Source organism: Filicampus tigris, unplaced genomic scaffold, assembly GCF_054856515.1.
Source record: "Filicampus tigris isolate MCC_2025a unplaced genomic scaffold, RoL_Ftig_1.0 HiC_scaffold_33, whole genome shotgun sequence".
Taxonomy (NCBI): domain Eukaryota; kingdom Metazoa; phylum Chordata; class Actinopteri; order Syngnathiformes; family Syngnathidae; genus Filicampus; species Filicampus tigris.
In genome coordinates, this window is record NW_028233414.1 from 21,409 (window position 1) to 165,587 (window position 144,179).

The window sequence follows — 144,179 nt, forward strand, 5'->3', positions numbered from 1 at the left end:
CTTTCACTTTCACTTTCCCTTTACAGCGTTCGGACGCGTCAAATTGTCGACCAATCGCTTTTCTCTTCACGGGCTGTCTGTCAAATTGGACGTGGACACTGCAGGGCCACAGTTCGCACTCTTTTCGCCACCTCATTTGGCAAAATATCGCCAGGAAAAGAAGTCTGTTTCCAGCCTTTCGTAGTCGGCAGAAGAATCAGGGCTTGGTTGAATTCAAACGTTGTCGTTTTCATGGCTCTCTCGTGGCCGCAGCCAAAAGAGCAAACTGTTTATTTTGCAAAGTTGGCCTCGGAAATAACACCCGTGGGGAGTTTTATTACGTTTGCTTTAACACAGCTAAAACTCCTTTTTTTATGCCACTCGTAATGCAATGGGGTGCGTTTATTGGCACTGAAAGAGGCGTGGACGTCAACTCGTCTCCGGTCACGTGATTTCCCCGAAAGGACCAAGCGCTTGCTTCTTACGTCTCCCACCAGGAAGGGAAGTGTCGCTGTTTCAGCACAAGCAAGCAAGCAAGCAAAAAAAAACCCCACACCTGTGCTTCTTCTCATCTCGTTTTACGCACACTCGACTTCATTTGAGCCACAGAACAAGACGACGCGACGCGACGCGCAGGTGACGTCACGCCAGGCTGCCGTGTCACGAGCTGAGGTGGTGGGCGACTTCTTTCAGTTTGCTGTGGTTGGACTGAACGGAGCGGAAGATGTGGAAGATGGTGAACTTGTTTGGAGTGTTTGTGGTGGCGGTGCAAATGCACAGCGTGACGCCTGGTAAGTGCACAACTTGACTCTCGCGATCAGCTTGTTTTTCACAGCTTGACTTGACCGAAGGAAGCAACACTTGCAACTGCTCAGGACACAGTTTTGCCGTTTGAAATCATTGTTTCCTGGAGGAAGTTTTGAAATGTTTCAATTTGACACACAATTATGTCCAATTAGAATAGTTGGGATTTCTTGGGCATCCAATAGACAACATGTTTTTGTTTTTTGGATTTATTTAGTGCTTCATTTCCGAACTGCGTCATCTCCGATATTCCACACTTGCCAGAATCGGAGAATGTGGTCATCAGAGTTCATCTCGTATCATCGCTTTTGACATACAAAATATATGTAGAATCTATTTAATAAGGAAGTCGAAATTGTAAATGTTTAAAAAGCACATTTATGAAGGCAAAGGCAAAATATACTCAATCATAATCATTGCTTTCAAAATAAAGGTGTCGAGAGTTGTTTCAGCTCGAGACAGAATCATTTCAGATATGAAGAGCGCAAGATTTTTGGACATCAAACAAACAAAATGTTTTTGTTTTCTCTTTCAGTGATTCACTCGCTCAAGTATTTTCACACAGCCTCCTCTCAGATTCCAAACTTTCCAGAGTTCTTGAGTGTTGGTTATGTTGACGACGTTCCGATTACGCACTACGACAGCAAGAGCAGGAAATACGAAGCCAAACAGGACTGGATGAACAAAATCACAGCCGAGGATCCGCACTACTGGGAGAGAAACACAAAGATCAATATTGGTAATGAGCAGGGTGGCAAAGTCAGAATTGAAAAGTGGAAAGAGAGCTTCAACCAAACTGGAGGTTTGTTTCCCTTCAACTTTCGACGAGAAAAAGACATTTCATGTGCTCAGACACTTTTTTGCAAGCGTGACCTGAGGTCATAAGGGAGACGTTTCCAGCATTTTTTGTCTTCATCAAATTTTTCAAATCTGAAAAAAAGATTACGCTGCGAAAAAACAAACACCCGCAACCTTATCTCAGCACACGCCGTCACTTCAACGTGTGTGTGTGTGTGTGTGTTTGTGTGCGTGTGTGTGTGGGTGTGCGCGCGTGTGTGTGTGTGTGTGTGTGTGTGTGTGTGTGTGTGTGTGTGCGTGCGTGCGTGCGTGCGTGCGTGCGTGCGTGCGTGCGTGCGTGTGTGTGTGCGTGTGTGTGTGATTGTGTCAGGTGTTCACACGGTCCAGACGATGTCTGGCTGCGAATGGGACGATGAGACTGACGAGGTGGACGGTTGGACTCACATCAGTTACGACGGAGAAGACTTCCTGTCGTTTGACTTGCAGACGCTGAGATGGATCGCAGTCCACCCGCAAGCTTTCCCCAGCAAACTCAAGTGGGACCAACTGGACTTCGATCTTCAATACAAGAAGCATTACCATACCGGGATTTGTCCTTCTTACTTGAAGAAGCACGTGAGCAATGGGAGGGACGTCCTGATGAGAACAGGTAGCAGCACGCCCCCTGGAGCAACACGGCGGCCATTGCAAGCTGCACTCGCTGCCTTCCCCTCACACATTCTCCATCTTTCTCCTCTCACACATTCCATCTTCAATCATCTCACGCTCGTTCCCTTTTCACTTTTTTCTTTTGCGCTCTCGCACCTGCGCTCCATCATTCTCCTCTCACACTTATCTCCATCGTTGGTCCTCTCACGCGTTGTGATTCCCCATCCTCTGACTATCTACCTATCTCCGGTCTTTCCATCTTTTGTCCTCTCACTTTTGTCCCTATCTTTTTCCCTCTCACAAATGATGTGTGCATTTCTTCCTCTCCCGTTTCTCTCCATCTTTTTTGCGCTCACACATTGTCTCCCTCTTTCTAATCCCACACTTTCTTTCGTTCTTTCCTTCTTTGGTCCTCTCACATGCTACGTACATCCATATTTTGTCCTGCCATCATTCTGCTCCCACACGTTCGCTCCATCTTTGGTCCCTTCACACTTTGTCTCCATCTTTTCGTTCTTTGCTTCTTTGGTCCTCTCACACATTATGTGCATCCGTATTTTGTCCTGTCATCATCCTGCTCCCGCACATTCGCTCCATCTTTGGTCCCCTCACACGTCCTCTCCATCATTCGTTCTCTCGCCTTTGGTCCTCTGGCACATTGTGGCCGCCTCTCCCCGCGCAGAGCTCCCGGCGGTGTCCCTGCTGCAGAAGACGCCGTCCTCTGCCATCACCTGCCACGCCAGCGGGTTCTACCCCTCCAGAGCCGCCCTTTTCTGGAGGAAGGACGGCGAGGAGCTCCACGAGGACGTGGAGATGGGAGAGACCCTCCCCAACCACGACGGAACCTTCCAGACGACGGCCCACCTGAAAGCGCAGCTGGCGGCCGAGGACGAGGGCCGCTACGAATGCGTCTTCCAGCTGTCGGGCGTCAAGGACGACATGGTCACCAAGCTGGACGGAAGGAGCATCCTGAGCAACGCGCGCATCATCGCAGGTGAGAATCCTCGCCTGATGTCGTCCTTCTCACCTCTTCCTCTTGGCTCTCGTCCAGAGGAAGAAGTCGGGAAGACGACGCTGGCCGTCGCTGTCCCCTTGGCGCTCCTCGCTCTGCTGGCTCTGCCGCTGCTCGCGCTCCTCTTTGTCAAGCGGCACACAAGCCGAGCGGGTGCAGGTGAGCCACGCCAATGTGTGCCTGCCGCCGCCGCCGCCGTGCACGATTTGGGACCAAAACAAACGGACACTTTCTTCCTCTTTTTCCCTAGCATCCAAGTACACCGCAGCTTGTAAGTCAAACGCTTCCTGTCAAGCTCTGATGTCCAGCTTTGCTGCAAAGCGGTCTTCGTCTCTCGCTGTCTTTGCAGCTGCCCACGCCACTTCGGAGCTCACTCCCGGGCCCGCTTCCGAGTGAGACGCGAGTGAGTTAGCTGACGCAACGCGAGAGAGGTGTCTCCGTCCAAGCGCTTTCCCATCACGATTGGCTTTGAAAACAGAAGCAGCATTTATTCTTCCTGGTGGAAACTGTTAAATGTTTTTGCTTGCTTTTGTGTAGTGGGGGGGGGATTTGTTTGAGTTATAAAAACTTTCGGCGGCGGTGAGGCGGCCCACTCGTGTATTGGGACACTGCGTCCTTCAGTAGCCCGACGCGCGAGCGGGCGGCCGGACCACGAGTGGACTTACCCACTCCGGAACTCCTGGCAGAGATCATCGCTGTGGGTGGTGAGGGATCCGAATGAGTGCCTGGGTCGGAAGCAGCAGCAGACGTCTCTGACCGCGGGAGCGCGGTAGTTGGAGCAGGAGAATCATTTGCCAGTGGGGCAAATAGTTTTTTCAGTACCAGTTGGGGTCGGGGGGGTGTTTCTCTGCGCCTCCTGCCGCGGGACACCACCTCGACCCAGGTGGCACCGTGCAATAGTGTTGTGCAGGATGGCCCCCGGGCAGGCAGCTGGATCCCAACTCAATGTCAATCAGGGGAGCCTCGGTCGTCGCCGTTGCCGTCGCCGTTGCCGTCGCCGTCAGGGCCCCGCTAGAGATGACGCGATTCATGACGACGGCGGACAGTTGGGGGAATCGGGTCGTAAAAGATGAGACGATTGACTCTCTTTTCCGGAGTTCTTCTGACAGGCGCAGAACATCCTCTCTCGGGTCAGCAATTGTCTTGTTTGCTTTTTCCAGCAAGCTGTCCAAGTTGTCGCCGTTGTCGCTGTGATGGGGTAGCATTTTGCACTAGCCCCAGGCTAGGCTATTGCCGATGTGCGTATGCTAGCGGTATGCTAGCTATTCGGTACACGGGCAGGAGCGAGTCCGTAAGTTGACGTCCAAAAAGTAAAAATGTAAAAAAAGAATAGTAAAAACGGAGTGTAAATAAAAACGTGAGGTGAAGTCAAAAAGTAGGTAAAAGTTAAAAAGTGCAGTCGTTCCTCGGGTTCCTTCGATCGACCGGCTGTCAGGAAGTCGGACATCCGTCGTCTTTATAACTTCATATTTATAATAGTATTGTATTGTATTGTATTTCTCATTTTTATAACAATATACCTACCTTTGCACCCCAAAGTACATAGAGAGGGAGAGAAAGCGAGAAAGATGTTTCATAAGTAGGCTGTGAAATGTTTTTTATACAATCACTATTTTTCTTCGTATTAAGGACCAGGCTCTTAAGGGTTAAAGCTTCAAGACATATCATTTGAATATCGATCAATCAAAATTCTTGTCCCGCCTGCTTCATTTGCATGCAGTCCACAGGTTAAACATGTTAAGTGTTTGAGTTGCATTAGAGATATTAATGGTCACATGTTACAGTTCACATGTTAACTAGTAAGTGCCAAAGGTCCACTGGTTAAACCAGTTAAGTTTTTTCTGACCTTACTAGTTAAGTTGTTGGGTTAAAAATTGATCACTAGCTCACTAGTAAGGCTCAAAATGTTTACTAGTTAAGTTGTAAATGCAAAGATATCCACTAGTAACACTCGTTGGTTTAATTTTTCCCTCACTTGTTAACAAGTGAAACGTGTTTCCTTCTCGTAAACTAGTTCAGTCCAGAGTGAGTCACTAGTTAGCTAGTGACACAGATTTTTATTCAACTAGTTAACGAGTGTAAGGCTTTTTGTCTCTCTGGTCAGACCCAGAAATGAACTTGTGCAAGATTTGGCTGAACATGTTTGGCATTTTTCCTACATGTAGGGCTTTTCTTTTTACTAGTTAAGGTTTATGCAGCACTAGTCAGTGACTGTGCAAAACTTGTTCAACATAAATCTAACATGTAGGGATTTTTGTTGCACTAGCTAATGTTTTTTGCATACTAGCTGGCATTTACATTGTACTAGTTAAACAAAATTGCTTACTATTTTACATGTGTGCACAACTAGTGAACTTGTACAGTGCCGTAACTGGCAAACATGTCATCTAGGAAAATTGTATTATTTCACTAGTTAACTTGTTGTGTGCACGTGTCAGCTAGTGTGCAATTTTGTTAAACATGCTCAGTCAAAGTCTGGACCAGTTCATCATTGAGCCTGGCAAGTGAGACAAAATATCTTCCACTTGTTATCTAGTGATAAGAAAGTCAGTGTCACTAGTTAACTAGTGACTCACTCTGGAGTCAACTAGTTTACGAGAAGGAAAAACATGTTTCACGAGTTAACAAGTGAGGGATAAATTAGACCAACTAGTGTTACTAGTATATATCTTTGCATTTACAAGTTAACTAGTTAACATTTTGAGCCTTTCTAGTTAACTTGTAAGGTCAAAATAGAATGTACATAGTTAAGTAGTCTGGATTTCTGCATTCACTAGTGAACATGTAACCCAGGGGCGATTTTAGGTTCAGAGCTTTGGGGGTGCTGAGCACCCAGAGTGTCTGGCTGGTTCAAATTTTTTTTTTTTTTTTCATTTCACTTAAAGTGATTTAGGATCATTCATTGAATATTTTCAAATTTTCACGTTAATGCTTAAACCAAATTCACGTAAAAATAAGAAAAATGAAAAAAGGGACAGTGTTTTTCACAGGACAGCGACGATATGTCACCTCATATGAAACCACAATTTGGCTCTTTTCATCAAAAAACGGGTGTAAGAAATCTGAAATGTAAAAGAGGAGTGCGACTCACCAAATGTATTTTTTCCACGGATATTTCTGGCTGCTTTTGACTGACTCAAGCAGTCTTCTGTCATTTTGCGCAGCCAGAGAGAAGTCCTGACATGACAGGTGGAGTGATTGCCGCTTGTTCTGAGATTGACGCTTTATCTGATCTAGGATCTGTCATGTGTAGTACCGAGGGTCTCCATTACGAGCGCCATCATGTGCTATCACTGTTTAAGAACCAGCAATGTATGTTCGAGCATGTATACATCATACAAGTAAAAGACATTGAGCTGCCAACCCGTCTGTGTCCGTCGTTATTGACAATCGATCGCCATCCATAGCGTCACTAAAAGTATCTTATATCACAGGATCGGTAGATTGCACTTTTCTGTATTTGCAAGAGTTGATAGCCAATATGCGGGACATTTAAGGTCCCGTATGGGACAAACAAAATTAGCCCAAAATACGTGACATCCCGGCTAATATGGCACAGTTGGCAACCCTAAACCACACGCATAGCTTACACACACTGTCATGTGGTGCGTCTCGTCAGGGTGATGTGTGATGTAAATCTATGTTGGTTAAAGCCCTAGTACCATCAAGAGGGAAACGCCTAATGTGCAATTTCGTATTTTGAATACTAGATGTCGACATTACTCAATTGACTACGATAAACTTGCCAGTTCAGACAACCCTATATAAGGTCTAAAAGGTTTAAAAGCACAGATTCTAGTAAGAATGAACATACCAAAGTCAATGCTCATATAATTGGTCCACAATAACCTAAGCACAGATGTGCTACAAGTTTATAGAAGCAGTATATGTTGCTAGCTCAGAAAGTGCTTTGTGTATTAAATAGCCCATGTGCATTGGCTCTCAAAGAATGTTACATGCGATGTAAAAGGGAACAAGAACCAGCCTGTTGTCTACATAGGAGAGAATGTGGCAATAAGAATTGCATTTATATGTTATCCATTATTTTGCTTGCTTGGATATACAATGTTAAGTGCTCAGATTATTTTATCATGTATGTCTTAGAATAATTGTCTTGAACGGTCACAATGTTGATCCATTTGTCACAAACATGTTATTCACTTGGGAGACAATGTACTTGTTGATCCTTAGATAATGAGGGGTTTGCTAAAGTTAGTCTATAATTAAGTGAGCCAAAAAGAGCCCTGGGTAGGGGAAGTCATCAAGGCTCTACGCCCTTTTTCTTCACTCCTGCCGCAGTTACAAGAAGATGCTTTGACAAGGAGATCATTTTGCATTTTTCTTGGGACACTTTTCTAACTCCCAAGCAAGAAGGATTATTTCTCCTCCTTTTTGGACATATCCAAATCACTGCTTCAATAAGGTAACTGAATAGAATTCACTTTATATCGCACGCTTAAGAAATTGGCCAGTCGAGCATTTGAGTTTCTTACTTCCCAATAGTTCCTTATTTTTATCAGGTTTGGGGCGATTAAGACTTGATCACTCTTGAGAGCTCACTTAAATCAAAACTACTATTTAATCATTTTTATTCCTTTGCCTGTTATCACTATTATTTCTTGTTTTTATTATTTTATCCAATGTTATACTTGCCTTTAACATTAATTTTAAATTTTACATTATATCCTATACTATTAAGGAAATCCTTATTATTATTTTTATGACTGAAACCCATCATGTAATAAAACTTACAATCATCCAATTTTCTTGCTTATTGACTGTATCCTGCCTTTAAGGAATTTATGGTTGATAATAAATTATTGTTTGATTACTTACATTATTAAATTAAATGTTATGAATTTATTTTAACACTACTAATGTCATTCTACTGATTAATACAAATACATCAAGTAACTTTTGCTGAACAAACGGCTAAGACCTTAATGATAAAAGGTCTCGTTACCATCCTATGTAATTAATTAAATAGCTTACTCCGGCTAGATTTAAAACAAATCCATACGGTTTTAACAAAGACTGTTAAACTTCCTAAGTCAGTAACAAGTGTGACGATTCAAAATGAGTAGGAAGCCGCTGTAAAAGTATAGTAGTCATATTAATAATTCTTAACTCTGTTACTCATTAAGAATGATTAAATGACTGAGAATTGGATAAGATAAGGTAAGAAGGCCTTTATTGATCCCAGAGTGGGGACATTTTCAGTGTTACAGCAGCAAAGATATAGGTCAGACAGGGACGGCGGCATAATCTAGCCATTAATGTATAACATTAACGGCAAACATTCAGGATCAAACCTATGTAAATGTACGCAGTAACATGTGTATATACACATGTATATACACACCAACTTACATCTACATAAAAAGTATGAGGAACACTCATTTTAGCCTGTACATAGTACAGAGGAAAAATACTCTAAGTGACAGTGCTGCAGTGCTGTAGTGAAATGTAAGGAACAGCATTGGATAAAAATAAAACTAGACTAACAGTAGTGGGGAATGTTGAGTATTGCACGGTATGAGCTCAGGTGCAGGACTGCACAATTGCACTAATGTCCGCCAGTTTGTAGAGACTACACAATGTTCTTGTTAAAGAGTCTGACAGCAGCAGGCAAGAAGGAGCGGCGGAATCTCTCCTTTGCACAGCGAGGGTGTAACAGTCTGTCACTGAAGGAGCTGTGGAGTGCTGTTAGGGTGCCCTGGAGGGGGTGGTACGGGTTGTCCAGCATTGATGACAGCTTGGCCAACATCCTCCTGTCCCCCACCGAGTCCAGGGAGCAGCCCAGGACAGAGCCGGCCCTCCTGACCAGTTTGTCCAGCCGCTTCCTGTCCTGGGCCGAGACGCCGCCTGCCCATGTGACCACTCCCTGGAAGATGACCGATGCAACCACCGAGTCATAAAAGTTCCTGAGGAGTGTCCCCTGAACCCCAAAAGACCTCAGTCTCCTGAGTAGGAAGAGTCTGCTCTGACTCTTCCTATAGAGGGCGTCTGTGTTGTCGCTCCAGTCCAGTTTATTGTTCACACCCCCACACACACACACAAACACCCCCCCCCCCCCCACCCCCCACACACACACACACATAGACAAAACAAGTTCATAGTGTTCCAGCTGCTTTCGCTCCCCTTTCCCTTAGAGCTGGAACACCTTTGTAATCAGGGACTCCGAAGAAAATAAAAAGAGAGGAGGCGCGGGAGCCGGGCAGAGGGTTTTAGGAACTGTAATCGTACACTTCCCTGTGCTCTCCTTGCAAGTAAAAAGACATTTTTGTTGTCGAGTGTCTTCTCTCCTCATTGTGTGCATTGTTTACTAATGTCTCACTTGGTGTGAACCTGACAGACCTGTGTTGTCGCTCCAGTCCAGTTTATTGTTCAGATGAACACCCAGGCACTTGTAAATTGAGATTCTCTCAGCATCTGTTCCCTGGATATTCACTGGTGCAGGTGAAGAGTGATGCCACCTACCGAAATCCACCACCATTTCTTTGGATTTCCCCGCATTGATCAGTAGGCGGTTCTCTGCTGGCACCAGTCCACAAAACCCTGAGTAGGTTCTCTGTACTCCCGATCATCTCCGCCTGTGATGAGGCCGACAATCGCAGAGTCATCAGAGAACTTCTGCAGGTGACAGGTAGGGGTGCTGTAGTTAAAGTCCGAGGTGTAGAGGGTGAACAGGAAGGGAGCCAAGACAGTTCCCTGCGGGGCCTCCGTGCTACAGAGGAGCACGTAAGACACACAGTCCTGTGTCCTCACATACTGTGGCCGGTTTGTGAGGTAGTCCTGGATCCATGTGGTGAGGTGTTGGGCCACTATACTTTTACAGCGGCTTCCTACTCATTTTGAATTGTCGCACTTATTATTAACCTAGGAGGTTTAACAGTCTTTGTTAAAACCATATGGATTTGTTTTAAATCTAGCCGGAGGAAGCTATTTAATTTATTTCATAGGATGATAACGAGACCTTTTATCATTAAGGTCTTAGCCGTTTGTTCAGCAAAGGTTACGTGATGTGAATGTATTAATCAGTAGAATGGCATTAATAGTGTTAAAATAAATTCATAAAATTTTATTTAGTAATGTAAGTAATCAAACAATAATTGTTTATCAACCATCAATTCCCTAAGGGCAGGATACAGTCAATAAGCAAGAAAATTGGATGATTGTAAATTTTATTACATGATATGAATTTAATTTAGTCATAAAATTAATAATAATGGTTTTCTTAATAGTATAGGATAAAATGTAAAATTAATGTTAAAGGCAAGTATAACATTGTATAAAATAATAAAACAAGAAATAATAGTGATAATAGGCAAAGGGAATAGAAATGATTAAATAGTAGTCTTAATTTAAGTGAGCTCTCAAGAGTGATCAAGTCTTAATCGCCCCAAACCTGATTAAAATAAGGAACTATTGGGAAGTAAGAAACTCAAATGCTCGACTGGCCAATTTCTTATGCGCGCGATATAAAGTGAATTCTATTCAGTTACCTTATTGAAGCAGTGATTTGGATATGTCCAAAAAGAAGGAGAAATAATCCTTCTTGCTTGGGAGTTAGAAAAGTGTCCCAAGAAAAATGCAAAATGATCTCCTGGTCGAAGCATCTTCTTGTAACCGCGGCAGGAGGGAAGAAAAAGGGCATGGAGCCTTGATGACTTCCCTTTTTATAGTCTGGTTTTTGGGAGGCTCTTACATTAACTGTGCATGTGTTAAAGCTTTTCTACTGAGAAAAACATGTTTTTGGCGCTGTCTCTTTACTTAACCACGCATGCGTCAAGGTTGTTTTTCTCAGTGGTTTGATGAGGTAATCAACCAGTGTTTTTCCACCATCTTCCCGAAAGTCTGTGTTGGTTTGATCATTCTTTGTAAACAGGGCTCTTTTTGGCTCACTTAATTATAGACTAACTTTAGCAAACCCCTCATTATCTAAGGAAGAACAAGTACATCGTCTCCCAAGTATCAGGAGTCACACTCCCCACTTCCACAGTGACACCAGGAGACAGCGGCCTCCTCGACGGGGAAACAATGCTGACGACGGGAGTTCGTTGGGCAGCAGTGGGAGCGGAGGCCCCTGGCCCAGGAGCCCGGTTCGGCACAGCAGTCCCCACAGCCTCCGGAAGTGAAAGCCGTTCAGAAGGTCCCAAGGGTGATGGCTCCGTCTTAGGGCTCACAAAAATGCATGAGCCACATCTCAAATGGGCAGTCATCCGGTAGGAGCCGTCAGGTAAGCGCCAGGTCATGCAAAGCAATGGGTGAACTGGGCCCAAAAACCAGCCAGCAACATCATGGACCCTTAGGGGTACTTGAGGTATACATACTGTTGCTTGCGTTAATGTCCTAGTACTTGCCAGTTCGGTGAAACCCTGCCATAGCCATTCCTGCCTAAACAAGGGGTACTCAGAATTGTTCACATAAACACCTTCAGGATATAGCCATGACTCGTTCACCCAGCTACGCGGTGACGGGACGCAGCAGTGCCCCATGAAGGTTCGACCTGCGACCCAAGCGGATCGGACGAAGATTGACCCACAGAGGACGCACTGCAGCTGGAACATATCCTGTAACATACACAAAGTCAATGCAATATATTTATATAATCAGTTTTAGACTCGACTCTCCACTGGAGCCATTCGTATCAATTCTCGATCAACAGCGGCGGTGACGGCGGGATTATGTCCGGAATCCAAATTGTCGGGCGAAGGGGTACCCTTAAAATGCGGGCTCGAGGATGTCGTCATCCACCCCATGTCAGTAGTGTTAGCATTCCGTGGTGGGAGGGTAAAAAAGGCTGAATATGTGAAGAACCAGGCCATCAAAACCAATTGGTCAACCATGCCAGTCCAGAGAAATATGGAGATGACACCCCAAACAACCCCCCATAGGACCAGCTTGGCTGTTCGTATTTTCCAAATTATTTTTCCAGTACTACCGGGGCACTTTTGGAGGCGGAAGACCAAACTCATAATATACAAGTCCAGGGCAATAGCCAGAACGCCTTCCAATACGACCGCTCCGTAAATAATGTCAAAGACGAACATCGAGGTTAAGTCCAAAACCATCCAACATAGAAGTAAAAACGATTCCTCAATCCCTGTGGGTAATTTATAGACTATCATAATACAGCCATGCATGTAAACCATGAAGAGTCCTAGACCAAGGGTATAAGTAGAAAACACAAACCTGAGGACCAGGACCTTTGTCACGGATGCAAGCAAAAGGATAGGTCGTGTAAACTGCGACAAATACCACTGACCAGTACAGCAATGACATAACCATATGATAAAAATCATCCAAAATTCTAATTCACTACTCACGTTCCTTAAGAAGCCTGGTCTTCCAAAAGTGCCGTTAGAGTTACCTTCGCAAGCCATGGTTCGAAAAGGTTACCTTCCCACCAAGGAGTGTATGGTGTGTGAGCCGGAGTCTGCCTGAGACATCTGCTGCCAGGGCACTGTATCTTATAGGCGCTCTGGCCCCGCCCCACTCCCCGGCTCCTCCTCCAGGTCTGGCACCTCCTTTTCTTTCGACACCGCCCTTTCTTTGGACTGTTTCCTGACACCTGCAGCTTTCGGGGGTGAGACCATTATCTTGTATTTCCACGGCATTGGTCGTCCATGCACACCTCTCTTGATTGCTGCAAAGGCAATCATGGCAGTGATTATGAGTCCAAGTCCTAAGAGCAGCCATACTCCTGCCTCCTTGACAAGGTCGAGCAGCCAGGATCCAATATCAGCAAGTCCTTCAGCCGCCACTTCTGCCACTTCTGCCAGGGCGGAAACAGCCGTTTTCGCCGTCTGGACAATCACTTTTCCAACTCTCCCGTACCACACACATTCATGGAGGTTAATTCCATGGTCACATGTCATCCAATGTTCATAAGGGGAGTAGCAAGTTCCGTTATTATAGATTCTGTTTGGACCGACCCAATCAAAACCTATAATTTCACGGCCTTCACATAAGCTTTTTCTGAAAGCGTGTCCCTCAATTATTTGTACTAGAGGGTCGGGTCTATGCGGAATATATTGGCTATCTCTAGGGGTTGTCTGCATCCCATAATCCCTATCCCACTTTATACAATCTAATCTATCAGGGGGAGAAGTTTGAATCCATTTACCGTTTACATTCCTATTCCATACAGCCCCTTCAATACTGGCGTAATCCTTATTCAGCTAGGTACACCTCCACATGGCCGTCTCGCGAGTTGACATGAATGCATATTTTTACAAATCATGGCCCACAGTCTAGGGTTGGCGTAAATATCAGGTGGTCCCGACGGCCACGTGTCTTGTCCTTAAGAGTATACAGTTGCCATGTATTGATATTTAACCCAGTAACTTTTAGTCATATTCAAACAAGGTATTATAAATTCTTTCATCTCTTCCTTGTTGAACGCCCACCATGTGCGAATTTCATCCCTTGTATGAAACTCCTTCCTGGCCTGAAGTGTTCCTTTAACAGTTCTGTTAGCAACCAAACTTGAACAATTATATATCCACCGAGTAAGGATTGTACCTTGGATTTCTTCCAAAGGGCACCTTGCCCACACGCCAGTCTTGTAAATGGAGTCTAGAATATATCATTAACATTACACAATGGTCAATCAATCCAAAATCTCTTTGTGGTACATTCTTTAGATCATCAGGATTTGGGAGCCGTTGTGTCCACATTCTTATTCTTGCTGGTTTTAATTGATGTAAGTTCTTTGAAACTTCTTCTGGGACGTAGACTTTCAGTTCCTTCTCCCATATCCAGGGAAAGGATTCATTTAGCCAATGTTCATTGTCCAGTCTGATTCTCAAAAATGGTCGGCCGCACTCCAGTGGACCCTGGAGTGCAGGTCTTGGCGGGTCACGGGTCCTCTATGAACCAATACATGGTAATGTTCTTGGCAAGTTTTTTCAACATTCCAATAGCAAGGATGGACGTTTATGGTTCTTGTACAGTCTTTAGTTCTGTTTCTGACAGGTAAGGAGCGTATTTCCCGTTTATTTATTACTGACTTTGGTGTCCTGGGGTTAGCGGGACGAATAATGGGAGGCATAGTCATTACCTCGATGGCCTTAGCGGGGGGTGAAGTCCTCAAATCAGCTGTAAATGTGGCAGATCGATAATACTTCGCCGTGTCTATAACCTCCGTGCAATTGAAGGTCAAACAGCTCCAACATGGTTCCCAGCCAGGGCGCATCTCCTCACAGGTGTGATTCAAGGGCGCTGCCACGGAGATAAACTCTTTGTCCATGTCATCACGTTGCTTCTCCACCCAATATCCGCTGCTATTGTCCGGTAAAGGTATACAACTGGAATTAGCGTACCACATAGGTTTCCTGCTGCCAATCTTCAGCCAATTTTTCCTGACGATTCGGGCCTCTGTCCGCTGCAAACAAAATACTTGTACAAAAACAGTATTATTCATTGCCGCAGGGATAACTTGTTGGACCACGTGCGTGGTGCATTTTCGTTTGGTTCTTGATGGGTACGTGATATAGTCTTTTAACAGTTTAATTCCTTCTGTGAATTTCGCCTTCAATGCTTCCAAATTGTTCTTTACGTAATCCCGGTACCGTTACATTGCCTGACAGCGTATTGCACCATTTTCTGCTTTCAGACCATTCAACGTTGGTTGTAGGTCAAGTTTTCTCATCGTCCTCATCAGTTTTTGTCCAATTCCATTCTTCAGCTGTTATGTCGGTGTCAACCGATGTTTGGTTGAATATTTTAGTATTGCCATGCTGAACTTTCCTCAATTCCGTAGGGTCATTACCAAGTCTTTTAGCAAGGTCTCCATGGCATATCAGTCCTAACACGACAATCGTCAAGATAGCGCCAATTATGAAAGTCGCTGATATCATCCATTTATTCCAATTCCGCGATTCCATCCTATGCTTGTGTAAGCAATCTCTCCATAAGGGAAGACTAGTGTATGTCCCACCTCATTCCCAGGTTGTCCACGAATTTCACTTGCAGGTGTTTCTATATCAGGTTCTTCATAACGAGGTTCCCGGCAAGTTTCCATATTGCACCACATTACTGTATAAACGAATTTGTGGGCCTACCTTCTGAGGTTGAAAAGCAGGCGCTGGGGTCGACTGTGGTGTAGTATAGATGTGATTTTTTGATGTCGAAGGGTTACGTTGCTTAGGCGTCTCATCCAAATCCAATCTCTTGTAAGTGGGCGGTGGGAAATCATAGATTCCATGTCTGCTTTCCTCTTCGCCATTGTCCGACACCATCCGTTTCTGGTCACAACTGTTCATCAAGCATTCAGGTTATTGTAGTTATAGTTTCACATTGCTCCACCCCATTGTCGTGGGCCGGACCTTTTACTGCTTTTCGAAACTTATTTCTGATTTGCTTTTTCTTTAGAGGGGGTTTGCTTTCGTTCCTGATTCATCAGCCTTAATCGTTTTCTAATTTCCTGTATTGAATTGTTCATCTTTGTTGTCTGATCTATTGTTGCTCTGAAGATGAAGAAGGTTGCGGATCAGTCGGTCTATTCCAAAGGCGGGAGAGTTGTGTCTTGATCGCCTTTTGTCCTTGTCCCGCACTGTCCTTGTCACTGCTACTTAACTCCAACTGAATTATTCTAGGGCCGTCCGAATCATGCTCCTCCTCCACAGGGGAGGAACCTTCTCGCTCAAGCGCATCTCATATCATATTTCTTCGGCGCGTGGCACGGTTGTTGACCAAGTCTAATGCCCTTATTTTCCTGGCATATCCTTCTGGTTTTTTCCCTTGTATTTTTAACATCCTGTTTAGGCAATTCTGGCCACTCTTCATTCCATTTAGGGCACCCTCTCAAGGACCGATGTCTCTCCCTGTTTGGTAGTATATGACCTCGCCGATTACAGCCTAGAAAGGGGCAGCCACTCTTTTTACGAGTGTTGGTGAATGGGCCTTTGGGTAACCTCATCTTCCCGTTATCCCAGTCCTGGTCACTTGAGGGTCCCGCTCTTCCCTCCCTCGTGGGGGTAGAGTCTTCACTTTCCATACGACGTAGTTCCATTGCAGCCACACTAGCAAGTGTGCGAAGCCTTCTGTCATCTCTTATGGGGGTTTGAAAACATGCTCTGACTTCGTCTTCGGGGCATATTATCATTTTTACTCCTAGATAGTACAAGCCCTCATAGGGCACTACAGCCATCATGATTTGGAGCTTGATCCAAAATTCGTCTCTGCCTCCCGTATCTATAGAACCATATGTAGGACGCACATTTATTATAGCCACTTTAGCTAAGTACTTTATTTCTTTGGTATTCATATCTAAGGCTGTTCGATAACTATAGACGCTATCCTCTACTAACTCGCGTTCTTGAGGAGCCTCGGGTAGAGGCAACACTGGGACATCTTCCCGTGACATTATGTAGCTTATTACATGTGCCCAAGGTTTCCCTGGTCCTGGCTCAAAGAAAGCGGAATAATACCCATGCTCCATGATGGGGTCTCTTCCTAACACTCGTTGTTTTAAAGATAACATGGTCGCTGCTGGAATGGAATCTTTGATTAGGCGGTCAGGATAGGATTTCTCCCTCCAGGCTGGCCAGTTGTTGTGAAGCAGTTTCTGGAGTCCCGTCCCATCATCATTGTTGTCCGTCCGAAAAGAGTAGGATAAGATGGTTTTCAGCAGGCTTATCGGGGTGGCCGCCTTTGTTACTTGCCATCCTTCAGCCTCTCCTGTTCTTACCACCATGCCACTTGAGAGTCTTCCCCAGCAACTTCCGCAATACAATAGACCTTGTGCATCCCACAGGCAGTTACAGTCTTCCTGTCCCCTGCTTTCCTGCGGGTCTAGGTTTGTTTGGGCAAAAATGTTCAATTTGGGCAAATTTTTCATTCGGCAATCTCCGCATATAAATGCATCTAGTACGTTGGCTGAGCCCAACACCCTTGGAACAGTCGGATTATGCAACCATTCAAGGCTGGGTCCAATCCATCCGGTGGCGACTGTCTCGTCCCTTCCGCAGACGACGCAGCCTACATCGGCGTGGTTCCAACAAAACCCTTCCAATCTCATGGAAAGGAATCCTCTTCTAGCATTTTCCAAAAGTTTAAGTGCTCTTCCGGCCATTATTCCACTCAAAGTTCTCCGAGTGATAACCGCTCCTTTTACCATGGCCATTCTGATAAAAGGTGGGACGGCTCCGTCGTTCTCATCTCTCCTTTATTTCCTTAATTTAGTTTTACTCCTTGGCTGAGCTGAATTGACTGGTATTGGTTTCAACTGCTCTACCCCTTGGAGTCCCTTAAATCTTAGCCGCACTGTATTTCTATGCAGGATCTCTTCATCAATGTCAGAGGAGTCGTATTTGGCCTTAACAGCTTGATTGCCGGATAAGTCGCGAGACACACTGCCTGTCCCACCATAAGGGGACGCTCCTCCTTCTGTGGGCTGGTTATCTCTTTTGCTCGGCCTCTCTCAGGGGAGACAAAGGGGCGTTGGTTCAATTCCTCTGAGGGGACGGCCTATCTGGCCTACTCCTCCCAATAAGGTCCTTGACCAACTCTACTAACTACATACTCCACTCCTTTCCATTAGCGTTCTTCCCCAGCCAATGTTTAGTTAGGCCAATGGTTCGTCCAGCCGCGCCGTTTGCTTGAGGGGTATAAGGTGGTGAATAAACCCTCGTTATCCCCCAGTTCTGACACCACCTATCCACTGCAGCTTTTTTAAAATGTGTTACATTGTCTGTTCTTAATTCTTTAGGTATCCCGAGCCACATGCAGCCCTCTTCTAGTGTTTTAATCATGCTATTGGCATTGGCTCTTCTTACTGCTTTCAGCCCAAAATGTCCTGACACCGAATCCACAAGCACAATAAGGTATTCCTCACCTTTTGCGCCATTCACTCCCATGGGGCCTGCTCCGTCCATGCAAATCGACCCCCATGGTACAGTGCTTTTGATGGGTAATCCGTCCGCTCGTTGTCCTCGGCGTCCTGCGTTATACTTGTTGCACTGCCCGCAGTCCCGTAAAACAGGACGGATTCTCTTTTCTGGGATCCAAAGTTCCAGTCTTTCCAACTCCTTCTTTATGGGTAAGGCACCTCCGTGGCCTAGCGCTTCATGTACAGCCGTGGTTACCTCGCTCACAAGCTCATCTGGGACCACTTTTCTTTCTCCGGGGGTATTGTCCCAAACGTCTGATCCTACAACTATTCTTCTTCTTTGTTGGACGTATTTATCAACTTCATCATTACCTTCCCAGTGGCCCCCTCCTTGGTATGGGCCTTCTGGTGGACAACATCAATGTGTATGTTTAGCCTTAACTCGGCTATCTTTTTCCACAATTCACTGTGGGCTACTGGTTTTCCTTTTGCTCCCTCATAGCCATTCTCTTCCCAAATGGCTAAATCTTCTTTGAGGGTTTGTGCACAACAATGACTGTTGTCTGTTATAATCCTTACACGTCCCACATATACTCTTATAACTTCCAACAGTCCCTCCAATACTGCTGTAGCTTCTCCGGCTTGGGCGCTGCCAGGAGTTCTACCTTTGCGCCGACATCTCTCCTTTCCATTCTGTTTCAGGATGAAGCCCCAATGAGCAGATAGGTCTTCACCCTTCTTAGATCCGTCAGTATAAAGTACCCATTCATAGGGTTTTTCCAGTTTTTCTCTTGGTGTTACTTGTTTCTTGGAAGAGGGTTTCGCTGGTCCTATTTCCAAGTCGGGGTCGAGTAGGATATCTTTCCACCTCCCCCATCTCACATTTGTTGCTTTAGTGCTTTTGATGGTGGTCTTACATAGATAGCGATGGACTTGGCTCTGGGTGATTACCTTCATCCCTTGTCCCTGGGCTAGGTTTTTAAGCGTTCCCCAATATCTTGCGAGGACCGCAAGTTCCACTTCTTCTTGGGGAAGCTTTTTCTCCACACTGCTCAGGGTAAAGGTCCATACGGTCATCAGGCCAGCTCCCTCGTTACTCACGCTTACCATAGCATTGTCTTCTTCACAGCCTATTTTAGCAACTAATCTTGTGTCTAGACTTTCGGTTCGAGTCTGACAGCATTTTCTACTGCTTTCTTCAGTCCTTCCAAGTTCTCTTGGTCTTTTGCTGACCAGATCCATTTCTTGGATTTTTTATCATTTTGATCTTTGCGTAGATGGGCATAGAGGGGTCTTGCATATTTCTGGTAGTGGGGAACATGATCTCGAACATAGTTACATAGCCCGAGTATCCTCTGCAGGTCATTTTCGGAAGTTGGGGGTACAATCTATTTTCCATTTTCTGCCAATATCCTTCTGAAAGTCCCTAGTTCTCTGACACTTGGAAACCCAAGTAATCCACATGGAACCTAGCAAGTTGGCATTTTTTGAGATTCAATTTCAGTCTTGCTGTGGAGACTCGCTCTATTACGGCTTGTAAGGTATTCAAGTGTTCCTCTTCTGTGTCATTTGCTATGAACACATCATCATTGTAGACTGTGACTGGTAATCCTTCCAAAATTTGCAAGACTGCTGATTGAAATACATTTGGGGAGTTCTTATATCCTTGTGGTAACCTCTGCCAAACGTATGCCTTTCCTTTATGTATGAACGGCGTCTTTCCTTGCGATGTTTTGGCGATCCTTAACGAGAAAAATCCGTTGGCCAGGTCAATGCATTACTTGTATTTTTTCACTTTTAACGTTTTTAAGGATGCTTGGGGGTTGATGAGGCTCGCTCGATTAGCCACCGCTCGGCGGTTGAGAGCTTCGAAGTTAATAACTGGCCTCCAACCTCCTCCACTTGCTTCAGGCTTTTTGACAGCTTGAATTGGGCTATTTGTTATGGGATTTGGTTCTTCTCTGATTATGTTCAACGCCAATAATTCTTTTACAATCATGTCCATTTCAGCGACAGCATCTGGGTTGAGTGGATACTGTCTTACTGGTGGATGCACTCCTCCGCTGATGGTGTGCAAGTGTTTCGGTCCCAGGTCTCCACAATCATTCTTAAAATGAGCCACTTAGGCTCCCCTCAGTATCTCTGTTAGTCTCTTCCTTCCTTCAGGTGATAAATCGCTATCCTGGACCTGTTGGACTTGAATAGATGGCACAACTACAGGTTTATACCACTCTCTTTGTTTTGCTATTCTGGTCGTGCCAATTGATGCTTGTTTCGTCCGTAATGCATCCCATCTCTCCTCAGCTGACTGGCGTTGGTCCATAGGCTTTCCCAAGTCTTCTGCATCCTTTAACATTAGAAATTCATAGGATCCAATAATCCACACCATTCCTTGCCATATTCCAATGGGCATCTCTTTTTTTGATCCATCTGCTACCGATACCATTAGGTGTCCAATTCTTTTTAAGGTTCTACAGGTCATTGGCAGCTCAGCCCCTGTATCCACCAAGTAGGATACTCCCTCTATATTCTTGTAGAGGTTATCGCCTACTCGGAAGATCCCTTGCAGGGTGACCCATACCTTTTTCTCCATTATTGGCCAGGCTCTCCTGAGGTCGCAGCCCTGTGAGACTCATGGAGAGCCTTCTTTTGTTCTGGTGTCATTTTGTCATATTCTTCTTTTGATACGTATGCGCCAGGGCCCTTTTTTCTTGCCATCGGCCGCGACTTAGTTTGGGGAAATTGTTTCTGGTTTTCAGTTCTCTTCTGCTGTTGTGGTCTCGTGTAGGGCGTTCTCTGAGAAGACTGCAACGTTCTTTGGTTTGACTGTTGGTCGTCTCTCCTTGTCGCTTTGATGGATAAGCTTTTTCTTTCCACTCACTAGCTTGAGTAACCTTCCATGTTGACACCCTTCTCTTGTCAACATAATGTTTGTGCAGTCGATCCCATTCTTTGATAGCAGCTTCAATCTTTGTTATGTTACTTCCAGGAGCCAGCTTCACAAGTACATCTTCATTCCCTGCAGGCGTCACAACCCTCCTTAGCGCTCTAACATATCTATTTGGAGTTACGACTTGTTTTAGTTTGTGCCACACATTTAATAGTGTGACTCCTTCCTTCAGTTGTACTCTTGCTCGGTCTATGTGGGCATCCTCATCCTCATCTTCGTCATCCACCCATCTTTCATAGACCTCCTGCGCTGTTTCATTTGGTTCAATTCGGCTAGTACTGCAGCCCCAGCTTTTTAGCGGCTTCGCTCCCTGGAGCCCTTTTCTTTCACATATGTATGTTAATTGCTCACACACACACACACACATAGACAAAACAAGTTCATAGTGTTCCAGCTGCTTTCGCTCCCCTTTCCCTTAGAGCTGGAACACCTTTGTTATCAGGGACACCGAAGAAAAATAAAAAGAGAGGGGGCGCAGGAGCCAGGCAGAGGGTTTTAGGAACTGTAATCGTACATTTCCCTGCGCTCTCCTTGCAAGTAAAAAGACAATATTGTTGTTGAGTGTCTTCTCTCCTCATTGTGTGCATTGTTTATGAATGTCTCACTTGGTGTGAACCTGACATTAAATTGGTCCTTCGAGCCGGATCCCTATATGCCGGAAGGTTTCCAGCTGTCGAGTCAACATCCAGGTAAAGTCCGTGGCCACGGCTTTAAGACCCTTTGTGGGACTGGTCTTTGGCTCCACTTCTGGGAACTGAAGGCTGACGGGAAGCCGGAGGAGTGAAGACATCTCTGTGTGAGTAGGAAACTCACGACACTCGTGGATGAGTGAATTGGGCGCTGGTAAAAAAATCTTGACAATACTAGTCCCTGGTCAAGTAGTAAGACAGAGTAAGTCTATAAAACTGTAAGACAGAGTTAGTCTATAAAACTGTGAGACAGAGTAAGTCTTTAAAACTGTGTAAGCCTTGAGAATACCAGTCAATGTCAAGGTAAAAGACAGAGTAAGTCTATAAAACTGTAAGGGCGACGGTGTCCTGTACGTACTTAAACTCCGTGAAAAACGCTGCTAAAAGTGTGACTGTGTGAGTGAATGTAAACAGGATTGTAAGTGACAACTTTGTGTGGACGCAATAGGCAAGAATCCTCCGCCACTTGTGGTAGAAGCTTGAGGATTGTCACACGTTGGGTTGATTGTCACCCTGTTTTAAGGTAAAAGTCAGTATAGGACACCCTAGGTGTCATAAAACTGACTCTAGGGAAAAAAAAGAAAAAAAACGGGGAAAGTTAACAGTAAAATCGGTGATAAAAGTGATCCTAAACAAAACCTCGCATGCAAAGATTGGACATTTGTGGAGCGTCACTGTCCTTCCAAAATACAACACTTAAACCTTTGGATAACAAAATATGACTTTGCTGGCCAGCTTAAAAAAACGAAAATAACAATAATAATAATAATAATAATAATAATAATAATAATAATAATAAAGGATGGCGAAGGCCTGTATACACTTGAATTCTGGGTGTTTGTATGTTTGGGCAAATCGGTTGTGAAACCCTGTGTGAAGTGTGTAAGTGAACAAAGTGATTGCAAATTAAAATACCACTAGGTATTTTATTCCATATAATTAGTATAGTACAATTAGTAGTATGTGTAGTAGGATAATGAACAGCAGACTGGTGTGGATGCAGAAGCAAGAATTCTCCACCTGAAAAAGTTGTAGTGAGAATGACCACAACAGGAAATTTGAATTGCTGTCCTACTGATAAAAATCCAGTTTTTAGAACACCCTAGGTGTTAGCAAGCTGGACCAAATTCCTATACAATTGGGGAAAATAGGTAGTAAATTTAAATCATAAAATGCAATGTAAGGATTGGAAGTTTGTTGAAAAACAGGATCCTGATAAGATCCAATATTTAGACGCATGGATAGCTGAACACGTTTTTAATGGTTCAGTTAATTACACATAAAGTAGCCGTGTTACAAGAATCAATCATATAGCAGAAGCGTTTAATGGGCAAAAAGTAAGAAACGAAGATAATGTGACTTGAGCGGCGGCGTAGACATCAGGGAGGGGCACCTGGGCCCTCTGCTCCTCTCTTGTCTGACCCTGCGACAAGGCGGAACAATTCTTGTTCATTATTATAACATTTGGCTGAAGAAGAGCACAAAGTAAGCAAAAATAAACTACGGATGTAGAAACAACAAGTCAAATATTTGGGACGCAATCTTAGTGTTGGAAGTATAATTGTAGTGGGGAATAGAAAAACAAAAACAAAATGCAATTCTCCAGGCTCCAAAACATCAAACGAAGGGGTGGATGATGTCATTTTTTAGGTCTAACAAATTGTTGCTGAATCTGGGTTCCAAATTATGCAGGAATCATTGGTGAAAAAATGTAATAGTGAAGACCTCAAATCACATCACCTTTAAGGTAGACCAATGAAGCACGAAGGTTTTTTGGGAAATAAAGCAAATTTTAGTGTTAAGCACAGCATTATCTTAAATTATGGCGACCCCTTATTCAGTTGATCGATTGTAAAGGTCATTTTTCGACCTCAGTTTTGGTGCGGCAAGATAGAGACAAAATGAAACTAATTCTTTCGAATTGGACGGTGCATTGCCGCACTGTGGAAGAGCAGTTATTGCAGCATCCATTGCTGTACAAACAAATGCAGCAATGGATGGGTGCCTCAGTTTCCAGTTGTTGTTTTTTAAGTGCAACCATAGTTTTTGTTCTATCCCCTGATTTTGAGAGTGCCACGTGCAGCCTCTCTGCATTGTTTTAACAAAGGACCATGATCTTTTTATCACTAGCGAAACATTTACCTTGTATGTATTGAGACGTCTAACTAAAGAGACGCACGATGTTAAACCCAGCCACATTGTTACTACTAGGATGGAGGAAGACATGATTGCCACACTGTAAACACGAACATTCATATTACTCAGAAGTATTGTGTTGAACTAACTCACTTTTTGATCATTTGTTCTAAACACTCATTTTAATTAAGTTGTTAGTTATTCCTGATGATTAAATTAATTTACCCAGTTGTCTTGAGTTTACATGTCTTAAACAAATTAAATATTTAGAACTTCTGGATTTTTTTTTTATGGTGAAATGCTATCTATCCCTTTGGAACCTCACATTTTTATTATTTTCCTGTTACAAAAACATTTATTGCATGCAATAGCTGATATATCCTTGTTGGCATACCGGTTTTTAAATATAAAATCCATCCATCCATTCATTATCATGAAGTAAATGAGGTACACTGTGTGAAGCACTTTGATTACCAAAGGGAGATGCGCGCTATACAAGTGTTGGCCCTTGTAACCATTTAGCGCTATAAACTCAAAATAATTAAGTTGGTGGTAGTACTGTGCACTCAGAATTGATAGCTTGTTACACATAAAGAGTTCAAGTTACGTTTCCTTATAATTTCTAAGGCAACGAGTTTCATGTCATTTCATCTTCCAAACCGCTTATCCTATACAGGGTCGCGGGGAGTTACTGGAGCCTATCCCAGCCATCAATGGGCGAAGGCAGACTACACCCCAAACTGGTCGCCAGCCAGTCGCAGGGCACACACAGACACTGTCACTGAGCGGGAATTGATCCCACGCTGCCCACACACAACTCGGGCGTGTGTACCACTACACTATCAGTGGACCTGCAACGAGTTTCCATATTTTTTATTTTATTTTATTTTTTTTTATAAACTGAACTTGATTTAAAAAAAAAAAGAATAAATAAATAAGATAAAATAAAACACTGGTGCGACATTACCAGGTGACATCTGTCTATGGCCAAACAGATTACTTATTTTACCGAAATATCCATACGAATGGGCTGCTGAGTTGAATGGAAAACTATTGTTTGGTCATCATAGATGCTTTTTCAAAATGGCTAGAACTATTCCCTATACCAAACATTCAGACGCGTTGACGGTGGCAAAAGTACTTTGTAGGGATGTCATCCCCAGATATGGCATTTCTAAAAAACGTACCATGATGATGGTACCCGTTTTGTTGACCAAATTGTGGAGAAAACAGGAGTGATGGTTCACATTGATCTGAGAATCTTGGTGCTTACCACCCTCAAAGTGATATAATTAATGGGACAGCAGAAAATAGACAGAGATAATGCATTAATATAACGGGAAGTACTTTTCATAATAAGATGACGCTTAGACAATGTGTACACGTGAAAGACATGGCAAGTACTTTTCATGATGGAATAACGCTTAGACAACATGTACGCAAACGGGGTAGCAAGAGAAGGTTACATTTTTCTCAAACAGTAATGAGACAAAACACACACACACACACGGAAGGAACATCTGTTGGCATTTATGGCGTACTTTCAGTAGACCAAATACCAGATGATAACACGCCACTCGACGACGCAATACTGACAGGCATGCAAAATAGTGAGTGAACCTTTTGGGAAAATAACGGGGTAAAGGGAAATGTTGAATCATATGTCGTAAAGAAGGTGACCCCATCCTTCCATAAGGCCTGTTTACGTGGGTAGCAATTAGGAGTCGTGGGCCTTGTCACGTCTCTTTGTCACGTCTCTTCAGGGGGGAAGGATAGTATAGATTGTGGAACATCGCTTTGCTGCATATCGATGCTGAGCATGTGACTCGTATAAACCGTAATTCAGTCAGTCAGTTTCCAGCTTAACACACAAAAATTTGTGAACCTGCAGTATGAAATACGGACTAAACGTAAAAACAATGAAGCGAAAATGAGAAAGGATGGGTATGAGGACGTAGACTTTTGGAGAGTGTTGGCGCAAAAGCATGAGAAAGGGCCAAGTAAGTAGGACAAGGTGTTGTTTCATAGAAAAGAGGACGATGAGACGGGGCCGGTGGCAGTGAGGAGGCAGGTTGGGGGTGACATGGAACTGGCTGAAAAAAAAATCAACGAAATGTAGAATTCACGTAAAGGGTTTGCCATTGGCGACGGGATTCACGCTATTTGTCGATGGGTCATATAAAAAGGATGTTTTTGGGAAAACACGACTGGCTACTCTGTTGTTACGAAAGATGAAATTCTAAAAGCAGAATCACTGCCGTCGCATTATTCTGCTCAAGCTGCTGAATTAGTTGCACTAACAGAGGCATGTAAATTATGCCAGAATAAAGATGTTACAATTTACACTGATAGCCAATACGCATTTGCAACAGTACACATCTTTTCACAATACTGGCGCAATAGAGGCATGATTACATCGACGGGAAGAGCAGTGACACATGCTCAATTACTCCAACATTTGTTAGATGCCGTACAGTTACCACGCAACATTGCAATATGTAAATGTGCCGCACATAAATCGGGGACAGACAGTGTGTCATTGGGCAATGCTTTCGCAGACAAAACAGCTAGAGAAGCGGCTTTAAAGCCCTTCGCGGGGTTATCAGACCATATTCCTGACACACAAATATTGAATACCCAAACCTTGATAGATATGCAACAGCAGAGTCCACAGACAGAACAAAAACTCTGGACTGATAAGGGGGCAACCTTGCGGGAAAATATTTGTCAGCACAGAGGGAAAACCCATACTACCAAAAAATGTGTTCAGGCGGGCAGCAATATTAAGCCATGGGGTGTCTCATGTTTCGACTGGGGGAACGGTGGCTCTTGTAAACAGACATTACACGACTTATGGGTTTAACCTCTTCTTGTAAACAGACATTACACGACTTATGGGTTTAACCTCTTCTCCCCAAAAATTTTTGTCGGGCTTGTTTGACCTGAGCCAGGCACAATTCACAAGGTAACTTGCGTCCAATGTGGGGTCAGTTTCCTCCGGCAACCTATCCTTTTCAGAGAATTCATATGGACTTTATTCAATTTATTGAAAGACATTATACCGCGATATGGTATTCCGCAGACAATTTATAGTGACAATGGGACACATTTTGTTAAGAGTTATTGACAAAATAGGTCTGTTATTTCATATTGACTTAAAGCGTCATTGCTCCTATCATCCACAGAGTGCTGGTCTGGTGTAAAGGATGAATGGGACTGTAAAGAATAGGTTGAAAAAATGCATGGAGGAAACGGGTAGACCTTGGACGCAATGCGTTGATCTTGTTAAACTGTATATCAACATTACTAGTATAATTGGGCCTAATCCATTTGAAGTACTTTTCGGTAGGCCCTATAAACTACCGTTATTCACTAAACACTGGGAACTGGATGATGAGGCGAATTTGGCTGATTACATGAGAAAGACTTTAGAGAAACGTGATGAACTTAAATTACCTGAGAACGATTGTTTCCCAACAGACACAACAACTGGTGAAGCCAGGAGATTGGGTCCTGGTCCGGAGCATTAAGAGAAAACACTGGCACTCTCCCACGTGGGAGGGCCCATATCAAGTGTTGCTGACAACTCCGACTGCTGTGAAGCTTGCAGAGAGGAGCAGGTGGATACACTTATCACATTGTAAGAAGGTCATTTCTGCTGATTTCTCCTCCGGGGAAGGTGAGCCAAAGTCTGGCAAGAAGGTGGGTGCAGATTTATAGTATCTGAAAATACTTGACGGTCAGTGAAGAATTTGACAGACACCAACCCCTTTTTAGTGGAGTTACAGCAGAAATGGCGATGCCAAAATAGCATGACAGAACTGAAGCTTCCAATAGCAACCCTGAGGGGGTTCAAGAAAAGATGCGGTAGTATAATTCAAACAACGGGGAAGGGGTACGAACAGTACTGGTGTTACTATTTTTCCATCTACTGTAGAGGATATCCAGAGGGCAGCTCTGACGCACATTCCGCGAGACAAGTTCTTTAGGAGTCGGCGTAGTGCTTCCTGGAGGGATGGAGATCCGACCTATATTGATGCTATTGGCGTACCTCGAGGTGTACCAGATGAGTATAAACTGGTTGATCAGATTGCAGCTGGTTGGGAGTCCATTTTTATTTGGATCACGCTGAATAAGAATGTTGACAGGATCAACTGCCTCCACTACAATGTGCAGAAACTGGGTAACTATACTGAAGCAGGATTTCTTGCTATCAAAGAACAATTGGCAGCCACCTCTCTCATGACGTTCCAGAACCGCATAGCGGTTGACATGCTCCTGGCGGAAAAGGGTGGGGTGTGCGCCATGTTTGGCGACCGGTGTTGTACAGTCATATCTAACAACAGGGCCCCGGAGGGGTCCCTCACCAGGGCCATCGATGGCCTCCGCGTTCTCAACCACAAGATGAAGGAGCACTCTGGAGTGGACACGTCTCTTTGGACGGAGTGGTGGGAAAGAACATTTGGTAGATTACAAGGACTAGGTTTCCTCTGTCCTGGATTCTGTTGCTGTGTTTGCAGCTATCCTCACGTTGTGTGGGTGTTGTTGTATTCCTTGTCTTGGAGCACTGCTCAACCGGTTGATCACTACAGCTATTGCACCTACGACGTCCAAATTGAACGATGTTTATCCGTTATTGCTTTATCGTACAGTTGAGAGTAATGATGACACTGATGACACTTGTTTTGATGCTCCTGTTGACATTTCGCTTTCCCTTCCAGATCTCTTTCCGGGTCTTGGAGATCATGAGTAAATTACATTGACAACCTCGGGTCTAATTACATTTGTTTTCATGAGAGTGATTCAGTAGATTAAAGCCTTTGTGGAGGGTCTATTCGATGATATGAGGATTGTGCAAATGTAAGAGAAACAGGGGGGAATGTGATTAATGTTGTACACGATGATTCGGGTGTTGGATTTTTCAATCAGATTTTTCAGGTTTGGTTTTATATTATAGTTAGTTTTATATTATATAAAAACAGGGGGGAAATGTAAGAATAATAATGCATTTTATTATTCATGTTGATTTTTCATTATTAAGCCTGTTAGTTTTGTAGGTTTAGCTTTATACTATACACGAATAATGATGTATTTTATTGTTCATGTGTTTAGCTTTATATTATATAAAAACAGGGGGGAATGTAAGAATAATAATGCATTTTATTATTCAGGTGTTTGATTTTTATCATTAGGCCAACTTGCTTGGTGTGCTTTGCTTTCACATATGTATGTTAATTGCTCACACACACACACACACACACACACACACACACACACACATAGACAAAACAAGTTCATAGTGTTCCAGCTGCTTTTGCTCCCCTTTCCCGTAGAGCTGGAACACCTTTGTTATCAGGGACACCGAAGAAAAATAAAAACAGAGGGGGCGCAGGAGCCGGGCAGAGGGTTTTAGGAACTGTAATCGTACACTTCCCTGCGCTCTCCTTGCAAGTAAAAAGACAATATTGTTGTTGAGTGTCTGTTGAGTGTCTTCTCTCCTCATTGTGTGCATTGTTTTATGAATGTCTCACTTGGTGTGAACCTGACAGTCATCCAGTTTCTCTAGCCAGGTTATGGGGTACGGATATTCCTTCTGTCCTGCTTCTGGAATAAAGGTTTTCCTTCCGTCCCAGGTTTCAGCGTACCCCAGTTGTGGATCCCTGGCCAGTCTTTCTGAAGCTTGATAGATGTTAAACACTGGTTGTGTTTTCTTCTTTTTCCCTTTGTTTGTTGGTCTTTTGACCTCTTTCGGGAGCTGCTCCTCAGGGTCAGTGAGGGCCGCGTTTGATGTCATAGATCCCAGCTCCTCTTCCTCCGCTTCAGCTCCAGGTAGGACAGGGGACGGTGTGTTGCTCCATCCTTCTTCCTCTGAGTCGCTTCCATCATCACTTTCCTCTTCGGGACTTAGTGGTGAAGGTGTAGGTTCTGCCAAGTTTCTGGTGTCTCTCAACCGTCGTCTTTGGCCTTCCTCTGATGCGGAAGGCAGTGCTCGGTTAGAGTCGTTCGTTCTGTTTGGCGTAGATGTGGTTTCTCCTTTCTCCTCTCTGCTCTTTTGATATTACCACCACAAATTTAGCTCCTGCTATTGAGGTTACTGGAGTTGAAATTTGCAGTTTAAAAGCACCTACTGCTACCAACTCAGCCACTTTCCATAACATTTTTCCAGATCTTATCCCATTTACGTCCATTACGATCCTCAATGCTCCTTTCTCCATAGCTCTATTCACACCGGTTTCTAGTAATTGTGTCATTTTTTTCCCCAAATATTGGGTTTGATCTGCTTCCTCTGTCCACTTAAGTACAGGGATATGTATTATCATATGATACGTCGAGCTTCTGCCACTAGTTGCCACAACCTGAGTTCCTTCTCCCGGACTTAAGTCTCGTCTTCCACTTCCACCCCATACTCATTCCCCTCTGTAAGTCTCAAACTCGGGCGAAACCTTTTGTTATGGGGTCTTAACCTTTCATCTGTAAGTACTATTGGGGCATCCCCAGTTATATCCCAAGGACTCCCCATGTGGTGACACATCACTATCCCGTTCCTGATGTTACATTTCTTTGTCGTTTCTGTCAGTAAGGGCGGCAGTGGTTCTGTCCTAATGAGGGGACACATCTGCTGTAAAGTATCTTGTCTCATTTGTGTGAGTGTTTCTGGACTTTCCAATGTTATTTCCGTATCAGGAAACTCTTCTCCTTCTCCTTCCATTCTTTATGTCTTGAAGCTATCTTTCTTATTTAGTCACGCAATCCCTGATGCTCCCGATACCTTGATGCTGCCGTTGTATCACTACCACCAACCGTTTTGCCCTGCTCTGTGTTATGGAAACCAACATTTTTACAACTGAATCCCATTTGTAATCTGGGCTAACAAGTTCGACAACATCACGCATTTGCAATACATTTATCCACCAGTGAAACCATTGGGCTGCTCCCCTACGGTTATACTCTAGTTTGGGGTGATCCATTATTACTGTTATTATTTCTGTTTCTTCTGGCCTTTCTACATCGAATTGACCACTCCTGTCAATGGCCCTTCCTACTTTTGCCTGGAGCTCATCTGGTTTAAGTGATGGATACCATGACTCCAGTCTTTTTCTTCCGTCGGGCTGCCACTTTTCGAGGGCTTTAGACTTACACTACGGGTGTCAAAGTCAAATGGACAGAGGGCCAAATAAAAAAAATTGCGACAAGCCGAGGGCCGGACTGATAGAATGTTCATTGAAATTTTATAAAATGTCCAAATTGGATTGGGTCCTTCGTGCCTGATGATGATGTCACGCTTTATGTTTGTGTAATGTATTTCTTTGCCTCTATGTTTGTCCCCGCCCCCCCCCCCCCCACCCCCCCACCCCCACACAGGCCCGTATTCCACGTGACACGTCTATTTATTGTGGTCTGCAACAACACAGACAAAGAATAACCTAGCAACATCATCCAATGCATATCCATTTGTTAACAATATGCCTAAACCGTATTAAGCAATTAAACTGCCAAACAACGCATACAATACACATTCACACGTTTCATCACTAGAATAGTAAGCATACTAGCCGAAATAACTAACTAGTATTCATCCACGTGACATCACTCACGAGAAAATATCCAGGCTATTATGTACAGCAGTTACCTGACACGAACCCAAATTATTAAACTCATCTTTACGCTTTACATTTACACGCAACAACAAACGTGGTGAAACACGGGAAATTTGCAACTACTGAGTTTTCTGGCACGAACAAACTACTAGCTAGCTTTGTCGAAGGAGGAAAATAAAAGAAACCAAGTCTCGCCATCAACACTAGCGCTCGAGGAGCGTTCCATGCCTGCTCACAGTGTGGGACATCTCAGCACTACATCGAAACTCAATGAATTTATCAAATGCCAACAATTACTAATAACAAAACAACGTGAGATTTCTAAGATGAAGTATTTCTGAATAAAGTTTTACTCCAAATAACTTTTCACCACAATCCGATTCTGAAAGCCACGAAAAGTGACGTGAAGCCTTCAGTCTGCACGTAGACGACCGACGGACGTTCCTCGCAAAAGTAGCGGTAATGTTCGTTATAACAGCAGCCAGGGGTGGCAAACATAGATGCAAAGAAATACATTACAGAAGTAGTGTAACGAATTGGGTTGTCTGTGTTGCGGTCGAATTTACGTCTTGCCAAGTTGTGTTATTTCCAAGGTTAATGAACGCATCGTGCGGCGAGAGGGCATGCGAGCTGAGGACGAAAGAGAGACGAAGCTCATTTTTGACCGAACGACTGCCGTACTGTATTGGCGTCGGCTGCGACCCACAGTAGCCCACTGTACTAATAAAAACATGATAATTAAACTATGTCTGTGTTCTTGGAAGACGCTACAATATATTCTAAAGCCTGACGTCATCGGCCGGCGCGTAGGACCCGAGCACCTCTGCTCCCCACACCGGCTTGCTGCAGGCTGCGTGCCGGATCTAATAATAAAGCAATATCATCGCAGGGGCTGTACAAAACCTTCTCGCGGGCCGGATGTGGCCCACGGGCCTTGACTTTGACACATGTGACTTACACCATCACATCACCCTGACGAGGCAAGCAGTATGTCGAGTTTGTTGCAGCTTAACGTTGCATTTGGAAGACTTCACGACGGATGCAATGAGCTGCTTCTTCAGCCAAACTTGGCGTATTTATTGCGAACAACACAGAGAGCACAAAATGCACCCGCTCCAACAGACTCGCTCGCTCTCTTAATAGGGAGCAAAAAGAAGTGTGTGACGACGCATGCCCGAGGCCGATAGTCAGTGTTCCAGCGCCTCACAGTGGCACAAGCACAACATTACAACTGAGGACATCAGTATTCCCTTAACACCCCCACTTGTGCTCACGTTGTTGACATTTGAACAAACCAAAATACAGTAACAATGTGGACCTATGTCTTACACATTGTAAACTCCAAAAATAACACTTTCAAACTTCTTCAGTTTCGACTTTGTTGGCGGTTTTGTCACGATATCAGCAACCATGTTATCAGTTGGACAACACATCAGAGTTACTCTCCCCTCATTCACAGTAGACCTAATAAAATGGTGTTTTATGTCCACGTGTTTCCATCTCTGTCTGTTGACAGGATTCTTGGCAAGAGCGATTGTCCCCTGATTGTCATCAGACACAATTGTTGGTATGTACTGGTAATTGTCAATTGCACTTGGAAATTGGTCTAAGTATAGGCATTCTTGTATGGTTGAAGCTAGTGCCATGTATTCTGTATGCTGCCACCGTGGGTTGTTTCTTTGTTTTCCATGAAACTGGAGAACTATGAAACAGACAGTAACCTGTAGTACCGCGCCTGTCGCTGGTATCAGCTGCCCAGTCTGCGTCACTATAGGCATGATGTCAACCTAGTTTCTCACTGTTGTTCCTTTTGAAGCTTCGTCGTTTGTCAGAGGTGCCTTTGAGGTATCTTAGCACATGTTTCGCGGTAACCCGCTGTTCCAATGTAGGTTCAGCAAAACACTGAGATAACCTACTCACCACATAGCTTAAGTCTGGCCCGGTACACGTAGTCCGGTAAATAAGGCTTCCCACAGCCTCCCTGTACATTCTGACATCATTCGTTTTTGTAGCATTCTCATCATCATTGTATCTTTTGCTCACATGGTGTCTCTGTGATTTTACAATCAAGCATATCAAAACGCTGTAGTGTCTTGTTGCTGTATCTTTCCTGTGACATTTTTACACATCCATCATATTGATTGAAATCAATACCCAGAAAATGTTTGAGTTGTCCTAAATCTTTCATTTGGAACCTTTCTGCCAGCATCTCTTTCACCTCTTTCAAAACATCTTCATTGCTGGCTGCAATGATCAAGTCATCGACCCATATGATTATTATCATTACCTTGCCGTGTTTTGATTTTCCCTTGTCTTCTTTGTATGTGTAACACACAGAACCGCATTTTTGCATTCTGGACACATTTGGCTTCTTGTCTGTTAACAGCTGGTAAGGAGTCTGTCCTGTACGTCTGTTAAAACATCGGTTGCGTACCATTGCTGCAATTTGCACAACGTAGTGCCATAGGTATTTTGGTAGCCCACTTTCGACTCTCATGCATCTGCCCATTTCGAAAAGTGTACGCCAACCTCTTTCAGCAGTTCCATTCTGGTGTGGGGAATAGGGTGGCTGACGTTTCACGTCTTAACCTGTTTTTCCTCAAGAGTGCTTGGAACTCCTTGCACATATATTCAGTCCCGTTGTCGGATCTAATGCACGCCACTTTCCCACATGGGGATATATCTGCAAGAAACGTTTCTGGAGCTTGTACAGTGCCGCTCTTCTGTTTCAGGAAATAGACAAATACAGCACCTGAGTAATCAGTCAGTCAGTGAATGACTGTACATATTTGTACCCTTCTAGTGAATTTGGAGATATTGGACCTGCAAGGTCTGTGTGTACCAGTTGTAATGGAGGCTCTGCTCTAGTATCAGGGTCTCTATTCCTAGTTTGGGCAAATTTCCCCCCAATACACACTTCACAGTCTTGTTCTGGCCTAGTTGTTTGGCCTTTGATCTGCATACCTTCTACCGCATTCTGCAGCTTGAGAACATCATCATAATTACAGTGGCCTAATATCTGATGCCACGTCTGAATGTCATGGCATGCATTACACTTGTCCGTAGACTCACCCTCAGTATGCAAATAGAACAACTCGCTATATACATGAATGTGGAATTTCGTACCGTCTGTGGCTATCAGTCCTTTCCTTTGAAAAGGACCACCGCCCCCACTGGTAGTCGCCGCCTTCACCGAAAAGATGTCGTGTGGGTATGTTGGTATGAAGAGTGCATCTCTGAGTGTCACCTTGTGTCGCTGTCCTCTGCCGTCAATCAGGTAAAACTCAGCATTACCTCTTTTCTGAGCGACTACGCCACACCTGCTGCCATCTGCCAACTCGACGCTGTGCTTTTCTGGTCGGAACGTGCTGTCAAAATCCTTGAACTTGGTCACGTCGGTGATGATATGAGATGTAGCTCCTGTGTCCACCATCGGGCCTTCCTCCTGGATGCTGTGCGCCGTCTGCTTCTGGGTACCAGTCTGTCCATTTCTCAACTTCTTCTGAGATTTTACCCACACCGTCCTGTTTGTCTTTATCTTTACGCCTGCACGCGGAGTCTTTGTGTGTGTCATTTTTGCAACGACTGCACCATGTCTTTTGTCGGCACACTTTTGCCCGGTGTCCTTTGACGCCACACTTGAAGCACTCCGTCTCTGTGTCTTCTTTGTTTCGAACACGTGCGCTGATTTTGGCGGGACGACATCCGGCTCTTCCTTAGGTCTTCATTACTCTATCACTTGACTCCGCCGCAGTTATCTTCTCTGTCTCCTCAAAACCTCTTAGCTTAGTTTGGAAGTCTGCAAACGTGACGGATCCGTCATGCTATTTAGCTCTTCTTGCTAAGTAGCTTTTCCTTAGCACGCCGCCCGCGAATTCTCTACACGATGGAAACTGACAAACTTTTCTTCCAAATGGCTCCTGGGCCCGTAACCTGTTAAGTTTGTTGCGGCTGAACGTTCCATTGGGAGGATTCGCGACGGATGCAATGAACGTCTTCGGCCAAACTTGGCGTATTTATTGCAAACAACACAGAGAGCACAAAATGCAGCCGCTCCAACAGACTCGCTCTCTCTCTTGATAAGGAGCAAAAAGAAGTGTGTGATGGTCGACGCGTGCCCAAGCCCCATAGTCGGTGTTCCAGCGCCTCACAGTCGTACAGGCACAGCATTGCAACCGAAGACATCAGTATTCCCCGAACAATGTTGAACTTCACCAAGACGGCACCGTTAGTGATTGCCGAGCGCTTGAGGTTTCATAAGAGGAACCAGTCGAGGGACGAGAGTCCGTGTCGCAGCACATTGCCGAGCTTCGGAGACTCGCGGAGCACTTTCAGTTTGGAGAGGGACGATCTGACGCGCTCCGTGACCGTTTCGTCTGTGAACTGGACAACGGGCACACACAGGAACGCCTTCTAACGGAGGACAAGCTTACCTTGAATCGAGCACTGGAAATCGCCATATCAGCGGAGATAGCAGCAAAGGATGCAACAGACTTACAAGGTCAAAATTCAGCAACATGCTCTGTGTTTGAGATGCACACCAAACAGCGCGATGCCAAATTGAAGCCCTGTTTTGGACGCGGCAAGAAGTCACATGACCCTGATGAGTCTTGGTTTAAGGAAAAAGACTGCCGTAAATGTAATAAAAGGGGAAACATACAGAAAATGTGTCAATCAAAACCCAGTCATGCAAGTGCCAAAAGCGGACAAAGAGTATGTAATGTGGACAAATGGACTCCAGTTCAAATGAAGAGGAATTGTCTAGCCTATAGATTTACATGCTACAGGAGAGGACGCGGATGTGATGTGGCTGCCACCTAGAGTCAATGGCGTGCCATTACGAATGGAATTGGACACAGCTACGTCATATCCTTGAAAGACTACAAGAAACATTTCCACAGAAATGAAGATGTCACGTACTGGAGTGAAACTGAAGACATAGACTGGTCACAAAGTCTCACCATTGGGAAAACTCAAGGTAAAAGTCAAATATGAAAAACACATCTGTAACCTTGAGCTATTTGTACTAAAATACGGAGGTGTTCCCCTATTTGGACGACGATGGCTAAGACAAATCAAACGGAACCGGCGTGAGATCCGTTGTATGAAGATTGCCTCCAAGCAGCGTGCAGATGCACAATTGGCACACATGCTCGACAAACATCTTAACATGTTCAGCGAAGGCGTAGGAACAATGAAAAACATAAATGATTTCAGATGAAGTATTGGCACACTATGATCCAAACTTGCCACTGAGATGAGCGTGTGACGCATCGCCATTATGGAATTGGCGCCGTCGTATCTCACCAAACGAATGATGGCTCAGAGCGTCCTATTGCCGAACGCAACTATGCTCAAATAGACAGACAAGCGTCGCGCCTAATGAGGGCTGTGAAAAAGTTCAACCGATACATCACTTTGATCACGGGTCACCAACCATTACTTTCCCTCTTGTGTCCGTGCAAAGGCGTTCCTGCTATGGCTGCAGCGCGTGTGCAACGTTGGGCTTTATTCCTCGGAGCTCACATGCGCCACCATCGAATATAACGGAAGCAAGTCACATGGAAATGCAGAGGGATTGTCCCGCCTTCCACAACCACTGTCCGAGAAGGCCGCAGACCCTGCTTTGAGCATTCGCGTGGTACAAATGGAACCTCTTCCCGTCACAAGCGCACAACTAAGCAGGGCAACAAGAAATGACCCCTTGCTGGCCCGTGTTTATGACTTCACCGTAAATGGATGGCCGGCACATTGTGATGAAGAACTGTCCCAATATTTTTCCAGGAACAATCCACTTACTGCGTGTCAAGGCTGTATCCTGTAGGGATCGCGTGTTATCGTGCTTGCTTCTTTGCACGATGGACATATGGGTGTAGTCAAAATGAAAAGTCTTGCAAGAAGTATGCAGAAGAAGTATGTAAACCACGGGCTATTTATGGTGGCCTGGCCTTGATAAACAAACTGAAGATCTCGTCAAGTCGTGCACAGGTTGTCATGGAACCCAACGTCTACCCCAACTTGCACCCGTTCACACATGGGAATGGCCAGTGGCTCCCTGGCAGCGCATACACGTGGATTATGCGGGAGCCTTCATGGACCAAATGTTTCTCATTGTTGTTGACGCCCACTCAAAGTGGCCTGAAGTCTTTGCTGTAAAGAAAGCTACTTCCGCAAAGTCTACTAACCTGCTGCAAATGCTTTTCGCCCGGACAGGTTTCCCTCGGCAACCAGTAAGTGACAATGGTGCCCAATTTACCAGTGAGGACTTCCAGACTGTCCACTGATAGTGTAGTGGTACACACGCCTGAGTTGTGTGCGGGCAGCGTGGGATCGATTCCCGCTCAGTGACAGTGTCTATGTGTGCCCTGCGACTGGCTGGCGACCAGCTCGGGGTGTAGTCTGCCTTCGCCCGTTGACGGCTGGGATAGGCTCCAGCAACTCCCCGCGACCCTGTATAGGAGAAGCGGTTTGGAAGATGACATGACATGACTTCCAGACTTTCCTTAAGGGCAATGGCGTAAGGCACATCACTTCTGCTCCTCACCGCCCAGCTCCGAATGGACTGGCTGAGCGTTTTGTTCAAACCTTCAAGCAGTCCGTGAAATCAAGCAAGAAGTGCCTCTGCGACAGAAAATTGCAAACTTTCTGACGGCCTACAGAAACACGGCGCAGCGCACGCCACAACTGGTCACTCACCTGCAAAGTTGTTCATGGCAAGAAATCTAAGGTCACGCCTGGATTTAATGAAGCCGGACATCCGCAAACATGTCCAAGAAAAACATTATTCACCAACTCAGTTGCAGCGAAAATTGAGAAGGAAATTGAAGTTGGTCCTTGCCAGAGATGACCGGAATCACAGCGACAAGTGGCAGTCTGCTGCGATTCTATCACAAACAGGAGCGCTCTCGTACACTGTGAGTGTAGAGCCTGATGTCGTACTCCGAAGGCACGTTGACCAGCTCTTGGATGCATCAAATGGAGAAGCCAGTACAAAGGCTGCCACTCCAACTGGAAGGGAGGAATTGTTATGGATTTGCTCTCGGCAATCATACAATCCAGGGGGACTACTTTTTGTTATTGTAGGATACCACCCAGTGTGTTGCCTTTGCGGAGTGACATTAAAAATTGTATTGTGGCACCCGTTCAGTCAGGAGAGTACTGCAAATTACGAATTGGTGCTTTGCCATTTTTAGAAAGGTTATGTAAGTGATAAACATAACAAATTCAAACCTGCTCGTCTTCGAAGGGTTCCCCAGCACACAAAAATACTTCAATCAAAATAAACTATGATGACTACCCTTATACAATACTTTCTATGTTCTATGTCGATGTTTAACAACGATAACATGAATATTACAAACAGCTACTGGGCATAGCATTCTGATACAGGTGTATAAAGAATTATTGCAAGTTTCTTCTTAGAATGCAACAACCTGACATGACTTTTTAGTCCCATCCTTTTGTCAACAGAAAATGTCCAGTGGCGATAATGACGCTCTCATCCAAAGATTGAGAGCCAAAATAAGATCAAGGAAAAAAGGTGTACTGGGTGGAACTCCAGGTGCGCTCCAAAACCATGATGACCGAATGGCAAGACATAAAAAAGTTTCAGCAGAAAAGACCCGCGGGAAGATTGAAATAGGATGGCAGCATTCTAATGGCAATGAATACCATCAAGTGAGGACAAGCAATGGTGGAGGAACAAGGCATGCCGTTATGGAGCAAACAGCAACTGTTGCTCAGATGTTGGGGTTGGGAAAAGAGCTATTTGTCCCAGATGGAAGCTCAACCAAAGGACCAGTTGGTGACATCTGTGATTTTAAAAGAAATCAGATTGCTTTCAATGAAACGATTGGCAGACTCTATGAAAAAAAAACAACAACAAAAAACTGAAGCTGCTTACATTTGCACAAAAGAAGATCCTTCAACATGTCAAGTGGATGAATGCAGTGAGAGAACACGGTGAGAGAACTTTCACAGTTGATTGAAGATGGACCTCCCCTTGATGCGGATGATATCCATAGAAATGTACCGGATCATGGACACTCGTCTGACAGTGACAGAGGCGAACAGGTTTGTGACAGCGGGTACAATATTTATGTTGGATTGAAGTCAAACACGAGTGAAGTCATTTTGCTCGTTCAAAAAACAAAAATATTGTGCCAACAATGAACATGTTTGCTAAAAAAATGCATCACAAAGACACAGGGGAAATTCACGACATCCTACTCTCTATTGTTTGCACACCATTTAATGAGTGTGTTCATTGCATTCGTTGCAGATTGTGCATTTGCAAACAAGGTTCAAAAAACAGAGAGGAATTTCTGAGACTGGGACAGCAGAAGGGGCAGGAAAGTCTCAACCGTCTCCCTCAACCCCAACAGCAAATAATGAAACAGACATTGGCCAGGGGCAGGACACCGACTTAAGTGAACAGGATGCAGTTTGGATTCATCGCCAAAGATTTCCCTGATGCTTGCTTTGAAATTATTGACATGACCAGAGCCGTTCCAAATGGCTCGGGGATCGGGGGTGTTGGAGAATCAGCATTATTCATTCATTCATTCATTCATTCACATATCTAAAACAAACCTCCTGAGAATTGCTTAAACGGTCAATTCCGTTTCAACACAACTCAAAACATCATTTCAGAAATACTTATTATTCAATAATCGAAAGCAACTCACTTGATTGTTAATCTTAAACTGCAATTTGCATTTGACTATTTACCGTAGTTTGTTGGTTCTTGGGAGGTGGGGGCCAGGCGCTTATAGGTATTATTTTGATCGGCACACAAATGTGCTCAAATTTCATTTCACATTTCACCTCAGCTACGTTGACTAAAGACAATTTTTGTTTTATTCTTACATGACGGTGGAACAATTGGTTTCCAGCAAGACTTGCTCTCAATTTCAAGCAGTCAGCTGTCCCCTCCAACCTCACCTGACAACCTAGGAGATCCAAGGAGCACACGGCGTGCATCGAGTCGTAGGATAAAAGTTGTTGATGATCTTTTGTTTGTGTTTATGGACAGCGGCGTAATGGAATTCAATTTAGAGATTTAAGTTGGTCAATGACAAAGCTATTGATGATGCGGGTGTGTCAAGGGAGGGTTACACTGCGTTCTGGGAACAATTTCTTCAACAGTGTCAAGGGGAAACAGAGCCGGCTCCAAGGCTGAGACCAGATTTCTGTGAGGCTGACTGGCAAGCGGTTGGGCGGATCTGGGTGAAAGGATTATGAGACCGTGGTGTTATGCCAGTGAGGCTGTCACAGGTTGTCATGTTAGCCTGCATCCATGGCGTCGACTCAGTTGATGTAGACATTCTGATATCATCATTCTTGAACTACCTTCCTCCCATTGAGAGATCAGCAGTTGAGAAAGGCCTCCAGGGCACAATGGAGGAAAGTGATGAAGAGGACTTGCTAGACGTATTTACAAGGATGGGTTCCCACTTCCTCCTCCTAAACTTGGCCTTTTTGTCAGGTAAATTGATGTTTGTATCGTTTTTACTGGCACTGATCAACTTTGAGGAGGATGGGATCAACCCTGGCACACACACACACACACACACACAAAATACAAATGTCCTGAATTGCTTTGCGGCATACTCACTTCCTCCTTTCGCTATAAGGACATAAATCGAACGTCTACGCGCTATTACTGGTGTCTCACGGCAGAAGCCCCAATACAAACAAAGAAATCAAAGTATTGTTTGAACAAAATTGGATTCATTACCTCATTGCACACAGCCACTTTAAATAGAAATGTAATTCCGTCCAACTTGCAGGCCAGCGAGAGCTCAGGATTTCACGACACAACGCGCTGGCACGCATGGGTAATGTGGTTGAGTTTTGTCAAAACACTACAGCTTTTGTCCACATGGTGCCGCCACCATCAACAAAAACTGACATATGACATATAGGATCAGAGAGGGGAAAAGGTCCTACAGGAAGAGGATGGAGGAGCAGCTGCTGCAGAATAACGCCAGGGGAGTCTGGAGGGGCCTGAAGACCATCTCTGGCCACGGACAACCCAAGACCCGGACTGGGGGGGACCTGCAGTGGGCAAATGAGCTGAACCTCTTTTTCAATAGGTTCGATCAGATGCCTGCCTCCACTCAGTCTCTCCTGCTGCAGCCTCCACCTACTCCTCCTGCTGGGCGTGTCACCCCCTCCCCCCTTTTCTCCACAGTCTCCAGCTCCCAGCTACACCAGACAGCCACCACTCCCTCCTGCCCAGCCTTGGCCTTCACAACATCTCAGGTGAGGAACCAGCTGAAGAAGATGAAGGCGAGGAAGGCAGCGGGTCCAGATGGCATCAGCCCCCAGCTCCTCAAATCCTGCGCAGACCAGCTGTGTGGAATTGTCCAGCACATGTTCAACCTGAGCCTGAAGCTGGGCAGGGTCCCCCAGCTATGGAAAACATCCTGCCTGGTCCCGGTGCCAAAGACCCCCCACCCCGAAGGAGCTCAACAGCTTCAGACCAGTGGCGCTGACGTCTCACCTGATGAAGACCCTGGAGAGACTGGTCCTTGTCCACCTGCGCCCCCTGGTGAGCTCCTCAATGGACCCACTCCAGTTCGCATATCAGCCTGGCATCAGTGTGGATGATGCCATCATCTACCTCCTCCACACTTCACTCTCCCACCTGGAGAAGGCGGGGAGCACTGTGAGGATCATGTTCTTTGATTTCTCCAGTGCTTTCAACACCATCCAGCCTACCCTACTGGGAGACAAGCTGGAGCGGGCGGGGGTGGCCCACCACCTCACCACATGGATCCAGGACTACCTCACAAACCGGCCACAGTATGTGAGGACACAGGACTGTGTGTCTGACGTGCTCCTCTGTAGCACGGGGGCCCCACAGGGAACTGTCTTGGTTCCCTTCCTGTTCATCCTCTACACCTCGGACTTCAACTACAACACCCCTACCAGTCACCTGCAGAAGTTCTCTGACGACTCTGCGATCGTCGGCCTCATCACAGGCGGAGATGATCGGGAGTACAGAGAACTTACTCAGGGTTTTGTGGACTGGTGCCAGCAGAACCGCCTCCTGATCAATGCGGGGAAATCCAAAGAAATGGTGGTGGATTTCGGTAGGCGCCAGTACTCTTCACCTGCACCAGTGAATATCCGGGGAACAGATGTTGAGAGAGTCTCAATTTACAAGTACCTGGGCGTTCATCTGAACAATAAACTGGACTGGTGCGACAACACAGACGCCCTCTATAGGAAGAGTCAGAGCAGACTCTTCCTACTCAGGAGACTGAGGTCTTTTGGGGTTCAGGGGACACTCCTCAGGAACTTTTATGACTCGGTAGTTGCATCGGTCATCTTCCAGGGAGCGGTCACCTGGGCAGGCGGCGTCTCGGCCCGGGACAAGAAGCGGCTGGACAAACTGCTCAGGAGGGCCGGCTCTGTCCTGGGCTGCTCCCTGGACTCTGTGGACTCGGTGGGGGACAGGAGGATGTTGGCCAAGCTGTCATCAATGCTGGGCAACCCGGACCACCCCCTCCAGGGCACCCTAACAGCACTCCACAGCACCTTCAGTGACAGACTGTTACACCCTCGCTGTGCCAAGGAGAGATTCCGCCGTTCCTTCTTGCCAGCTGCTGTCAGACTCTTTAACAAGAACATTGTGTAGTCTCTACAAACTGGCGGACATTAGTGCAACTGTGCAGTCCTGCACCTGAGCTCGTATCGTGCAATACCCAATATTCCCCAATACTGTAATACCGTGCAATACTCAACATTCCCCACTACTGTTAGTCTAGTTTTAGTTTTATCCAATGCTGTCCCTTACATTTCACTACAGCACTGCAGCACTGTCACTTACTTAGAGTAGTTTTTCCTCTGTACTATGTACAGGCCGAAATGAGTGTTCCTCATATTTTTTATGTAGATGTAGGTTGGTGTGTATATACGTGTGTATATACACATGTTACTGCGTATATTTACATATCCTAAATGTTTGCCGTCAATGTTATACATTCATGGCCACATTATGCCGCCGCCCCTGTGTGACCTATATCTTTGCTGCTGTAACAATGAAAATTTCCCCACTGTGGGATCAATAAAGGCATTCTTATCTTGTCTTATCTTGTGACACAGTGTTGCTTTATTATATATTATTTTTCTTCCTGATTGTGTTTTTGAATTTAAATGATCATTTCATGGTTATTTTTGCATATTTGTGAATTTAATCTCAATGAGTCATTTGTATGTATTAATATTCAGTCATTTCCTGCGTAATGGGCGCACTCTGCTTCCGTCACGCCCGTTGGGCTTCCTTAGCGACTTCCTTCTTCCCTCACAATTCGATGACAATTGCTGAGAGGAACGGAGCACTGCGTGCTTGCAAGCTGGCAGATTTGACAGTGTGTCTATATTTTCTTCTACAGAGTGCTGAGGAAAATAAATGGTGAAAAACAGTCCATTGAGTGCCCTTGAGGGAACCCTTCACACACACACACGCCTGTTACAATAGGAAGGAAAAATACTTTCACCAACAGTTCGTCTTTCTGGTCCCTGAGAACAATGCTTCCGACTTACAGCGTTGCGGCGATGGCCTCTCTGAGGTGCAACTACAAGTTCACAGCCTGATACGGAGCTTTTGGTAGGGTCAGATCGGACTGTGCCATTAAGAAAGTATTGGAGATAGAGCGTGCTTGCTTTTTATTATCGAATTGCGAAGCGACTGGCAACATACAGCAGCGGCAAAACACGGAAGTAAGTCAAAGGCTTCCTCGACATACACAGTCAGCATGGAGCAACAGCACCACCCATTGGCAAAATGACGATACTACAACAGAAAGCACGCAGTGCAAATACATCCGGATCGCAAGGCATGGTCAAACGAAAGACACACTGGTTTTTGCACAGTTGAGCTTGTCCATTGTCAACTGCGGAGAGGAAGTCCCTTGTCACATCAAGTTCAGGTAAAGTATACATCATGTTGGGCCGACCACTGGGGACTTTTATGTTCTTTGAGGGCCTGTTGAGATGGCCTTTCCAAATTTGGGCAGTGTCATCCAACTCGTCCTGTTGAAAATAATACAGAAATAGATTTAGGTAGAGCTGCACAGTTATATCAACTTTAATGAGCAAGAAATTAGAGCATAAAGCCGCTTTTCTCTCTCTATTCCCTCCTTTGTCTTATTTGTCTCACTTCTCTCCTCTCATGTTCCCTCCCCTCATCTTACGCTCATCTTTTCCTCTCCCCCACCTTTCCTTCATCTCTGTGTACCTGGCTCATTTTATCTTCACCTTGTGCCCTCCCCTCACTGTCTCCTTTGCCCTATTTGTTCTCTATTACTTCTTTCATATCCCTGTCCACCTTGCCATGAACGCACTCTCACGTACACAAACACACATTTAATAAATCTACAGCAGAATGTATTAGGTAGCTCACGTGAATAAATCCCATGCAACAAAATTGGAGGAGGCTTTTGTCCAGAAAGCCACCATCAAAGAAGCCATTGTCTCTGAGGTCTTTGAAGAGTGATAACCCGAACTCCACGCACTGGCTGCAAAGAAACCGCCGCCAATATTCAATTCTTTGATTGGCGGTGCTGGCTCCATCCAAGTAACTGTCAAGGGTGCTGCCTTGACTTCAAAAGTCATCATGAATTAAAACAAACATACCCTTAAACAATCATTACCAAAAATTGTTGGTTGATAATCCAATACTTTTCATTTTTGCTAAAACATCCGTTTTTTCGGGAGTGACATGTATCAATAAATATGAACAAATACATAAAATATAAATAAATAAAGACAATAAATGAACATAAAACACTATATACAATTGAGTTACTGCCCCACGAGGATAGTTGGATTTTGTCAAAGTATTCAATAAGAGGAAAGATCTCAGCTTTAGCTGTTATTGCAGCAATATTTGAGAGCATGTAACAAAAGCGACTCCTGTTTGCATTTGCACTTTAGAGCTAGATGATTAATTTTCCTGCAGTCTGATCGATAACAAAACATTTTGAAAGCTGAAAAAATTACATTAGGTATTTTTTTAATATTCAAAAGTTAGCAAAAATCTCGTCTCGGTATCGCGGACTCAATGTCGTGAGACATCTCGTCTCGTGGGATTTTTGTCTCGTCCCATCCCTATTACTCTATTCAAAAATAAAAATCATATTATCACCACCGAAACCTATCTCTATGTTTCGGTAGTGACTGTCTCGGTTTGATTTTCCCCTTCAAATTAAGATAAAATATGAAATAGAATATTGTTAAAATCAGAAAGATCCATGCATGACAGATGTATCTAAGCATTATGTTATGTAAAACTGACTTTATTTAAAAATAAACATCATATTGTCATTAAAGAAACCATTATGTCAAAACCCAAGACCTTTCTGTATGTTTCGGTAGTGACTGTTTCAGTTTTATTTTTCCCTTCAAATCAAGATAAAATATGGAATGGAATATTGTTAAAGTCAGAAAGATCTATGTATGACATATGTATCAATGTATTATACTATTTGAAACTTACTTTATTCAAAAAGAAACATCATATTGTCATGTAGTGACCGTTTAGGTAGTGACGTTTTATGATCGTTGTTAACGATACTCAACAATGCTCGGCACAACGTGGCTACCACAGACAGTTTTGAGCATGTGTACAGAGATAGCAAACAGTACATTTAGCATTAAAATCAAAAGTGCTCATTTTATTGCCGAAATGAGGTGTTCGGTAGTGACGGTCCTTAAAACCACATGATGATTTTCAGACTTTGGAGGGCGCATAACTTAATAATGCTGCCAACTAATTACTCGCCATGTGCCCAGTGATGAACATGAAGGTAATGTCTCTTACTGGTGAAATTTCTGGGCATGTGGCTAAAACCAAGCCCTGCCTACAGACAAATACTCTTTGCGTCTCGGTAGTGACATGAAAAGTTGGGACAGGTTTTTTTACATAAAAACTTCTAATTTGGAAGAAAATCTACAAAATCAATGTGGATCATTCACCATACATTTAAAAGCAACCAAAATGTTCTATTAAAGTAAAGTATTTGGTAAATTGGCAAAAATATTCTACATTTTCTTTTCATGAATTAGTTAGAGATTGGGACAGCCAGCTCCCAATAGGAAGTGACATAGAAAAGAGGACTATTTATACATTCAGTTTAATAGTTTAATCTCAATTAATGCCTTGTGGTAAAATAGATCATAACAAGATATGACTAAATATGCAAGGTCTGAACACTTCATGTTTTTTTTTATGTACATCTTATTTTCATTGTGGGACAGCAATTTCAACCAAATCGGTAGAATGGCTCATAGAGCACATTTCATACACAAGGCAACTCAATGTGCCTCACACAAGCAAAGACAACACCGACAAGCATTGACAAACACAACAGTTAACAACATTTCAAAAGCAAAGTCGAGAAAACAAAAGCAACCAACAAAACTACAACATTTAAGCACATTAGCAGAAAACTTTAAAAACATTTAAAAGCAGAGAAATAAAAGTGGGTTTCTATATTGTATATAAAAGAATTTAAAAAAAAAAGAAGAGATTTGAAATTGTCTGGAGGACCTTAATCAAAGGTATGAGGAAAAAGCAAAGTTTTTAACCTGGATTTAAAAGCATTTACGCTCGGGGCTGACTTCACTTCACTCCACTAATTGACCCAAGTCTGCAGATCTCAGAGCCCTACAGGGTTTATATTCAATCAGCATTTCATTCATGTATTCAGGACCCAAACCATTCAGTGACTGATATACCAGTAGCAACATTTCAAAATCTATTCTACACGTGATTGGGAGCCAGTGTAAAGCCTTTAGGACTGGAGTAATATGCTCCGATCTCTTTGTTCTGGTAAGAACCCGAGCTGCAGCGTTCTGAATGAGCTGCAGCGTTCTGAATGAGCTGCAGCTGTTTGATGCTCTTTTGACAAAAGATAAGCAACGGGCAGCGAGGTTGCTAGCTGGCAAGGACCTCTACGTTTCGCGAGCGACTTGAGGAGTTGCCGTCCACACCAGCGGAGGGAACGTGCTTCACCAGGCGAATGCGCATTCTCAGCCCGGCGGCCACCAGATACGGTCACGAGCGAGCAAGCAGCCGTTCGTCACAGTCTGCAGGGGCAGGCTGTGGGCCTCGGCTGGACTGGTCAGCGACAAAATAGAATTCCAGCCCGTTTGACCTAGGCCTACGAAAATTGGCAGGCGCGTGCAGCACCCCGAGACGTACAAAAAAGGTCATCGCAGCCATTGTCTAAAGTGTACAGGAAGTGAGCGATGAATTTTTGAATGTCCGATTTTGGACCATTTTTGCACGTTTACAAGGTGCATACTTTTTCACCCACGTCCCAGAGGATTATTCCAATTGACTTCAAACTTCGGATATATCATCTTATAACCTGGGGCAACAACTGGGAAAATTATGGGGAGTTTTCGATAAACTATACGACGGGGGCGGGGCATCAAATTTGGCGTAGTTTTTTTCCTTCGCCATACAGAAGAAATACCTTAATAAATGCCCTGCACTTGCTCCAAAAAGATCCCAAATTTCACCTGTACGTAAAGAGTCGCACCCTGAAGACATCTATATGATAATATTCCATTATACATATAGCGCCACCTAGTGGCGACTAAAATGGTCATTTTTTACATTTCTATTTGCTGCAGGCAGCCCGTTGAACGAATCGAACTGAAAAGTTGTCGAAGGGCGTGGCTTTGACGGTGCCGCAAAGTCTGATTATACAACCTGACAATAAATACAGTTTTAACTTGACTCAGATCATCCAATCTTCTCGAAATGTTTCATATTTGATGATAGGCAAGGCCGGAAACATCTACCAACTAATTTCTCATCGTAGTGGTAGCGCCACCTAGTGGCGGAAGGTAATACATGTGTCTGTCTTTGATGTTTTTATCCTAGCGGGTTCATCGGGTCCACCTCATCTTTGCTCGGAAGAGTGTTGAGACCTTCCTGATATTAAAATACAAAATGTGTGATTTTTGGTGAAAAGCTGTTGCCATGGCAACACGCAGTTCGCCCAAAAAAACAACACTCATTTTGAGGGTCTGAACAAGCTTGAAATCTCACGAAACGAATTTATCAATATTTTTTTATTTTTTGGTGCAATTTTGAAAAAATGGCTCGCTAGCGCCCCCCCAGGGATTTTCCAAAATTCAGCCCCGGTTGTACTTTTCACCTAGATCGACGAAAATCCGGTGGTATATGTAACAGTTGAAGGCCTACAAAAATGTCTCTTGGAGCCATATGCTAAACCAAACAGGAAGTCGGCCATTTTGAGTTAAGTTTAAAGTATGAATTTGCTCTGATTACAATGGCTGCTGGAACTTGACCCACATGATCATTTTTCCTTTGAAAAACTACTGACATTTGATAAAAGTCGTATCCTGAAGACATCTCCGAACTTGTTTTTCATCGTATTGGTAGCGCCACCTACTGGCTAAAGGAAGTACATGTTTTTTTCTTTGATCTTTTTCTCCTCGCGAGTTAACCAGGTCGACCTCAGAATTGCTCGGAAGACTCTGCAGACCTTCCTGATGTTAAAATACGATATTTGTGATTTTTCGTTAAAAGCTGTCGCCATGGCAACGGGCTGTCCGTAAATAAAACTGCGCTGATTTTGACGGTCTAAACATGCATGAAATATCCCGAAACCTTGCACACACATCAGGCCCGGTGAAATCATCTTTTTTTTGTTGTTTTACGTCGCAATTGTTGAAAAAATGGCTCGCTAGCGGCCCCTAGAATTATTTAAAAAATCAGCCACGGTTGTACGTTTCAACCAATAACAACGAAAATTTCGTGGAATATGTAACAGGCCAAGACCTACAAAAAAAGGCTCTTGTAGCCACGTGCTAACCCTAACAGGAAGTCCGCCGTTTTGAATTTACTTGACAATTCGGCATCACATTGACTTTAAAAGCAGCTGTAATGTGATCCACATGATAATATCTTGTCCAAATTTCACACATTCCATGAGAGTCTAAACCTGAAGACATCTACAAACTAACTTTTCATCATAGTGGTCGTGCCGCCTACTGGCTAAATTAAGTACATTTGGAAGTACATGTTTAATTCTTTCATGTTTCTCCCCTGGCAGGTTAGCCGGCTCTTGCTCGGAAGATGATGTCAAAACACAAAGTTTGAGATTTTTCGCAGAAAGCTGTTGCCATGGTAACGCCCAGTTTCCAATAACACAAGCTGCTTTTGAGAATGTACACATGCACGAAAACCCATGAAACTTTGCACACATAGAAGTCTTGGTAAATTAATCAATAATGAATTATTCAATTGTGCAATCTTTAAAAGTTGGCTCGCTACCGCCCCCTAGAAAATTCATAAATAGTGGCCCCGGTTGCACGCTTCACCTACATCTATGAAAATGTGATAGTAAATAAAACAGAAAGAGAACTACAAAAAAGCCTCTCGGTGCCATTTGCAAAACCTAAGAGGAAGTCAACCATTTGGACTTTACTTTAAAGTTTGGACTCAGCTTGACTACAAAAGCTGCTCGAAACTTGATCCACATGATAATTTCGATCATTCAGTTCCGATGTACAAGCATCCCAACGTGCCGGTAATCCAACGGTGCCAGGGCTGCGAGGGCCCTTTATAGCTGCGTGCAGCTCTAGTTATTATGATTGTTATTATTATTATTATTATTATTATTATTGTATTTTTGTATTTATTTTAGGAGTATATTCAAGCGGCACGCAGCACTGACTCAAGGATGACGCAGCCACATCAAGGTGGAGTTCATGCACTTCTCTGGCGTCTTCCCTAGTTCCGGAAATACGCCATAGCCAACCAGCTGTGTATAGTGGTTTGCTGGTATGCTTTTATTTTGAAGGCCGGGAAGGAGGGGAAGTGTGGAAAATAAATAAGTAACTTGACTTTGACTTCTGGCTGTCTGTTGGACCCAAATAATTATACAATACGACATATCCAACCCCGAGTCTCGCGACGCAAGTAAGCACACGCAGTTGGCTAAGTACTACTGGCGCATTTGAAGCGTGTCCACAGCGGGTTCAAATTGTAAATTAGCCAGCTAACGATCTTTACAAAGGTCATTCATGGATGCTTTTTTGTTTTGTTTTGTTTTGTTTTTTGGGTCGGAGGGCGGAATGGGGCGGGGGCCGACAATGTTTATGAATGGTACCCAAGTCAAGGGTGGAGTGTCGCGGCTGGACGGGCAAAAAATGGTCAAGTGCCCAGCTCTGGTCTTTGGTTTCTAAAGACAGTGACTCCAGGTGTTTTCTAACAGCAATCCTCTTTTCTTTATTGCCGAAAACAATGACCTCTGTTTTGCTTTGCTTTAGCTGAAGGAAATATTTGTTCATCCAGTTGTTAATTTGCTCTAGACAGTGACACTGATTGACGCTGACTGAACTGGTGTCATTTTGGGACATTGATATAAATATATATATACTGTGGCTGTGTGTCATCTGCATAACTGGGATAGGCAACATTGGTGTTCTGAAGCATTTGACCCAAAGGTAACATATACAGACTGAACACAAGGGGCCCAAGGACTGGCCCTTGAGAAACCCCACACGTCAAGGCCCTCCGATCTGATTCAAAACTTCCAATGGTCACAACTAACAAGTAACTTCTTTCCTCCAAGTAAGACCTAAACCATTTTAGGACTGTTCCATTTAATCATTTAATCCCACCCAAGTTCCCAACCTGTTCAACAGTATGTTATGATCAATTGTATCAAATGCTGCACTGAGATCCAATAAGACTAGCACCGACACCTTCCCTGTGTCAGTGTTCAATCTTGTGTCATTTACGTCTTTGATAAGAGCTGTTTCTGGACTGTGATGAGGTCGGAGTCCTGATTGGAATTGATCCAAAAGTCCGTTTGAGTTGAAGAATTTGCTGAGTTGATTAAAAACCACCTTTTCAACAATCTTTGATAAGAAGGGAAGGTTTGAGATGGGTGTACAATTTACTAACGGGGAGTCATCCAGCGATCTCTTTTTTAGAAGGGGCTTGACGGCAGCTACTTTCAGGGGTTTAGGAAACTTGCCTGACTGCAGCGAGCAGTTGGTTATTCGTTGCAATTCAGTTAGAACGGAATTCACAATAGTTTTGAAAAAATCCGACGGTAATTGGTCAAGGCCACTAGTTGATGGTTTCAGCTGCTGAACCAAATCGGTTCTGGTTTTTTGATCCACTGTATCAAATTGTGTCATGGTCATTGAATTATTGCTGGGTGATTTTAAGTGCCGCATCGTTTTGGAATTTGTCTGGTTTGTCATGATGTTTGACCTGATGGATTGTACTTTACCACTAAAGCAGCAGGCAAAGTCAGTGCATTTATCTGTTGAGAGGGATTCTGGCGCTAATTGATTTGGGGCATTTGTCGACCACAGCAAATAGAGTGCGCGTATCGTTTGGGTTCTTACTAATGATTTCAGAAAAGCGTTGGTGTCTAGCTATGAGCAACTCTTTGGTCACATTACAAAGACATTGTCTCTCAAGGTCAAAGTCAACTTGGGCTTTAGTTTTTCTCCACTTCTGCTCCGCTTTCCTGCACTTTGAATTCAAAGTCATTACACTGGCAGTCCACCTCCAAGGTGTTTTAGGTGGCCATGAAATGGTCTTACCGGTAGTTTTGAGAGGAGCCACAGCATCCGGGACATTTGAGATTTTCCAGGTAAATTTATCGCGAAGTTCATCAACAGTCTTTGCAGTCACCAATGTCGAGGCCCCATCATTTTCATAAACATGTCGCTTGTGTCCTCGTTTGTATGTCTTTCCTTAGTAGACACGATGGTTGACTGAGCTTTTGGGATTCTTTGTAGTTCAAAGAACACACAGAAATGATGTGAAGTAGCCAGATCTTTAACACCAGCTGATGAGATGTCAACACCTTTGGAGATAATAACGAGATCAAGAACGTGACCTTGAGTATGTGTTGGCCTTTTTACATGTTGCGAGAGACCAAAGGTATCCAGTATAGTGTAAAGTTCTTTGGTATTTTTTATCCAAATTGTTGTCAACATGAATGTTAAGGTCACCAGCTATGACCAGGTAGTCATAGTCGGTACAGATGACTGACAGCATTTCTTCAAATTCCTCCATTAACTTGCCTTTTTTGTCTTGGAGGTCTTTACATGATTCCAGCGATAATCTTTGGATCACCTTTCACGAATAAACGGAGATACTCAAAGGAATTAAAGTCACCCAATACAATTTCTTTACACTGAGACGATGATTGAAAAATGGCAGCAACTCCGCCGCCTTTTTTGCCACCGCGACATTTGTTCAGGGAACTAAAATTGACTGGTGTTGCCTCATTCCTAATAGTGTTTTGGCGACCCTCTGTTAGCCATGTTTCGCCCAGGAGAATTAAGTCAAGATCAGAAGACATAATGATGTCATTAATCAATATTAAAGAGAGCTAATCGTGCAGTGATAACGGGAGACGCTGGCTTGCTCAGAGGTTGACAAGGTATCCCAACTAGGTTAGTAGATCTGGCCTTGTTTCTTCTCAGTTCTTTAGCTGACTTTCTGTTACTCGTGACCACAGCTATACCACAAGCTTCGCTAGTTTCATTGGGTCCTGACTTACTGACTGGGGACAAGCATTGTTTGTAGCGGTTTCATACATACTGTATGTTTTGGCTATGCCCCAAGATTCAACACGATTGGAGTAGTATTTGTGACACTCTTTCTATTTATTGTAATTGATTTATTGTATTGTAATTTACGTGTATTTATGTATTGTTAAAATGAGCCCAAATGCACTCAGGTTGCTTTTTGGGATTATGGCTGCGGGCCTGGGGCTGCCTGCCGGTGGTCCAAAAGTTATCGCCTTCTCAAACTTGTTAGCACGCCGCTTAATTCTTTTCAAGTGGAAGGATGCATCTCCTCCGACAGTATCACATTGGATTCGAGATGCATTATTTCATTTCAACCTCGGCAAGGGTAGATGTGTGACGGGGGGCTCTGAACGGGACTTTCATCGGGTGTGGGGGTCTTTTATGTCATTCTATGATCAACCATCAACAAAGGTGTAAGTTTACTAGGGAATATTTGGGCAGCTTTACAAACTATTGCTCTTTTTGTAGGTGCTTGTGATTTGTTTACTTCCTTTTATGTGACTGTAGAGATAAGGGAGTTGAGTTTGTGAGTTGTTGTTTTTATTTTTGCGGGGGGGGGGTCTTTTTTGTTGTTGCATTGTTTAAACTTCAATAAGTGTATTACACTCGCAAAAAAAAAGAATGTGTTCAAATTATGAATAAATGAGTGCAGTCAAGCGATCACATTTTCTTCAACTAATTGATTGCGAAATTTTCCACAATTGATCGCAATTAATGTATTTTTCATCTACATTTTTTTACAAAGCTTGGAAACAATATTTACTTGAGGAAAATCTTGGAATCAACGTGGGGAATAAATGAGCGGATATTTCGATTCATAGACTGTTCTAATAGCTTTCTTTGATCCCTGAATGCGATTCTTTTCCTGTAAAATAAAAAAAGTTAAACGATACACCAAAGACATACAACTAATATGGCATTTGAATTTGGCTTTGCAAAGTGCGCAAATTATTTGGGATTCCGCCAATGAGCCGTCGAGCAACTTTTTAAAGTAAAACTACGTAAAAGTCCATCTTTGGGCCAGTGACTCTCCTCTACGTTTGGCTGCAAAGTGAGCAAATTAGCTGCCACACAAAGTAAATAACTGAGATAATTGAGTTAATTTTTTTTAGTGCGTTATAGAATTTAAATCAATCTCCATAGTTAACGCTTTCGCTTTGACAGCCCTAGAATGAAGACATATTTATTCAAAGAGATGAATGTTGATTCACAAGCATCAAATTTTCCATCCTGATGATGACAGGTCTTTACCATTTGTATGAGAATCATTTTGAACATAGCTGGTGGTTGACCACTTTTCTGAAAAACAAAGGGAAACATGAGCCGGCCGATTAAAAGAAAATGCAACATTCTGCAACACAAAGTGAGGACAGAGACAATGTACAAGTGACCGCCACACAAATGCACACGGAGCGAGGCATGAAAAAGACGCCCCCCCCCCAAAAAAAAACGTAGAATAAACACGGGTACAAAATATTGACAACTTCCTGGAGGTCGCTTGATTCATAAACAATGAGTTCCCGTTTTTTCTTCTTCATTAAGCTGTCATTTTTCAACATCACAATTCCAGGAGTTATGTGTCGTACCAGACAATTCACATTTTTATTACAATCCATTGGGGATGTAACGATTAATAAAAAATTGATTTAAAATGGATTCGCCCCCCATTCATCGATTCGATTAATCAAAAAATGGACTTGATTAAATTCATCGAGAAAATGATGTCAGGAAACGTTTTTTTCATTTTCGACTCATCGAAAATTGAGTTGATTAAATCCATCGAGAAAATGACATCTTAGCGTTTTTTTTCATTTTCGACCCATCGAAAATCGAGTTGATTAAATTCATCGAGAAAATGATGTCTGGAAACGTTTTTTTCATTTTCGACTCATCGAAAATCGAGTTGATCAAATCCATCGAGAAAATGACGTCTTAGCGTTTTTTTTCATTTTCGACTCATCGAAAATCGAGTTGATTAAATCCATCGAGAAAATGACGTCTTAGCGTTTTTTTTCATTTTCGACTCATCGAAAATCGAGTTGATTAAATCCATCGAGAAAATGACGTCTTAGCATGTTTTTTCATTTTCGACTCATCGAAAATCGAGTTGATTAAATCCATCGAGAAAATGACGTCTTAGCGTTTTTTTGCATTTTCGACCCATCGAAAATCGAGTTGATTAAATTCATCGAGAAAACGAGGGCTTGAAAGGTTTTTTTCATTTTCGACCCATCGAAAATGGAGTTGATTAAATTCATCGAGAAAATGAGGTCTGGAAACTTTTTTTTTTCATTTTCGACTCATCGAAAATGGAGTTGATTAAATTCATCGAGAAAATGACGTCTCGAGACGTTTTTTCATTCCAGATGCATAGCACATTTTGAATGTGTAGGTCAAACGATGCTTTGGCGCCAAACATCATTGCGTACTGCGTTAATGTTACGCTAATGTTACGCCCGCCTCCAGCCAGAGCCATTGATATTGTTCGACGCGGCACGATTGACGCTCCTCTGCGGCGGCAACGCAACACGTGAAACTAGACGATGACACAGACGGGAAAAAAAGGGGGGCTTCCGACTATTCCTCAAACATTTCCGAACCGTCGTTTGTGAATCGCCTAAAAAAGTGGCGGACCGGTGCGTCACGTGGGCGGAATGCCCAGCTCTGGTAAACGCTGCACAGTCGGGGATGTCGCAATGTGGGCAATATCGCGACCAAAAGCTCATGGTTTGGTTTTATCGCAGCATTGATGTCACAGTTTGATATGTATTGCAATATTGTGTGAAGGCTCACACATCCCAAAAAGAGGCGGGTTAAAAATAACAGCATTTGGGCTCAAAGGCGGACCAATCCACGAATTGGCCCACTTTGACCCATCACATTTCATGCGGACTGAAGTAGTGGATCGGTGCATTTCTGACCCAAAACGGTCTTATTTTTAGCCCAAGTGTTTTTGGAGTGCAGTAAAAAAGTCAAAGTTGCCACCAATCAGTCAGACCGGCCAATATTTTTCAACATCTCCGTCGGCCCGCTTCAGCCGAACACAGCGTTGCGAACTACACGGACCAGGATACTTTGCGCTGCGGAGCCGAGCCGACCGGAGCGCATGGCCGCGGCCAAGCCTATTTCTTTGCGAATGCTGTTATTATGTACAAAAAGGGAATATTGTGATTTTTTTTTTTTCTTCTCCCCTTCATATGAGCTCCTTTTTTTAACAATGTCATGAGCTTTCAGACAGTATCGTGAGCTTCTTCTTAATGTGTCGCCAAGCTCTCCACAACATTGCGATAATGATCGTGCGCGATATGATGGTATCGGGACATCCCTACTATACAGTCGATCGAGAATCTCCAGACTTGCTAATAGTGGGAAAAGAAGAAAGAGAATCCGCTGAAGATTAAAGACGAAGATGCTTTCAGTTTCCAAACCTTACCGTGATAGCCAGAAATCTCTTTGGGGTGATGGCCTGAAATTGAAAACATTTGGCACTATTACTATTTTGTCAAAAATCGCAACAATTTTGGCCTTTCTCAAGAAAAACATCAGCTCCGTTTCTGTTCTGGCAGTGTAAACTGGTACGTAGGCCACCCACAAAAGCTGAAATGCTTTCATAATTGTTCATGCTGGCATCCACAAACGTACTCGGACAAACATCCATGACGCCAATTCTGACTTGCTGGTAATATTCCGGCCCCCAAAGTGCACGTACCTTTGACTTGCCGGGTTTCTTCTTCTTGTCACGACTCATTTCACGCTTTTGAATCTGAGGAGGTCAAAAGTCAAAGAACGGTTGGTCCAACTCGCAGAAACATTGCGGAGCGCTAAGGGCCGAACGATTAATTGCCGCCGCCGTTATAAGGCTTGATTTCGATTGACATGCCTTGGAAGTTTTTACCTCAGCATTCTATGACGCATAATGCACAACATATCTGATATTATAACATATACATATATATATGTATATATATATATACATATATATATATATATATATATACGTATATATATATATATATATATATACATATATATGTATATATTGTTGAAAAAAACACATTTGAAAAGGCCGTCGGAAGAAAACTCTTATTGCAATCGCAATTTTTACCAATAGAAAACAACAACAAAAACCTCCCAATGACATTCTTTTCCATTATCCTTCAGCCCTATGGCGCACCTCTCTAAAAAGGTCAATGTCATGGACTTTCCCCCAAAAATAAGATTTGACGTGACATTTGAAGTCAATATAGTTTGCAGTTATACCTCTCGTGCCTCCGCAACGTCGTAGATTTTTAACCACTTATTTTTTGTTTGGTTGTTTTGTTTGTTTTTATTTTTTCAATTTATTTGAACGGTATACGGACAAGACTGAATTTAAAAGTTGAGCGCCTTCAGTGTAGCAACATGTTGTGCCAAACTACAAGTCTTTAATCCCTCACATTGAGTGAAGAACCTTGGCGTCATCTTTGACTCTGAGCTCAGTTTCATTCCTCATGTTAAAAATGTAACCAAGATTGGTTTTCATCACCTTGAGAATATCGCCAGAGTCCGCCCGTTTGTCTCTCAGGCTAACACGGAAGTGCTGACGCATGCGTTTATTTCCTGTCGTTTAGATTACTGTAATGCCCTGCTCTCTGGCCTCCCCAAAAAGAGCATTTCACCATTGCAACTACTGCCGGATTCAGCCGCTCGGGTGCTGACGAGAACCTCAAAGTGCTTTAAAACATTCAAAGCAAAACATAGAATTATCTTCAATCAAAAGAAAAGATAAATTATTTAAAAGTTGTTGAAAGCCAAACTAAAAAGGTGTGTCTTGAGCTTCCTCTTAAAAATATCAACAGTCTCTGCAGACCTGACGTCCTCTGGCAGGCTATTCCAAAGGTGAGGACCAAAACGGCTGAATGCAGCCTCGCCATGCATTTTGGTCCTCACCCTTGGAATAAATAAAAGGCCGGCGCCAGAGGACCTCAGGATCCGCGAGGGCTGGTATGATAAAAGCAAATCAGATAAATAAGATGGCCCAAGACCATTAACACATTTATAAACTAATAAAAGTACTTTAAAATCGATCCTGAAACACACAGGGAGCCAATGCAGCAATTTCAAAACTGGCGTAATGTGCTCCCGCCCTCTGGTTCTCGTCAGCACCCGAGCGGCTGAATTCTGCAGTAGTTGCAGTGGTGAAATGCTCTTTTTCGGGAGGCCAGAGAGCAGGGCATTACAGTAATCTAAACGACAGGAAATAAAGGCATGCATCAGCACTTCCGTGTTAGCCTGAGAGAGAAACGGGCGGACTCTGGCGATATTCTTAAGATGATAAAAACCAATCTTGGTTACATTTTTAATATGAGGAATAAAACTGAGCTCAGAGTCAAAAATGACGCCAAGGTTCTTCACACAGTGTGAGGGATTAAAAATGTGTAGTTTTGGTAAAAGCTTCTCTCTCTGACCTTCGGGACCGATAACTAAAACCTCAGTCTTGTCCTGATTGAGCTGTAGGAAATTATCTGCCATCCATGACTTGATATCTAAAATGCAATTTAAAAGGGTATCAATGGGTCCTGTGTCATCAGGAGACACGGCAATATACAGCTGCGTGTCATCAGCATAGCTGTGAAAGCTGATGCCGTGTCCCCTGATGACATCCCCGAGGGGAAGCATATAAAGATTAAAAAGTAGGGGGCCTAAAATCGAACCTTGAGGAACCCCACATTTAATTTCATGAGTTTTAGAGGAACAAGCATCCATACTTACAAAGAAATATCGGTCTGTGAGATAGGAATAAAACCAGTCAAAAACAGTACCAGAGATGCCCACTAGATTTTTAAGTCTATTTAATAAAATTTGGTGATCTACTGTATCAAAAGCAGCGCTTAGATCCAGTAGCACCAAGACTGTGAGTTTTCGCACGTCTGCAGTGCACCTAATATCATTTAAAATCCTTAAAAGAGCAGTCTCCGTACTGTGGTTCATCCTAAAACCAGATTGGTATTTCTCCAAAATATTATTTGTATTTAAAAAATGATTCAACTGGATGAAAACCAGTTTTTCTAAAATCTTACTTAAAAACGGTAAGTTGGATACGGGTCTGTAATTATTAAAAACGCTCGGGTCAGAACCGCTCTTCTTCAGAAGGGGCTTCACCACCGCCGTTTTAAAGGCAGCGGGGAAGACGCCTGTCTGAAGAGAGCAATTGACTATATTTAAAATTTGTTCCTCAAAAAATCCATAAAATGTCTTAAAAAGAAGTGTGAGAATTGGATCCAAAAGGCAGGTTATTGGGCTTACCTGGGAGAAAACCGACCAAGTGTCCTTGCATCAACCAGGGCAAAACTTTCCAGTGTTTCCTCATGTAAATATGATTGTCCAGATTTATTAAAACGTGTGTTTTGACGGGCTAAAAGACTGGATCTTATGTCATCGATTTTACTTCTGAAGTGGTCTGCAAAGTCCTCACAGAGAGCATCTGTTGGTCTCTGTGGGGACTTATTAAAATCAGAACTAGTTAAAAGTTCAAAGGTGGAGAAGAGAACCCTGGGGTTGTTTTTATTGACTGTAATGAGGTTTGAGAAATAGGAAGATCTTGCCAGTTTGACTGTTTTATTGTAGGATTTCAGTTGTTCGCATAAAATTTCATAGTGTACTGTAAGTTTACTTTTTCTCCACCTCCTCTCTGCACTCCTGCATTTTCTCTTTGATATTTTGATAGCATTGTTTCTCCACGGGGGTACAGTCTTTGTTTTTGTTGTTTTAATTAAAAGTGGAGCTACTGAATCTAATGATGATTTAAGATGTAGGTTAAAATTGTCAACAATAAGATCACAGGGTGCAGGTAAAATGTCAGCAGGAGTGCTTTTTAAGATCTCGATAAAATTTGCAGCCACCTCAGAAGATAGGTAGTGTTTCTTCACTGTTCTGACCGGGACTGCTAGATGGTTAAAACTGGCGATGTTAAAATAGACACAGTAGTGGTCTGACACTGCCAAGTCAACAACAGAGGACACACCAGCAGACAAGCCATAGGTTTTAACCAAATCCAGGGTGTGTCCTCTGTTGTGAGTTGGCTGCAAGACGTGCTGTTTAAAATCCAAGCAGTTTAAAAGGTTTGAAAAATCTCTGGATAGTGGGTCCGAGATGTTGTCCATGTGTATATTAAAATCGCCAGTTATTAATATCCTGTTATAACTGGAATATAAAATGGATAAGAATTCTGAAAATTCTGTAATAAAAGAAGTGGAATGATGGGGAGGTCTATAGACGGTAATGCAGAGAATAGGGGGACTGCTAAAAACAAAGGCATGGTGTTCAAACGATAAATAGCTGCTAAAAATGATCTCCTTTGATAAAAGAGTATTAATAAAAATTGATGCAGTCCCGCCTCCTCTTTTGCCATCCCTTGTAGAAAATAAAAAGTTAAAATTCGGTGGGCAAGCCTCGTTGAGAGCAACTGGAGCATCTGTACCAAGCCATGTCTCAGACAAAAGTATACCATGTAAATTATTGTCTAAAATCAGGTCGTTTATGATAAAAGTTTTGTTTAAAAGGGAGCGCACGTTCAGCACGGCCAGATTAATTATTGTGCTGGACGTGCGCTCATGGTGGTACGAATGAGCAGTATTAACATATACTAGATTACCACTGTTAAAACCACGTTGTTTGTGTGTGCAAGGGAAGCGTCTGCCGGTGATGGTTTCAATGGGAAAATTGTCCGATAGTGGTAATGATAATGAGGGCCTGCAGGGGGAGCTAGTGAGGGTGGTGGTACTGTGAGCAGCTGGTATTGGCCTGTAAGTGATGGTAGTGACATTGTCATTGCAGCGTTTATGAGTAGAAGAAGAAATATGATTGGTAAACAAGAGTCAGCTGGGAGTGGAATTGGTTACGACATGGTGGATGTTAGCGGCTAAAATCTTGCTACCAAGAGAGTTCGGATGAACACCATCCGGCTGGTAAAAAGACGGGCGATTCCAGAATAGGTTAAAATTGTCAATAAAAGCAAAGTCAAGGTGGCCACAAGTGCGTAGGAGCCACGTGTTCAAGCTTAAAAGGCGGCTGAAGCGCTCGGCTCCGCGAGACAATGCCGGCAAAATGCCACTCACCCAGACCGACAGACCGCAGGTTCTTAACAAGGCAAAGAGGGCGTGAAAGTCTCTCTTCGTCTGCTCAGACTGTCGGCGTATTGTCTCGTTTGTCCCAACGTGAACGATGAGCCGGGTAATGGATGATGGCAGAGAGTCAAGAACACCCGGCAGGATGTTAACTATGTCCATGACTTTCGCTCCGGGAAAACAGCGGGTGACGCAGCCGGGATAGTGAGTACGTCTAATGGTGCTGTCGCCAATTATAACGGTGGTCGGTGGGTGACGTGAGGAGGGAACGCCAAGGGACTCACCACCGGCGGGAGATTCACGACTCCACTGTCCAGGATGGCTCCGCCGAGGCCGAGTGATGACGGTGGATGACACCGGTGAGTGTCGCCGATGATGCTGGTGATGTCGACCACCCTTGTACCGGGACACCGCGTCCCGGAGCAGCCCGACGCGTGAGTGGACGGCCGTGTCACCGGCGGACCCGCCCAACATGGGGTTCCCGGCCGAGGTCGTCGCCGTGGGTGGCGGGGAATCCGAGGGAGCCCCTGGGAGCACAGCCCCAGCGTCGGACGCAGCAGTCGGAGACACCGACTGCCTGAGAGACGACGAATATCCCTTCTTAGGTCAGAGATTGTCTTATTTGCCTTCTCCAGCAGGCCATTGTGTTCGTAGTGCAGTGATTGGAACAGGAGACTCACTCGCCAGGGCGGCGAACCGATTCCCCAGGACCAGTTGGGGGCGGTGGGGTGGCTCCCCGGCCCTCCGGCCGCGGGACACCACCTTGACCCAGGTGTCACTCTGCAGCGGTGTCGAGCAGGATGGCCCCGGGCAGGCAATTGGATCCCACTTCGCCGTGTCCGAGAGGCCAGCCGCCTCAGCCGTCATTGTCGCCGACAGGATTTCACGAGCGCGCCTCCTCATGACCACCGCGGAGAGTTCGGGGAAACGGGTCGCGAAGCAAGAGATGACCGATTCCTTCTCATGGAGCTCCTCTGAGAGACGACGAATATCCCTTCTTAGGTCAGAGATTGTCTTATTTGCCTTCTCCAGCAGGCCATTGTGTTCGTCGCTGTCGTCTGAAGGCATTTTATTACACTAGCTCCAAGCTAGCCCCAGGCTAGCCCGTTTCCGTCTCAAGCTAGCTGTATGCCAGTCCGCGAGATCAAGCGACCCAGAGATTAACAAAAATTTAAATAAATAAATAATAATAAAAAATAAGATAAAAATAGTCTCCAAAAATTAAAAAGAGTAAAAACGCAACGCGCAGGTGAGGTAGATTCGAAGGCGAAAGTGCAGAAGTGCAATCGATACCATCCACGTCCAAACTCTGACGTCACTTCCTTTCTTAGTTTAGCTTCTCCTTCAATCAATCACATTTTATTTATATAGCACTTTTCATACATAAAAATGCAACTCAAAGTGCTTTAAAACATTCAAAGCAAAACATAGAATTATCTTCAATCAAAAGAAAAGATAAATTATTTAAAAGTTGTTGAAAGCCAAACTAAAAAGGTGTGTCTTGAGCTTCCTCTTAAAAATATCAACAGTCTCTGCAGACCTGACATCCTCTGGCAGGCTATTCCAAAGGTGAGGACCAAAATGGCTGAATGCAGCCTCGCCATGCATTTTGGTCCTCACCCTTGGAATAAATAAAAGGCCGGCGCCAGAGGACCTCAGGATCCGCGAGGGCTGGTATGATAAAAGCAAATCAGATAAATAAGATGGCCCAAGACCATTAACACATTTATAAACTAATAAAAGTACTTTAAAATCGATCCTGAAACACACAGGGAGCCAATGCAGCAATTTCAAAACTGGCGTAATGTGCTCCCGCCCTCTGGTTCTCGTCAGCACCCGAGCGGCTGAATTCTGCAGTAGTTGCAGTGGTGAAATGCTCTTTTTCGGGAGGCCAGAGAGCAGGGCATTACAGTAATCTAAACGACAGGAAATAAAGGCATGCATCAGCACTTCCGTGTTAGCCTGAGAGAGAAACGGGCGGACTCTGGCGATATTCTTAAGGTGATAAAAACCAATCTTGGTTACATTTTTAATATGAGGAATAAAACTGAGCTCAGAGTCAAAAATGACGCCAAGGTTCTTCACACAGTGTGAGGGATTAAAAATGTGTAGTTTTGGTAAAAGCTTCTCTCTCTGACCTTCGGGACCGATAACTAAGACCTCAGTCTTGTCCTCATTGAGCTGTAGGAAATTATCTGCCATCCATGACTTGATATCTAAAATGCAATTTAAAAGGGTATCAATGGGTCCTGTGTCATCAGGAGACACGGCAATATACAGCTGCGTGTCATCAGCATAGCTGTGAAAGCTGATGCCGTGTCCCCTGATGACATCCCCGAGGGGAAGCATATAAAGATTAAAAAGTAAGGGGCCTAAAATCGAACCTTGAGGAACCCCACATTTAATTTCATGAGTTTTAGAGGAACAAGTATCCATACTTACAAAGAAATATCGGTCTGTGAGATAGGAATAAAACCAGTCAAAAACAGTACCAGAGATGCCCACTAGATTTTTAAGTCTATTTAATAAAATTTGGTGATCTACTGTATCAAAAGCAGCGCTTAGATCCAGTAGCACCAAGACTGTGAGTTTTCTCACGTCTGCAGTGCACCTAATATCATTTAAGATCCTTAAAAGAGCAGTCTCCGTACTGTGGTTCATCCTAAAACCAGATTGATATTTCTCCAAAATATTATTTGTATTTAAAAAATGATTCAACTGGATGAAAACCAGTTTTTCTAAAATCTTACTTAAAAACGGTAAGTTGGATACGGGTCTGTAGTTATTAAAAACGCTCGGGTCAGAACCGCTCTTCTTCAGAAGGGGCTTCACCACCGCCGTTTTAAAGGCAGCTGGGAAGACGCCTGTCTGAAGAGAGCAATTGACTATATTTAAAATTTGTTCTTCAAAAAATCCATAAAATGTCTTAAAAAGAAATGTGGGAATTGGATCCAAAAGGCAGGTTGTTGGGTTCTCCTTGTCAATCAGCAATCAGCAATCAGTGTATAAATGTGTTCATGGTCTTGGGCCATCTTATTTATCCCATTTGCTTTTATCGTAGCAACCCTGGCGGATCCTGAGGTCCTCTGGCGCCGGCCTTTTATCTATTCCAAGGGTGAGGAGCAAAATGGCTGAGTGCAGCCTCGCCAGGCGTTTTGGAATAGCCTGCCAGAGGGCGTCGGGTCCGCAGGGACTGTGGATGTCTTTAAGAGGAAGCTCAAGACACACCTTTTTAGTTTGGCTTTGAACAACCTTTAAATCATTCATCTTTTCTTTTGATTGAAGATTATTTTGATCTTATCTTACTGATTTGAGTTCTTGGACTATACTACTGTTCTGTCTTTTCGTTTTGTTGCTCTCTGCCGTTGTCAGCTTTTAGCTCCAGTGTTTCCTCATGGGGGGGGGCCTCCGCCTTGAGGGAGGGGTGGCTGCCCTTCCCGCGGGGGCTGTCATCGCAGGGACTCCTTGGGTCCGGGCGGCCGGCGGCCTCTACGCTTTGTGTGGGGTCGGCCCGTCTAATCCGGGCTGGGCTCTCTCTATGGTGGTGGCGCCCCTGTGGCCGTGGGCTCCCCTTGGGTACCCTTTCCCCATATGGTTTCTCTGTGCCTTGTCATGTCTTTTGAACACATTTGATCAGGTTGTGCACTTTGTGTGGGTGTGTGTGAATGAGTGCTGATGTAGTAGTGGATATCTGTCTTGGGTTTGTTGGGAGGGAGGACGTGAACGGATTTTTTTTTTTTTTCCGTTTAATGTTTTGCTTCGGATGTTTTGCAGCACTTTGAGTTGCATTTTTACGCATGAAAAGTGCTGTATAAATAAAATGTGATTGACTGATTGATTGAACAAGCAGGGAATGTAAACGTGACTAGTGATTATTTTGGTGTTGAATCCGTATAGGACATTTGCAAACAGCTGCTTTTACTTGGGGAAAACAACCACCCGCACTTCACCTCTATTTTCTGATGTTACAGATCACAATAGTGACAGAATCCTGATTCGCTTGTGAATGTTGCAGCAATGCCCCGTTTTTGAACAATTAAGCGAATGAATGGTCAACAGACTAAAGCAATTTTTTAGAAAAAAGAAAACGGTAGCCCTAAAATGGAACATTTTACAGCAAATGCTCGGGATGCAACGATTAATCGACCCCAAAAAAACCAAACAACCCATGAATCCATTCGCATCGAGACGACTCGAACTCGGAGCCCTGTACAGCAACACCTATCAAAAGACACACATACCTAGCCTAATGAGTGGACACGACACAACGGCTGGATGCTCCGCGCTCAACTGTTTATTCTCCGTTCCCCCCTAAACGTACCGGGCATAGATGAACATGTCGCAGTGACATCTAGTGGCCTGGAATGCTACCTTTGGCAATCTATGCGGGCAGAGTGCCACCCAGTGGCCTGCATATCATGACGGTGCCTTTCCGAAAATGAAAACACGGACTCACTTGCTAGCAGCAAGACTCTCTCGGCCTCGGCCTCCACTTGGGAACCTTTCCCACGTTCTTCATCCGTGCAACGGTTGAGAGCCTGGCCGGCCTGGTGGATGACGCTTTGCTGCAGGTTCATCTCATTGGCGGAGTAAGTAGAGCCACGGTGGTATTTGCTTTGCTCGTCAATTCCAAAGAATATTTTCAGCCATTTCATTTCAAACCTTCAACTTTTGTTTGACGCTAAACAAGCTGGAGCCTCGGACTTCCTCCGCTCTGTGGCAAACATCTCTTTTCACCATCACCCCCTTAGCACTAGCGCAGACACGTACACGGCACATGTTAGGGGCGGAACGGTTGACAAAATCTATCGGCTGTCGGGGGAATCGAGTATGTCAGGTCAAAACTGAAAGAATGGGGGGGGGGGCAGTCTGACATCCGACACATCAACATGGGAGTCCGAGCTTGAAAGCGGCTTGGATTCCCGCTGCAAAAGAGGACACGGGACTGGTTCCAATGCCAACTTAGTAGAGATGTAAGCATTCATCGAAAATCCCTTTAAAATCGATTCGCTCCGATTAATCGGAGCGAATCGATTTTAAAGGGATTTTCGATCAATCGCTCAAATGTATCGAGAAAAGGATGCTCCGAACGTTTTTTTTTTCATTCCAGATGCAGAGCACATTTTGAATGTGTGGATCAAATGATGCGCTTGCGCCAAACATCATTGCGTGTCAGCGTTTGTGGATGGCTGCAGAATAGGGATGGGCCGATAAATAATAAATCAATCATGAGCACATTTAAAACTAAGTTGAAATCAAAACAAAGATACGCCAAAGGGTAACATTTGCCATTTAGAAATTTGGGAGAACTTCATTTACTGTGGAAAACTACATGGAGCCTGCTCCGTGAACTCTTTGTGAGAATTTCAGAGCAACAATGTTCTGTGTCTTGTCAACAATGACTTGTTGTAATAATAATGTAAGAAATCCACAGTATGCGAATCTGAAAAATGGTTCCATAAACATATGCTTAAAGACGTTTCAACACAGCTGAAAGAGTTTTCATTTGTTTTTAGATTTTGACGCCAATCTTTTCCTTTTTACCGAAAATGAATATCGGCTCCTAATATCGGTCATCGGCCTCCTTGACTACTACTAATCGGTATCGGCCCCGAAAAAAGCATATCGGTCCATCTCTACTGCAGAACCACACTAGTGCAGGGAAACAACAAGCATGGTAGCAATTTGTAAGAGATCGAATGGAAAATCGGAAACTGAAAATCGGAAGCTGAAAATCGGAAACTGAACATCGGAAACTGAACATCGGAAACTGGAAATCGGAAAGGAATCGGAACTTACATCCCTACAACTACTAACTAATTCATCAACATTAGTCAGTGAATGTTAAAAATAAAGTGAGCAACTAGCAACGTACCTGTATGGTCATCTATGATTGTCATCTGGCACATCACTGCTGTCAGATGTGGCACTTCTTGGACCGGCTCTCTGGAGTTGAGAAGATTGGCCAACTTTGTCCGGAGTGTTATTCTTTTACGATGAACGAACTAGCTGCAGTCGAAAAAGAAGAGAATGCTTCGTGTGGCTGGCAACTGTGTCATATTTCGGTCAAGCGCTGCTTCTCGACCTTCACTGAGCCAAGGCGCATCTTTCACGTCGGGAAAAAGTTCACCGCACACCACTTAGCAGAACGATTCACAAAAAGTGGATATGCAGACAGATATCGAACACAAAAGTTGGTCAACGCAAATGGATGCCTCAAAACTGTAATCAAAATCGTACTTGCGACGGCCGGGACTCGGGGTGGGAATCTACGGGTAGCTCACGATCCGATCCGATTCAGAGCCCCACGACTCGATTCCGACGCATCGCTACAATGGCTTACATTTGAAAGTTAATCCGAGACACTGGTAGCCTTTTGAAAACAATTGCATGACTCAAGGAAGAGCAAAGATTTCTATTTCACACACACACACAGGCAACCCCGTTTACGTGTGTCAACACAAATGTCAAAAAGTGCCAATGGCAGCATTTGTCGTAACAAAGGTCTGTAACTTCTCCGACAACAAAAACACGTATGAAAACATATTTCAACTTAATGTGATTTAGCGTAACCGGTCTGTGAATACTCGAAAGTGCAATAGGCATCGTCTGATTGACATTACTGCGTAACCGAGCAATGAACGCTGCTTTGATCGAACCTAATGTAGCACCTGATGTGGTATATTTTCTTTGACATGCCATTGCAATTTGCCCGGCGATTGGCTGGCAACCAGTTCAGGGTGTACCCGGCCTACTGCCCGAAGACAGCTGGGATCGGCCCCAGCACCCCCGCGACCCTCGTGAGCATAAAGCGGTATAGATCCTGGACGGACGGACGGACGGACGGACGGATGGATGATATTTCAATTGGTGACCTTTATTTCGCACGTAGTTTATGTTGGACGTGATATTGTGCATTACAGCAGAGGGCAGTGTTGAACATTGTGTGAAAATCTCTCGAAATGTTTTGATTTTGTGCAACCACTTGAGGAAATAAAATGGAGCCAATTCAACCTTGATTTTTTTCAGTGCACGAATGTCAGTCCAAGCTGTTCTCCTCGCTGGCGCATTGTGCGCCTCGCGCCGGGAAACGTTCGCTTTCACTTTCACTTTCACTTTCCCTTTACAGCGTTCGGACGCGTCAAATTGTCGACCAATCGCTTTTCTCTTCACGGGCTGTCTGTCAAATTGGACGTGGACACTGCAGGGCCACAGTTCGCACTCTTTTCGCCACCTCATTTGGCAAAATATCGCCAGGAAAAGAAGTCTGTTTCCAGCCTTTCGTAGTCGGCAGAAGAATCAGGGCTTGGTTGAATTCAAACGTTGTCGTTTTCATGGCTCTCTCGTGGCCGCAGCCAAAAGAGCAAACTGTTTATTTTGCAAAGTTGGCCTCGGAAATAACACCCGTGGGGAGTTTTATTACGTTTGCTTTAACACAGCTAAAACTCCTTTTTTTATGCCACTCGTAATGCAATGGGGTGCGTTTATTGGCACTGAAAGAGGCGTGGACGTCAACTCGTCTCCGGTCACGTGATTTCCCCGAAAGGACCAAGCGCTTGCTTCTTACGTCTCCCACCAGGAAGGGAAGTGTCGCTGTTTCAGCACAAGCAAGCAAGCAAGCAAAAAAAAACCCCACACCTGTGCTTCTTCTCATCTCGTTTTACGCACACTCGACTTCATTTGAGCCACAGAACAAGACGACGCGACGCGACGCGCAGGTGACGTCACGCCAGGCTGCCGTGTCACGAGCTGAGGTGGTGGGCGACTTCTTTCAGTTTGCTGTGGTTGGACTGAACGGAGCGGAAGATGTGGAAGATGGTGAACTTGTTTGGAGTGTTTGTGGTGGCGGTGCAAATGCACAGCGTGACGCCTGGTAAGTGCACAACTTGACTCTCGCGATCAGCTTGTTTTTCACAGCTTGACTTGACCGAAGGAAGCAACACTTGCAACTGCTCAGGACACAGTTTTGCCGTTTGAAATCATTGTTTCCTGGAGGAAGTTTTGAAATGTTTCAATTTGACACACAATTATGTCCAATTAGAATAGTTGGGATTTCTTGGCCATCCAATAGACAACATGTTTTTGTTTTTTGGATTTATTTAGTGCTTCATTTCCGAACTGCGTCATCTCCGATATTCCACACTTGCCAGAATCGGAGAATGTGGTCATCAGAGTTCATCTCGTATCATCGCTTTTGACATACAAAATATATGTAGAATCTATTTAATAAGGAAGTCGAAATTGTAAATGTTTAAAAAGCACATTTATGAAGGCAAAGGCAAAATATACTCAATCATAATCATTGCTTTCAAAATAAAGGTGTCGAGAGTTGTTTCAGCTCGAGACAGAATCATTTCAGATATGAAGAGCGCAAGATTTTTGGACATCAAACAAACAAAATGTTTTTGTTTTCTCTTTCAGTGATTCACTCGCTCAAGTATTTTCACACAGCCTCCTCTCAGATTCCAAACTTTCCAGAGTTCTTGAGTGTTGGTTATGTTGACGACGTTCCGATTACGCACTACGACAGCAAGAGCAGGAAACTGAAAGCCAAACAGGACTGGATGAACAAAATCACAGCCGAGGATCCGCACTACTGGGAGAGAAACACACAGATCAATATTGGTAATGAGCAGGGTGACAAAGTCAGCATTGAAAAGTGGAAAGAGCGCTTCAACCAAACTGGAGGTTTGTTTCCCTTCAACTTTCGACGAGAAAAAGACATTTCATGTGCTCAGACACTCTTTTGCAAGCGTGACCTGAGGTCATAAGGGAGACGTTTTCAGCATTTTTTGTCTTCATCAAATTTTTCAAATCTGAAAAAAAGATTACGCTGCGAAAAAACAAACACCCGCAACCTTATCTCAGCACACGCCGTCACTTCAACGTGTGTGTGTGTGTGTGTGTTTGTGTGCGTGTGTGTGTGGGTGTGCGCGCGTGTGCGCGCGTGTGTGTGTGTGTGTGTGTGTGTGTGTGCGTGCGTGCGTGCGTGCGTGCGTGCGTGCGTGCGTGCGTGCGTGCGTGCGTGCGTGCGTGCGTGTGTGTGTGATTGTGTCAGGTGTTCACACGGTCCAGACGATGTACGGCTGCGAATGGGACGATGAGACGGACGAGGTGGACGGTTGGACTCACTTCAGTTACGACGGAGAAGACTTCCTGTCGTTTGACTTGCAGACGCTGAGATGGATCGCAGTCCAGCCGCAAGCTTTCCCCAGCAAACTCAAGTGGGACCAACTGGACTTCGATCTTCAATACAAGAAGCATTACCATACCAAGGAATGTCCTTCTTACTTGAAGAAGCACGTGAGCAATGGGAGGGACGTCCTGATGAGAACAGGTAGCAGCACGCCCCCTGGAGCAACACGGCGGCCATTGCAAGCTGCACTCGCTGCCTTCCCCTCACACATTGTCTCCATCTTTCTCCTCTCACACATTCCATCTTCAATCATCTCACGCTCGTTCCCTTTTCACTTTTTTCTTTTGCGCTCTCGCACCTGCGCTCCATCATTCTCCTCTCACACTTATCTCCATCGTTGGTCCTCTCACGCGTTGTGATTCCCCATCCTCTGACTATCTACCTATCTCCGGTCTTTCCATCTTTTGTCCTCTCACTTTTGTCCCTATCTTTTTCCCTCTCACAAATGATGTGTGCATTTCTTCCTCTCCCGTTTCTCTCCATCTTTTTTGCGCTCACACATTGTCTCCCTCTTTCTAATCCCACACTTTCTTTCGTTCTTTCCTTCTTTGGTCCTCTCACATGCTACGTACATCCATATTTTGTCCTGCCATCATTCTGCTCCCACACGTTCGCTCCATCTTTGGTCCCTTCACACTTTGTCTCCATCTTTTCGTTCTTTGCTTCTTTGGTCCTCTCACACATTATGTGCATCCGTATTTTGTCCTGTCATCATCCTGCTCCCGCACATTCGCTCCATCTTTGGTCCCCTCACGCGTCCTCTCCATCATTCGTTCTCTCGCCTTTGGTCCTCTGGCACATTGTGGCCGCCTCTCCCCGCGCAGAGCTCCCGGCGGTGTCCCTGCTGCAGAAGACGCCGTCCTCTGCCATCACCTGCCACGCCAGCGGGTTCTACCCCTCCAGAGCCGCCCTTTTCTGGAGGAAGGACGGCGAGGAGCTCCACGAGGACGTGGAGATGGGAGAGACCCTCCCCAACCACGACGGAACCTTCCAGACGACGGCCCACCTGAAAGCGCAGCTGGCGGCCGAGGACGAGGGCCGCTACGAATGCGTCTTCCAGCTGTCGGGCGTCAAGGACGACATGGTCACCAAGCTGGACGGAAGGAGCATCCTGAGCAACGCGCGCATCATCGCAGGTGAGAATCCTCGCCTGATGTCGTCCTTCTCACCTCTTCCTCTTGGCTCTCGTCCAGAGGAAGAAGTCGGGAAGACGACGCTGGCCGTCGCTGTCCCCTTGGCGCTCCTCGCTCTGCTGGCTCTGCCGCTGCTCGCGCTCCTCTTTGTCAAGCGGCACACAAGCCGAGCGGGTGCAGGTGAGCCACGCCAATGTGTGCCTGCCGCCGCCGCCGCCGCCGCCGTGCACGATTTGGGACCAAAACAAACGGACACTTTCTTCCTCTTTTTCCCTAGCATCCAAGTACACCGCAGCTTGTAAGTCAAACGCTTCCTGTCAAGCTCTGATGTCCAGCTTTGCTGCAAAGCGGTCTTCGTCTCTCGCTGTCTTTGCAGCTGCCCACGCCCCTTCGGAGCTCGCCCCCGGGCCCGCTTCCGAGTGAGACGCGAGTGAGTTAGCTGACGCAACGCGAGAGAGGCGTCTCCGTCCAAGCGCTTTCCCGTCACGCTTGGCTTTGAAAACAGAAACAGCATTTATTCTTCCTGGTGGAAACTGATCAACGTTTTTGCTTGCTTTTGTGTAGTGGGGGGTGGGGGGTGGGGGGGGGGTTTGTTTGAGTTCCTTCTTCATTCTGTCTTGGACTTTTTTCCGTTTGAAATCATCTTTTTGGGGACCAAGCAGTTCACTCGCTGCGGTGGGTTGATGTCACATTTTTGCATTGCTGGTTTGCCTCCCCTCTCATCCTAAACAGCGGTTGTCAAACTTTTGGACGCCAAGAAGAATGAAGAGGTTGAATCTGAAGAAATTCTTGCTTTAGCTCTCCAAGTAGCTTCAACCTTCAAATACAGTCACGTAGTCGGCCCAAGTGTTCATCAAAACGATGCAGAGGCCTTATTCCTGTACTTCTTATTGTGAGTCCACGGTATGCTCAGTTTGAACATTCACACACGCAAAAACCTACTTCATAGGGATGTAACGATGCACTCAAGCCCCGATTGGATTTTCAGTTCCCGATTTTTTAAAAAATGTCTCTGTGCGCTCGTGTGGCGCTGCAGCCATCCACAAACGCAATACGCAATGATGTTTGGTGCAAGCCATTCCAGTAGGGCTGCCACAAACGATTATTTTGCTCGTCGACTAATCGCCACCGGTGGCCGCAGTTAGTCGACGAATCGGATCATATGTCCATCGTGGCACAATCGCACCGGGTTTTTTTCATTTTAAATACCATAGGTGTCTCACAGCTTCATCATTTAGGGTATGCTCAAAAGAATGATAAAGGCAGTCAAGATGAAAGTACAGTCCACTTGTATTAAACTTTGCAGCTCGTACCAGCATCCCTGAATTGTTTATAAATGATGGAGTCATTGAAATTGAAGGAGACACTGTGGCCATGATTTATTTTTTAGCTATAAATGTTCAGTGCATTTTTGAAAATTGAACCCAAAACTAAACGCTGTGCTGAGTGGCACTAATACTCTCAAACTAGCTATAAATGCTAAGAGTAATACTTGTAAACATATTTCACTTTTCTTGGGCGCCTTTTTTTTTTAATGTAGAAGAGAGTGAAATCATGTGAGTAAACTTGGGGGAAAACTCTGTGCCAAATAAAACTAAGGTAAACATTTGTATTGGTTTTTCATTTTGTTTTTAACGCGTGCGCCGGAGCCTGTAGAGGACTGTATGTTTACGTGAGGGGGATTAAACTATTCACCAAATGAATAAACAAATAATCTCAACTCCTTATTTGTCACTATATTTTACTGTAATGTAACTTTAGAGGAAGCAACGAGTCGTAATCAGAATAACAATAATATGAAACACTTTGGCAAAATAATGCAACGGATATTCAATTGTCAATCATACAAATTTAATCTATATTTAGAATGATAATTCAGCCCAATTGCAATTTAAACTCAATGTCCTTAATTAATACTGAATGGTACCAAAACGTTGCCCGGGTTGGTGGTGCTCATGAACTGAAGCTAACGATGGGGAAAGTCCTCCTTGTGGATGTGTGCGGGGAATAGCAGGTGGATCCGAGCGCCCTATCCAGCCACGCGCATGTTGTCAATCTTCGCGATCGACCAATCAGCAGCCAACGTCAGATGTAAACGGGATTTACTGAACATACTGCCACGCCATTGGCCTTCACGAAGGAATCACTGATGTCATTTCCCGTTCACCAACGATTCGGCGAGTGAACGTGTCGCCGCCGCTTCTCGTTCACGCGAACGAGAACTCCATGCGGTCAGTGGGTGAACTGAGTTTTGCTATGAATGATTCGCGATTCGCCAAGGAAGGAACCACTCGCCAACACCACTCCTTTCGTGCTCGCGGGGTCAAGCTTTCTTTGGCATCCGTTTCTCCTAGATCACGGCTAATGTTAAGCCCATCCAAGTACCGGGGGCAAGCGCATGAAAACAAATCAGAACTCTGACAAACTTAAAAGTACCTCGCCAGATCGTGATGAGGCGCCCCGGTCTGCAGCAGCTGGGAGATGACGTTGTTGTGGACAGGCGACAACTTTATTTGAAAACATTTATTACAATACACTTAAATATTGTTATCCTCTCTGTCTACTGCAACTATAACGTGGTGCGATCATCATAATGTTGGTTTGCCATTAAATTGTACTTTTATTTCAAATCTTGTTTGGTGCCGAGTGTTTTATTAATTCTTGTTTTTGTTTCAGCGCAACAGAACGTTGAACCAGACACGTAGTCATCCGCTTCATTTGACAAGCCTGCACTTCGTAACGTGTGAAAACAAAAATACACCGGGCGCGTGACGGCCGTGTCTTATGTCCTCCGAAATAACAAACGTTTATCTATGTAGGCATAGTGTCTACTGCGATTATTGTTGTTGTTGGTATTTATCACCGTTATTATAACCATGATGATAATGGTTATGAAAATGGTTTTTTGAATATTTGAGTGTTTGTGTTTTTTTTGGAAAGTCCGGTGCATTGTCACCAAACACAAATACGACTATTGCCTGACGTGATTACAGTACATCAATGCAAACGTTTTTGTTAGCAACGATAATCCAAAACGCACCAATTATAATTATAATACGTAGAACATCAGGTGTGGACAATATATCTATATATATATATATATCCATCCATTATCTATACCGCTTCTCCTCACAAGGGTCGCGGGGCGTGCTGGAGCCTATCCCAGCTGTCTTCGGGCAGTGGGCGGGGGACACTCTGAATTGGTTGCCAGCCAATCGCAGGGCACACGGAGACAAACAACCACACCACCTAGGGGCAATTTAGAGAGTCCAATCAACCGGAGGAAACCGGAGTACCCGGAGAAAACCCACGCTGGCACGGGGAGAACATGCAAGCTCCACACAGGGAGGCCGGGGCTGGGATCGAACCCACGACCTCTGAACTGTGAGGCGGACGTGCTAACCAGTCGACCACCGTGCCGCCTATATAAATACATATACATATATATATATATATATATATACATACATATATATATATATATAAACACATATATATATATATACATATATATGTATATATACATATATAAATATATATATGCTGAATGATTCGGTGAATGGTTCTTTTGAACGATTCTTTTTGATGAACTGATTCTAATGATTCAGTTCACTTAAAAGCACTGTTATGCCCATCACTACATCACTACACTTTTTTTCTGTTCAGGCGCGTGAGCTCTGACGTCATCAATCGCATCGCGCGAGCCATCCCGTAACCAATGAAATCAGTTTATAGTCCATAGTCCAATACATGCGCCACACCAACGTTAAAGGCAAACAGTACTCAAAGAAATAATTCAACTCAGGATAACAATACAGCAGAACTTAAACAGTAATTTCACAAACATGCAAACCTTCAGAACAGCCGCCCCCTGAGTTACGGGAAGGAAATCAGTTATATAAATGAAGGTTGAAGGTTTGCTATCAAGGGGGAAGGGTCAGAGTGAGGGGGAAGCTCGATTAGGCGAGCCACTGGTCGGTGGTAGGTTCTATGGCCGGTGTCCACCATAGCTGAGCGGACTCTCCCATCCCTTCCCCCGAGGACCGTCTTCACTCTGCCCAGGAGCCAATGCGCTCTGGGTAGCGCTGGATCCACTATCATGACAGGAGTGCCAGCCTCCAAGTTACTGCGTTCTCTTTGCCATTTGCGACGGCCTTGCAGGTTGGGAAGATACTCTGAGGTGTAGCTCCTCCAAAACTGGTCAGCCATGGCCTGACTGTACCTCCATGTACGATCACTGATGTCATCGGTTGAACCATAGGTGGCGAGTGGAAGAGCCGCGTCAGGGCGCCCCATGAGGAGGGAGTTGAGCGTGATGGGATCCAGGTCAGCCAGGTCACTACTTGTGTATCCCAACGGTTTAGAGTTTAGGATCGCTTCGACTTCAACCAACACAGTGGCGGGACCTGTCCTCCAAGTGCGAAGTTGAGAACCACTTTCACTGCTTTGACCTCCCTCTCCCAGACTCCACCGAAATGGTGGAAAATACAATTTTCGACATTTTTGTCGACGTGATAAATTGTGGGTACATAGACACGTTGAAAACAGAGCTACATTAGCCAAGTACTAATGCTAACAGTGAAACGCATCATTAGATTGCAATCTATCGCCGTAAGCCTGAGTCCAAAGATATTATTTGAGACAGAACGACGTTCTGGAATCCATATTAATAAATTGGATATACACGTTGCTGACTTTACCTGCTGTGAAAACGCGTCTCCTGAGCCGCCGGAAGCGCCGTCCGATCCGCTCGCGTTCGTCATCTTTGTTTTCTTCTCTACGCATGCGCGGGGAGAGGAATCGCGGATCGATTAGCTCCCCTTCGGACCTGCCTGTGTTCTGCGTGACGTCATCCTAATTTGCATGTTGTGCAGATTCGTCCTCACAAAAGTGATTCGTCGTAAACTGGCAATTCGTGCGTAGTGAAGATTCGTAGTCACAGAAGCGAGAGTTGTATTCACACAACAACGGCACTCACAGTTTTTATTCGTACTCACAAGAAAAGCAGTCAAACCCTCACAATTTGATTCGTACTCTCAAGAAAAGAAGTCAAACCCTCACAATTTTGATTTGTACTCACAAATTATTACTATTACGGATATGAATCCTTAATCACGGATATGCCTTTTACTATTACGGATGCAAATCTTTTAATCACCGATATGCCTTTTTGACAGCGATCTTACTCCATACCAATGCGGCCACACTGGTCTGTGCAGTCGGCCTCGCCGAAACCTTTTGTTCGCTGTTCGATGAGGGCTTTCGTCACTCTCACGCCGCTTCACTCAGGCAGATTGCGACTGCGAGCAAGCAGACAGGGACACCGCACGCCACTGCTTGCGAGGCGACATGAAGACACAGGCTCATCTTCACCTCCACACGCTGGGTGGACAGTAAGGAGCTAATGTTGTTGTGCTAACGCCTTTTGTGTTAAAGGCCTGAAGCTAGTTGCTGCTATTAGCCGCTCAATCCTACCTTTAGCCGGGGAGGGAAGCGGGGGTCTCCAATCTGCCCATGCTGCTGCTGCAAGCCGCCGTCTTTCTCCCTACTGAGACACGAGTTTAGCGTCGCTAAATGTCCGAATTATAACCAGTCGGGGTTCGTGTGCGCATTCACGCTCTTGTCCGCTTCAGCTTGTGAAAGTGGAGGAGCAATCGCCACGGTATTTTTGATTTTGTGGAGGTGATCATGAGCCGTCACCTTACCGTGGTGCAGGGGTTTGCGTGTCCCAATGATCCTAGGAGCTAGGTTGTCTGGGGCTTTATGCCCCTGGCAGGGTCACCCATGGCAAACAGGTTCTAGGTGAGGGACCAGACTAAGCACGGCTCAAAAGACCCCTTATGATGAAAAACATTTATGGACTCCAGTTTCCCTTGCCCGGACGCGGGTCACCGGGGCCCCCCTCTGGAGCCAGGCCTGGAGGTGGGGCTCCATGGCGAGCGCCTGGTGGCCGGGCCTGCACCCATGCGGCCCGGCCGGGCTCAGCCCAAAAAGGCAACTTGGGTACCCCTTCCCATGGGCTCACCACCGGTGGGAGGGGCCAAATGGGTCGGGTGCCATGCGAGCTGGGCGGCGGATATAGGCAGGGACCTTGGCGATCCGATCCCCGGCAGCAGAAATGAGCTCTTGGGACATGGAATGTCACCTCTCTGGCAGGGAAGGAGCCCGAGCTGGTGTGTGAGGCTGAGAAGTTCCGACTAGATATAGTCACCTCCACACACCGCTTGGGCTCTGGTACCAGTCCTCTCGAGAGGGGTTGGACACTCTTCCACTCTGGAGTTGCCCAAGGTGAGAGGCGCCGTGCAGGTGTGGGCCTACTGATTGCCCCTCGGCTCGACGCCTGTACATTGGGGTTTACCCCGGTGGACGAGAGGGTAGCCTCCCTCCGCCTTAGGGTGGGGGGACTGTTGTCTGTGCATACGCACCAAACAGCAGTGCAGAGTACCCACCCTTTTTGGAGTCCTTGGAGGGTGTGCTGGAGAGCGCTCCACCTGGGGACTCCATCGTTCTGCTGGGGGACTTCAATGCTCACATGGGCAGTGACAGTGAGACCTGGAGGGGCGTGGTTGGGAGGAACGGCCCCCCCGGATCTGAACCCGAGCGGTGTTCGGTTACTGGACTTCTGTGCTCGTCACAGATTGTCCATAACGAACACCATGTTCAAACATAAGGGTGTCCATATGTGTACTTGGCACCAGGATACCCTAGGCCGCAGTTCGATGATCGACTTTGTAGTTGTATCATCGGATTTGCGGCCGCATGTTTTGGACACTCTGGTGAAGAGAGGGGCGGAGCTGTCAACTGATCACCATCTGGTGGTGAGTTGGCTCCAACGGTGGGGGAAGATGCTGGTCCGACCTGGCAGACCCAAACGTATTGTGAGGGTTTGCTGGGAACGTCTGGCAGAAGGAGTTTCAACTCCCACCTGCGGCAGAACTTTGCCCACGTCCCGGGGGCGGCGGGGGACATCGAGTCCGAGTGGACCATGTTTCGTGCCTCCATTGTTGAGGCGGCCGATTCCGATCGTGGCCGCTGTGGCCGCAAGGTGGTCGGCGCCTGTCGTGGCGGCAATCCCCGAACCCGCGGGTGGACACCAGCGGTAAGGGATGCTGTCCAGCTGAAGAAGGAGTCCTATCGGGCCTTTTTGGCCTGCGGGACTCCGGAAGCAGCTGACGGGTACCGGCTGGCCAAGCAGAGTGCAGCTCTGGCGGTTGCTGAGGCAAAAGCTCGGGTTGTGGGAGGAGTTCGGGGAGGCCATGGAAAATGACTTCCGGACGGCTTCCAGGAAATTCTGGTCCACCATCCGGCGTCTCAGGAGGGGAAAGCAGTGCACCATTAACACTGTTTATAGTGGAGATGGGGTGCTGCTGACCTCAACTCGGGACGTTGTGGGTCGGTGGGGAGAAGACTTCAAAGACCTCCTCAATTCCACCGACACGCCTTCCACTGAGGAAGCAGAGCCTGGAGACTCTGAGGTGGGCTCTCCCATCTCTGGGGTTGAAGTAACCGAGGTAGTCGAAAAGCTCCTCGGTGGCAAAGCCCCGGGGGGTAGATGAGATCCGCCCGGAGTTCACAAAGGCTCTGGATGTTGAGGGGCTGTCATGGTTGACATGCCTCTACAACTTTGCGTGGACATCGGGGACAGTGCCTCTGGATTGGCAGACCGGGGCGGTGGTCCCCCTTTTAAAGAAGGGGGACCGGTAGGTGTGCTCCGACTACAGCGGGATCGCACTTCTCAGCCTCCCCGGTAAGGTCTACTCAGGGGTACCGGAGAGGAGGTTCCGTCGGAAGGTCGAATCTCGGATTCAGGAGGAGCAATGTGGTTTTCGTCCCGGCCGTGGAACAGTGGACCATCTCTACACCCTCAGCAGGGTCCTCGAGGGAGCTTGGGAGTGTGCCCAACCAGTCTACATGTGTTTTGTGGACTTGGAGAAGGCGTTCGATCCAAACCTGAGATGATGGTCCTCAGTCGGAAAAGGGTGGCGTGCCCTCTCCAGGTCGGGGATGGGATTCTGCCCCAAGTGGAGGAGTTCAAGTGTCTTGGGGTCTTGTTTGCGAGTGAGGGTAGGATGGAACGGGAGATCGACAGGCGGATCGGTGCAGCGTCTGCAGTGATGCGGACCCTGTATCGGTCTGTCGTGGTGAAGAAGGAGCTCAGCCGAAAGGCAAAGCTCTAAATTTACCGGTCAATCTACGTTCCTACTCTCACCTATGGGTCATGACCGAGAACAAGAACAAGATCTCGGATACAAGCGGCCGAAATGGGTTTCCTTCGCAGGGTGTCCGGGCTCTCCCTTAGAGATAGGGTGAAAAGTTCGGCCATCCGGGAGGGACTCAGAGTCTGGCCGCTGCTCCTCCGCATTGAGAGGAGCCAGTTGAGGTGGCTCGGGCATCTGATAAGGATGCCTCCTGGACACCTCCCTGGTGAGGTGTTCCGGGCATGTCCCATCGGCAGGAGACCCCGAGGACGACCCAGAACACGCCGCAGAGACTATGTCTGCCGGCTTGCCTGGGAACGCCTTGGGATCCCTATGGAAGAGCTGCAAGATGTGGCTGGGGAGAGGGAAGTCTGGGCCTCCCTGCTGAAGCTGCTGCCTCCGGGACCCGACCTCGGATAAGCGGAAGATAATGGATGGATGGGTGGATGGATGGATGGATGGTTGTTTACGTGATGTATCAGTATCCCTGCAGTTGCTTTGGTCCTTTTATGCTTTGACCTTTATGATGTCATATAGGTCTGAACTTGAAGTAGGGTCGCCGACTGTCCCGTATTAGCCGGGACGTCCCGTATTTTGGGCTGATTTGGCTTGTCCCTTACTCAAATGTCCCAACTCTTCAACTCTGGCAAATACGGAAAACTGCAATCTACCGATCCTGTAATATATGATGTTTTTAGTAAAGCTTTGGATGGCGATCGATTGTCAATAACGACGGACACAGACGGGTTGGCAGCTCAATGTCTTTTACTTGTATACTTGCTTGCTCGAACATACAATGCTGGTTCTTAAACAGTGATAGCACATTACCGCGCTCCTAATGGAAACTCTCGGTACTACACATGACAGATCCTGGATCAGATAAAGCGTCAATCTCAGAACAAGCGGCAATCACTCCACCTGTCATGTCAGGACTTCTCTCTGGCTGCGCAAAATGACAGAAGACTGCTTGAGTCAGTCAAAAGCAGCCAGAAATATCCGTGGAAAAAATACATTTGGTGAGTCGCACTCCTCTTTTACATTTCAGATTTCTTACACCCGTTTTTTGATGAAAAGCGCCAAATTGTGGTTTCATATGAGGTTTCATATGAGGTGACATATCGTCGCTGTCCTGTGAGAAACACAATGTGGTTTCAGCATTAACGTGAAAATTAGAGAAAAAAAATCCCAAATTCATACATCATGCTCACACCACCGTGGCACCGTGCACCTGTCCCTTATTTAGGAGTAAGAAAGTTGGCAACCGAGTCTGAAGTCTTACAGTTTCAATCTTTGAGTTACACACTGACACATTGTCAGTGCGTCACACCTTCTTAGAGTGAGGATGCGAACTCTCTTCCAGTCCTGATCTCTGTAGTTACTTTGTATTTTTCTTGATAAAGACTTTTTACTCTTCAACTTCCGTGTCATATCTGCGAATGGGTCCAAACCCCGATCCTCACGTGACAGTTGTAGGTCATTTTGTGAAACGTGACTTTCGGATTCTGTTAACTTTCACTCGGGTAGCCATGACACTGTTACCCACAATGCTTCTGTTTGATGATTACCACTACTGCACGTGCTTTACAGACGAGCATGGCATGAGAGAGCGGCTCGAGTTAACAGGGCGTTGCGAATCGATTCTTTTCTATTTTTACACCGGTGCATATTTGAAGCATTTACTGTATATCGATTTTCGATAAATCGTTACATCCCTACTACTTAACAATTCAAATAAGTTGTTGCGCATAAACCCATCTACTGTCTGAAGCACTTATCCTCGCTTTAAGTCAAAAATCCCGCTTGAATGCTTCAAAAATAAACAGTTCTTAAAGATAAACTGCAAATGTATTGGCCTATTCTTTAAAGTATAATACAAGTGACCTGTGCGTACAAAGTGAAAAAAAAATGTACAGGACTGGATTTAAATCAAAAGTTTAAACAGGCTGTGTGCGTATAGAAACGAGCTTGCAGGAAGTTCTTAACTCTACTAGGAAGATATCCCCTATTTCTTTTCTCTTCCTGTCAACACCGTGGCAACACAATTTGCACCTTGCTCCAAAGCTCATCGAGCCTGATTTCTTGATGTCCGCTATGCTTTTTTTTTTGTTGTGGAAGATGAACGCTTGTAATGAATTGATAGAACTCATCTAAAACATTTCCTACAGCACCTTCCAGAAAATAGACAATGTCATGTATTTATCTTAACTGCACTCCGTTCACTATGGAAAGGTCCATCTGTGACGGTCCAAATTGCCACTTATTTTATTTTCGACTTGCGGCCTGGATTTTGGAACGGCCACATTCCGCCATGGCGCTACACCAGGGCTAGGGGGCGCTAGGGCCCCGTCAGAAATCGTTGTTGTGGCCACAGTTAAACCCCTCCACTATTTTAATTGACACACTCAAATCTATTCATAAATGATTTTCTCTGCCCCTCCTTTGTATTGGTCAAGCAAGAAAACAAAAATTCCTGGAGCCGTGCCTGGCCCCATTAACGCAGAAGATGGCACGTTTCCTCATCATGGTGTGTCTGCCCTCACCTGCTGTTACTTAGGATTCATTTTTGAATGCAAGACGAAGCCCTTTCAAGTGGCGCTTGGACGCTTAACATGTGCGACAGTCGAGCCGCCTCTTCTTCCCTCGATGTGTGCAAGCCACGCGGCGTCAGCAGCAGGTGTAAAGTTAACTATGGAGGTGAGACACACTCTCACGAGTAGCGCCCAAGTAGTATTCTTTATCCACAGTAGGGATGGGTGGATCGATACCAAAATATGGATATGCAGATATCCAGAGTGCTCAATTTTAAGTATCGATCGATATTTACAGTAATTCAAAGATGGAAGTGCTACAATGCTCAAGTAGGTCGAGATCCAGCGTAGGGCTACTGAAAAACATTTGTGGGTATGACTGGGTTTCAGACGTTTATGAGAGAGATAACTGCTGCAGTGTGTCCGGTTAGAACATTAAAATACTGTCCAGGTGAGCAATATAATCAAAACAGTTTTGTCCCTGCAATCTTTAATTGGCTTGGACATGGGTGTGGTTTCTGTCGAACAAAATACAAATGAAAAAACATGAGCGGCTGCAATGAAATGCCTCGTCAACACGACACCAATTTGCTGCGGTCGTAACCATACACAAAGTTCAAAACAGTACGAGCGATATCAACTGAAATGTCCACAAAACGCAATCACAAAAAAGGCACTTTATATTGAGTCACTTACATGCTGATGCACGCACACCTTGTAAATTGGATCGACTTGGATGGAATGTTTAAACGTGTTACGGTGACTTTCATCTGGTAGTTATCGCGGGTCTTGAAATAGGTGACCAAAACATGCCTAACTCAAATTAAATTACACTAACAGGCTAACCACTAGAGGGTACTATAACAACATAAATAAGAAAGAACCCGGCCTTTTTAACAGCTACTGCACCTTAAAACGTGTTTTGTTTCGGACAACTGGGTTCTTGACCGATGGTGCCTATTATTATTATTATTATTATTATTATTCATTTTTTATTTTTTTTAACCTTCATGTGTGGGGCCTGCCAAATAGACCAGCTTTAAGTTGTCTTCCAAATGTTGGCAGCAACACTCAATGGTATTTCAACAAAATGTGGTTTTATCGTCTTCCCGCCATTCTGGCCATATCCATTCATATTGTTGAGTAGAAGAAGAACGTCAAGGTGTGGTGCCCGTGACGACGGAGCTATTGGAGCTAATGTGCAATGCTCAGTCAGCTACTAAACGATAGATAATTGTGCCAATTTAAGGGATGTGGCATTCGGCTAACCTGATGTTTGTAATCTAGGCTGAGACAGTTGCGCTACCTTCCTGCTATTACATCTGCAGGGACGAAAGAAGCCAGAAAAGACGCCATCATAAGCTGCAGGTCATTTCAGCAAAGTCATCAAAGTGCAGCACGCTGAACATTTATTTCAATGATACTTTTTGTCACCTCAATTTGAAATGGTCTGAGCTATACTGTGTTCCAAATGATTATCCAACAGGTATTTTTCTCAGATTTTCCTGAACAGTCAATGCAAATGCACTCAGCATGAAGTCATTGACCATCAAAGAATAACTTTTTGTACAAACCAACCCAATGATGATATTCTTTTTGACAAAAAAACAAAGACAAATTGCCAATTACATACAATGAAGACATTTCATGAGTTGTAATAAACTGAAAGTAGTCCTTTGTTAAGTTTTCAGCATTGGGAGGTCACACTTGCTGAAATCAAAAGCTATTTCAATCAAATACATCTTAACAGGTCAAGTGACGTTTTAACTTCTTTGAGAGCAGCTTCACAATCCTCCCATGCATTGAACTTGTGAGTTTTTGGACAATTTGCCGACGGAGTGCGCAGAGGTTCAGGAGCTGAAGTCCCATTAACCAGGTAAAAGAAACACTCAGGCAGTTATTTTGCAAATCTTTATTGCTCAGTGAAATCGCGCTCCTATTTTCTATGATATTAAATTCAGGCATTTTTGTTTGCCACATGGATAGTTTAAGTTCAGCTTGATTCATTTGAAAGAGACCAACTCTGTGATTTTTTTTTTTTGTAAGAGTTCAAAATGTGTTAATTTAATCAATCAATTTCAATTTCTGAACCATGGATGAACGCATGGATTTTATAAGCAACACACAATATTTCACAAGTGTGCATGTATAAATAAATAAATATATATATACATATATATATATATATACATACATATATATACATACATATACATATATATATACATACATACATATACATACATATATACATATACATACATATATACATATATATATATATATATATATATACACATATATATATATATATATATATACACATATATATATACACATATACATATATATACACATATATATATATATGCGCTAACATCTTCATTTCAGATGTCAAGAAGTGGTTGCGGCTCCCATTAATTTCTTTTCCGTGGTGGAAATGGCTCAGAGGTTGAAAGGTTGCCGACCCCTGATTTCGATATTGTGCAAAGAGGAATGGTCTAAGAGCTCTCTTTTTGTGAAAGAATATAGGACAAGATAAGATACTGTTTTGTTGGAAAAAAGGGTGGTTGTACAAAGCATTAACATTAGGGGTGCTAATCATTCTGGCATACTTGATTTGATGTCAAATAATTATTTCTAAATGTGGGATTTGTTTTTTTGTCAATCCGCTTGAAACAATGGTTGCATTTTCCTCTTTTGTTATTCATTTATTTTGGTCCTATATTATTTAGGAAAATGAATTTATTAGAAGCTAAAGAACACATTTGAACCAGGTGTGCCAATAATTCAGGATGGCAACACACAGGCTGCAACTAACGATTATTTTAATCATCAATTAACCTAATGCTTATTTTATCGATTAATTGATGAGTCAGATCAAAACATGTTCAAGTTCCATCCCTTTATTGAAAACAGGACATTAATTCAAACTGACAGTCTAGAAATTGCACAAATGAGTCATGATTCAGTAACAGTTTTGTCTGTAAGATGTCCGAAGAAAAAAAAAAAAAAAAAAAGAAAATGAAAATGTTGATGATCAGTCTGCTTTCATTGAGGACTACAGAAATCTGAGAATATTTACTGTCGGGAAGCTGAAATTCCCCCCAAAATAAAGAAAATATCCAAACGATGAATCAATTACCAAAAATAATTAGATTGCGTTTATAATTAGTCCATGGTTGCGCCTCAAATATTTGGGGGGTACAATAGTACGAATACAGTAGTATCACATCGGTGAAATTAGTGACATAATATGATGAATATTTGTTCCTCATATTTTCTCTTTTTTTTTCACAACTGCATACCTACTTTTACGCAACCATGTATACCGTATTAAATGTGTTTGTAGCATTTAAAAGTATTTTGAAAGACCTTTAAAAAAATAAATAGAATAGTTATTTAGTGTACAGTACTGCATAGTGTATTTCTACATCGCGGATTTCACTTATTGCAGAGGTGATCTGGAACGTATACCAAAACCTATAGGTTGCATTCGTTCAAAAAAAAAAAAAAAAAAAAAAAAAAAAAAAAGTAAAGCACTTAATAGAAAAGTTTAACATAGTAGAAAAGTCAACGTACAAGTCTGTTACACACAACACTTTCCAACGGCTGGCCTCATATTCTTTTCAAAGCTCAAGAGTACAATCCATATTTGCTGTACAATATTACTATTTAACATGAGAAATTGTTCACTTTTTCAGTAATCAAACATTCTTTGCATAGATTTTGAAATGAGAGCGGTTTCAAATGGCAACAAAGGCCGCTTTAAAAGCCAATTTCAAGTCTGACGATGGAAACTCTCAAATACGTTTTATGCCAAATCGGTAGCGTTGCAGTGTGAAACAGAGCTCCCTCACCTGAGAGTGGACAAAAAACGTCCTTAACACAAACATTGCAAACGAGTACATGTTTAAAACCTGTGCAGAGAACTGAAAAGCGGTGAAATAAAAACACTTTAGGAAACATTTAAAGCTGACAAAGTACAACTTTGCAATTTTTCAGAATCAAAGATGCTTTCAGAATCAAGAGCCTTACCCCAAGACGATTATTGCAGCAGGTTATGCAACAAGATAAAAAGAATTATTCACACGGTTCAATTGCACAACACAATCATAACGCTCTAAGCATAATAGTCAATACATGATGGCTTCCGTCTTTGTTGTCGTCACGTATTTATGTAATGGTGCATGTACCTGCAGCCTGAATCAAAATATTTGAGATTCCAGCGTGCGTCAGAAAGATTGGTGGCTATGGAGGCATCGGCCTTTACCGATTCTGTTTCCAACTGTAATAAAAGAAAGCGAGTCTATTAAATTTGATCACTCAGATCTGAAAAGTCAAAATTCAAACTCAGCAGCACTCTATTTTGTCAACAACCAAATAACATTGTTTAGAGATTGGATTCGATCGTTTAAGCCTGGACAAAATCAGCGCAAAGTTAAATGTCTTGTTTTTTTTGTTTTGTTACGGTCCCAATGAGTTAGCATCAATCATTTCCACAACATAATACGGACCATCTGTGACGTTTGGCAGCTCTGACTATATTGTAGTATTGCTTTGAGCCATCATGCATCAGGAAATTGTACTTTACACCAACCTCACCGTAGCACTTTTGGGAATCGTTTTATCACACGAGTTCATATTGACAGCAAGAATTGTTAAAAAAAAAAAACAAAAAAAAAAAACAGACAGACAGACAAATAATGCTGGGCCCTGAGTGCCATACAATGAACGGACATGAACTATTTCCGTTGTAGGCTTCATTCAAAATAACCGAGTTCAGGGGTCACCCAGCTTTTGGAAACTTCTGGCCAAGGCCCGCCAGTTTTATACACACTTCTGAAATAAGAAATGTGCTCATATGTTCCCTTAATGTGAATATGTTATTATTGATGGTCAGCAAATGTTTACCTTTTTTTTTTCAGAAATCAGAAACGCAAGTCAATTGTTCCAGATGATTTTGGGGGGGTGGGCGCTGATTCAAAATCTGCCCTCATTTTCTTCATCAGCTTTGAATAACAATAACAACAGTAATAACACATATGGTAATATTAGTCACATAAATTAAAGCAGAATTTGAAAAAAAAAAAAATGCTTTTTTTCTTTTACAAGAATATGTTTTGGCAGCTCCACTAGACTAAAAATGGCATTCTGGTTCATATTGCGTTTGTGGAATAGGCGTTATGCAGCAAAATGCACCCATATTTATCCATTTCAGGGGGTGGCTATTTTGTCAGTTGCTGTCGACTGAAAGTGACAACACAACTGCTCGTGAGCCGCGATTGGTTGTCATTTTCAGTGACAAAATGGCCGCCCCCTGCGATGGCTAAAAAAACGGGTGCATTTTGCTGCTTCGCTCATATTGCACAAACGCAACATTAACCAGAATGCCATTTTTAGTCTGGTGGAGCTGCATATGTAGAGAGTTGAAATCAGATGTTTAAAAACAGAGACCCCTACAATTTATTTTGTTATTTGTATTTGTTTTCCCTAGTTTAAATTCTATAGTTTCTCACTCATTTCTAGGCAGCTAATCCACAGCCATCCACTAGGAGGTGCAGCGGCACTGCCGCTACTCTATGCCGCGAGGAATAGTAAATGCTCCTTCTGCGATGACAACAGCGGCTCAACGTGTGTCCCTCCTATTCTTGCCACAGGTTAGTCAATACACTCACAAGTCATAGAAATCAGTCTACAACGGCGTTAAAACATTAGTGTTGAGCACTTTACGTTCGTACGAGTGGTGATAAAGATCGTTTTTAGGCGCAAGTGTGTAAATGTGAGCATAAGCTGATGCTAACCATGCTAAAGCCAGCGGCCTCGGCCCGTGGAGTAGTGAGTGGGAAATGAAGAAACTACTAAACTGTCTGTTGAAATTAATTGACTTGCACTTCGGGAATATTTCCTCATGCATGTTTATTTCCTGGTCCATTTTTATAGCAGATAGAAGCATAAGGTTTAATGCCACGACTGGTAATATTTTCATGTAGTCATTTTGTACATTGAGCTATGGACGCATTGTAGAAAGCTTTAGTGGGGGAGAAGCGTCGGTTAAGGAGTATTGCACTTTTTTTGGTGAGACTGTTGTTGGAGAAAGGGTACAAATAAATGTATTTCTTTGATAAATGCAATTATTTTGTACCGATGATCAAACAACAGGATGTAAAACAATCAGTTGTACTAAAAAATACATTTCCAGTGGGTTCGTAACGCGTTAAAAATGTAATTCATTTGTTGAATTTTCAAATGTGAAATAGCAAAAATGTTTGCTTGACGTTATTTTATGTGGAAATAGTTATGAAGAAACTTTACAGAGAGGCTTTGTTTTATTGAATTTAATTTTATTAGACTTAATATATATTTGGGACTCAGGTTACAGCAATGCTTTGTACAACAAGACTGGAATTTTGATTTTTATTCTGTTATTGAAACCTGAAGTATGCCCTGAAGAGCAATAATAAATGTTCCTTCTGCGATGACAACAGCAGCTCAACGTGCATCTCTCCTATTCTAGCCACAGCATTTCACCGCACGATGAGGCGTCAAGAAATATCCAGTTAGCCCTCTAGCTACCGAAGCAGACCGGGCAACACAGAACATATTCTTGCAAATAATTTTGGGATTTTGTGTGTGTGTGTGGGGGGGGGGGGCGGGGGGGGGTGTCGACGTGCTCTTTAAGAGTTAGGTAGGGCAGCTCGATGATGACGTTTTTTTTTTTAATCACAATTATTTTGGCACTCATTTAAATCACGATTGTTCAAACGATCATGCATTGTTTTTGGTACAAAAATGAAAGAAAATGTTTTCATGTGAAAAAATATAAGAACACATAGATTTCTTTGAAACACTATGCAAGTTCCCTTTGGAGCACACAAAATTGAGCAAATTAGCTATTAGAAAATAAAAAAAAAAAAAGGTGCAAATGCATAAATTCAAGCATGATTTCTTTGCGTAAACAAACAATGTGCTGGATATAAATGCGTCTTAAGAATCCTTTTGTACGAGTATGCCAATTTTGTAATCGTGGAGTGTAATAATCGTGATTGCAATTGAATTTGGATGAATTCCAAAGCCCCAGGGTTCGGTTCAGCAACGGGTGGAATATTTTTCCTGAAAAGTCTTTGCGATAAAATTATAAAGCATGGTGAAATCCGCTTTTGTAGGTCAAACAAAAGTCAAACCTCTCAAAAATGTGATGTGCTATGGGGGGAAAAAAAAGGAAAAGCATTTTTAAATCAGCATAAAAAAATAAATTAGGGACGCAAAGCCATCTCTGATTAAAAATGTGCTGTTTGCCAGCGTAATTAATGATATTCATTTGGTGAAGCCATGCAAATGATTTCTCACGATAAGATGCAACACTTCATTTTTAGGAATCTCTACCAGTGTTGACATTTCCAAACGATCACGTCAACATAATTTGTAGAAATTCCCAATGTCCCATGACTGCTGAGCCAAATTCAGAACAGGCCACAACGCGGGCTACTCATGCGGTGCCTCTGTGGTGGCCTCTGGACTAGAAATTTCGCCATAATAATATATGAGAGAGAGAGAGAGAGAGAGAGAGAGAGAGAGACTCTCAAAGAATTTCACTGCACTTAAACTGCCAGACGTTCTCAGAGCCTCTTGTACCCTAACGTTTGAAAGAGGAGGGAAAAAACAACAAACAAACAAAAAAAGCAGAAATACATTCCTGGGATTGAACACAGTCCGGACTGTGAAAAGACGTTTTGGGCAGTGAATGAGTCAGCAATTCATTGCGTTGCCAAAAGTGGCAGGCCCACAGAAATTGGGCCCGATTGTTGTGGTACATTCTGTCGTTTTTGGGTGGTTTACAGAGGCTTGGAACAGGCACCTGGCTGCCACATGCGCAAATCCACCAAAATCTGGTTCAGCTTCAACTGCCACAAATTCCTGTCCTCCTTTGTGTCTGCGCTCAGCCAGTTTCTACATAAGAACAAAGACAACAAGCAGTCAGTCCATGGGAGGAACACATCGTTTTGTACATTCAGTGAAACTGCCCACACTGACGCTGTTGCGTATAACCAACGTGAATGTTTGATTGATTTCCTTTGTTAACAGTTTTCGTATGCCCCCGTTTTTGTGCCGGTTTACTTAGTCTGCCTTTGTTTCCGCCCTGCTCGTCCATTGTTTTTGACAGCTACTGGGTCCTAAAAGGGGAGGAATTCGGACCGGCCAATAGGCGATTACTATCTGATCCGGCTTGACGGATGGCGGAGGGATGCCCAGGCTGCAGACGGATGGCGATAAACGGGCCGGCAAATTTGAGTCAAATGCCCACCTATTCTTACCACCTTTATTGGTTATTTCGGAACTGACTCTTTTGGACCCCCACCCTCACTAGCTCCCCCTGCAGGCCCTCATTATCATTACCACTATCGGACAACTTTCCCATTGAAACCATCACCGGCAGACGCTTCCCTTGCACACACAAACAACGTGGTTTTAACAGTGGTAATCTAGTATATGTTAATACTGCTCATTCGTACCACCATGAGCGCACGTCCAGCACAATAATTAATCTGGCCGTGCTGAACGTGCGCTCCCTTTTAAACAAAACTTTTATCATAAACGACCTGATTTTAGACAATAATTTACATGGTATACTTTTGTCTGAGACATGGCTTGGTACAGATGCTCCAGTTGCTCTCAACGAGGCTTGCCCACCGAATTTTAACTTTTTATTTTCTACAAGGGATGGCAAAAGAGGAGGCGGGACTGCATCAATTTTTATTAATACTCTTTTATCAAAGGAGATCATTTTTAGCAGCTATTTATCGTTTGAACACCATGCCTTTGTTTTTAGCAGTCCCCCTATTCTCTGCATTACCGTCTATAGACCTCCCCATCATTCCACTTCTTTTATTACAGAATTTTCAGAATTCTGATCCATTTTATATTCCAGTTATAACAGGATATTAATAACTGGCGATTTTAATATACACATGGACAACATCTCGGACCCACTATCCAGAGATTTTTCAAACCTTTTAAACTGCTTGGATTTTAAACAGCACGTCTTGCAGCCAACTCACAACAGAGGACACACCCTGGATTTGGTTATAACCTATGGCTTGTCTGCTGGTGTGTCCTCTGTTGTTGACTTGGCAGTGTCAGACCACTACTGTGTCTATTTTAACATCGCCAGTTTTAACCATCTAGCAGTCCCGGTCAGAACAGTGAAGAAACGCGACCTATCTTCTGAGGTGGCTGCAAATTTTATCGAGATCTTAAAAAGCACTCCTGCTGACATTTTACCTGCACCCTGTGATCTTATTGTTGACAATTTTAACCTACATCTTAAATCATCATTTGATTCAGTAGCTCCACTTTTAATTAAAACAACAAAAACAAAGACTGTACCCCCGTGGAGAAACAATGCTATCAAAATATCAAAGAGAAAATGCAGGAGTGCAGAGAGGAGGTGGAGAAAAAGTAAACTTACAGTACACTATGAAATTTTATGCAAACAACTGAAATCCTACAATAAAACAGTAAAACTGGCAAGATCTTCCTATTTCTCAAACCTCATTACAGTCAATAAAAACAACCCCGGGGTTCTCTTCTCCACCTTTGAACTTTTAACTAGTTCTGATTTTAATAAGTCCCCACAGAGACCAACAGATGCTCTCTGTGAGGACTTTGCAGACCACTTCAGAAGTAAAATCGATGACATAAGATCCAGTCTTTTAGCCCGTCAAAACACAAGTTTTAATAAACCCGGACAATCATATTTACATGAGGAAACACTGGAAAGTTTTGCCCTGGTTGATGCAAGGACACTTGTTCGAGTTTTCTCCCAGGTAAACCCAACAACCTGCCTTTTGGATCCAATTCCCACATTTCTTTTTAAGACATTTTATGGATTTTTTGAAGAACAAATTTTAAATATAGTCAATTGCTCTCTTCAGACAGGCGTCTTCCCCGCTGCCTTTAAAACGGCGGTGGTGAAGCCCCTTCTGAAGAAGAGCGGTTCTGACCCGAGCGTTTTTAATAACTACAGACCCGTATCCAACTTACCGTTTTTAAGTAAGATTTTAGAAAAACTGGTTTTCATCCAGTTGAATCATTTTTTAAATACAAATAATATTTTGGAGAAATATCAATCTGGTTTTAGGATGAACCACAGTACGGAGACTGCTCTTTTAAGGATCTTAAATGATATTAGGTGCACTGCAGACGTGAGAAAACTCACAGTCTTGGTGCTACTGGATCTAAGCGCTGCTTTTGATACAGTAGATCACCAAATTTTATTAAATAGACTTAAAAATCTAGTGGGCATCTCTGGTACTGTTTTTGACTGGTTTTATTCCTATCTCACAGACCGATATTTCTTTGTAAGTATGGATACTTGTTCCTCTAAAACTCATGAAATTAAATGTGGGGTTCCTCAAGGTTCGATTTTAGGCCCCCTACTTTTTAATCTTTATATGCTTCCCCTCGGGGATGTCATCAGGGGACACGGCATCAGCTTTCACAGCTATGCTGATGACACGCAGCTGTATATTGCCGTGTCTCCTGATGACACAGGACCCATTGATACCCTTTTAAATTGCATTTTAGATATCAAGTCATGGATGGCAGATAATTTCCTACAGCTCAATCAGGACAAGACTGAGGTTTTAGTTATCGGTCCCGAAGGTCAGAGAGAGAAGCTTTTACCAAAACTACACATTTTTAATCCCTCACACTGTGTGAAGAACCTTGGCGTCATTTTTGACTCTGAGCTCAGTTTTATTCCTCATATTAAAAATGTAACCAAGATTGGTTTTTATCACCTTAAGAATATCGCCAGAGTCCGCCCGTTTCTCTCTCAGGCTAACACGGAAGTGCTGATGCATGCCTTTATTTCCTGTCGTTTAGATTACTGTAATGCCCTGCTCTCTGGCCTCCCGAAAAAGAGCATTTCACCACTGCAACTACTGCAGAATTCAGCCGCTCGGGTGCTGACGAGAACCAGAGGGCGGGAGCACATTACGCCAGTTTTGAAATTGCTGCATTGGCTCCCTGTGTGTTTCAGGATCGATTTTAAAGTACTTTTACTAGTTTATAAATGTGTTAATGGTCTTGGGCCATCTTATTTATCTGATTTGCTTTTATCATACCAGCCCTCGCGGATCCTGAGGTCCTCTGGCGCCGGCCTTTTATTTATTCCAAGGGTGAGGACCAAAATGCATGGCGAGGCTGCATTCAGCCGTTTTGGTCCTCACCTTTGGAATAGCCTGCCAGAGGATGTCAGGTCTGCAGAGACTGTTGATATTTTTAAGAGGAAGCTCAAGACACACCTTTTTAGTTTGGCTTTCAACAACTTTTAAATAATTTATCTTTTCTTTTGATTGAAGATAATTCTATGTTTTGCTTTGAATGTTTTAAAGCACTTTGAGTTGCATTTTTATGTATGAAAAGTGCTATATAAATAAAATGTGATTGATTGATTGATTGATATATATAGTATTGCAATTGTACGCGGTACTGCGTATTTTTTTTCCCGGTGTGGCCCTAATGCAGCATTCTACTGCTGGGCCCTTTCGGCGAGGTTCGCGCCGCAGGTGCTCATTTAGGAAAAAAAAAACAAAAACAAAAAATCAGATTCTTTGTGTAAGCGTTCATATCACGTTAGAAAGGCGACCTCGGTCTTGTCCGCTGTATGAATACGCGTGTCGCCAAACCCGCATGCGCACACGAAGAGACGACGTCACTCATCACGAATTGTCGGGGCATTTCCAAAGTGAAGCGTAGGGATGTAACGATTCACTCGAGCCCCGATCAGATTCGATTTTCAGTTCCCGATTTTCGATTCGATGTTTTAAAAATTGCTAGCATGCTTGTGTCTGTGCACTAGTGTGGCACTGCAGCCATCCATCCACCAACGCAATACGCCATTACGTTTGGCGTACAATACGATGGACACGTTCAAAATGCGTCGGGAACGAAAAAACGTGGAAAGGCATCATTTCCGAGATAAAATGAATCAATTTGTAGTCCAAATGGATTTGCCTCGATTAATCGAGGCAAATCCATTTCAAATTGCTTTTCGACTAATCGTTACATCCCTAGTGAAGCGATTAAGTAGGAGGTAGAAATAATTACAGTATTTGGGGAAATTTATGAGGTGAGGCTTTACTATCCCATTTCACGGAGACATCGCTAACGATGATGTCACGTGGTAGCCGCGCGTAAAAAATGAATCGATGCCAACCGTGGCTGAATGACTACCATCACCATGAATGCCCGCTTCATGTTTCAAGGGGGATTAAATTCAAGTCAAATATAAAGTCAATAGTGTTAGTCAAAACAACTTTGCAGATTCGATCCCAGCACTTTCCCTCTGCCTGCGCCGAGCGCATGTTGGGCTCCGGATGACGTCCGTGTCGGACATATGCGACCTGGCCGTCCAGACCGCGGTCGCATATGGGTCCAAAAAATTGGATACGTATCCGATTTAGGAGAACATATGAAAAGGACCCAGATTGGATTTGGGGAAAATAAAAAAAATCCCCAAAAAATCGTAATCGTGCCGTTCCAAAAAAAAAAAAGAAAAAGAAAAAATCGTAATCGAGCCGTTCAAAAAAATAATAATAATAATCAGACACGCCGCACATGGGCCCAAAAATCCGATCTGGGTCGCGTTTGCCTGCGGTGCGAACCTAGCCGAAAACGTACGTCTTTGTGCAACTTTATTGCCATTTACAGTATGAATGATCATCGGTAGGCTCCAGCACGCCCCGCGACCCTTGTGAGGATCAGCGGTATCGATAATGGATGGATGGATGACCATCGGTACTCACTTGGTAACACACATGGAGTTCTTGCATTGACTAACGAGTGTCTCTTTGTCGTTTTCTCTTTGTGGTCTGACGGTGACGAGTTCGAGTGTGTGTGGTCTGGCACAAAACTCTCGCTTGGCTGGTTCCACCCTGTCACTGATGCAGTTGGCTAGATTGATATGGCCGATGGGTTTCTGTGAAAAAGAGAGCGAGAGAGAGAGACTCAGGAGAGGAAACGCAATCATGAAATGTCCAAGCATTCAAGCATGCGACCACGTTATTGGCCTTTGTCAAGGTGTGACCCCTCTGACACGGCTGGCCTATTGGATTCTGCCAATGTATGGGCAATGTCTCCCTCCTGCTTCCATAACCCATTTGGAGAGCATTGCCAAAAGTTTGAAAATGCTCTACAAATGTTTGAGGAGAAAAAACACTCAGCGAGGCGCAATGGTTAAACTAAGGTGCATTCAGAGCACAGCAGACGGAATGTAAGGACGGAGGCGCTTTAAAAGGACGAGGACAGAGGACGATCCTTTTCATGAAGAATTGCGGAGGGACGCGGATGGAAGGCTCCCCAGGACGGACCGGCAAAAAGCTCTGCTGTAGCCAACGTTCAGTTCAGCCCGCCCAAGTGTCCCCTTTAAATATCAGGAACTTGGCAAATATTCTGACCTACTAGAGCACTTAAACTTTCCTTTCACTCATCCGAGCTTCAACTCATTCACTGCCATTGACGTATGGATTCGGCTTTTCACAGTCATTCAGTCCCAGGAACTTATTTATCTTTTTTTTCCCAAATGTTAGGGTCAAAGAGGGTCTAAAAATGTCTGGCAGTGAATTCAATGAGACACCCGAGTTGACACGCCAACACTCGCATCGTAGCTCACTTGCTGTACATTTTAGGGTATGGCTACCAAGACCTTTTTGTATATCGGGGTGCCTCCCGATTTTCATAGACTTGGGTAAAACGAACAAACCGCGACAGGGCTCCATTTTTTCAAACCCAATTGTGACAACTTTAAAAAGGTTGTTTTTGTTTGTTTGTTTGTTTTTTGCCCAGCCCAATGTTTGTGCCAGGTTTAGTGAGTTGTCGTTCATGTTTAGGCCTTCCAAAATGTGACTCATTTTGGAGAGTGATTTCACAGAAAGAAACGCATCCGTAAAGCGAACAGCGAACGCTGCTTGGGCCCGAATAATTACCAAACTTTTTTACCTTTCTCTTTTCATCATCGGGGTAAGTCCAATAGGAGATACAATATCCCGATAAGACGCACCATCTTCGGTGCCAGGCCCCAAAACCGCTAACATCCTCAAACATGGTCTAGAAGAAGCATTCGATTAGCACAATGAGTAGAAAACAGTACAAGCAAACCAACATTACTCGGTCTTGCACTCATTCATCATTTTCTATCCAGCCTATCCACATTAAGTGTCAAGGGTAAACTGGGGCCTATCCCAGCAGACTCGGGGCCAATCTGGACCGCTCGATGGCAGGGCAGACCTCCACTCACCAGAAAACCTTTTTCTTCCACCTTTGAGCCGACTTGGCACAGCATCCTGAGGTAGATGTGACCCTCCAGAGGACACACGAACGGGACCTTTTGGCCGGAGCAAATGAACGTGGTGACAAACAATGAAAAGTGTGGCAATATACTCCAAAACTGGATCGAACGTGAGAAGGACTCCCGCCACACAATCACTACTGTTGATGGTCGTCTCAGTTTTGCTGTTCAATATGTATCGATGAGGCGCAAAATGTGAATTTTGAAGCGAAAATAGCGATTTGAAACTGCGGCGGTGTACTTCTCTAAAAGAAACAAATCGGTAGTTGCAGCCCTACTCGAAACCAAGCACAAAATGAATAACCTCCGGCTCAAAGTGACGAATCAGACAAAACATTTACCTTCTCCAAAGGAAACTTGTGTTCCCCAATCGAAGAAAGAGTGAGCTTGCGATGGCCAACCCGGACAAAGTTGCTGGTACGAACGGCGCCTGGGCCACCTGGACTTGCAAGAACTTGGAGGAAAGAGTTACAATTTCAATCCTCATTCCAGGAACACTTTCAACACCAGCAAAAGTACAGAATCGAAACAAAGCATTTAAATGGTTTTAGTAGAATGTGTTCAAAATATGAATAAACGAGCTCAGTCAACAAATCTCCAAAATTGTCCAGAGTTGATTGCGATTAATCACATTTTTCTACGACCATTTTTACCGAGCTTGGAACCGATATTGACTTGAGTAAAATCTTGGAATGAATGTGGAAAAAATATAAAGGTATGTTTTGACACAGACTGTTCTAAGAGCTTTCTTTGACCTTTGAATACGATTCCTGTCCTGTAAAATACAACCGTTGAACGATGCACCAAAGACGTACAGCATTTGAATTTGGCTTTGCAAAGTGCGCAAATTATTTGGCATTTCTCCAATGAGCCGTCGAGCAACTTTTTAAAGTCAAACTGCGCCTTTGCATCACTGATTCTCCTCCAAGTTTGGCTGCGCACTGAGCAGAGGGAAGCTGCCAGAAGGAAGTGAATAAAACGCAGTTCATTTTCTTGAATGCGCGATCGAATTTAGAGTCATCTCCATCGTTAACGCTTTCGCTTTGACAGCCCTAGAATGAAGACATATTTATTCAAAGAGATGAATGTTGATTCACAAGCATCAAATTTTCCATTCTGATGATGACAGGTCTTTACCATTTGTATGAGAATCATTTTGAACATACCTGGTGGTTGACCACTTTTCTGAAAAACAAAGGGAAACATGAGCCGGCCGATTAAAAGAAAATGCAACATTCTGCAACACAAAGTGAGGACAGAGACAATGTACAAGTGACCGCCACACAAATGCACACTGAGCGAGGCATGAAAAAGACGTCCCCCCCCCCCCCCAAAAAAAAAACGTAGAATAAACACGGGTACAAAATATTGACAACTTCCTGGAGGTCGCTTGATTCATAAACAATGAGTTCCCGTTTTTTCTTCTTCATTAAGCTGTCATTTTTCAACATCACAATTCCAGGAGTTATGTGTCGTACCAGACAATTCACATTTTTATTACAATCCATTGGGGATGTAACGATTAATAAAAAATTGATTTAAAATGGATTCGCCCCCCATTCATCGATTCGATTAATCAAAAAGTCGAGTTGATTAAATTCATCGAGAAAATGATGTCAGGAAACGTTTTTTTCATTTTCGACTCATCGAAAATCGAGTTGATTAAATCCATTGAGAAAATGACGTCTTAGCGTTTTTTTTCATTTTCGACTCATCGAAAATCGAGTTGATTAAATCCATCGAGAAAATGACGTCTTACCGTTTTTTTGCATTTTCGACCCATCGAAAATCGACTTGATTAAATTCATCGAGAAAACGAGGGCTTGAAAGGTTTTTTTCATTTTCGACCCATCGAAAATGGAGTTGATTAAATTCATCGAGAAAATGAGGTCTGGAAACGTTTTTTTTCATTTTCGACTCATCGAAAATGGAGTTGATTAAATTCATCGAGAAAATGACGTCTCGAGACGTTTTTTCATTCCAGATGCATAGCACATTTTGAATGTGTAGGTCAAACGATGCTTTGGCGCCAAACATCATTGCGTACTGCGTTTGCGGACGGCTGCAGCACCACACTGGCGCACAGAGACAAGCATGGAAGCCATTTTTAAAAAAATCGAATCGAAAATGGGGAACTGAAAATCGAATGGAATCGGGGCTTGAGTGAATCGTTACATCCCTCCGATCCATCGTCCGTGTTGCCAAACCGGAAAGTTGTACAGCTAATGTTACGCCCGCCTCCAGCCAGAGCCATTGATATTGTTCGACGCGGCACGATTGACGCTACTCTGCGGCGGCAACGCAACACGTGAAACTAGACGATGACACAGACGGGAAAAAAAGGGGGGCTTCCGACTATTCCTCAAACATTTCCGAACCGTCGTTTGTGAATCGCCTAAAAAAGTGGCGGACCGGTGCGTCACGTGGGCGGAATGCCCAGCTCTGGTAAACGCTGCACAGTCGGGGATGTCGCAATGTGGGCAATATCGCGACCAAAAGCTCATGGTTTGGTTTTATCGCAGCATTGATGTCACAGTTTGATATGTATTGCAATATTGTGTGAAGGCTCACACATCCCAAAAAGAGGCGGGTTAAAAATAACAGCATTTGGGCTCAAAGGCGGACCAATCCACGAATTGGCCCACTTTGACCCATCACATTTCATGCGGACTGAAGTAGTGGATCGGTGCATTTCTGACCCAAAACGGTCTTATTTTTAGCCCAAGTGTTTTTGGAGTGCAGTAAAAAAGTCAAAGTTGCCACCAATCAGTCAGACCGGCCAATATTTTTCAACATCTCCGTCGGCCCGCTTCAGCCGAACACAGCGTTGCGAACTACACGGACCAGGATACTTTGCGCTGCGGAGCCGAGCCAAGCCTATTTCTTTGCGAATGCTGTTATTATGTACAAAAAGGGAATATTGTGATTTTTTTTTTTTCTTCTCCCCTTCATATGAGCTCCTTTTTTTAACAATGTCATGAGCTTTCAGACAGTATCGTGAGCTTCTTCTTAATGTGTCGCCAAGCTCTCCACAACATTGTGATAATGATCGTGCGCGATATGATGGTATCGGGACATCCCTACTATACAGTCGATCGAGAATCTCCAGACTTGCTAATAGTGGGAAAAGAAGAAAGAGAATCCGCTGAAGATTAAAGACGAAGATGCTTTCAGTTTCCAAACCTTACCGTGATAGCCAGAAATCTCTTTGGGGTGATGGCCTGAAATTGAAAACATTTGGCACTATTACTATTTTGTCAAAAATCGCAACAATTTTGGCCTTTCTCAAGAAAAACATCAGCTCCGTTTCTGTTCTGGCAGTGTAAACTGGTACGTAGGCCACCCACAAAAGCTGAAATGCTTTCATAATTGTTCATGCTGGCATCCACAAACGTACTCGGACAAACATCCATGACGCCAATTCTGACTTGCTGGTAATATTCCGGCCCCCAAAGTGCACGTACCTTTGACTTGCCGGGTTTCTTCTTCTTGTCACGACTCATTTCACGCTTTTGAATCTGAGGAGGTCAAAAGTCAAAGAACGGTTGGTCCAACTCGCAGAAACATTGCGGAGCGCTAAGGGCCGAACGATTAATTGCCGCCGCCGTTATAAGGCTTGATTTCGATTGACATGCCTTGGAAGTTTTTACCTCAGCATTCTATGACGCATAATGCACAACATATCTGATATTATAACATATACATATATATATGTATATATATATATATACATATATATATATATATATATACGTATATATATATACATATATATGTATATATTGTTGAAAAAAACACATTTGAAAAGGCCGTCGGAAGAAAACTCTTATTGCAATCGCAATTTTTACCAATAGAAAACAACAACAAAAACCTCCCAATGACATTCTTTTCCATTATCCTTCAGCCCTATGGCGCACCTCTCTAAAAAGGTCAATGTCATGGACTTTCCCCCAAAAATAAGATTTGACGTGACATTTGAAGTCAATATAGTTTGCAGTTATACCTCTCGTGCCTCCGCAACGTCGTAGATTTTTAACCACTTATTTTTTGTTTGGTTGTTTTGTTTGTTTTTATTTTTTCAATTTATTTGAACGGTATACGGACAAGACTGAATTTAAAAGTTGAGCGCCTTCAGTGTAGCAACATGTTGTGCCAAACTACAAGTCTTTAATCCCTCACATTGAGTGAAGAACCTTGGCGTCATCTTTGACTCTGAGCTCAGTTTCATTCCTCATGTTAAAAATGTAACCAAGATTGGTTTTCATCACCTTGAGAATATCGCCAGAGTCCGCCCGTTTGTCTCCCAGGCTAACACGGAAGTGCTGACGCATGCGTTTATTTCCTGTCGTTTAGATTACTGTAATGCCCTGCTCTCTGGCCTCCCCAAAAAGAGCATTTCACCATTGCAACTACTGCCGGATTCAGCCGCTCGGGTGCTGACGAGAACCAGGGGGCGGGGGCACATTACGCCAGTTTTGAAATTGCTGCGTTGGCTCCCCGTGTGTTTCGGGATCGATTTTAAGGTACTTTTATGAGTGTATAAATGTGTTCATGGTCTTGGGCCATCTTATTTATCCCATTTGCTTTTATCGTAGCAACCCTGGCGGATCCTGAGGTCCTCTGGCGCCGGCCTTTTATCTATTCCAAGGGTGAGGAGCAAAATGGCTGAGTGCAGCCTCGCCAGGCGTTTTGGAATAGCCTGCCAGAGGGCGTCGGGTCCGCAGGGACTGTGGATGTCTTTAAGAGGAAGCTCAAGACACACCTTTTTAGTTTGGCTTTGAACAACCTTTAAATCATTCATCTTTTCTTTTGATTGAAGATTATTTTGATCTTATCTTACTGATTTGAGTTCTTGGACTATACTACTGTTCTGTCTTTTCGTTTTGTTGCTCTCTGCCGTTGTCAGCTTTTAGCTCCAGTGTTTCCTCATGGGGGGGGGCCTCCGCCTTGAGGGAGGGGTGGCTGCCCTTCCCGCGGGGGCTGTCATCGCAGGGACTCCTTGGGTCCGGGCGGCCGGCGGCCTCTACGCTTTGTGTGGGGTCGGCCCGTCTAATCCGGGCTGGGCTCTCTCTATGGTGGTGGCGCCCCTGTGGCCGTGGGCTCCCCTTGGGTACCCTTTCCCCATATGGTTTCTCTGTGCCTTGTCATGTCTTTTGAACACATTTGATCAGGTTGTGCACTTTGTGTGGGTGTGTGTGAATGAGTGCTGATGTAGTAGTGGATATCTGTCTTGGGTTTGTTGGGAGGGAGGACGTGAACGGATTTTTTTTTTTTTCCGTTTAATGTTTTGCTTCGGATGTTTTGCAGCACTTTGAGTTGCATTTTTACGCATGAAAAGTGCTGTATAAATAAAATGTGATTGACTGATTGATTGAACAAGCAGGGAATGTAAACGTGACTAGTGATTATTTTGGTGTTGAATCCGTATAGGACATTTGCAAACAGCTGCTTTTACTTGGGGAAAACAACCACCCGCACTTCACCTCTATTTTCTGATGTTACAGATCACAATAGTGACAGAATCCTGATTCGCTTGTGAATGTTGCAGCAATGCCCCGTTTTTGAACAATTAAGCGAATGAATGGTCAACAGACTAAAGCAATTTTTTAGAAAAAAGAAAACGGTAGCCCTAAAATGGAACATTTTACAGCAAATGCTCGGGATGCAACGATTAATCGACCCCAAAAAAACCAAACAACCCATGAATCCATTCGCATCGAGACGACTCGAACTCGGAGCCCTGTACAGCAACACCTATCAAAAGACACACATACCTAGCCTAATGAGTGGACACGACACAACGGCTGGATGCTCCGCGCTCAACTGTTTATTCTCCGTTCCCCCCTAAACGTACCGGGCATAGATGAACATGTCGCAGTGACATCTAGTGGCCTGGAATGCTACCTTTGGCAATCTATGCGGGCAGAGTGCCACCCAGTGGCCTGCATATCATGACGGTGCCTTTCCGAAAATGAAAACACGGACTCACTTGCTAGCAGCAAGACTCTCTCGGCCTCGGCCTCCACTTGGGAACCTTTCCCACGTTCTTCATCCGTGCAACGGTTGAGAGCCTGGCCGGCCTGGTGGATGACGCTTTGCTGCAGGTTCATCTCATTGGCGGAGTAAGTAGAGCCACGGTGGTATTTGCTTTGCTCGTCAATTCCAAAGAATATTTTCAGCCATTTCATTTCAAACCTTCAACTTTTGTTTGACGCTAAACAAGCTGGAGCCTCGGACTTCCTCCGCTCTGTGGCAAACATCTCTTTTCACCATCACCCCCTTAGCACTAGCGCAGACACGTACACGGCACATGTTAGGGGCGGAACGGTTGACAAAATCTATCGGCTGTCGGGGGAATCGAGTATGTCAGGTCAAAACTGAAAGAATGGGGGGGGGGGGGCAGCCTGACATCCGACACATCAACATGGGAGTCCGAGCTTGAAAGCGGCTTGGATTCCCGCTGCAAAAGAGGACACGGGACTGGTTCCAATGCCAACTTAGTAGAGATGTAAGCATTCATCGAAAATCCCTTTAAAATCGATTCGCTCCGATTAATCGGAGCGAATCGATTTTAAAGGGATTTTCGATCAATCGCTCAAATGTATCGAGAAAAGGATGCTCCGAACGTTTTTTTTTTCATTCCAGATGCAGAGCACATTTTGAATGCGTGGATCAAATGATGCGCTTGCGCCAAACATCATTGCGTGTCATTGTTTGTGGATGGCTGCAGAATAGGGATGGGCCGATAAATAATAAATCAATCATGAGCACATTTAAAACTAAGTTGAAATCAAAACAAAGATACGCCAAAGGGTAACATTTGCCATTTAGAAATTTGGGAGAACTTCATTTACTGTGGAAAACTACATGGAGCCTGCTCCGTGAACTCTTTGTGAGAATTTCAGAGCAACAATGTTCTGTGTCTTGTCAACAATGACTTGTTGTAATAATAATGTAAGAAATCCACAGTATGCGAATCTGAAAAATGGTTCCATAAACATATGCTTAAAGACGTTTCAACACAGCTGAAAGAGTTTTCATTTGTTTTTAGATTTTGACGCCAATCTTTTCCTTTTTACCGAAAATGAATATCGGCTCCTAATATCGGTCATCGGCCTCCTTGACTACTACTAATCGGTATCGGCCCCGAAAAAAGCATATCGGTCCATCTCTACTGCAGAACCACACTAGTGCAGGGAAACAAGCATGGTAGCAATTTGTAAGAGATCGAATGGAAAATCGGAAACTGAAAATCGGAAGCTGAAAATCGGAAACTGAACATCGGAAACTGGAAATCGGAAACTGGAAATCGGAAAGGAATCGGAACTTACATCCCTACAACTACTAACTAATTCATCAACATTAGTCAGTAAATGTTAAAAATAAAGTGAGCAACTAGCAACGTACCTGTATGGTCATCTATGATTGTCATCTGGCACATCACTGCTGTCAGATGTGGCACTTCTTGGACCGGCTCTCTGGAGTTGAGAAGATTGGCCAACTTTGTCCGGAGTGTTATTCTTTTACGATGAACGAACTAGCTGCAGTCGAAAAAGAAGAGAATGCTTCGTGTGGCTGGCAACTGTGTCATATTTCGGTCAAGCGCTGCTTCTCGACCTTCACTGAGCCAAGGCGCATCTTTCACGTCGGGAAAAAGTTCACCGCACACCACTTAGCAGAACGATTCACAAAAAGTGGATATGCAGACAGATATCGAACACAAAAGTTGGTCAACGCAAATGGATGCCTCAAAACTGTAATCAAAATCGGACTTGCGACGGCCGGGACTCGGGGTGGGAATCTACGGGTAGCTCACGATCCGATCCGATTCAGAGCCCCACGACTCGATTCCGACGCATCGCTACAATGGCTTACATTTGAAAGTTAATCCGAGACACTGGTAGCCTTTTGAAAACAATTGCATGACTCAAGGAAGAGCAAAGATTTCTATTTCACACACACACACAGGCAACCCCGTTTACGTGTGTCAACACAAATGTCAAAAAGTGCCAATGGCAGCATTTGTCGTAACAAAGGTCTGTAACTTCTCCGACAACAAAAACACGTATGAAAACATATTTCAACTTAATGTGATTTAGCGTAACCGGTCTGTGAATACTCGAAAGTGCAATAGGCATCGTCTGATTGACATTACTGCGTAACCGAGCAATGAACGCTGCTTTGATCGAACCTAATGTAGCACCTGATGTGGTATATTTTCTTTGACATGCCATTGCAATTTGCCCGGCGATTGGCTGGCAACCAGTTCAGGGTGTACCCGGCCTACTGCCCGAAGACAGCTGGGATCGGCCCCAGCACCCCCGCGACCCTCGTGAGCATAAAGCAGTATAGATCCTGGACGGACGGACGGACGGACGGACGGATGGATGATATTTCAATTGGTGACCTTTATTTCGCACGTAGTTTATGTTGGACGTGATATTGTGCATTACAGCAGAGGGCAGTGTTGAACATTGTGTGAAAATCTCTCGAAATGTTTTGATTTTGTGCAACCACTTGAGGAAATAAAATGGAGCCAATTCAACCTTGATTTTTTTCAGTGCACGAATGTCAGTCCAAGCTGTTCTCCTCGCTGGCGCATTGTGCGCCTCGCGCCGGGAAACGTTCACTTTCACTTTCACTTTCACTTTCCCTTTACAGCGTTCGGACGCGTCAAATTGTCGACCAATCGCTTTTCTCTTCACGGGCTGTCTGTCAAATTGGACGTGGACACTGCAGGGCCACAGTTCGCACTCTTTTCGCCACCTCATTTGGCAAAATATCGCCAGGAAAAGAAGTCTGTTTCCAGCCTTTCGTAGTCGGCAGAAGAATCAGGGCTTGGTTGAATTCAAACGTTGTCGTTTTCATGGCTCTCTCGTGGCCGCAGCCAAAAGAGCAAACTGTTTATTTTGCAAAGTTGGCCTCGGAAATAACACCCGTGGGGAGTTTTATTACGTTTGCTTTAACACAGCTAAAACTCCTTTTTTTATGCCACTCGTAATGCAATGGGGTGCGTTTATTGGCACTGAAAGAGGCGTGGACGTCAACTCGTCTCCGGTCACGTGATTTCCCCGAAAGGACCAAGCGCTTGCTTCTTACGTCTCCCACCAGCAGGAAGGAAAGCGTCGCCGTTTCAGCACAAGCAAGCAAGCAAGCAAAAAAAAAACCCACACCTGTGCTTCTTCTCATCTCGTTTTACGCACACTCGACTTCATTTGAGCCACAGAACAAGACGACGCGACGCGACGCGCAGGTGACGTCACGCCAGGCTGCCGTGTCACGAGCTGAGGTGGTGGGCGACTTCTTTCAGTTTGCTGTGGTTGGACTGAACGGAGCGGAAGATGTGGAAGATGGTGAACTTGTTTGGAGTGTTTGTGGTGGCGGTGCAAATGCACAGCGTGACGCCTGGTAAGTGCACAACTTGACTCTCGCGATCAGCTTGTTTTTCACAGCTTGACTTGACCGAAGGAAGCAACACTTGCAACTGCTCAGGACACAGTTTTGCCGTTTGAAATCATTGTTTCCTGGAGGAAGTTTTGAAATGTTTCAATTTGACACACAATTATGTCCAATTAGAATAGTTGGGATTTCTTGGGCATCCAATAGACAACATGTTTTTGTTTTTTGGATTTATTTAGTGCTTCATTTCCGAACTGCGTCATCTCCGATATTCCACACTTGCCAGAATCGGAGAATGTGGTCATCAGAGTTCATCTCGTATCATCGCTTTTGACATACAAAATATATGTAGAATCTATTTAATAAGGAAGTCGAAATTGTAAATGTTTAAAAAGCACATTTATGAAGGCAAAGGCAAAATATACTCAATCATAATCATTGCTTTCAAAATAAAGGTGTCGAGAGTTGTTTCAGCTCGAGACAGAATCATTTCAGATATGAAGAGCGCAAGATTTTTGGACATCAAACAAACAAAATGTTTTTGTTTTCTCTTTCAGTGATTCACTCGCTCAAGTATTTTCACACAGCCTCCTCTCAGATTCCAAACTTTCCAGAGTTCTTGAGTGTTGGTTATGTTGACGACGTTCCGATTACGCACTACGACAGCAAGAGCAGGAAATACGAAGCCAAACAGGACTGGATGAACAAAATCACAGCCGAGGATCCGCACTACTGGGAGAGAAACACAAAGATCAATATTGGTAATGAGCAGGGTGGCAAAGTCAGAATTGAAAAGTGGAAAGAGAGCTTCAACCAAACTGGAGGTTTGTTTCCCTTCAACTTTCGACGAGAAAAAGACATTTCATGTGCTCAGACACTTTTTTGCAAGCGTGACCTGAGGTCATAAGGGAGACGTTTCCAGCATTTTTTGTCTTCATCAAATTTTTCAAATCTGAAAAAAAGATTACGCTGCGAAAAAACAAACACCCGCAACCTTATCTCAGCACACGCCGTCACTTCAACGTGTGTGTGTGTGTTTGTGTGCGTGTGTGTGTGTGTGTGTGCGCGCGTGTGTGTGTGTGGGGGTGTGTGTGTGTGTGTGGGGGTGTGTGTGTGTGCGTGCGTGTGTGCGTGCGTGCGTGCGTGCGTGCGTGTGTGTGTGTGTGATTGTGTCAGGTGTTCACACGGTCCAGAGGATGTACGGCTGCGAATGGGACGATGAGACTGACGAGGTGGACGGTTGGATTCACATCAGTTACGACGGAGAAGACTTCCTGTCGTTTGACTTGCAGACGCTGAGATGGATCGCAGTCCACCCGCAAGCTTTCCCCACCAAACTCCATTGGGACCAACGGGACTTCGCTCTTCAATACAGGAAGCATTACTATACCGAGATTTGTCCTTCTTACTTGAAGAAGTACGTGAGCAATGGGAGGGACGTCCTGATGAGAACAGGTAGCAGCACGCCCCCTGGAGCAACACGGCGGCCATTGCAAGCTGCATCGCTGCCTTCCCCTCACACATTGTCTCCATCTTTCTCCTCCCACACATTCCATCTTCAATCATCTCACGCTCGTTCCCTTTTCACTTTTTTCTTTTGCGCTCTCACACCTGCGCTCCATCATTCTCCTCTCACACTTGCTTTGCTTTGGTCCTCTCACACTTTCTCTCTCTTGGTCATTCCCTGACACTTTTTGTCCATCTGTCATTCTTTCCATCTTTTGTCCTGTCACACATTCTGGTCATGTTTTCTAATCTCACACGTCCTCTCCATCATTCGTTCTCTCGCCGTTGGTCCTCTGGCACATTGTGGCCGCCTCTCCCCGCGCAGAGCTCCCGGCGGTGTCCCTGCTGCAGAAGACGCCGTCCTCTGCCATCACCTGCCACGCCAGCGGGTTCTACCCCTCCAGAGCCGCCCTTTTCTGGAGGAAGGACGGCGAGGAGCTCCACGAGGACGTGGAGATGGGAGAGACCCTCCCCAACCACGACGGAACCTTCCAGACGACGGCCCACCTGAAAGCGCAGCTGGCGGCCGAGGACGAGGGCCGCTACGAATGCGTCTTCCAGCTGTCGGGCGTCAAGGACGACATGGTCACCAAGCTGGACGGAAGGAGCATCCTGAGCAACGCGCGCATCATCGCAGGTGAGAATCCTCGCCTGATGTCGTCCTTCTCACCTCTTCCTCTTGGCTCTCGTCCAGAGGAAGAAGTCGGGAAGACGACGCTGGCCGTCGCTGTCCCCTTGGCGCTCCTCGCTCTGCTGGCTCTGCCGCTGCTCGCGCTCCTCTTTGTCAAGCGGCACACAAGCCGAGCGGGTGCAGGTGAGCCACGCCAATGTGTGCCTGCCGCCGCCGCCGCCGCCGTGCACGATTTGGGACCAAAACAAACGGACACTTTCTTCCTCTTTTTCCCTAGCATCCAAGTACACCGCAGCTTGTAAGTCAAACGCTTCCTGTCAAGCTCTGATGTCCAGCTTTGCTGCAAAGCGGTCTTCGTCTCTCGCTGTCTTTGCAGCTGCCCACGCCCCTTCGGAGCTCGCCCCCGGGCCCGCTTCCGAGTGAGACGCGAGTGAGTTAGCTGACGCAACGCGAGAGAGGCGTCTCCGTCCAAGCGCTTTCCCGTCACGCTTGGCTTTGAAAACAGAAACAGCATTTATTCTTCCTGGTGGAAACTGTTAAATGTTTTTGCTTGCTTTTGTGTAGTGGGGGGGGGATTTGTTTGAGTTATAAAAACTTTCGGCGGCGGTGAGGCGGCCCACTCGTGTATTGGGACACTGCGTCCTTCAGTAGCCCGACGCGCGAGCGGGCGGCCGGACCACGAGTGGACTTACCCACTCCGGAACTCCTGGCAGAGATCATCGCTGTGGGTGGTGAGGGATCCGAATGAGTGCCTGGGTCGGAAGCAGCAGCAGACGTCTCTGACCGCGGGAGCGCGGTAGTTGGAGCAGGAGAATCATTTGCCAGTGGGGCAAATAGTTTTTTCAGTACCAGTTGGGGTCGGGGGGGTGTTTCTCTGCGCCTCCTGCCGCGGGACACCACCTCGACCCAGGTGGCACCGTGCAATAGTGTTGTGCAGGATGGCCCCCGGGCAGGCAGCTGGATCCCAACTCAATGTCAATCAGGGGAGCCTCGGTCGTCGCCGTTGCCGTCGCCGTTGCCGTCGCCGTCAGGGCCCCGCTAGAGATGACGCGATTCATGACGACGGCGGACAGTTGGGGGAATCGGGTCGTAAAAGATGAGACGATTGACTCTCTTTTCCGGAGTTCTTCTGACAGGCGCAGAACATCCTCTCTCGGGTCAGCAATTGTCTTGTTTGCTTTTTCCAGCAAGCTGTCCAAGTTGTCGCCGTTGTCGCTGTGATGGGGTAGCATTTTGCACTAGCCCCAGGCTAGGCTATTGCCGATGTGCGTATGCTAGCGGTATGCTAGCTATTCGGTACACGGGCAGGAGCGAGTCCGTAAGTTGACGTCCAAAAAGTAAAAATGTAAAAAAAGAATAGTAAAAACGGAGTGTAAATAAAAACGTGAGGTGAAGTCAAAAAGTAGGTAAAAGTTAAAAAGTGCAGTCGTTCCTCGGGTTCCTTCGATCGACCGGCTGTCAGGAAGTCGGACATCCGTCGTCTTTATAACTTCATATTTATAATAGTATTGTATTGTATTGTATTTCTCATTTTTATAACAATATACCTACCTTTGCACCCCAAAGTACATAGAGAGGGAGAGAAAGCGAGAAAGATGTTTCATAAGTAGGCTGTGAAATGTTTTTTATACAATCACTATTTTTCTTCGTATTAAGGACCAGGCTCTTAAGGGTTAAAGCTTCAAGACATATCATTTGAATATCGATCAATCAAAATTCTTGTCCCGCCTGCTTCATTTGCATGCAGTCCACAGGTTAAACATGTTAAGTGTTTGAGTTGCATTAGAGATATTAATGGTCACATGTTACAGTTCACATGTTAACTAGTAAGTGCCAAAGGTCCACTGGTTAAACCAGTTAAGTTTTTTCTGACCTTACTAGTTAAGTTGTTGGGTTAAAAATTGATCACTAGCTCACTAGTAAGGCTCAAAATGTTTACTAGTTAAGTTGTAAATGCAAAGATATCCACTAGTAACACTCGTTGGTTTAATTTTTCCCTCACTTGTTAACAAGTGAAACGTGTTTCCTTCTCGTAAACTAGTTCAGTCCAGAGTGAGTCACTAGTTAGCTAGTGACACAGATTTTTATTCAACTAGTTAACGAGTGTAAGGCTTTTTGTCTCTCTGGTCAGACCCAGAAATGAACTTGTGCAAGATTTGGCTGAACATGTTTGGCATTTTTCCTACATGTAGGGCTTTTCTTTTTACTAGTTAAGGTTTATGCAGCACTAGTCAGTGACTGTGCAAAACTTGTTCAACATAAATCTAACATGTAGGGATTTTTGTTGCACTAGCTAATGTTTTTTGCATACTAGCTGGCATTTACATTGTACTAGTTAAACAAAATTGCTTACTATTTTACATGTGTGCACAACTAGTGAACTTGTACAGTGCCGTAACTGGCAAACATGTCATCTAGGAAAATTGTATTATTTCACTAGTTAACTTGTTGTGTGCACGTGTCAGCTAGTGTGCAATTTTGTTAAACATGCTCAGTCAAAGTCTGGACCAGTTCATCATTGAGCCTGGCAAGTGAGACAAAATATCTTCCACTTGTTATCTAGTGATAAGAAAGTCAGTGTCACTAGTTAACTAGTGACTCACTCTGGAGTCAACTAGTTTACGAGAAGGAAAAACATGTTTCACGAGTTAACAAGTGAGGGATAAATTAGACCAACTAGTGTTACTAGTATATATCTTTGCATTTACAAGTTAACTAGTTAACATTTTGAGCCTTTCTAGTTAACTTGTAAGGTCAAAATAGAATGTACATAGTTAAGTAGTCTGGATTTCTGCATTCACTAGTGAACATGTAACCCAGGGGCGATTTTAGGTTCAGAGCTTTGGGGGTGCTGAGCACCCAGAGTGTCTGGCTGGTTCAAATTTATTTATTTTTTTTCATTTCACTTAAAGTGATTTAGGATCATTCATTGAATATTTTCAAATTTTCACGTTAATGCTTAAACCAAATTCACGTAAAAATAAGAAAAATGAAAAAAGGGACAGTGTTTTTCACAGGACAGCGACGATATGTCACCTCATATGAAACCACAATTTGGCTCTTTTCATCAAAAAACGGGTGTAAGAAATCTGAAATGTAAAAGAGGAGTGCGACTCACCAAATGTATTTTTTCCACGGATATTTCTGGCTGCTTTTGACTGACTCAAGCAGTCTTCTGTCATTTTGCGCAGCCAGAGAGAAGTCCTGACATGACAGGTGGAGTGATTGCCGCTTGTTCTGAGATTGACGCTTTATCTGATCTAGGATCTGTCATGTGTAGTACCGAGGGTCTCCATTACGAGCGCCATCATGTGCTATCACTGTTTAAGAACCAGCAATGTATGTTCGAGCATGTATACATCATACAAGTAAAAGACATTGAGCTGCCAACCCGTCTGTGTCCGTCGTTATTGACAATCGATCGCCATCCATAGCGTCACTAAAAGTATCTTATATCACAGGATCGGTAGATTGCACTTTTCTGTATTTGCAAGAGTTGATAGCCAATATGCGGGACATTTAAGGTCCCGTATGGGACAAACAAAATTAGCCCAAAATACGTGACATCCCGGCTAATATGGCACAGTTGGCAACCCTAAACCACACGCATAGCTTACACACACTGTCATGTGGTGCGTCTCGTCAGGGTGATGTGTGATGTAAATCTATGTTGGTTAAAGCCCTAGTACCATCAAGAGGGAAACGCCTAATGTGCAATTTCGTATTTTGAATACTAGATGTCGACATTACTCAATTGACTACGATAAACTTGCCAGTTCAGACAACCCTATATAAGGTCTAAAAGGTTTAAAAGCACAGATTCTAGTAAGAATGAACATACCAAAGTCAATGCTCATATAATTGGTCCACAATAACCTAAGCACAGATGTGCTACAAGTTTATAGAAGCAGTATATGTTGCTAGCTCAGAAAGTGCTTTGTGTATTAAATAGCCCATGTGCATTGGCTCTCAAAGAATGTTACATGCGATGTAAAAGGGAACAAGAACCAGCCTGTTGTCTACATAGGAGAGAATGTGGCAATAAGAATTGCATTTATATGTTATCCATTATTTTGCTTGCTTGGATATACAATGTTAAGTGCTCAGATTATTTTATCATGTATGTCTTAGAATAATTGTCTTGAACGGTCACAATGTTGATCCATTTGTCACAAACATGTTATTCACTTGGGAGACAATGTACTTGTTGATCCTTAGATAATGAGGGGTTTGCTAAAGTTAGTCTATAATTAAGTGAGCCAAAAAGAGCCCTGGGTAGGGGAAGTCATCAAGGCTCTACGCCCTTTTTCTTCACTCCTGCCGCAGTTACAAGAAGATGCTTTGACAAGGAGATCATTTTGCATTTTTCTTGGGACACTTTTCTAACTCCCAAGCAAGAAGGATTATTTCTCCTCCTTTTTGGACATATCCAAATCACTGCTTCAATAAGGTAACTGAATAGAATTCACTTTATATCGCACGCTTAAGAAATTGGCCAGTCGAGCATTTGAGTTTCTTACTTCCCAATAGTTCCTTATTTTTATCAGGTTTGGGGCGATTAAGACTTGATCACTCTTGAGAGCTCACTTAAATCAAAACTACTATTTAATCATTTTTATTCCCTTTGCCTGTTATCACTATTATTTCTTGTTTTTATTATTTTATCCAATGTTATACTTGCCTTTAACATTAATTTTAAATTTTACATTATATCCTATACTATTAAGGAAATCCTTATTATTATTTTTATGACTGAAACCCATCATGTAATAAAACTTACAATCATCCAATTTTCTTGCTTATTGACTGTATCCTGCCTTTAAGGAATTTATGGTTGATAATAAATTATTGTTTGATTACTTACATTATTAAATTAAATGTTATGAATTTATTTTAACACTACTAATGTCATTCTACTGATTAATACAAATACATCAAGTAACTTTTGCTGAACAAACGGCTAAGACCTTAATGATAAAAGGTCTCGTTACCATCCTATGTAATTAATTAAATAGCTTACTCCGGCTAGATTTAAAACAAATCCATACGGTTTTAACAAAGACTGTTAAACTTCCTAAGTCAGTAACAAGTGTGACGATTCAAAATGAGTAGGAAGCCGCTGTAAAAGTATAGTAGTCATATTAATAATTCTTAACTCTGTTACTCATTAAGAATGATTAAATGACTGAGAATTGGATAAGATAAGGTAAGAAGGCCTTTATTGATCCCAGAGTGGGGACATTTTCAGTGTTACAGCAGCAAAGATATAGGTCAGACAGGGACGGCGGCATAATCTAGCCATTAATGTATAACATTAACGGCAAACATTCAGGATCAAACCTATGTAAATGTACGCAGTAACATGTGTATATACACATGTATATACACACCAACTTACATCTACATAAAAAGTATGAGGAACACTCATTTTAGCCTGTACATAGTACAGAGGAAAAATACTCTAAGTGACAGTGCTGCAGTGCTGTAGTGAAATGTAAGGAACAGCATTGGATAAAAATAAAACTAGACTAACAGTAGTGGGGAATGTTGAGTATTGCACGGTATGAGCTCAGGTGCAGGACTGCACAATTGCACTAATGTCCGCCAGTTTGTAGAGACTACACAATGTTCTTGTTAAAGAGTCTGACAGCAGCAGGCAAGAAGGAGCGGCGGAATCTCTCCTTTGCACAGCGAGGGTGTAACAGTCTGTCACTGAAGGAGCTGTGGAGTGCTGTTAGGGTGCCCTGGAGGGGGTGGTACGGGTTGTCCAGCATTGATGACAGCTTGGCCAACATCCTCCTGTCCCCCACCGAGTCCAGGGAGCAGCCCAGGACAGAGCCGGCCCTCCTGACCAGTTTGTCCAGCCGCTTCCTGTCCTGGGCCGAGACGCCGCCTGCCCATGTGACCACTCCCTGGAAGATGACCGATGCAACCACCGAGTCATAAAAGTTCCTGAGGAGTGTCCCCTGAACCCCAAAAGACCTCAGTCTCCTGAGTAGGAAGAGTCTGCTCTGACTCTTCCTATAGAGGGCGTCTGTGTTGTCGCTCCAGTCCAGTTTATTGTTCACACCCCCACACACACACACAAACACCCCCCCCCCCCCCACCCCCCACACACACACACACATAGACAAAACAAGTTCATAGTGTTCCAGCTGCTTTCGCTCCCCTTTCCCTTAGAGCTGGAACACCTTTGTAATCAGGGACTCCGAAGAAAATAAAAAGAGAGGAGGCGCGGGAGCCGGGCAGAGGGTTTTAGGAACTGTAATCGTACACTTCCCTGTGCTCTCCTTGCAAGTAAAAAGACATTTTTGTTGTCGAGTGTCTTCTCTCCTCATTGTGTGCATTGTTTACTAATGTCTCACTTGGTGTGAACCTGACAGACCTGTGTTGTCGCTCCAGTCCAGTTTATTGTTCAGATGAACACCCAGGCACTTGTAAATTGAGATTCTCTCAGCATCTGTTCCCTGGATATTCACTGGTGCAGGTGAAGAGTGATGCCACCTACCGAAATCCACCACCATTTCTTTGGATTTCCCCGCATTGATCAGTAGGCGGTTCTCTGCTGGCACCAGTCCACAAAACCCTGAGTAGGTTCTCTGTACTCCCGATCATCTCCGCCTGTGATGAGGCCGACAATCGCAGAGTCATCAGAGAACTTCTGCAGGTGACAGGTAGGGGTGCTGTAGTTAAAGTCCGAGGTGTAGAGGGTGAACAGGAAGGGAGCCAAGACAGTTCCCTGCGGGGCCTCCGTGCTACAGAGGAGCACGTAAGACACACAGTCCTGTGTCCTCACATACTGTGGCCGGTTTGTGAGGTAGTCCTGGATCCATGTGGTGAGGTGTTGGGCCACTATACTTTTACAGCGGCTTCCTACTCATTTTGAATTGTCGCACTTATTATTAACCTAGGAGGTTTAACAGTCTTTGTTAAAACCATATGGATTTGTTTTAAATCTAGCCGGAGGAAGCTATTTAATTTATTTCATAGGATGATAACGAGACCTTTTATCATTAAGGTCTTAGCCGTTTGTTCAGCAAAGGTTACGTGATGTGAATGTATTAATCAGTAGAATGGCATTAATAGTGTTAAAATAAATTCATAAAATTTTATTTAGTAATGTAAGTAATCAAACAATAATTGTTTATCAACCATCAATTCCCTAAGGGCAGGATACAGTCAATAAGCAAGAAAATTGGATGATTGTAAATTTTATTACATGATATGAATTTAATTTAGTCATAAAATTAATAATAATGGTTTTCTTAATAGTATAGGATAAAATGTAAAATTAATGTTAAAGGCAAGTATAACATTGTATAAAATAATAAAACAAGAAATAATAGTGATAATAGGCAAAGGGAATAGAAATGATTAAATAGTAGTCTTAATTTAAGTGAGCTCTCAAGAGTGATCAAGTCTTAATCGCCCCAAACCTGATTAAAATAAGGAACTATTGGGAAGTAAGAAACTCAAATGCTCGACTGGCCAATTTCTTATGCGCGCGATATAAAGTGAATTCTATTCAGTTACCTTATTGAAGCAGTGATTTGGATATGTCCAAAAAGAAGGAGAAATAATCCTTCTTGCTTGGGAGTTAGAAAAGTGTCCCAAGAAAAATGCAAAATGATCTCCTGGTCGAAGCATCTTCTTGTAACCGCGGCAGGAGGGAAGAAAAAGGGCATGGAGCCTTGATGACTTCCCTTTTTATAGTCTGGTTTTTGGGAGGCTCTTACATTAACTGTGCATGTGTTAAAGCTTTTCTACTGAGAAAAACATGTTTTTGGCGCTGTCTCTTTACTTAACCACGCATGCGTCAAGGTTGTTTTTCTCAGTGGTTTGATGAGGTAATCAACCAGTGTTTTTCCACCATCTTCCCGAAAGTCTGTGTTGGTTTGATCATTCTTTGTAAACAGGGCTCTTTTTGGCTCACTTAATTATAGACTAACTTTAGCAAACCCCTCATTATCTAAGGAAGAACAAGTACATCGTCTCCCAAGTATCAGGAGTCACACTCCCCACTTCCACAGTGACATCAGGAGACAGCGGCCTCCTCGACGGGGAAACAATGCTGACGACGGGAGTTCGTTGGGCAGCAGTGGGAGCGGAGGCCCCTGGCCCAGGAGCCCGGTTCGGCACAGCAGTCCCCACAGCCTCCGGAAGTGAAAGCCGTTCAGAAGGTCCCAAGGGTGATGGCTCCGTCTTAGGGCTCACAAAAATGCATGAGCCACATCTCAAATGGGCAGTCATCCGGTAGGAGCCGTCAGGTAAGCGCCAGGTCATGCAAAGCAATGGGTGAACTGGGCCCAAAAACCAGCCAGCAACATCATGGACCCTTAGGGGTACTTGAGGTATACATACTGTTGCTTGCGTTAATGTCCTAGTACTTGCCAGTTCGGTGAAACCCTGCCATAGCCATTCCTGCCTAAACAAGGGGTACTCAGAATTGTTCACATAAACACCTTCAGGATATAGCCATGACTCGTTCACCCAGCTACGCGGTGACGGGACGCAGCAGTGCCCCATGAAGGTTCGACCTGCGACCCAAGCGGATCGGACGAAGATTGACCCACAGAGGACGCACTGCAGCTGGAACATATCCTGTAACATACACAAAGTCAATGCAATATATTTATATAATCAGTTTTAGACTCGACTCTCCACTGGAGCCATTCGTATCAATTCTCGATCAACAGCGGCGGTGACGGCGGGATTATGTCCGGAATCCAAATTGTCGGGCGAAGGGGTACCCTTAAAATGCGGGCTCGAGGATGTCGTCATCCACCCCATGTCAGTAGTGTTAGCATTCCGTGGTGGGAGGGTAAAAAAGGCTGAATATGTGAAGAACCAGGCCATCAAAACCAATTGGTCAACCATGCCAGTCCAGAGAAATATGGAGATGACACCCCAAACAACCCCCCATAGGACCAGCTTGGCTGTTCGTATTTTCCAAATTATTTTTCCAGTACTACCGGGGCACTTTTGGAGGCGGAAGACCAAACTCATAATATACAAGTCCAGGGCAATAGCCAGAACGCCTTCCAATACGACCGCTCCGTAAATAATGTCAAAGACGAACATCGAGGTTAAGTCCAAAACCATCCAACATAGAAGTAAAAACGATTCCTCAATCCCTGTGGGTAATTTATAGACTATCATAATACAGCCATGCATGTAAACCATGAAGAGTCCTAGACCAAGGGTATAAGTAGAAAACACAAACCGGAGGACCAGGACCTTTGTCACGGATGCAAGCAAAAGGATAGGTCGTGTAAACTGCGACAAATACCACTGACCAGTACAGCAATGACATAACCATATGATAAAAATCATCCAAAATTCTAATTCACTACTCACGTTCCTTAAGGCGCCTGGTCTTCCAAAAGTGCCGTTAGAGTTACCTTCGCAAGCCATGGTTCGAAAAGGTTACCTTCCCACCAAGGAGTGTATGGTGTGTGAGCCGGAGTCTGCCTGAGACATCTGCTGCCAGGGCACTGTATCTTATAGGTGCTCTGGCCCCGCCCCACTCCCCGGCTCCTCCTCCAGGTCTGGCACCTCCTTTTCTTTCGACACCGCCCTTTCTTTGGACTGTTTCCTGACACCTGCAGCTTTCGGGGGTGAGACCATTATCTTGTATTTCCACGGCATTGGTCGTCCATGCACACCTCTCTTGATTGCTGCAAAGGCAATCATGGCAGTGATTATGAGTCCAAGTCCTAAGAGCAGCCATACTCCTGCCTCCTTGACAAGGTCGAGCAGCCAGGATCCAATATCAGCAAGTCCTTCAGCCGCCACTTCTGCCACTTCTGCCAGGGCGGAAACAGCCGTTTTCGCCGTCTGGACAATCACTTTTCCAACTCTCCCGTACCACACACATTCATGGAGGTTAATTCCATGGTCACATGTCATCCAATGTTCATAAGGGGAGTAGCAAGTTCCGTTATTATAGATTCTGTTTGGACCGACCCAATCAAAACCTATAATTTCACGGCCTTCACATAAGCTTTTTCTGAAAGCGTGTCCCTCAATTATTTGTACTAGAGGGTCGGGTCTATGCGGAATATATTGGCTATCTCTAGGGGTTGTCTGCATCCCATAATCCCTATCCCACTTTATACAATCTAATCTATCAGGGGGAGAAGTTTGAATCCATTTACCGTTTACATTCCTATTCCATACAGCCCCTTCAATACTGGCGTAATCCTTATTCAGCTAGGTACACCTCCACATGGCCGTCTCGCGAGTTGACATGAATGCATATTTTTACAAATCATGGCCCACAGTCTAGGGTTGGCGTAAATATCAGGTGGTCCCGACGGCCACGTGTCTTGTCCTTAAGAGTATACAGTTGCCATGTATTGATATTTAACCCAGTAACTTTTAGTCATATTCAAACAAGGTATTATAAATTCTTTCATCTCTTCCTTGTTGAACGCCCACCATGTGCGAATTTCATCCCTTGTATGAAACTCCTTCCTGGCCTGAAGTGTTCCTTTAACAGTTCTGTTAGCAACCAAACTTGAACAATTATATATCCACCGAGTAAGGATTGTACCTTGGATTTCTTCCAAAGGGCACCTTGCCCACACGCCAGTCTTGTAAATGGAGTCTAGAATATATCATTAACATTACACAATGGTCAATCAATCCAAAATCTCTTTGTGGTACATTCTTTAGATCATCAGGATTTGGGAGCCGTTGTGTCCACATTCTTATTCTTGCTGGTTTTAATTGATGTAAGTTCTTTGAAACTTCTTCTGGGACGTAGACTTTCAGTTCCTTCTCCCATATCCAGGGAAAGGATTCATTTAGCCAATGTTCATTGTCCAGTCTGATTCTCAAAAATGGTCGGCCGCACTCCAGTGGACCCTGGAGTGCAGGTCTTGGCGGGTCACGGGTCCTCTATGAACCAATACATGGTAATGTTCTTGGCAAGTTTTTTCAACATTCCAATAGCAAGGATGGACGTTTATGGTTCTTGTACAGTCTTTAGTTCTGTTTCTGACAGGTAAGGAGCGTATTTCCCGTTTATTTATTACTGACTTTGGTGTCCTGGGGTTAGCGGGACGAATAATGGGAGGCATAGTCATTACCTCGATGGCCTTAGCGGGGGGTGAAGTCCTCAAATCAGCTGTAAATGTGGCAGATCGATAATACTTCGCCGTGTCTATAACCTCCGTGCAATTGAAGGTCAAACAGCTCCAACATGGTTCCCAGCCAGGGCGCATCTCCTCACAGGTGTGATTCAAGGGCGCTGCCACGGAGATAAACTCTTTGTCCATGTCATCACGTTGCTTCTCCACCCAATATCCGCTGCTATTGTCCGGTAAAGGTATACAACTGGAATTAGCGTACCACATAGGTTTCCTGCTGCCAATCTTCAGCCAATTTTTCCTGACGATTCGGGCCTCTGTCCGCTGCAAACAAAATACTTGTACAAAAACAGTATTATTCATTGCCGCAGGGATAACTTGTTGGACCACGTGCGTGGTGCATTTTCGTTTGGTTCTTGATGGGTACGTGATATAGTCTTTTAACAGTTTAATTCCTTCTGTGAATTTCGCCTTCAATGCTTCCAAATTGTTCTTTACGTAATCCCGGTACCGTTACATTGCCTGACAGCGTATTGCACCATTTTCTGCTTTCAGACCATTCAACGTTGGTTGTAGGTCAAGTTTTCTCATCGTCCTCATCAGTTTTTGTCCAATTCCATTCTTCAGCTGTTATGTCGGTGTCAACCGATGTTTGGTTGAATATTTTAGTATTGCCATGCTGAACTTTCCTCAATTCCGTAGGGTCATTACCAAGTCTTTTAGCAAGGTCTCCATGGCATATCAGTCCTAACACGACAATCGTCAAGATAGCGCCAATTATGAAAGTCGCTGATATCATCCATTTATTCCAATTCCGCGATTCCATCCTATGCTTGTGTAAGCAATCTCTCCATAAGGGAAGACTAGTGTATGTCCCACCTCATTCCCAGGTTGTCCACGAATTTCACTTGCAGGTGTTTCTATATCAGGTTCTTCATAACGAGGTTCCCGGCAAGTTTCCATATTGCACCACATTACTGTATAAACGAATTTGTGGGCCTACCTTCTGAGGTTGAAAAGCAGGCGCTGGGGTCGACTGTGGTGTAGTATAGATGTGATTTTTTGATGTCGAAGGGTTACGTTGCTTAGGCGTCTCATCCAAATCCAATCTCTTGTAAGTGGGCGGTGGGAAATCATAGATTCCATGTCTGCTTTCCTCTTCGCCATTGTCCGACACCATCCGTTTCTGGTCACAACTGTTCATCAAGCATTCAGGTTATTGTAGTTATAGTTTCACATTGCTCCACCCCATTGTCGTGGGCCGGACCTTTTACTGCTTTTCGAAACTTATTTCTGATTTGCTTTTTCTTTAGAGGGGGTTTGCTTTCGTTCCTGATTCATCAGCCTTAATCGTTTTCTAATTTCCTGTATTGAATTGTTCATCTTTGTTGTCTGATCTATTGTTGCTCTGAAGATGAAGAAGGTTGCGGATCAGTCGGTCTATTCCAAAGGCGGGAGAGTTGTGTCTTGATCGCCTTTTGTCCTTGTCCCGCACTGTCCTTGTCACTGCTACTTAACTCCAACTGAATTATTCTAGGGCCGTCCGAATCATGCTCCTCCTCCACAGGGGAGGAACCTTCTCGCTCAAGCGCATCTCATATCATATTTCTTCGGCGCGTGGCACGGTTGTTGACCAAGTCTAATGCCCTTATTTTCCTGGCATATCCTTCTGGTTTTTTCCCTTGTATTTTAACATCCTGTTTAGGCAATTCTGGCCACTCTTCATTCCATTTAGGGCACCCTCTCAAGGACCGATGTCTCTCCCTGTTTGGTAGTATATGACCTCGCCGATTACAGCCTAGAAAGGGGCAGCCACTCTTTTTACGAGTGTTGGTGAATGGGCCTTTGGGTAACCTCATCTTCCCGTTATCCCAGTCCTGGTCACTTGAGGGTCCCGCTCTTCCCTCCCTCGTGGGGGTAGAGTCTTCACTTTCCATACGACGTAGTTCCATTGCAGCCACACTAGCAAGTGTGCGAAGCCTTCTGTCATCTCTTATGGGGGTTTGAAAACATGCTCTGACTTCGTCTTCGGGGCATATTATCATTTTTACTCCTAGATAGTACAAGCCCTCATAGGGCACTACAGCCATCATGATTTGGAGCTTGATCCAAAATTCGTCTCTGCCTCCCGTATCTATAGAACCATATGTAGGACGCACATTTATTATAGCCACTTTAGCTAAGTACTTTATTTCTTTGGTATTCATATCTAAGGCTGTTCGATAACTATAGACGCTATCCTCTACTAACTCGCGTTCTTGAGGAGCCTCGGGTAGAGGCAACACTGGGACATCTTCCTGTGACATTATGTAGCTTATTACATGTGCCCAAGGTTTCCCTGGTCCTGGCTCAAAGAAAGCGGAATAATACCCATGCTCCATGATGGGGTCTCTTCCTAACACTCGTTGTTTTAAAGATAACATGGTCGCTGCTGGAATGGAATCTTTGATTAGGCGGTCAGGATAGGATTTCTCCCTCCAGGCTGGCCAGTTGTTGTGAAGCAGTTTCTGGAGTCCCGTCCCATCATCATTGTTGTCCGTCCGAAAAGAGTAGGATAAGATGGTTTTCAGCAGGCTTATCGGGGTGGCCGCCTTTGTTACTTGCCATCCTTCAGCCTCTCCTGTTCTTACCACCATGCCACTTGAGAGTCTTCCCCAGCAACTTCCGCAATACAATAGACCTTGTGCATCCCACAGGCAGTTACAGTCTTCCTGTCCCCTGCTTTCCTGCGGGTCTAGGTTTGTTTGGGCAAAAATGTTCAATTTGGGCAAATTTTTCATTCGGCAATCTCCGCATATAAATGCATCTAGTACGTTGGCTTAATTCTGGTCCACCATCCGGCGTCTCAGGAGGGGGAAGCAGTGCACCATTAACACTGTTTATAGTGGAGATGGGGTGCTGCTGACCTCAACTCGGGACGTTGTGGGTCGGTGGGGAGAGTACTTCGAAGACCTCCTCAATTCCACCGACACGCCTTCCACTGAGGAAGCAGAGCCTGGAGACTCTGAGGTGGGCTCTCCTATCTCTGGGGTTGAAGTCACCGAGGTAGTCAAAAAGCTCCTCGGTGGCAGAGCCCCGGGGGTGGATGAGATCCGCCCGGAGTTCATAAAGGCTCTGGATGTTGAGGGGCTGTCATGGTTGACACGTCTCTTCAACATCGCGTGGACATTGGGGACAGTGCCTCTGGATTGGCAGACCGGGGTGGTGGTCCCCCTTTTTAAGAAGGGGGACCGGAGGGTGTGCTCCAATTACAGAGGGATCACACTCCTCAGCCTCCCCGGCAAGGTCTATTCAGGGGTGCTGGAGAGGAGGGTCCGTCGGAAGGTCGAATCCCGGATTCAGGAGGAGCAATGTGGTTTTCGTCCTGGCCGTGGAACAGTGGACCAGCTCTACACCCTCAGCAGGGTCCTCGAGGGTGCATGGGAGTTTGCCCAACCGGTCTACATGTGTTTTGTGGACTTGGAGAAGGCGTTCGACCGTGTCCCTCGGGGAGTTCTGTGGGGGGTGCTTCGGGAGTACGGGGTACCGAGCCCCCTGATAAGGGCTGTCCGGTCCCTGTACCACCGATGCCAGAGTTTGGTCCGAATTGCCGGCAGTAAGTCGGATTCGTTTCCTGTGGGCGTTGGACTCCGCCAAGGCTGCCCTTTGTCACCGATTCTGTTCATAACCTTTATGGACAGAATTTCTAGGCGCAGCCGAGGTGTCGAGGGGGTCCGGTTTGGTGGCCTCAGTATTGCATCTCTGCTTTTTGCAGATGATGTAGTACTGTTGGCTTCTTCAAGCCGCGATCTCCAACTCTCGCTGGAGCGGTTCGCAGCCGAGTGTGAAACGGTCGGAATGAAGATCAGCACCTCCAAATCTGAGACCATGGTCCTCAGTCGGAAAAGGGTGGCGTGCCCTCTCCAGGTCGGGGATGAGATTCTGCCCCAAGTGGAGGAGTTCAAGTATCTTGGGGTCTTGTTCACGAGTGAGGGTAAGATGGAACGGGAGATCGACAGGCGGATCGGTGCAGCGTCTGCTGTGATGCGGACCCTGTATCGGTCTGTCGTGGTGAAGAAGGAGCTTAGCCGAAAGGCGAAGCTCTCAATTTACCGGTCGATCTACGTTCCTACTCTCACCTATGGTCATGAGCTGTGGGTCATGACCGAAAGAACAAGATCTCGGATACAAGCGGCCGAAATGGGTTTCCTTCGCAGGGTGTCTGGGCTCTCCCTTAGAGATAGGGTGAGAAGTTCGGCCATCCGGGAGGGACTCAGAGTCGAGCCGCTGCTCCTCCGCGTCGAGAGGAGCCAGTTGAGGTGGCTCGGGCATCTGATTAGGATGCCTCCTGGACGCCTCCCTGGTGAGGTGTTCCGGGCATGTCCCACCGGCAGGAGACCCCGAGGACGACCCAGAACACGCTGGAGAGACTATGTCTCCCGGCTTGCCTGGGAACGCCTTGGGATCCTTCCGGAAGAGCTGGAGGATGTTGCTGGGGAGAGGGAAGTCTGGGCTTCCCTGCTGAAGCTGCTGCCTCCGCGACCCGACTTCGGATAAGCGGGAGATAATGGATGGATGGATGGACGTTGGCTGAGCCCAACACCCTTGGAACAGTCGGATTATGCAACCATTCAAGGCTGGGTCCAATCCATCCGGTGGCGACTGTCTCGTCCCTTCCGCAGACGACGCAGCCTACATCGGCGTGGTTCCAACAAAACCCTTCCAATCTCATGGAAAGGAATCCTCTTCTAGCATTTTCCAAAAGTTTAAGTGCTCTTCCGGCCATTATTCCACTCAAAGTTCTCCGAGTGATAACCGCTCCTTTTACCATGGCCATTCTGATAAAAGGTGGGATGGCTCCGTCGTTCTCATCTCTCCTTTATTTCCTTAATTTAGTTTTACTCCTTGGCTGAGCTGAATTGACTGGTATTGGTTTCAACTGCTCTACCCCTTGGAGTCCCTTAAATCTTAGCCGCACTGTATTTCTATGCAGGATCTCTTCATCAATGTCAGAGGAGTCGTATTTGGCCTTAACAGCTTGATTGCCGGATAAGTCGCGAGACACACTGCCTGTCCCACCATAAGGGGACGCTCCTCCTTCTGTGGGCTGGTTATCTCTTTTGCTCGGCCTCTCTCAGGGGAGACAAAGGGGCGTTGGTTCAATTCCTCTGAGGGGACGGCCTATCTGGCCTACTCCTCCCAATAAGGTCCTTGACCAACTCTACTAACTACATACTCCACTCCTTTCCATTAGCGTTCTTCCCCAGCCAATGTTTAGCTAGGCCAATGGTTCGTCCAGCCGCGCCGTTTGCTTGAGGGGTATAAGGTGGTGAATAAACCCTCGTTATCCCCCAGTTCTGACACCACCTATCCACTGCAGCTTTTTAAAAATGTGTTACATTGTCTGTTCTTAATTCTTTAGGTATCCCGAGCCACATGCAGCCCTCTTCTAGTGTTTTAATCATGCTATTGGCATTGGCTCTTCTTACTGCTTTCAGCCCAAAATGTCCTGACACCGAATCCACAAGCACAATAAGGTATTCCTCACCTTTTGCGCCATTCACTCCCATGGGGCCTGCTCCGTCCATGCAAATCGACCCCCATGGTACAGTGCTTTTGATGGGTAATCCGTCCGCTCGTTGTCCTCGGCGTCCTGCGTTATACTTGTTGCACTGCCCGCAGTCCCGTAAAACAGGACGGATTCTCTTTTCTGGGATCCAAAGTTCCAGTCTTTCCAACTCCTTCTTTATGGGTAAGGCACCTCCGTGGCCTAGCGCTTCATGTACAGCCGTGGTTACCTCGCTCACAAGCTCATCTGGGACCACTTTTCTTTCTCCGGGGGTATTGTCCCAAACGTCTGATCCTACAACTATTCTTCTTCTTTGTTGGACGTATTTATCAACTTCATCATTACCTTCCCAGTGGCCCCCTCCTTGGTATGGGCCTTCTGGTGGACAACATCAATGTGTATGTTTAGCCTTAACTCGGCTATCTTTTTCCACAATTCACTGTGGGCTACTGGTTTTCCTTTTGCTCCCTCATAGCCATTCTCTTCCCAAATGGCTAAATCTTCTTTGAGGGTTTGTGCACAACAATGACTGTTGTCTGTTATAATCCTTACACGTCCCACATATACTCTTATAACTTCCAACAGTCCCTCCAATACTGCTGTAGCTTCTCCGGCTTGGGCGCTGCCAGGAGTTCTACCTTTGCGCCGACATCTCTCCTTTCCATTCTGTTTCAGGATGAAGCCCCAATGAGCAGATAGGTCTTCACCCTTCTTAGATCCGTCAGTATAAAGTACCCATTCATAGGGTTTTTCCAGTTTTTCTCTTGGTGTTACTTGTTTCTTGGAAGAGGGTTTCGCTGGTCCTATTTCCAAGTCGGGGTCGAGTAGGATATCTTTCCACCTCCCCCATCTCACATTTGTTGCTTTAGTGCTTTTGATGGTGGTCTTACATAGATAGCGATGGACTTGGCTCTGGGTGATTACCTTCATCCCTTGTCCCTGGGCTAGGTTTTTAAGCGTTCCCCAATATCTTGCGAGGACCGCAAGTTCCACTTCTTCTTGGGGAAGCTTTTTCTCCACACTGCTCAGGGTAAAGGTCCATACGGTCATCAGGCCAGCTCCCTCGTTACTCACGCTTACCATAGCATTGTCTTCTTCACAGCCTATTTTAGCAACTAATCTTGTGTCTAGACTTTCGGTTCGAGTCTGACAGCATTTTCTACTGCTTTCTTCAGTCCTTCCAAGTTCTCTTGGTCTTTTGCTGACCAGATCCATTTCTTGGATTTTTTATCATTTTGATCTTTGCGTAGATGGGCATAGAGGGGTCTTGCATATTTCTGGTAGTGGGGAACATGATCTCGAACATAGTTACATAGCCCGAGTATCCTCTGCAGGTCATTTTCGGAAGTTGGGGGTACAATCTATTTTCCATTTTCTGCCAATATCCTTCTGAAAGTCCCTAGTTCTCTGACACTTGGAAACCCAAGTAATCCACATGGAACCTAGCAAGTTGGCATTTTTTGAGATTCAATTTCAGTCTTGCTGTGGAGACTCGCTCTATTACGGCTTGTAAGGTATTCAAGTGTTCCTCTTCTGTGTCATTTGCTATGAACACATCATCATTGTAGACTGTGACTGGTAATCCTTCCAAAATTTGCAAGACTGCTGATTGAAATACATTTGGGGAGTTCTTATATCCTTGTGGTAACCTCTGCCAAACGTATGCCTTTCCTTTATGTATGAACGGCGTCTTTCCTTGCGATGTTTTGGCGATCCTTAACGAGAAAAATCCGTTGGCCAGGTCAATGCATTACTTGTATTTTTTCACTTTTAACGTTTTTAAGGATGCTTGGGGGTTGATGAGGCTCGCTCGATTAGCCACCGCTCGGCGGTTGAGAGCTTCGAAGTTAATAACTGGCCTCCAACCTCCTCCACTTGCTTCAGGCTTTTTGACAGCTTGAATTGGGCTATTTGTTATGGGATTTGGTTCTTCTCTGATTATGTTCAACGCCAATAATTCTTTTACAATCATGTCCATTTCAGCGACAGCATCTGGGTTGAGTGGATACTGTCTTACTGGTGGATGCACTCCTCCGCTGATGGTGTGCAAGTGTTTCGGTCCCAGGTCTCCACAATCATTCTTAAAATGAGCCACTTAGGCTCCCCTCAGTATCTCTGTTAGTCTCTTCCTTCCTTCAGGTGATAAATCGCTATCCTGGACCTGTTGGACTTGAATAGATGGCACAACTACAGGTTTATACCACTCTCTTTGTTTTGCTATTCTGGTCGTGCCAATTGATGCTTGTTTCGTCCGTAATGCATCCCATCTCTCCTCAGCTGACTGGCGTTGGTCCATAGGCTTTCCCAAGTCTTCTGCATCCTTTAACATTAGAAATTCATAGGATCCAATAATCCACACCATTCCTTGCCATATTCCAATGGGCATCTCTTTTTTTGATCCATCTGCTACCGATACCATTAGGTGTCCAATTCTTTTTAAGGTTCTACAGGTCATTGGCAGCTCAGCCCCTGTATCCACCAAGTAGGATACTCCCTCTATATTCTTGTAGAGGTTATCGCCTACTCGGAAGATCCCTTGCAGGGTGACCCATACCTTTTTCTCCATTATTGGCCAGGCTCTCCTGAGGTCGCAGCCCTGTGAGCCTCATGGAGAGCCTTCTTTTGTTCTGGTGTCATTTTGTCATATTCTTCTTTTGATACGTATGCGCCAGGGCCCTTTTTTCTTGCCATCGGCCGCGACTTAGTTTGGGGAAATTGTTTCTGGTTTTCAGTTCTCTTCTGCTGTTGTGGTCTCGTGTAGGGCGTTCTCTGAGAAGACTGCAACGTTCTTTGGTTTGACTGTTGGTCGTCTCTCCTTGTCGCTTTGATGGATAAGCTTTTTCTTTCCACTCACTAGCTTGAGTAACCTTCCATGTTGACACCCTTCTCTTGTCAACATAATGTTTGTGCAGTCGATCCCATTCTTTGATAGCAGCTTCAATCTTTGTTATGTTACTTCCAGGAGCCAGCTTCACAAGTACATCTTCATTCCCTGCAGGCGTCACAACCCTCCTTAGCGCTCTAACATATCTATTTGGAGTTACGACTTGTTTTAGTTTGTGCCACACATTTAATAGTGTGACTCCTTCCTTCAGTTGTACTCTTGCTCGGTCTATGTGGGCATCCTCATCCTCATCTTCGTCATCCACCCATCTTTCATAGACCTCCTGCGCTGTTTCATTTGGTTCAATTCGGCTAGTACTGCAGCCTCAGCTTTTTAGCGGCTTCGCTCCCTGGAGCCCTTTTCTTTCACATATGTATGTTAATTGCTCACACACACACACACACATAGACAAAACAAGTTCATAGTGTTCCAGCTGCTTTCGCTCCCCTTTCCCTTAGAGCTGGAACACCTTTGTTATCAGGGACACCGAAGAAAAATAAAAAGAGAGGGGGCGCAGGAGCCAGGCAGAGGGTTTTAGGAACTGTAATCGTACATTTCCCTGCGCTCTCCTTGCAAGTAAAAAGACAATATTGTTGTTGAGTGTCTTCTCTCCTCATTGTGTGCATTGTTTACGAATGTCTCACTTGGTGTGAACCTGACATTAAATTGGTCCTTCGAGCCGGATCCCTATATGCCGGAAGGTTTCCAGCTGTCGAGTCAACATCCAGGTAAAGTCCGTGGCCACGGCTCTAAGACCCTTTGTGGGACTGGTCTTTGGCTCCACTTCTGGGAACTGAAGGCTGACGGGAAGCCGGAGGAGTGAAGACATCTCTGTGTGAGTAGGAAACTCACGACACTCGTGGATGAGTGAATTGGGCGCTGGTAAAAAAATCTTGACAATACTAGTCCCTGGTCAAGTAGTAAGACAGAGTAAGTCTATAAAACTGTAAGACAGAGTTAGTCTATAAAACTGTGAGACAGAGTAAGTCTTTAAAACTGTGTAAGCCTTGAGAATACCAGTCAATGTCAAGGTAAAAGACAGAGTAAGTCTATAAAACTGTAAGGGCGACGGTGTCCTGTACGTACTTAAACTCCGTGAAAAACGCTGCTAAAAGTGTGACTGTGTGAGTGAATGTAAACAGGATTGTAAGTGACAACTTTGTGTGGACGCAATAGGCAAGAATCCTCCGCCACTTGTGGTAGAAGCTTGAGGATTGTCACACGTTGGGTTGATTGTCACCCTGTTTTAAGGTAAAAGTCAGTATAGGACACCCTAGGTGTCATAAAACTGACTCTAGGGAAAAAAAAGAAAAAAAACGGGGAAAGTTAACAGCAAAATCGGTGATAAAAGTGATCCTAAACAAAACCTCGCATGCAAAGATTGGACATTTGTGGAGCGTCACTGTCCTTCCAAAATACAACACTTAAACCTTTGGATAACAAAATATGACTTTGCTGGCCAGCTTAAAAAAACGAAAATAACAATAATAATAATAATAATAATAATAATAATAATAATAAAGGATGGCGAAGGCCTGTATACACTTGAATTCTGGGTGTTTGTATGTTTGGGCAAATCGGTTGTGAAACCCTGTGTGAAGTGTGTAAGTGAACAAAGTGATTGCAAATTAAAATACCACTAGGTATTTTATTCCATATAATTAGTATAGTACAATTAGTAGTATGTGTAGTAGGATAATGAACAGCAGACTGGTGTGGATGCAGAAGCAAGAATTCTCCACCTGAAAAAGTTGTAGTGAGAATGACCACAACAGGAAATTTGAATTGCTGTCCTACTGATAAAAATCCAGTTTTTAGAACACCCTAGGTGTTAGCAAGCTGGACCAAATTCCTATACAATTGGGGAAAATAGGTAGTAAATTTAAATCATAAAATGCAATGTAAGGATTGGAAGTTTGTTGAAAAACAGGATCCTGATAAGATCCAATATTTAGACGCATGGATAGCTGAACACGTTTTTAATGGTTCAGTTAATTACACATAAAGTAGCCGTGTTACAAGAATCAATCATATAGCAGAAGCGTTTAATGGGCAAAAAGTAAGAAACGAAGATAATGTGACTTGAGCGGCGGCGTAGACATCAGGGAGGGGCACCTGGGCCCTCTGCTCCTCTCTTGTCTGACCCTGCGACAAGGCGGAACAATTCTTGTTCATTATTATAACATTTGGCTGAAGAAGAGCACAAAGTAAGCAAAAATAAACTACGGATGTAGAAACAACAAGTCAAATATTTGGGACGCAATCTTAGTGTTGGAAGTATAATTGTAGTGGGGAATAGAAAAACAAAAACAAAATGCAATTCTCCAGGCTCCAAAACATCAAACGAAGGGGTGGATGATGTCATTTTTTAGGTCTAACAAATTGTTGCTGAATCTGGGTTCCAAATTATGCAGGAATCATTGGTGAAAAAATGTAATAGTGAAGACCTCAAATCACATCACCTTTAAGGTAGACCAATGAAGCACGAAGGTTTTTTGGGAAATAAAGCAAATTTTAGTGTTAAGCACAGCATTATCTTAAATTATGGCGACCCCTTATTCAGTTGATCGATTGTAAAGGTCATTTTTCGACCTCAGTTTTGGTGCGGCAAGATAGAGACAAAATGAAACTAATTCTTTCGAATTGGACGGTGCATTGCCGCACTGTGGAAGAGCAGTTATTGCAGCATCCATTGCTGTACAAACAAATGCAGCAATGGATGGGTGCCTCAGTTTCCAGTTGTTGTTTTTTAAGTGCAACCATAGTTTTTGTTCTATCCCCTGATTTTGAGAGTGCCACGTGCAGCCTCTCTGCATTGTTTTAACAAAGGACCATGATCTTTTTATCACTAGCGAAACATTTACCTTGTATGTATTGAGACGTCTAACTAAAGAGACGCACGATGTTAAACCCAGCCACATTGTTACTACTTCCTGAGGATGGAGGAAGACATGATTGCCACACTGTAAACACGAACATTCATATTACTCAGAAGTATTGTGTTGAACTAACTCACTTTTTGATCATTTGTTCTAAACACTCATTTTAATTAAGTTGTTAGTTATTCCTGATGATTAAATTAATTTACCCAGTTGTCTTGAGTTTACATGTCTTAAACAAATTAAATATTTAGAACTTCTGGATTTTTTTTTTATGGTGAAATGCTATCTATCCCTTTGGAACCTCACATTTTTATTATTTTCCTGTTACAAAAACATTTATTGCATGCAATAGCTGATATATCCTTGTTGGCATACCGGTTTTTAAATATAAAATCCATCCATCCATTCATTATCATGAAGTAAATGAGGTACACTGTGTGAAGCACTTTGATTACCAAAGGGAGATGCGCGCTATACAAGTGTTGGCCCTTGTAACCATTTAGCGCTATAAACTCAAAATAATTAAGTTGGTGGTAGTACTGTGCACTCAGAATTGATAGCTTGTTACACATAAAGAGTTCAAGTTACGTTTCCTTATAATTTCTAAGGCAACGAGTTTCATGTCATTTCATCTTCCAAACCGCTTATCCTATACAGGGTCGCGGGGAGTTACTGGAGCCTATCCCAGCCATCAATGGGCGAAGGCAGACTACACCCCAAACTGGTCGCCAGCCAGTCGCAGGGCACACACAGACACTGTCACTGAGCGGGAATTGATCCCACGCTGCCCACACACAACTCGGGCGTGTGTACCACGACACTATCAGTGGACCTGCAACGAGTTTCCATATTTTTTATTTTATTATTTTTTTTTTTATAAACTGAACTTGATTTAAAAAAAAAGAATAAATAAATAAGATAAAATAAAACACTGGTGCGACATTACCAGGTGACATCTGTCTATGGCCAAACAGATTACTTATTTTACCGAAATATCCATACGAATGGGCTGCTGAGTTGAATGGAAAACTATTGTTTGGTCATCATAGATGCTTTTTCAAAATGGCTAGAACTATTCCCTATACCAAACATTCAGACGCGTTGACGGTGGCAAAAGTACTTTGTAGGGATGTCATCCCCAGATATGGCATTTCTAAAAAACGTACCATGATGATGGTACCCGTTTTGTTGACCAAATTGTGGAGAAAACAGGAGTGATGGTTCACATTGATCTGAGAATCTTGGTGCTTACCACCCTCAAAGTGATATAATTAATGGGACAGCAGAAAATAGACAGAGATAATGCATTAATATAACGGGAAGTACTTTTCATAATAAGATGACGCTTAGACAATGTGTACACGTGAAAGACATGGCAAGTACTTTTCATGATGGAATAACGCTTAGACAACATGTACGCAAACGGGGTAGCAAGAGAAGGTTACATTTTTCTCAAACAGTAATGAGACAAAACACACACACACACACGGAAGGAACATCTGTTGGCATTTATGGCGTACTTTCAGTAGACCAAATACCAGATGATAACACGCCACTCGACGACGCAATACTGACAGGCATGCAAAATAGTGAGTGAACCTTTTGGGAAAATAACGGGGTAAAGGGAAATGTTGAATCATATGTCGTAAAGAAGGTGACCCCATCCTTCCATAAGGCCTGTTTACGTGGGTAGCAATTAGGAGTCGTGGGCCTTGTCACGTCTCTTTGTCACGTCTCTTCAGGGGGGAAGGATAGTATAGATTGTGGAACATCGCTTTGCTGCATATCGATGCTGAGCATGTGACTCGTATAAACCGTAATTCAGTCAGTCAGTTTCCAGCTTAACACACAAAAATTTGTGAACCTGCAGTATGAAATACGGACTAAACGTAAAAACAATGAAGCGAAAATGAGAAAGGATGGGTATGAGGACGTAGACTTTTGGAGAGTGTTGGCGCAAAAGCATGAGAAAGGGCCAAGTAAGTAGGACAAGGTGTTGTTTCATAGAAAAGAGGACGATGAGACGGGGCCGGTGGCAGTGAGGAGGCAGGTTGGGGGTGACATGGAACTGGCTGAAAAAAAAATCAACGAAATGTAGAATTCACGTAAAGGGTTTGCCATTGGCGACGGGATTCACGCTATTTGTCGATGGGTCATATAAAAAGGATGTTTTTGGGAAAACACGACTGGCTACTCTGTTGTTACGAAAGATGAAATTCTAAAAGCAGAATCACTGCCGTCGCATTATTCTGCTCAAGCTGCTGAATTAGTTGCACTAACAGAGGCATGTAAATTATGCCAGAATAAAGATGTTACAATTTACACTGATAGCCAATACGCATTTGCAACAGTACACATCTTTTCACAATACTGGCGCAATAGAGGCATGATTACATCGACGGGAAGAGCAGTGACACATGCTCAATTACTCCAACATTTGTTAGATGCCGTACAGTTACCACGCAACATTGCAATATGTAAATGTGCCGCACATAAATCGGGGACAGACAGTGTGTCATTGGGCAATGCTTTCGCAGACAAAACAGCTAGAGAAGCGGCTTTAAAGCCCTTCGCGGGGTTATCAGACCATATTCCTGACACACAAATATTGAATACCCAAACCTTGATAGATATGCAACAGCAGAGTCCACAGACAGAACAAAAACTCTGGACTGATAAGGGGGCAACCTTGCGGGAAAATATTTGTCAGCACAGAGGGAAAACCCATACTACCAAAAAATGTGTTCAGGCGGGCAGCAATATTAAGCCATGGGGTGTCTCATGTTTCGACTGGGGGAACGGTGGCTCTTGTAAACAGACATTACACGACTTATGGGTTTAACCTCTTCTTGTAAACAGACATTACACGACTTATGGGTTTAACCTCTTCTCCCCAAAAATTTTTGTCGGGCTTGTTTGACCTGAGCCAGGCACAATTCACAAGGTAACTTGCGTCCAATGTGGGGTCAGTTTCCTCCGGCAACCTATCCTTTTCAGAGAATTCATATGGACTTTATTCAATTTATTGAAAGACATTATACCGCGATATGGTATTCCGCAGACAATTTATAGTGACAATGGGACACATTTTGTTAAGAGTTATTGACAAAATAGGTCTGTTATTTCATATTGACTTAAAGCGTCATTGCTCCTATCATCCACAGAGTGCTGGTCTGGTGTAAAGGATGAATGGGACTGTAAAGAATAGGTTGAAAAAATGCATGGAGGAAACGGGTAGACCTTGGACGCAATGCGTTGATCTTGTTAAACTGTATATCAACATTACTAGTATAATTGGGCCTAATCCATTTGAAGTACTTTTCGGTAGGCCCTATAAACTACCGTTATTCACTAAACACTGGGAACTGGATGATGAGGCGAATTTGGCTGATTACATGAGAAAGACTTTAGAGAAACGTGATGAACTTAAATTACCTGAGAACGATTGTTTCCCAACAGACACAACAACTGGTGAAGCCAGGAGATTGGGTCCTGGTCCGGAGCATTAAGAGAAAACACTGGCACTCTCCCACGTGGGAGGGCCCATATCAAGTGTTGCTGACAACTCCGACTGCTGTGAAGCTTGCAGAGAGGAGCAGGTGGATACACTTATCACATTGTAAGAAGGTCATTTCTGCTGATTTCTCCTCCGGGGAAGGTGAGCCAAAGTCTGGCAAGAAGGTGGGTGCAGATTTATAGTATCTGAAAATACTTGACGGTCAGTGAAGAATTTGACAGACACCAACCCCTTTTTAGTGGAGTTACAGCAGAAATGGCGATGCCAAAATAGCATGACAGAACTGAAGCTTCCAATAGCAACCCTGAGGGGGTTCAAGAAAAGATGCGGTAGTATAATTCAAACAACGGGGAAGGGGTACGAACAGTACTGGTGTTACTATTTTTCCATCTACTGTAGAGGATATCCAGAGGGCAGCTCTGACGCACATTCCGCGAGACAAGTTCTTTAGGAGTCGGCGTAGTGCTTCCTGGAGGGATGGAGATCCGACCTATATTGATGCTATTGGCGTACCTCGAGGTGTACCAGATGAGTATAAACTGGTTGATCAGATTGCAGCTGGTTGGGAGTCCATTTTTATTTGGATCACGCTGAATAAGAATGTTGACAGGATCAACTGCCTCCACTACAATGTGCAGAAACTGGGTAACTATACTGAAGCAGGATTTCTTGCTATCAAAGAACAATTGGCAGCCACCTCTCTCATGACGTTCCAGAACCGCATAGCGGTTGACATGCTCCTGGCGGAAAAGGGTGGGGTGTGCGCCATGTTTGGCGACCGGTGTTGTACAGTCATATCTAACAACAGGGCCCCGGAGGGGTCCCTCACCAGGGCCATCGATGGCCTCCGCGTTCTCAACCACAAGATGAAGGAGCACTCTGGAGTGGACACGTCTCTTTGGACGGAGTGGTGGGAAAGAACATTTGGTAGATTACAAGGACTAGGTTTCCTCTGTCCTGGATTCTGTTGCTGTGTTTGCAGCTATCCTCACGTTGTGTGGGTGTTGTTGTATTCCTTGTCTTGGAGCACTGCTCAACCGGTTGATCACTACAGCTATTGCACCTACGACGTCCAAATTGAACGATGTTTATCCGTTATTGCTTTATCGTACAGTTGAGAGTAATGATGACACTGATGACACTTGTTTTGATGCTCCTGTTGACATTTCGCTTTCCCTTCCAGATCTCTTTCCGGGTCTTGGAGATCATGAGTAAATTACATTGACAACCTCGGGTCTAATTACATTTGTTTTCATGAGAGTGATTCAGTAGATTAAAGCCTTTGTGGAGGGTCTATTCGATGATATGAGGATTGTGCAAATGTAAGAGAAACAGGGGGGAATGTGATTAATGTTGTACACGATGATTCGGGTGTTGGATTTTTCAATCAGATTTTTCAGGTTTGGTTTTATATTATAGTTAGTTTTATATTATATAAAAACAGGGGGGAAATGTAAGAATAATAATGCATTTTATTATTCATGTTGATTTTTCATTATTAAGCCTGTTAGTTTTGTAGGTTTAGCTTTATACTATACACGAATAATGATGTATTTTATTGTTCATGTGTTTAGCTTTATATTATATAAAAACAGGGGGGAATGTAAGAATAATAATGCATTTTATTATTCAGGTGTTTGATTTTTATCATTAGGCCAACTTGCTTGGTGTGCTTTGCTTTCACATATGTATGTTAATTGCTCACACACACACACACACACACACACACACATAGACAAAACAAGTTCATAGTGTTCCAGCTGCTTTTGCTCCCCTTTCCCGTAGAGCTGGAACACCTTTGTTATCAGGGACACCGAAGAAAAATAAAAACAGAGGGGGCGCAGGAGCCGGGCAGAGGGTTTTAGGAACTGTAATCGTACACTTCCCTGCGCTCTCCTTGCAAGTAAAAAGACAATATTGTTGTTGAGTGTCTGTTGAGTGTCTTCTCTCCTCATTGTGTGCATTGTTTTATGAATGTCTCACTTGGTGTGAACCTGACAGTCATCCAGTTTCTCTAGCCAGGTTATGGGGTACGGATATTCCTTCTGTCCTGCTTCTGGAATAAAGGTTTTCCTTCCGTCCCAGGTTTCAGCGTACCCCAGTTGTGGATCCCTGGCCAGTCTTTCTGAAGCTTGATAGATGTTAAACACTGGTTGTGTTTTCTTCTTTTTCCCTTTGTTTGTTGGTCTTTTGACCTCTTTCGGGAGCTGCTCCTCAGGGTCAGTGAGGGCCGCGTTTGATGTCATAGATTCCAGCTCCTCTTCCTCCGCTTCAGCTCCAGGTAGGACAGGGGACGGTGTGTTGCTCCATCCTTCTTCCTCTGAGTCGCTTCCATCATCACTTTCCTCTTCGGGACTTAGTGGTGAAGGTGTAGGTTCTGCCAAGTTTCTGGTGTCTCTCAACCGTCGTCTTTGGCCTTCCTCTGATGCGGAAGGCAGTGCTCGGTTAGAGTCGTTCGTTCTGTTTGGCGTAGATGTGGTTTCTCCTTTCTCCTCTCTGCTCTTTTGATATTACCACCACAAATTTAGCTCCTGCTATTGAGGTTACTGGAGTTGAAATTTGCAGTTTAAAAGCACCTACTGCTACCAACTCAGCCACTTTCCATAACATTTTTCCAGATCTTATCCCATTTACGTCCATTACGATCCTCAATGCTCCTTTCTCCATAGCTCTATTCACACCGGTTTCTAGTAATTGTGTCATTTTTTTCCCCAAATATTGGGTTTGATCTGCTTCCTCTGTCCACTTAAGTACAGGGATATGTATTATCATATGATACGTCGAGCTTCTGCCACTAGTTGCCACAACCTGAGTTCCTTCTCCCGGACTTAAGTCTCGTCTTCCACTTCCACCCCATACTCATTCCCCTCTGTAAGTCTCAAACTCGGGCGAAACCTTTTGTTATGGGGTCTTAACCTTTCATCTGTAAGTACTATTGGGGCATCCCCAGTTATATCCCAAGGACTCCCCATGTGGTGACACATCACTATCCCGTTCCTGATGTTACATTTCTTTGTCGTTTCTGTCAGTAAGGGCGGCAGTGGTTCTGTCCTAATGAGGGGACACATCTGCTGTAAAGTATCTTGTCTCATTTGTGTGAGTGTTTCTGGACTTTCCAATGTTATTTCCGTATCAGGAAACTCTTCTCCTTCTCCTTCCATTCTTTATGTCTTGAAGCTATCTTTCTTATTTAGTCACGCAATCCCTGATGCTCCCGATACCTTGATGCTGCCGTTGTATCACTACCACCAACCGTTTTGCCCTGCTCTGTGTTATGGAAACCAACATTTTTACAACTGAATCCCATTTGTAATCTGGGCTAACAAGTTCGACAACATCACGCATTTGCAATACATTTATCCACCAGTGAAACCATTGGGCTGCTCCCCTACGGTTATACTCTAGTTTGGGGTGATCCATTATTACTGTTATTATTTCTGTTTCTTCTGGCCTTTCTACATCGAATTGACCACTCCTGTCAATGGCCCTTCCTACTTTTGCCTGGAGCTCATCTGGTTTAAGTGATGGATACCATGACTCCAGTCTTTTTCTTCCGTCGGGCTGCCACTTTTCGAGGGCTTTAGACTTACACTACGGGTGTCAAAGTCAAATGGACAGAGGGCCAAATAAAAAAAATTGCGACAAGCCGAGGGCCGGACTGATAGAATGTTCATTGAAATTTTATAAAATGTCCAAATTGGATTGGGTCCTTCGTGCCTGATGATGATGTCACGCTTTATGTTTGTGTAATGTATTTCTTTGCCTCTATGTTTGTCCCCGCCCCCCCCACCCCCCCCCCACCCCCACACAGGCCCGTATTCCACGTGACACGTCTATTTATTGTGGTCTGCAACAACACAGACAAAGAATAACCTAGCAACATCATCCAATGCATATCCATTTGTTAACAATATGCCTAAACCGTATTAAGCAATTAAACTGCCAAACAACGCATACAATACACATTCACACGTTTCATCACTAGAATAGTAAGCATACTAGCCGAAATAACTAACTAGTATTCATCCACGTGACATCACTCACGAGAAAATATCCAGGCTATTATGTACAGCAGTTACCTGACACGAACCCAAATTATTAAACTCATCTTTACGCTTTACATTTACACGCAACAACAAACGTGGTGAAACACGGGAAATTTGCAACTACTGAGTTTTCTGGCACGAACAAACTACTAGCTAGCTTTGTCGAAGGAGGAAAATAAAAGAAACCAAGTCTCGCCATCAACACTAGCGCTCGAGGAGCGTTCCATGCCTGCTCACAGTGTGGGACATCTCAGCACTACATCGAAACTCAATGAATTTATCAAATGCCAACAATTACTAATAACAAAACAACGTGAGATTTCTAAGATGAAGTATTTCTGAATAAAGTTTTACTCCAAATAACTTTTCACCACAATCCGATTCTGAAAGCCACGAAAAGTGACGTGAAGCCTTCAGTCTGCACGTAGACGACCGACGGACGTTCCTCGCAAAAGTAGCGGTAATGTTCGTTATAACAGCAGCCAGGGGTGGCAAACATAGATGCAAAGAAATACATTACAGAAGTAGTGTAACGAATTGGGTTGTCTGTGTTGCGGTCGAATTTACGTCTTGCCAAGTTGTGTTATTTCCAAGGTTAATGAACGCATCGTGCGGCGAGAGGGCATGCGAGCTGAGGACGAAAGAGAGACGAAGCTCATTTTTGACCGAACGACTGCCGTACTGTATTGGCGTCGGCTGCGACCCACAGTAGCCCACTGTACTAATAAAAACATGATAATTAAACTATGTCTGTGTTCTTGGAAGACGCTACAATATATTCTAAAGCCTGACGTCATCGGCCGGCGCGTAGGACCCGAGCACCTCTGCTCCCCACACCGGCTTGCTGCAGGCTGCGTGCCGGATCTAATAATAAAGCAATATCATCGCAGGGGCTGTACAAAACCTTCTCGCGGGCCGGATGTGGCCCACGGGCCTTGACTTTGACACATGTGACTTACACCATCACATCACCCTGACGAGGCAAGCAGTATGTCGAGTTTGTTGCAGCTTAACGTTGCATTTGGAAGACTTCACGACGGATGCAATGAGCTGCTTCTTCAGCCAAACTTGGCGTATTTATTGCGAACAACACAGAGAGCACAAAATGCACCCGCTCCAACAGACTCGCTCGCTCTCTTAATAGGGAGCAAAAAGAAGTGTGTGACGACGCATGCCCGAGGCCGATAGTCAGTGTTCCAGCGCCTCACAGTGGCACAAGCACAACATTACAACTGAGGACATCAGTATTCCCTTAACACCCCCACTTGTGCTCACGTTGTTGACATTTGAACAAACCAAAATACAGTAACAATGTGGACCTATGTCTTACACATTGTAAACTCCAAAAATAACACTTTCAAACTTCTTCAGTTTCGACTTTGTTGGCGGTTTTGTCACGATATCAGCAACCATGTTATCAGTTGGACAACACATCAGAGTTACTCTCCCCTCATTCACAGTAGACCTAATAAAATGGTGTTTTATGTCCACGTGTTTCCATCTCTGTCTGTTGACAGGATTCTTGGCAAGAGCGATTGTCCCCTGATTGTCATCAGACACAATTGTTGGTATGTACTGGTAATTGTCAATTGCACTTGGAAATTGGTCTAAGTATAGGCATTCTTGTATGGTTGAAGCTAGTGCCATGTATTCTGTATGCTGCCACCGTGGGTTGTTTCTTTGTTTTCCATGAAACTGGAGAACTATGAAACAGACAGTAACCTGTAGTACCGCGCCTGTCGCTGGTATCAGCTGCCCAGTCTGCGTCACTATAGGCATGATGTCAACCTAGTTTCTCACTGTTGTTCCTTTTGAAGCTTCGTCGTTTGTCAGAGGTGCCTTTGAGGTATCTTAGCACATGTTTCGCGGTAACCCGCTGTTCCAATGTAGGTTCAGCAAAACACTGAGATAACCTACTCACCACATAGCTTAAGTCTGGCCCGGTACACGTAGTCCGGTAAATAAGGCTTCCCACAGCCTCCCTGTACATTCTGACATCATTCGTTTTTGTAGCATTCTCATCATCATTGTATCTTTTGCTCACATGGTGTCTCTGTGATTTTACAATCAAGCATATCAAAACGCTGTAGTGTCTTGTTGCTGTATCTTTCCTGTGACATTTTTACACATCCATCATATTGATTGAAATCAATACCCAGAAAATGTTTGAGTTGTCCTAAATCTTTCATTTGGAACCTTTCTGCCAGCATCTCTTTCACCTCTTTCAAAACATCTTCATTGCTGGCTGCAATGATCAAGTCATCGACCCATATGATTATTATCATTACCTTGCCGTGTTTTGATTTTCCCTTGTCTTCTTTGTATGTGTAACACACAGAACCGCATTTTTGCATTCTGGACACATTTGGCTTCTTGTCTGTTAACAGCTGGTAAGGAGTCTGTCCTGTACGTCTGTTAAAACATCGGTTGCGTACCATTGCTGCAATTTGCACAACGTAGTGCCATAGGTATTTTGGTAGCCCACTTTCGACTCTCATGCATCTGCCCATTTCGAAAAGTGTACGCCAACCTCTTTCAGCAGTTCCATTCTGGTGTGGGGAATAGGGTGGCTGACGTTTCACGTCTTAACCTGTTTTTCCTCAAGAGTGCTTGGAACTCCTTGCACATATATTCAGTCCCGTTGTCGGATCTAATGCACGCCACTTTCCCACATGGGGATATATCTGCAAGAAACGTTTCTGGAGCTTGTACAGTGCCGCTCTTCTGTTTCAGGAAATAGACAAATACAGCACCTGAGTAATCAGTCAGTCAGTGAATGACTGTACATATTTGTACCCTTCTAGTGAATTTGGAGATATTGGACCTGCAAGGTCTGTGTGTACCAGTTGTAATGGAGGCTCTGCTCTAGTATCAGGGTCTCTATTCCTAGTTTGGGCAAATTTCCCCCCAATACACACTTCACAGTCTTGTTCTGGCCTAGTTGTTTGGCCTTTGATCTGCATACCTTCTACCGCATTCTGCAGCTTGAGAACATCATCATAATTACAGTGGCCTAATATCTGATGCCACGTCTGAATGTCATGGCATGCATTACACTTGTCCGTAGACTCACCCTCAGTATGCAAATAGAACAACTCGCTATATACATGAATGTGGAATTTCGTACCGTCTGTGGCTATCAGTCCTTTCCTTTGAAAAGGACCACCGCCCCCACTGGTAGTCGCCGCCTTCACCGAAAAGATGTCGTGTGGGTATGTTGGTATGAAGAGTGCATCTCTGAGTGTCACCTTGTGTCGCTGTCCTCTGCCGTCAATCAGGTAAAACTCAGCATTACCTCTTTTCTGAGCGACTACGCCACACCTGCTGCCATCTGCCAACTCGACGCTGTGCTTTTCTGGTCGGAACGTGCTGTCAAAATCCTTGAACTTGGTCACGTCGGTGATGATATGAGATGTAGCTCCTGTGTCCACCATCGGGCCTTCCTCCTGGATGCTGTGCGCCGTCTGCTTCTGGGTACCAGTCTGTCCATTTCTCAACTTCTTCTGAGATTTTACCCACACCGTCCTGTTTGTCTTTATCTTTACGCCTGCACGCGGAGTCTTTGTGTGTGTCATTTTTGCAACGACTGCACCATGTCTTTTGTCGGCACACTTTTGCCCGGTGTCCTTTGACGCCACACTTGAAGCACTCCGTCTCTGTGTCTTCTTTGTTTCGAACACGTGCGCTGATTTTGGCGGGACGACATCCGGCTCTTCCTTAGGTCTTCATTACTCTATCACTTGACTCCGCCGCAGTTATCTTCTCTGTCTCCTCAAAACCTCTTAGCTTAGTTTGGAAGTCTGCAAACGTGACGGATCCGTCATGCTATTTAGCTCTTCTTGCTAAGTAGCTTTTCCTTAGCACGCCGCCCGCGAATTCTCTACACGATGGAAACTGACAAACTTTTCTTCCAAATGGCTCCTGGGCCCGTAACCTGTTAAGTTTGTTGCGGCTGAACGTTCCATTGGGAGGATTCGCGACGGATGCAATGAACTTCTTCGGCCAAACTTGGCGTATTTATTGCAAACAACACAGAGAGCACAAAATGCAGCCGCTCCAACAGACTCGCTCTCTCTCTTGATAAGGAGCAAAAAGAAGTGTGTGATGGTCGACGCGTGCCCAAGCCCCATAGTCGGTGTTCCAGCGCCTCACAGTCGTACAGGCACAGCATTGCAGCCGAAGACATCAGTATTCCCCGAACAATGTTGAACTTCACCAAGACGGCACCGTTAGTGATTGCCGAGCGCTTGAGGTTTCATAAGAGGAACCAGTCGAGGGACGAGAGTCCGTGTCGCAGCACATTGCCGAGCTTCGGAGACTCGCGGAGCACTTTCAGTTTGGAGAGGGACGATCTGACGCGCTCCGTGACCGTTTCGTCTGTGAACTGGACAACGGGCACACACAGGAACGCCTTCTAACGGAGGACAAGCTTACCTTGAATCGAGCACTGGAAATCGCCATATCAGCGGAGATAGCAGCAAAGGATGCAACAGACTTACAAGGTCAAAATTCAGCAACATGCTCTGTGTTTGAGATGCACACCAAACAGCGCGATGCCAAATTGAAGCCCTGTTTTGGACGCGGCAAGAAGTCACATGACCCTGATGAGTCTTGGTTTAAGGAAAAAGACTGCCGTAAATGTAATAAAAGGGGAAACATACAGAAAATGTGTCAATCAAAACCCAGTCATGCAAGTGCCAAAAGCGGACAAAGAGTATGTAATGTGGACAAATGGACTCCAGTTCAAATGAAGAGGAATTGTCTTGCCTATAGATTTACATGCTACAGGAGAGGACGCGGATGTGATGTGGCTGCCACCTAGAGTCAATGGCGTGCCATTACGAATGGAATTGGACACAGCTACGTCATATCCTTGAAAGACTACAAGAAACATTTCCACAGAAATGAAGATGTCACGTACTGGAGTGAAACTGAAGACATAGACTGGTCACAAAGTCTCACCATTGGGAAAACTCAAGGTAAAAGTCAAATATGAAAAACACATCTGTAACCTTGAGCTATTTGTACTAAAATACGGAGGTGTTCCCCGATTTGGACGACGATGGATAAGACAAATCAAACGGAACCGGCGTGAGATCCGTTGTATGAAGATTGCCTCCAAGCAGCATGCAGATGCACAATTGGCACACATGCTCGACAAACATCTTAACATGTTCAGCGAAGGCGTAGGAACAATGAAAAACATAAATGATTTCAGATGAAGTATTGGCACACTGGCGGCACGGTGGTCGACTGGTTAGCACGTCCGCCTCACAGTTCAGAGGTCGTGGGTTCGATCCCGGCTCCGGCCTCCCTGTGTGGAGTTTGCATGTTCTCCCCGTGCCTGCGTGGGTTTCCTCCGGGTACTCCGGTTTCCTCCCACATTCTAAAAACATGCATGGTAAGTTGATTGGACTGTCTAAATTGCCCCTAGGTGTGATTGTGAGTGCGAATGTCTGTCTCTGTGTGCCCTGCGATTGGCTGGCAACCAATTCAGGGTGTCCCCTGCCTACTGCCCAAAGACAGCTGGGATAGGCTCCAGCACGCCCCGCGACCCTTGTGAGGATAAGCGGTATGGAGAATGAATGAATGAATGAATATTGGCACACTATGATCCAAACTTGCCACTGAGATGAGCGTGTGACGCATCGCCATTATGGAATTGGCGCCGTCGTATCTCACCAAACGAATGATGGCTCAGAGCGTCCTATTGCCGAACGCAACTATGCTCAAATAGACAGACAAGCGTCGCGCCTAATGAGGGCTGTGAAAAAGTTCAACCGATACATCACTTTGATCACGGGTCACCAACCATTACTTTCCCTCTTGTGTCCGTGCAAAGGCGTTCCTGCTATGGCTGCAGCGCGTGTGCAACGTTGGGCTTTATTCCTCGGAGCTCACATGCGCCACCATCGAATATAACGGAAGCAAGTCACATGGAAATGCAGAGGGATTGTCCCGCCTTCCACAACCACTGTCCGAGAAGGCCGCAGACCCTGCTTTGAGCATTCGCGTGGTACAAATGGAACCTCTTCCCGTCACAAGCGCACAACTAAGCAGGGCAACAAGAAATGACCCCTTGCTGGCCCGTGTTT

At 44.4% G+C, this 144,179-nt stretch overlaps 4 protein-coding genes and 6 pseudogenes across 6 annotated transcripts; 6 read left to right on the top strand and 4 right to left on the bottom strand.

Moving 5' to 3' along the window:
• The first annotated feature begins 34 nt into the window (after positions 1-34).
• Positions 35-6,604, top strand: LOC147125815 (major histocompatibility complex class I-related protein 1-like). Of its 2 annotated transcripts, XM_086023253.1 has the most exons (7): positions 36-770; positions 1,319-1,585; positions 1,952-2,230; positions 2,912-3,223; positions 3,281-3,400; positions 3,492-3,512; positions 3,591-6,604. In XM_086023253.1, exons 1-7 carry the CDS (start codon positions 704-706, stop codon positions 3,635-3,637), a joined length of 1,113 nt encoding a protein of 370 aa, XP_085879379.1. In that variant the 5' UTR covers positions 36-703; the 3' UTR covers positions 3,638-6,604. The 2 variants fall into 2 exon arrangements, with proteins under 2 accessions (XP_085879378.1, XP_085879379.1); XM_086023252.1 differs by having other exon boundaries at positions 35-770; positions 3,492-6,604.
• Positions 6,605-12,714: 6,110 nt separating this feature from the next.
• Positions 12,715-13,923, bottom strand: LOC147125816 (uncharacterized; annotated as a pseudogene).
• A 21,728-nt stretch (positions 13,924-35,651) lies between these two features.
• LOC147125817 (uncharacterized) lies at positions 35,652-40,067 on the top strand (annotated as a pseudogene).
• Positions 40,068-40,332: 265 nt separating this feature from the next.
• Positions 40,333-43,862, top strand: LOC147125818 (uncharacterized; annotated as a pseudogene).
• Positions 43,685-65,747, bottom strand: LOC147125819 (uncharacterized; annotated as a pseudogene).
• Positions 65,748-68,333: 2,586 nt separating this feature from the next.
• On the top strand, positions 68,334-73,219 carry LOC147125820 (major histocompatibility complex class I-related protein 1-like). Its single transcript, XM_086023254.1, has 7 exons — positions 68,334-69,043; positions 69,592-69,858; positions 70,229-70,507; positions 71,191-71,502; positions 71,560-71,679; positions 71,777-71,797; positions 71,876-73,219. The coding sequence occupies exons 1-7, from the start codon at positions 68,977-68,979 to the stop codon at positions 71,920-71,922; spliced, it is 1,113 nt and encodes a 370-aa protein (XP_085879380.1). The 5' UTR covers positions 68,334-68,976; the 3' UTR covers positions 71,923-73,219.
• A 15,702-nt stretch (positions 73,220-88,921) lies between these two features.
• LOC147125821 (anillin-like) lies at positions 88,922-100,104 on the bottom strand. The gene is made up of 8 exons (XM_086023251.1): positions 100,043-100,104; positions 99,767-99,799; positions 97,745-97,763; positions 96,920-97,032; positions 96,528-96,614; positions 96,230-96,337; positions 95,038-95,210; positions 88,922-90,175 (listed from the first exon to the last, which is right to left on the bottom strand). Exons 1-8 carry the CDS (start codon positions 100,079-100,081, stop codon positions 90,061-90,063), a joined length of 687 nt encoding a protein of 228 aa, XP_085879377.1. The 5' UTR covers positions 100,082-100,104; the 3' UTR covers positions 88,922-90,060.
• Positions 100,105-105,251: 5,147 nt separating this feature from the next.
• LOC147125822 (major histocompatibility complex class I-related protein 1-like) lies at positions 105,252-111,504 on the top strand. 2 transcript variants are annotated; one of them, XM_086023250.1, is made up of 7 exons: positions 105,257-105,986; positions 106,535-106,801; positions 107,154-107,432; positions 107,809-108,120; positions 108,178-108,297; positions 108,392-108,412; positions 108,491-111,504. In XM_086023250.1, the coding sequence occupies exons 1-7, from the start codon at positions 105,920-105,922 to the stop codon at positions 108,535-108,537; spliced, it is 1,113 nt and encodes a 370-aa protein (XP_085879376.1). In that variant the 5' UTR covers positions 105,257-105,919; the 3' UTR covers positions 108,538-111,504. The 2 variants fall into 2 exon arrangements, with proteins under 2 accessions (XP_085879375.1, XP_085879376.1); XM_086023249.1 differs by having other exon boundaries at positions 105,252-105,986; positions 108,392-111,504.
• A 6,111-nt stretch (positions 111,505-117,615) lies between these two features.
• On the bottom strand, positions 117,616-118,824 carry LOC147125823 (uncharacterized; annotated as a pseudogene).
• Positions 118,825-142,286: 23,462 nt separating this feature from the next.
• Positions 142,287-144,179, top strand: part of LOC147125824 (uncharacterized) — a 4,790-nt pseudogene continuing 2,897 nt past the window's right edge.

What these genes read in the sequence shown, in the direction of transcription:
- LOC147125815 (XM_086023252.1), top strand. Translation starts at nt 704, where the DNA reads ATGTGGAAGATGGTGAACTTGTTTGGAGTGTTTGTGGTGGCGGTGCAA. An exon ending in CAACGCGCGCATCATCGCAG is followed by an intron (nt 3,224 to 3,280) that starts GTGAGAATCCTC and finishes GCTCTCGTCCAG; the next exon opens with AGGAAGAAGTCGGGAAGACG. An exon ending in CACAAGCCGAGCGGGTGCAG is followed by an intron (nt 3,401 to 3,491) that starts GTGAGCCACGCC and finishes CTTTTTCCCTAG; the next exon opens with CATCCAAGTACACCGCAGCT.
- LOC147125821 (XM_086023251.1), bottom strand. Translation starts at nt 100,081, where the DNA reads ATGAGTCGTGACAAGAAGAAGAAACCCGGCAAGTCAAAG. An exon ending in TGGAAGAAAAAGGTTTTCTG is followed by an intron (nt 96,338 to 96,527) that starts GTGAGTGGAGGT and finishes TGCTTCTTCTAG; the next exon opens with ACCATGTTTGAGGATGTTAG. An exon ending in AACTCCATGTGTGTTACCAA is followed by an intron (nt 90,176 to 95,037) that starts GTGAGTACCGAT and finishes GTTCTTATGTAG; the next exon opens with AAACTGGCTGAGCGCAGACA.
- LOC147125820 (XM_086023254.1), top strand. Translation starts at nt 68,977, where the DNA reads ATGTGGAAGATGGTGAACTTGTTTGGAGTGTTTGTGGTGGCGGTGCAA. An exon ending in AATGCACAGCGTGACGCCTG is followed by an intron (nt 69,044 to 69,591) that starts GTAAGTGCACAA and finishes TTTCTCTTTCAG; the next exon opens with TGATTCACTCGCTCAAGTAT. An exon ending in GGACGTCCTGATGAGAACAG is followed by an intron (nt 70,508 to 71,190) that starts GTAGCAGCACGC and finishes CTCCCCGCGCAG; the next exon opens with AGCTCCCGGCGGTGTCCCTG.
- LOC147125822 (XM_086023249.1), top strand. Translation starts at nt 105,920, where the DNA reads ATGTGGAAGATGGTGAACTTGTTTGGAGTGTTTGTGGTGGCGGTGCAA. An exon ending in GAGCTTCAACCAAACTGGAG is followed by an intron (nt 106,802 to 107,153) that starts GTTTGTTTCCCT and finishes TGATTGTGTCAG; the next exon opens with GTGTTCACACGGTCCAGAGG. An exon ending in CACAAGCCGAGCGGGTGCAG is followed by an intron (nt 108,298 to 108,391) that starts GTGAGCCACGCC and finishes CTTTTTCCCTAG; the next exon opens with CATCCAAGTACACCGCAGCT.